Raw genomic sequence first — 144,179 nt, forward strand, 5'->3', positions numbered from 1 at the left:
CATCTCCCCATCTTTTTTTGTATTGTAATGTGTTTTGGTTATTTTTTCCAACCCCGGTGATGGGCCGTGTCGGTCCTCCGTTTGAATTTTAAACGTTTGAAACAAGAGGCGTCGTCGTGAATCGACGGTGGCAGGAGGCAATCGAATCAGGGCCGTGCGTACAATAGATTGCCCTTCCTGAGAAGCAGGGAGCGGACGGCAGGTCAATGGTGGAGTGATGTTATGTAGCGCTTCATAACATTCATCCCTAGAATGGAGCGGATGATGAGTATGGCATGTACAGAGCAGGTAATGGAGAGAGAATGTGTGTGTATGTATATATATATATATATATATATATATATATATATATATATATATTCCGCATTTCAATGTAAATCGTCAATATCAAAACATTTGCGATATGCAATATTTCATGCAATACATACCCTTGAGGCACTTTATATTCATGTAGATATCATTGTCTTCCTATACTTTTGTGCTTTGTATTTTCACACATATTTTTATCAGAATTGTCCTTTCTTTCTTGAGCCGAGCGATATCCGACCGAAAAGCATTTCCCCTCTGGCATTCAAAGTATTCTGGATGTAAGCGTACTACTTGTACGCATACTTCAGCAGGCATTCGTAATACAAACAGTCTCAGCAGAGCTGGGCTTCCTCTGTTCCATTGTGTTCACTTTCCAATTAGCGCGTGTTGTCAACAAAAGTAAACAATTTATACCTTTTATCAGGAACCTTTGCCTGCTCGAGCAAGCGGCCGTTTGAACTAAGGCTGTTGTTTTCCAAATGTACATGTTCGACTGCTCGCTGATACCACACAGAAATGTCTGTAATTCCCCTCATACATGTTGTGATGTATTTCTTCTGTCAGTTCAGAAGGTCTCCCGCTGAGCTGGGGAAGGAAGAGTTTACATCTGCGTCTTCCTTTGTCTATCGATAGTCTGTGCTTATGACTTAATAAAGACGCTATGTTAAAGTTAAAAGGTATGTTTAAGGACAGTATTTTAAACTCTTTTTTTTCGTTTTCAAATCTCGTTCACTCAAAACATTACACAGAACGCAGTTCAGTGGATCGGCTGACAACACTTCTGCTGAATATTTGAGCAGTACCAAATGCATTCCATTCCATTCCAGTACATCTTTTATAAATAGGACTTTACAAGAGCATGAGGGACTTGGTGAAGGAGTTTGGAGGTTTTCTTTAGCAAGGATGCGATCGCGTGGTTCTCATTATCTTTCTCCCAGACAGTCATCAGCTACAGCTCTTTGTCTCAATCCTCTCGCTGTCTCTCTGCAGTTCATCACAACCAACTGCCCTTGCCGAGCAAAGCAGGTGACAGAGGACAACACAGGGTTTAGGAGGGACTGGGAAACGTTTCCAATTAAAGCTGATCTCTGATTCCCACCTCGAGTCACAGCTCACACACTCGCGGTGTCCACCCCCACTGTGACTGCGGCAAATCCTCTCTCTCTCTCTCGCTCTCTCTCTCTCTCTCTCTCTCTCTCTCTCTCTCTCTCTCTCTGGGATACTCTGGAAATAGTGTGGAAGGCTACGATTGCAGAATTAAATCTTGATTAAAATGTCCTTCACCCCGCAAAGCAATTCTCTGTTTAAAAAATGGATCATCTACAGCTCAGCTCTGTCCTGTGTCATTTATTACGCTTCACTCTCTGAGTTGATGTCAGGGACTAAATGTGGGCCAATTTTACCTCTTTGGATATTAAGTCCAACTTAACTCTCCTATTCAACAGGGAAACAGTGGTAGTTTCAAAGTGGAGTTAAGTCATTAATGTGGCATAGAAATGTGGTGCATTGTACATTTGTACAAGTGTCACTGAGGCAGGTTACGTGCTATGCTTGTCAAAAATACATTAATATGTTACTTTTATTTCGTCACTATTAGCAGATGCTTTGGTCCATTTGGCCGCAGACTTTGGGGGGTTAGAACCCAGTACCTTTGGGCTGGGATTCCAACACCCAAGCCACTACACTTTTACTGTTTTGTATTGGAGCAAGTTCATTATTCATCTCAAAATCATGTATTTACATTTTTTAGAACACTATGGATTTAATTTCAGTTTGTGTCTAAATTATTTTACGATACCTTTGTTTTAAGTCTTATACGTCTATTTTTCTTCTACCCCTCTTCCCTCCCATGTGTTCTTTCTCAAGGTTTCCTCCTGTTACCACTATGGTTTTCTTGGGGTTTCGGATTAGGCACCGTCAGCTAGGGGCCATGGGGAGCCCTTTGAAACGGAACAAAGGGGCTATGCAAAAACATAATAGCAAGTAGAGCTTCCCCTATGGCCCGCTGTAGACGATCATAGCAAACAAATGTGATCACCAAAACAAAAGTCCACTCATGTCATGCATGGATGTGTGTGGAAGCAGCGTAGCGGAAGAGGCTCTGAGGATTATCCCAGCCAGCGGTGATGAACCACTGTTATCCAATCATCTCCCTCCACAAGATGTCATTCCATCACCTCGATGACTCCAAACACACAGCAGCTGCATGCCTGGCCACTGGTACACACTCATCCTATTCCACGGCAGTGTAATTATGAACATCACCACCACCACAGTCTGATCATATGTCATCCAGCAGCCTATGAAAACTCTGTTAGAGCCACTGGTGCACAATATCATCAATGTCATATTCCAATTGATTATTGATTAACATATTCATGAGAATAATGTATATATTGCAATAACTGTGATTTATTCACCTCAGCTCCAGGGCTGGCTTTCTGGAGATATGCATTTTAGAACAATCATTCTAAATAAATAGAACAGTGAATTAGTTGTCAACGTTTGCACATATTGTCTCACTCAAGCTCCCTATAATAATATAATAGGATTAGCATAGGGCCAGGCGTGCCAATGCCCTAACCTCCAGGCAGCTAGCTTATTTGGAAACCCCATTTTGTGTCCTCCTCACAGTGACAGCGTTCCTCTGTCTGCATGGCCTCACTCTGTCCTGCGTCCTAAATGGGAAGCCGCCCCCCTCGCCATCGTAATTGGTCTTCTGATTGAGGTCATCAGGAAAATTACAGCATTGAAGAGGGGAGTCGCCTGGCTTATTGCCAGACACAACATAACCACCCTCACCACGAATGGATGAGAGAGAGAGAGAGAGAGAGAGAGAGAGAGAGAGAGAGAGAGAGAGAGAGAGAGAGAGAGGAGAGAGAGAGAGAGAGAGAGAGAGAGAGAGAGAGAGAGAGAGAGAGAGAGAGAGCACAACTCAATCCCCATCACAGGAGGAAGAGGAGAGAAAGAGGGAGAGCGAGGAGCGCACAACCACCCCTGAGGAAGGAAAGGGGAGGGAGACCGAGCCAGAGAGACGGCTAGAATGGGAAAGAGGATTGAGAATAAGAGAACTAGAGCGAGGACAGCCAGAGACATAACAATGACATGAACATTCGAGAGAGAGAGAGAGAGAGGAGAGAGAGAGAGAGAGAGAGAGAGAGAGAGAGAGAGAGAGAGAGAGAGAGAGAGAGAGAGAGAGAGAGAGAGAGAGAGTATGTATGAGTGTGTGGAGGGCAGCGGTTAACCACGCAACAGCAGGAGAATGAAGATGGATCTGTGATCTTCCTTGTTTCTCCAAGTGAGGTGATGAGCCTGCAGGGGGTCCTCCTCCAGCATGGGGGTGGGGGGGGGTGTGACCCTTTGTTCCCCCCCCATCACAGCTGCAGTCTCGACGGGCTTCACAGGTCCGCGTTCCCAACACCTGAGCCCCAGCGGGGCGGGGGCCCCTGAGGGAGGAGATAAAGATCCATTGAGACGGGGAGAGATATAGAGATAGAGGAATCCCTCCCTCTCTGGATGGGGGGAACTAGTGGTTCTCTAGAGAGGGAGTAGGGAGAGAGAGAGAGAGAGAGGGAGTGAGAAACAGCAAGGCCAGCTCCTTTTTTGAGAGATGTAATGTATGTATGCCTCATGAGAGATGTAAATGGGAGTCGTAAAATAGAGCCGCTTTCTTACTGAGGAACTCAAAGCAGCTCCTGTCTCTGTGTCCCTCGTGCGGGCGGGACAGCGCTGCACACAGCGTCTCGGCCACAAACCCGTCAAAGCCTGCGTCGGTGACGTTAACCGCTGACAGCACGATTAACAATCACTTCCTGTTCAGGATCTCACACAACGGGCCATATCACGGATCCGCTTTTAAAAGAAAGGAGAGTGTGAGAGGCGTGCGATTCGCAATGTACCGAATAACGTGAGTATACAGTATGGACCAGGGACAAATAAACACGACCACGGAAAATACAGAGATTTAAAAGGTCAAAAGTGGGTTTTGCGGAGGATGCTGATAAGCGAACACGCACTAATACAGGCTGATCCATTCACATAACAGGGGGGCAAAACGGAGGCGATTTTCTTCTGATTAATAATAGATAAGTTGCCAGTGGATTCGGGCAACGGGGAAACACACACTGCACACACTGCAGTGTGTGTGCCACAGCCAATAGAATCACAGAATAAGGTTTCTTGGCTTCCATTGCGGGCCTTCTGAAAGCTGGGGTTGGGGGGGGGGGGGGGGGGGGGGGGCACTGGATTCGACATGAAGATCGCAGGCACGTTTTCAAAACAGTGTGTCAGACAACAGCCGGAGTCAGCGAGAGGCTTAATGAACGCACCGCGTGAAAAACAGCAAACCACGCTCACGCGAAAATGCTGATGCTTGATGTCAAACATTTCTTAAAGACCAAATCATTAACAAAGTGTTTACCCAGGGGTTACATATTTCATTAATACACAGGAAGGATCAGATGTTATAATCCCTTGTGCCAAAATCCAAGGAAAACACATTCAGAAGCCCCTGCCAAAACCAACCTTATAAGCACGCTGGCCACTACAAATGGCCCAACTAACAGCAGTAAATACAGCAGTATGCAGTAAGCATAATTTCATTGGGGTTATCAAGTGGGCACCCTCTTTCACAGATGTTTCGTTAAGTTAGGCCCACAACACCTCCTGAGGGCTTAACAATGAAACCAGCGTCCTGGATTCACCCCCCTCAATGCTGCCACCACATTGCCACATTTAATGCATCTAAATACTAATACTAATAATCATTATCCACTAGAATAACCAGCCAATGAGCTCTTTTCTTTTACTACTGAAGTGTCTGAGGAGGGCGCCAGCAGCTGTATCAGGTAGTGGGCGATGCATGATCACAAGGAATCATTAACCACATTGAAGAGCTGATGAATAATATGTGTATTTAACAAAGGACAGACGTGATCACACCTGAAATCCCTTCACCCCATATGAAGACTGTGCTGATTAGCTGCCATTCCTTCATGACCTTCCTTGACATTTCTGGCAAATTCATCATAAATCGTATTTCATTTATTCTACTCGTGGTATTTTCCGAAAGGTGCAGTGCTTTATTTAGAAATCGCTGTCAGAACTTTGACATGAGTCCCTAAGAAAACACAACATTTTTAAAGGACGATACATGTTCTGACCCCGGTTCATGGGTATTTCTACTTAACTGTAGGTACAGCTATGCTAACAGATCAAATAGATGTAAGATGCCAACTGTGACTAATTACAATTGATTTGTTTACTGCATAGCAAGGACATTGTAGTGGAAACAATTCCTTCTTTTTCAATTCCTGAAATATAATTGTATTATTTCACTGAGGACTAAGAACTGCCACTGACACACTGATTATCCCCTTCAGTCTTATATTCTATGTTTTTGGGTAAATAAAGTGCCAGAGTTTCTCAAAACTGCACTTACCATGACCTCCGTCAGCCTTGGTTGGAAAGAGCTGCGTCAACACTTGATGAATTTGCTCCTGAGCGATTAGCATGTGGTATGGTTGTCTGGGAGAAAACCATCTGTTTGCTAAATGTATAGAGATAAAGTAATTCATTAGTGATCGCAGCTCTGCAGAGCCTTTTTCCCTTCCTTAATTGCGCCATCAGAAATTGCAGGGAAAGAAAGAGCAGCGTTTACGGCTATTATGATAATTACATTGATAATTGCCTCTTTTTTTTTGCTTACTTGCGTTAAGATGCAATACAACTAAATAGACACAGGGTTGCAGTCATTACCCGGGATTCAAGGTGCGGATCAAGCACAGACACGTGATGAAAATACATAGTTGTGTGATTGTTCGTAGTGCATGTAGTTATTCACATCCCTCTTCAAAGCTATCAAAATAACATTTACAGCCACAAGTTCCTTCTCAGTGTTTCCCACTCTTTCTGTTTTGTAATATTTACTGATCCAGTCATTAAGTTCTATTCAGTCATTAAGCAGATGCTCATATCCGAAACAACTTGCAGTGAATTTGTTAACGAACAGATGGGGGGTAAGTCATCTTCCAAGCTCAAGGAGGCCTACATTGGGGATCGAACCATGAACCTTACAGATAGCAGTCAACATCCTAACCACATGCACATGCAGACGTAAAGAGTACGATAGTCGGATAATAACAAATCAGAACAGAACAGTGTTGTTCAACACAACATTGAGTACCGTGACATACTGTACATCAGCATTATTGTTTTAGAATGAGATTTGTCAAGTTCCCCTATAATCAAGCCGAGACTAAGTGGCAGACGACATGTAAATGTCACCAGGGACAGTTTGACAATATTTCCTTAACCTTTGCTCTTCATTTGAGTATGGTTGTTCATCTCCCAAAGTTGTGCTAGAGCGCACACCTCCCTCGTGCTCACAGTGCTTGTTGAGTGGTGAAGATGTGCTGTTAAAGAATGAAATGAAAGTGGTTGGTTTTGTACCCTGCACCTTTGAGCAGATAGCAGTTTAGCATCGCTTGAGGCCAGGTCGACAATGCGGTTCAAAATGACTCCTGTTATTACCTCTAGGTCAAGGGTTTTAATAAGTGGGGTGTCACTCAAAAAAAACGGAATTAAATAGATTTCAAAAAACACACAAAGGTAAAAATTGGTATAAATATAAACAGCATTCATAGTTTCCAGTTGATGTAATTCGGTTCCCCATTGGATTTTTCTTGTCGTTTGTTGGTTGTTTGTGACCTAAAAAGAAGCTCACTTTCTTTAAACAGCTTGTGTTTAGAAGGGTAACTCACTCCACCTTAAGAAGGGAGTCATGATCTCTCCTCATGGCCCCTTGGCAGTTAGGGTAATCTGAACAGACAGATCACAATTTTGATAAACTGGGTATCTCAGTGTGCTGGTGTTTCAGATGAAATCCTGGAGAACTGGGAATAGTTCCTATATTTCCTATATATGTATATATATATATAGTTCCTAATAGTTCCTTGTTTGTCTGTTGGTTTGAAATACTTCACGGCTCGATCTGGCTTGTCCTTATTCCTTTTCAAATATACATTTTTATGGTAATGGAAGAATCCACTAACCCCTATAGATGAAGGTAGACTTTAAATGTTATGCCTGATCGTGTTGGGTTCTCTGCCTTCTAGTTAAATAATTTCAGGAGCCCTGCATATTATGTCCCTCTTAAGTCCACCATAATTCACCTTGAGGAGAGAGAGAGAGAGAGAGAGAGAGAGGAAGAGAGAGAGAGAAGAGAGAGAGAGAAGAGAGAGAGAGAGAGAGAGAGAGAGAGAGAGATGAGAGGAGAGAGAGAGAGAGAGAGAGAGAGAGAGAGAGAGAGAGAGAGAGAGAGATTACATTATTATTAGATTCATTTTTGTCTGATTATACGGACGAGATCTGTGTGCTGAAAGTAGGCCGGTGTGAACAAAACCTGCTGTTATTTTCCCCAATCTGACATGTGGAGACAGGGAAGAAGATTATTGCTGGGACTGGTGGAGTGTCATTTCTTGGCTCTTGTATGAAATCATCCCAGATTAGCTGGATGACTGCTCTCATATCAACAGGCAGGAAAACACTAGCTTGTCTGCTTCCTCTTGCTCTAACCCGTGTGAGGGCATTCACAGGGCAATATAGGGCAATAATAATAAAAGTAATAGGCCAGTGGTTCCCAACCTCTGGGTCGGGGGCCCCACATGCGGTCGCCTGATGGTTAATTTTTTTATTTAAAAAAAAGTTTTTTTTTTATCTTGATAGATGCCTCATAAACAAACAGACAACTCCTTCTATTGCTACTACTGCTACTGCTACTAGCAGGGGCAGCATTAGCTCAGGAGGTAGAGGGGGTTGGCTGGTAACTGCAAGGTTGCTGGTTCGATCTCCGGCTCCTCCTAGCTGAGTGTTGTGGTGTCCCTGAGCAAGACGCCTCACCCTAATTGCTCCTGTCGTGGTTGCGTGGTTGACTCTGCCGTCGGTGTGTAACTGTGTGCATGAATGGGTGAATGTCAGTCAACACTGTAAAGTGCTTTGGATAAAAGTGCTATATAATTGAGGACATTTACTACTACTGCTTCTGCTGCTGGTACCACAACTAATAGGGTTCAATCTATGTGGGGTGACCCAAATGCAGTTTGGGGTGGTAAGAATGGGGTGGTAAGAATTTCAGGCCTAAAAATGGGGTCACAGGCCAAACAAGGGTAAGAAACTGTTGCTGTAGGGAATAGGATAAGCCTGACATTGCCAGAACCAATTCTCAAATGTGAATTATTCTAAGGCCTCTCAATTCATTTTAAATTTCCATGGGGCGTTATCAATGTGCAAAGACCAAAATGACCCTGGACGCAATTGGATAGACCTTCAACCAATCAGAGCAACATGTTAGCGGCAGCCATCTTTGTTGTATATGAAAATGCCACAACGGCGCTCCCACCTGGCCCTCTGTACAGTCATCGTATTAAACCCACTCTATATTAGATAAACAGTTGTGATTGGCCTTTTTCCGGGCAAGGTCTGCTGGAAATCTGTCTGAACAGAAGAGGGTCCAGACGACTATGCCAGAGCTAATAAAACATGCCGCTTCTTCTGGTAACCAGGCTACAATAGGACACTTGTAACCAAATGTGAAAGTTCCACAATTCACATCTACTGCCTTTAAAATAAAGTATTATAGTTGCCAAAGGTTTCCTTCACACAAAGGCGGTAAAATCTGATTTATGTTAAAACAAAAAAAAAAACAATCTAAATGTTTTTACTAGTTCAATGTATCAACAACATCAATACAGTTTACTACCATTATAATGGGCTTTGTCCCAAAGGTGCACACTGGGATCAGAAACATTGCCTCCATGCTAATTGTCCACAGCCTGTTTAATAATGGAACGAGGCCCACGCCTTCACCACAATAAAAAACCCTATCCCCTGTCACTTGTGCCTGCAAACTTAACTTCTAAACCCTAGTTGTATGATGTAAACTTGCTTGTTGACTCCTTTATGCTATAACCAGCCCCTGCATAGCTCATATTGTCTAGATATTTTTCAGTATTTGTTCTTTTGTAATACTTTTTATTGTATCTCTTTTAATTGCTTCTGTGACACTATTTGAGAGTAATAAAGTATCTCTCATCTTACGTTATGGTATCTTCTAAAGTACACTCCAGCTAGACCTATATAGTCAGACTCCCAACCCCTTCAAACTCTGGATATTAAGGCCACGATAGAGGCATACATCAGGCCCAACTCCTTTTAGGCTTGTCTGCGAGGCTTGGCTTTTATGATCCAGCTGATTAAAAAGCCCTGCTCTCGTTCTTTTAGAGATGCACTTCTTCTTTCATCCCTGGGTTGCAACCAGAGTAGCTGACTAATTGGGTGACAGGGCGAGATGAGAAGTAGGGTTTTTTTTCCGAGATTGTAATGCAATTAAGTTCTTGATTGCTCCCCGTCTGTTTTCGCCTGTCATCCTTTTATTTTTTTCTCCTTTGAGAGTGAAATGTGTTTTTGTAGGATTGTAATTATCATAGTGATGCATCAAAATGGCAGCATCTGTATCAGGATACAGACCATATATTTGCTCATGTTATGCTCTCTAACACAATACGCTAAGAATGAGAGGCTCAGCGTTCTTCCTGGTCTACAATGTCCTGAAAGAAACACAATTCATACTTTTACATTTAATTATTGTTGCATTGCATTATGGAAGGATTAAAATGCTATGTTTTAATTCAATGTATTTTAAAACAGAAGCCTAGCCTATTAGACTGGGTACCCCCAGCCCGTTCTGTTGGTGATTTGAATTTGCCCTGCAGAAGGGTCTGGAGAAGAGCAATACATTTCTCTCTGCTTCCGATAAGTTTTTGCGGGAGCCAATCACCAAGCTGGCTTCTCCTTCTTGGCTGGTTTAACACAATGACGACAGGGAAGCGACAGCAAGCAGCCAATTGCGTACAGAGTCAGTTGAACTTGGCCCGTTGATCACACCTCTTAAGAAGGTCTGTGAGTCATGATCTCTCCTCATGGCCCCTTGGCAGTTAGGGTAATCTGAACAGACGGATCACAATTTTAATAAACTGGGTAATCTCAGTGTGCTGGTGTTTCAGATTGCGTACAGAGTGCTGAAGAAAATGACAGCAGCCTCCCCAAACCAACGTGCAATCTACGATTGAGCTTGGTCTGGCAATAGCCAGGCTAACAATCTATAGCAAAATATAAATGCTAAATAATAAATAGATATATAGAAGATCGTTAATCATTAAAAATAAAGAAAACATTGTGTGTAGGTGTATGTGTGTGCATGTGTAAAACAACATTAATGAGAAAGCTATTGGCTTAAAAAAATTGTGTGTGTGTGTTTTGTGTTCACATATTGTTAATATAACCTCATCTATAAGCTGTCCCTCTGAACCTTTGTAACCTCTGCTCTTTCTTATTGTAAATTAGTTTCTTCACAAACTTTCTCTTGCAGCACTTTCTTTCCTTTTCGGTTTAGCGCCTCCAATACGTAATCCCTGGTTGTTCTCACCCCAGTTTATCACTATAAATGTGTTAATGCCTGTGTGAATGTGATAATGAATATTCTTTATTTACTGCAACCTTATTCAATGTTAATAAATATACATTATGCCTATTATCCGGTGTGGAAGTTCATCCAGCTGGTTTTGACATCCATTTTCTCTTCCACGTGTTTCTGAAATGAAACAAAGACATCTAAGTGGCAGAATATCAATATAACAAACAAAACAACACTTGCAGAAACACAATAAAGAAAACAAAATCATTCTGAGAGGAATGATCTGAGGAGGAATGCTCCCATTGTGTTTTATTAAATAAATATTCAGGTGGACTTATGAAGTGTGCAGAAAGCCCAAAATATCTCCATTATATTCAATTCCCACAGTCCAGCATGTTCTATTTTCTGCATGCTATGGTTTTTTGTTTGTTACTCCCCTTGTTATTAATAAAAGGTTGTCTTCCACAGGCTTTCTAGCCCAGTTTATTTTTGGAAATATTTCCTTATAGCTTCTTTCTAAGTGCGGAGCGCGACAGTGTTTTTATGATTACGTTAAATTCAAGAAAAACAACAGAACATTGTACGGGCTCTTTTGAAGCATAGTTTGCTTTGTTTGTGAGAAATTCAGACTCTGGTTTTCAGGTCCAAGAGTCTGGTTGTACTCGACTGATATTGTTGCTTTCGCATCATGTTTTGATTTGTTATTTTATATCCAGAATAGCATGTTTGAGGGCCTGAGGACTATCTGATTCCAGTATTTAACAATGTTTTTAGGATGTTTTACTGGCAGTATATAAGAGACCTTTCACTGTATAGGAAAAAGTCAGTTCTTGCCAACGTTGAATTTAGGTCTGAATAAATACTGGAATCGTCTCAGCTGTGTTGTGACAGAGAAAAACGACAATGATTCATATGCCATACGTTCTTTAATATTTTGTCTTCTTTGCTGCCGATATGCCATATGCTAACCCTAACCCTAACTGTTTAATAAAGAGCTAATGATCCATGACAGCTATCAGTCCAAACTAAACTCTAAAATACCTGAGTACTCAGAGAAAAGGAGAAAGAGATGGACATGGTTGCACATAGTGTTACAATGTGTGCCATGTTAGCAATGGCCAGGGCAGGATACCCTAGCCTAGTCTAGAGTTCTAACCCCATGTCCACAGCCTTCCTGAAGGCACCGGGGAGCCAGATTCCCTAAGCCACTGTCTGTTCCTTAAGGACATGTTATAAATAATAATAAATACAAAAGAAATGTCACTGTAAGTCACTTTAGACCAACCTCACTCCCATGCAGAGTGCCTTGTTATAGAGAGCCTGTTTCACCCATTCCTCCGTCCCAAAAGGGAAAATCATGGACTATGCACTTGTGCCAAAAATCATTTGTGTAATTGATGGCACAATGAAAACTTGATCCATATATTATTACTCTCGCGCCGTTGACCAGTGTACACATTTTTGCAAAAAAAAAGGACCCATGGTGGTGTTGTCTAGCCTTTAGGAGGACATGCCCGCTGGAGGTGTGGAGCTGCTTATCTGCTGCAGAGAGCTTTTTGATCTCTGGAAATGCTTGTGGAATGTGACCAAGCTGTCACATCCTTTTGTTAGAAAATTGGGTTGTATTTGTTGTTTTACCAATCTTTATCACTAGTATCCCCACAATGATTGGCAGCCACTATGTAATCAAGCTTTGTCTGCCTCTCTGTGCCTTTGTTTCTTTTTCAGTTGACATCCAGACACTGTCACACTTTCGTCGCTACGGAAACATGGAATTAACAGGAAGTGCTCATAGAAGTTACACTCACAGCCGGAGGATAATTGACAGCGACACAGGGAGGGGTGACGAGGGAAACACAAGCAAACACCAAGCAAGTCATGTTTCTCTCAGTAACAAGTTCCTCTATGTATCCACTGGTACGCTCGCTCGCTCAAACTGCCACTCAAGGTTCTTCCAGGGCAGAGAACGCGTCTGTAGTCCCGTTAACAGAGAAAAACCAGCAGAGCAGATGTGTATGATTTGAGATGGCTTTTCTGTTGGCTTGATGTCTGCGGCGGCTGCGACAGGTGTCACAGACACCTCACGTAGCGGGCAGTGGGTGGGTGGGTGGGTGGGGCACGGCTGGTGGTTCACACGTACATGCAAATCATACACACACCTCATCTGGGCGAAGACGATGAAGTTTTCAAAGTGTTTCCCGTTCCTTGTTTTCTTTTTCCGTCGCTGTCTATTTCCAAGCCGAGGCTAGATGCATGCTCTGATGCCACAGTGTTTAATGACTTGTGATCTGTACACATACCGCCCCCCATGGTGGAGATCAACTCTATACAGCTCGGGGGGGGGGGGGTGCATACATTACACACCCAAACACCCACACACAACAATGTACATCCACATGTCAAGGCTATGTGTAATGTATGCACGTTGTTTTGAATGTTGTATATTGTGGCAAATGCCCTTTATGGCTTTCATGAACACAAATTATTCCAGTGTCTGGTTGAGAAGCCAGCATGGCTTTGTTCTTTTAATAAGCTGGGACAGAGTAAAGGTGGAAGAGAGATCTAGAGGGCCCTATCTATGCGCAATTGACTTTCTAAACCGACGCAGGTATCGTTGCTAGTTTGCACCCGGCGCAAAGCTGATTTTCCCCCTCAAAAACCAGGCGCCACTTGCGCCTGGAGAGGCGTGTCGGCGAAAAGCAGGGGCGTGTTCCAACGCAAATGATACTTGGTGCTATTTTACCAATCTAAACATTGCGCCAATCTAAACATTGCGCCAATCCAATTGCGCAACTGACCGAAAAATTCCTGGTCTAAATGCACTAGCGGATAGCGCCGTTGGTGTTGCTATTTTGAAGCCATGGCAGGTCAGAACTGCAACATATGCTTACACACACACGTAGGTTATACACAGCACAAACATGCAAACGATTAGCCTGATTTAAATATTATGATGTCAAAGATTGTTCATATGAGTGAAACAGCATAGAAATAGCATAGATTGTGGAAACATTTCCATAGGGGCTGCATGAATGAACACATTAGAGTAGGCTATGCCATGCGTTTAAATAATAATAATAACAATAATAAACTCAAGCAAAGTATATTCCAGCCTCTGAAAACAAATACAGCTGATACACCGTACAGCAAACACATATTTTCTTGACACAGACATCGTGTACAAGCCCATATCTTTTGCGATTGATGAAGATTTGATCGTGAGAAAACATAGTTTTACCGCGAGTCAGTGCCCAATATGCCCAATCTGTACATGTTGTAACTGTAACATGTTCATCTTTGAAAGAAATAATTGTTGGGGGGTGGGGGGGGAGAAAAAGAGAGGAAAGATAGGGAGAGGAGAGACAGAAGAGTGGGGGGGAGAGAGAGGGTAAAGGCAGAGAAAGATTGAGAGGAACAATACAGGCGAAAGAGAGCGAGAGACGGAGATGGTGATCGTAGAGGCGTAAATAAGAGAGGGAGTGAGAGCGAGCGGCTGAAGCGTGCGGTTGACTGAGGAGGATGGCAGTGTGAGCCCACAGACGGAGCAGTGTTTGATGTGGAGCAGTCAAGTGGGAGGACCCCTGTCCGCCTCACTGCAGGCCCACTCTATTTGATCTCCACGGTGGACTGTAGACGGGCGCAAAAATGATAAAACACTTACTGGAAGCACACAATAGATTTACCTCAACCCCCAGCTGACAGACATGAAGTGAGACACGCCTTCGGTACCATATCATGTTCAACATTGAACAGCTTGTTTCATTTTCGTTTTCTTCCTGTCTTGAACCCTTTTTTCCTGTTTCAAGGGGTTAAACGCAAAATGATTGCTTGGCACATTCGGTCAATCAGGCAACGAATCCTTCACCCACCTGTCTGTCCGTCAAATAACAGGGTTAACCAATCAAGCAGGCCTGGCGTCCACCTGCCCGTCAGCCAGCCAGCCAGTCAGACCAACCACCTACTTATCAGTCAAGACAGTCAGACTTTCCGCCTACACATCAGTCTGTCCCTCAACCACTCAATCCACCATCCACCAACTTATCAGACCGTCGCACATATCCACCTCCCTGTCAGTGTGTGAGTTCACCCGTCCGCCCCCCTACCCTGTCACGCAGTCGCTCCATACCCTGTGCCAACACAGGAGATGAAGGCAGAATAAGTGGAGGTGGCTCCAGGGTGAACTAATACTACAGCTGGATGATGGAAGTTCTGTGTCAGCCCATCACAAGTGTCCATGTAAGTGCCCGGAGAAAAACAATGCTTGAGCGCTGAACAGCTTAAACTAAGTCCTGCTAGTGCCTCATCGATATTGGCATGTGGGCAATAAGCGTGAGCAGAATTGAGCACACGTGTGCAGGCTATCTGTGCTACAAGTATGACCGTGGCGTACAGTAGCCCTTGAGCCGCCAACGCTACTTTGTGCTACAAAGCGCCGGGGATGTATTTTAAGCTCTGAAGAGCCGAGTAAGCACATAACTTTTTGCGGCGGCGGCTGCTCTTCAAAACTGTAGGCGTTTACTGCAGCGCGGCTGATCAGATATCTGATGCAAAAATAAACATTTACCCCTGAATGTAAAGACAAATCATCCAACATGTCGGTGAACCTTTGGGGAGCAGAGCCTCATTTAGCTTAATAGTCCAGTAAGCTGAGACTTTAGTGCATTAAGGAGGATAGAAAAGCCGCATTTGGAGCTGGATTTAGTGAGTCTAGTGTGGGGCAGCCCCAATTCAACAGCCTGCTCCCTTGCCAATCTCATCTGCCGTAGATCAACCCTGGCCGTCAGTGTTCTGGCCTTGCACGCTGGTTTGAAGCAAGCTGCACTTGGGTCAGCTTGGGGTTCATTTCTCGTTGACAAAGGTCTGCTTTTGAGCAATTGAATGATCATTTGAACAGATACATTTACCCAAAAGCAGCTTGCAGCTTGAATTTTTGTTTTTGGTGATAAATGTCAGTAAAGGTCCTTGTCACTGATTATATTGCAAAAATAATATTCACGGCATCTCCATTAGCATGAGTGCACAATATAAACCATCTAGATTTAGTAATGTGGACATTTTCTCTAATCTGTTGTTGTTAGGCAGGTTGTGCCAGTTTTACATTTAACCACTCATGGTAGCGGCTATTGCGTATGTTGCTGACTCATGCTTGGTTATAAACATGGCTGAATTCACTATGTTATTCACCATATGCTAAAGGTTATTAATTGAGGTAGCATCAATTGGATCTCTAGCCGATAGCTAATCTCTCAATCTGGACAGCTTTCACTGCCAATTCTTTACTGGTTTGATATCGTTTCAATCAGCAGTATTGTCCACAGCTTGAAAAAAACTCACTAATAACCCTCCTGTTTTAGGGGCTGGTAAGTCACACCTCTTTGCAATTGGGTAGACGGCAGGAGGGCAGAATGCACAATCGTCCTGTTTCTAATGGTTTTTGGATGGTTCTAAACCTCTAAGTGTACAAGTGTAGTAGAAAAACTATTTATGTGGACAGTGAAATTAAAGAGCAGGTTGGAGTTAGGAAATCTTGCTCAAGGATGCCTACCGCTGAACTGCATATATAGGGTTTTGAATCCAGAACCTTTAAGTTGGGAGTCAAACACCCTTACTCTCTTGCCTGATCTTTCATAATTGTATTTCATACAATCACTCGCAATCGCAGGCGTATCACTCAATCAAATATGTGTTGTGGTACTTAATGAATAAATACATAAGGAATGTTTGAATACATGTATTGTTATTAGCATGATGAGAACAGCGGTAGACACGATGTTGATCCTTAAACCTCCAAACCACAATGCACCACTGCATCATTGCAGCCATTTCCCAAGTCAGAGGGCTTAAATCCAGTAGATGACTTTAAAACTAGTTTACTAAATAAATAATACAGAGCGAGGGGGGGAAAAACAACACTCGCAGTGCAGGGGTGTGATGGGGAGCAGCGTGGTTCCGGGCCCCTTGTACCTCTGCTGAGTCACTCCATAGCCCCGGGGTTGTCTTGGGGGGAACCTGGGGTCTGAGTCTCTGAACTTCTAACCGAATGCAGAGACTTAACCCGGGGTGCAGACGGGTCCTGCATGTTGCCTGAGTGCAGAAGTAGTAGAGAGTGTTGAAAATACTGATAAATAAACACACCTCGAGCAGAGCACACTTGTAGCCTAACAGTCTCACATTGATACAAGCAAGCTCCCTCTTGTTCAGCCTGTATTGACCTGGGATTCATATTAGACCTGCATTGTGAATTGTTAATGTTGTTGAAAATATTGGGAACACAGGAATAGCTTAACAGACTTCTGGGCAACAACCTAACACACTTGTAGCATAGCTATGTTTTTGGGGTCGACACACAAATCATGTTCGCCTGGGATACTTGTGTCCCTTTCATGTGGACTGCTTCAGAGTATATTGGTAGTTGTGAGTATTGAATATACTGATGGCACACATATAGACACGTAACAGTCTTCTGGTGACTGGGATTTATTTTTTATTAATAATCATGGACACAAACAAGCTGAATGGTTCAGATTGTAGTAGCAGTTGTGAGTGTTGGAAATATTGGTAACACATTTATAGTGTAACAGTCTTCTGGGGACCAACATAACACACTGATAACATAACAGTCTCTTGGGGATTAACTTTGCTGATGCTGCCAATGTGACCAGCTTGTCGGATGGTTTAGATTGTAGGTGAGGTTTTGGGTGTGAGAATCTTGGTAACACTAACAAAAAAAAGAACATTTTTGTTAGGACTGATATTTAAGATGACATGGATGCTAATCAGTTCAAGATTATAAAATATGTCATCTGTATGTCATTGTTGTACACAGTGTAAAGCTGAATGAAGTTCTGAATGTTCAGAACAATTAAAAATTACATTGATTCATGTCAGTGTTAATGGTTCCAAACACCAGTAGTTCAATTCAATGCTAAAACTGATTATAGAAAAATGTACACCATTATCATTTTGTACCCTCATGTGTGATGAGGTAGGTTGAACGTCCTTGATCTTCATGTGTGTGTGTGTGTGTGTGTGTGTGTGTGTGTGCGTGTGTGTGTGTGTGTGTGTGTGTGTTCCTCTTTTCGTTAAATCCCAGGATCAGTTTTAATGAAGACCCAGATCCTCCGCTGACCGCCTGGCAGAAGGGACTCCGAGAAGAAGCATGGGGTCGTCATGGAAACCTCTTCTCCTGCTTTCCTTAATCAGCTGCCTTTCAGGTAGGATGCTGCTTCAGATATCAGGAGTGGTGGTGTGGTGCAGGAGAAGTCAAGGGGTAACCACAGTGTCTGCGATATGACACAGTAAAATCGTACATTGTCAATCATTCAGCCCAACAGAGTTTAACCGCTGTGTCGGCTTTTCGACCGAACTTCAACAAACACAGACTTGAAGAAAAGCTTAAAACAGTAACCTGACAGGTGGTCGGGTTACATTGTTAAAGCTACGGTAGCCAATTTAGAAACACCAGCCAGAGTAAGCCAGATTTTGAAAGTATCCAACTGAAAAAAGCCTCCCCTCAATGCCACACCCTGAAAACAGACCGCTAGCTAGCTTTAGAAATAGGTCTTCTTTTGGAAGACTCCTGTCATGCTCAATGAATGCACGGGCAAAAAGCGCACGCAGCTAGAAGAGACAGCCATCCAATCATGTCATTTGGGCCGAATTTAAATATTGGATGGGCTTATTTCATGCCTGCACCCATATGCCTGTGACAGCCGAGGATAACGGATTTTATTATATTTTTTCGAGCACTTGATTTATTGGTTGCTGTCGGGATGTAAAGACATTTCAACAAATATGACAAAAAATGCTTCTAAAAGATATTGCCTACCCTAGGTTTAAGAGTCACTGAAGGGTTACCATAGAGACACAATGTGTGCTTTTTTATAGTAGTTTCTGTTTTTTTAGGCATTGAAGAGGACTTATTTGTATAGGACATAATATATTGGGGATAATTCAGGTTGAGTTGGGAATAGCAAGGTTTTAAAGCTTTGGCATTTGGCTTCGGCTTTGAATGATTGCAGCAGAAATAATAATGAACTGGAACACAAAGCAGTTGTGTGAGTTCCGTTAACCAAAGCACAAAATTAACCAAAGCACAATGAACCACGGTATCAACACATTGAAGTGAACCGCAAACTTAGTGCTCAGTTTGAATGATCTAAGGATTATAAGCAAGCACGAACACACAAGTAACAATCCTGTCTTCCACAGTGCCAAGATCCCCTGTTAAGCTTAATGTTCGGTTAATAGTTGCCCGATCTCCCCTTGAATCTGGATTAGCTTTGGTTTGTTAACAAGAAAATATCAAGTGGAAGGCTGCTCTTTCTGTTAGTCTAGTCTGGGATAAAATCAATCACTTAATCCTTATTTTTGTGTAGTAGTGAATCAGGCTGGATTGTCTAAACACCACATGCATGAAATTGCATGGGCACTAGCTCTGCCACATGGTGTATGTTGCCTTTGAGCTTGGCCAATGCTTCATCCATTAGCTTGTTAGGGTTTAAACCAGCGTATGGAGCATTTTGGCTGGTTTCTGCCCGGTTTTTGCCCGCAGCTATGGCTGAACCTCCAGTGAGTCAGAAACACATATTTGAATAAGAACACCTAGGGCCCTATTTAGACTGTCTAAAATGCAAGTGTGAAGCGCAAGTAGCTTTGTGGGCAGTTCTATGGCGATGTTGCTATTATGATGGCGGATAAATGACTCTTGCGCCTGACGCAAATCTAAAATGGGTTGGTCTGAAACCCGTAGGTGTGTTTTTGGTGTAACGTGCAATAAACCAATGAGAGTTCCATCTCCCATCCCCTTTAAGAGCCAGTGCATTTGCCTTGACAAGTTGATATTTTGACAGCGTGTTTGCAGTCTCTGTTTATGGCCAAATAATAGTAATAAAAATAAACAAACAATAATAATTCACACATGGAATAATGTTTTCTTCTCAAACTTCAGAAACACTGAGTTGTCATGTAAATTTTGGCAAAGACAACTTAACATATATGATATGTGGACGCGGTCCTGTGGCCACAACTGTGGGTCTATTTAATGATATGCTGCAATACATTAACAAACATTGTTTGTTACCAGTATTGTATACATTATCGTTATGGACCTGTGTTCATAATATGCATGTGTCCCCTCTGTTAATATACATCGCTATGGACTATATTATGCGTTACGTGTTTAGTTTTCTTGTGTTTAAACAGATGGCTGCGCACACACACGCACGCCAAGCATCATCCGCATTCATTCATTCTTTTAAACACTCACTCGCGGTAAAACTATGTTTTCTCACGATCAAATACTCATCAATCCTAAAAGTTATGGGCTTGTACACGGTCTGTTTCAAGAAAATATGTGTTTGCTGTACAGTGTTTGCAGATGCATTGATTTAAAAGCACAACTTCTTACCGCTGTATCATCTGTTCTCTCCCAAATCATTTAACCAACCATTTACCCTAAAACAAGATTTTGTTTTGGAAGGCTGGGATATACTTTGCTCGAGTTTATTATTGTTATTATAATTTATTTTTTTTTAACACATGGCATAGCCTACTACAGTGTTCATTCATGCAGCCCCTATGGAAAAAAATGTTTCCACAATCCACATGCTATTTCTATGCAGTTTCACACATATGAACAATCTTTGACATCATAATATTTCAATTAGGCTAATCGTTTGCATGTTTGTGCTGTGTATAGCCTACGTGTGTGTAAGCTTATGTTGCAGTTCCGACCTGCCATGGCACTCAAAATAGTAACACCAACTGCGCTATCCGCTAGTGCATTTAGACCAGATATTTTTCGGTCAGTGGTGCAATTGCAGTGGCACAATTTTTAGATCAGTAAAATAAAAAAAAAAGTATCATTTGCGCCAGAACATGCCTCTGCTTTTCGTAGCACGAGTTTGCTGCAGTGGAAAATCTCTACTGTCTACTAATCTCTACTAATCGCTCTACTGTCTTCTTAAAAGCACACAAAAATAGAAACAGAAAAACAGAAAAAATAAAAATAGAAAAACAGACACATTAGATCTTACCCTATTATGGGTGGTGATATGGTCCAGTCAGTGCTGAAAAGGATTGTGGATCCAACATATTGGTCAGCATTTCGGCCTCTCTCCTGCAGCGTGGACGTCATGTCAATAGGGCTTTATTCATGCATTGTGACCACAAAACACAGTGATTATTCCGATGGGTTCTCAGATGCCGACCCCTCAAAAGTCAGGCATAATATGACTGAGAAGAGTCTGTTCAGGAGAGACGGAGACAGCCTTGGCTGTAGAAAGGGCCGTTTATTTCTGAATCACACACGGTAATGGGATAGTATATATGTATGTATGTGTGTGTGTGTGTGTGTGTGTGTGTGTGTGTGTGTGTGTGTGTCCAGATGAATTGAAAAGGCTGTGCTCAGCTGTGCTGTTCTAGAGATGGAGGTTCCCAGATCTGAGGGTTAAATGGGCTGTGGTCATGGGCTGTGTGGTCAGTGGATTAACCGCCTCCATCTGTCACTATGTCTGGATGACGGTGACGAGAACGAGAGAAAAAGACTTCACGTACGCGTCTTATGGTATGATATCAGGGATTTATACAGCCGGTTCAAATGCCCCTACATCTACGTAATTCATGTAATGTGGAAGGACGTCAAGCAAAATCACGATTGGATCCATTCAGTGGAACTCAAACCCCTCACCCTGGCTGCACTGATGCCTCGCTCTACCAGTCGAACGTCAACCAACTGCATTTTTTTGAATGTGAAACTGTAAAGATGCTTCAAAGTGTAATCACGAAAACGGTCTACTCTGTCACATTTCTAATGAGTTATCTTAATAACTGTTGTTAACCTTGTTATTATTATAATCGCTTCCTGTTTGTCTTGCGCAACCTCCCTATTTATTCTATTCGATGTTGGCAAGAAGGGCCTCGAGAACGTAGATAAAGGCACATTCTAAGGGCTTTTACTAGACAGGGTGTTTGCCAGAGTGTTTAATATCCCTTTAAGTAGTTGTGTGAGTTCTGTGAGTAAGTGGCTGATTTTAAAGAAGGGAATGCCTCACATGGACTCTGGTTAGAATCTGAACAATGGGCAGATTGTGAGATTAACTTGAAGAAGCAAGCATTAGCAAGACCCTTTCCACCGTTTATTATGCAGGCTCTAAATGTAATCCGATGTTTAAGTCAATTTAACTTGACTAGAAACAATTACCAAACATTCTCTTCAAAACGTTAACCATAACTTCAATGTGTCGGTATTCATGAAGCAACATAAACCAAGTTCCCACTTGGTTTGTCTGATTTTATGAGATGGTCCATCTTAACATTAAATAACACCATGGTTGTTTACGGCTGAGATCATTTGTTTACCCTCTACAGTAATTTACCAACCCTCTACCGGATTTGTGACCCCCCTACTGCAATTCATCACAACTACACAACTACAATGCATACAATATAAGGCTTTTTTTAGCAGCCATATAGAAATTGATGGGGATTGATTTTTCCTCTTTTTATTATCTGCCCATTTTTCTATGAAGATGAATCCAGATAATTGTCCTGTGACCTTGAGTGTCTGGTCGTCGAACTCGCCTGGTGCAACCCCCCCCTTCATCCCCGTAACATCACTTAGCCCTGTAATTATTTAATCTAAGTGCTTTTATTCAACAATTTTATTACATCAAACATTGTTTTCATTTCAGTATAAAATAACAAAAACATCACCGCATTATGAAATCTTAAAATACTCTTTATTTACTGATTCAGTGTCTGTTTATTCAGAGGTAATGTTTAAGTAATTGTGGGACACAGTGTCATCTCGGTATCCGGTAAGCAACAATCAACAAGTAAGCAACAAGTGTGGAATAAATACATTTAAATACGTAGACAAATACTCTTTGACAATTTTTTCAGTCATGTTTACTCAGATTTGATTGTAGGGGAATAGGCAAGGGCAGTGTTTCAATGATGATGCAAACTTTGTTTTCTGACCTGTGTATTGAAATTTTCCTAAAATGCTGTCAACTTTCACTTTTTCATTTTCTTTACACATGAATATTTATGTATAAAATGATAAAACCCAGTGCCACATTATGCAGTCCACACACATGCAACCATGCAGTCATGTGTTCAAGTTCAACATATCAGTTACAAGCAATTCAACAGCAAACAAACGCATTTGTGCAGGAATCACATTTATCCATGAAATAAAATGCACTCTATATATCTGCTTCATCCTGCAGGCAAACTAAGATCACAATATTATGCATGCATCTTCGCTTAAGATGCTGTTCACATATCTTGCTCTTCCTCGAAAAAGAGATCACCCCCCCTCTCCTCATCCATGGACGCTCCACTAAGAACTATTTCCAACATCAGCTTCATCTGAATGGAACCAGACGTATCTCCATGAATCTTCTGCCAAAACCCATTTTCTTGCTCTTTTGGTCAAACTAAGGCTGAAATTACTGCATTCTGTCAGCCTGCAGATGTAGCTTACAATGGTTCTTCTGAGCAGAGAGCTCCTTTGGTCCTCCTGTCTGCCCCTGTTAACAGAAGAAATAAAACATGTAGAAGAAGAAGAGTCTAACAAAGGGTGGCACATTTGTCTGGTGGTTGGGTTTTTTGACACTGAAAAAGTTTCTGGGTTCAAACCTTGATGTAAGCCTCCTTGAGCAAGACATATCTGATTTCCCTGAAAGGCACTTTGAACAAAGTGTAAAGTTAATAGTAAAATAACCTGAACCAAGATAAGAGAATCCTATGAATCATTCTGTGCAAAACACAGTTTCATCTTAAAATAATATAAAAGTGTAATGTCTGGGCCGTGCTAAAGTGAAGGGTATCCTCCTAAAGTGAAGGTGTTATCTGCAGATGATCACTGGTCTTTGTCACAGGTCACCTGGTTGATCCCTGTAGTTCTGAGATTGGGTTCCCCCAGGTCATACATGGCTGGGCTTAAACAAGTTCTGGGTAGTCTAGTGGTTCTTCTTTTTGACTCCCTGCTGAAATGTTCTGGGTTTCAAACCCAAATGTCTGCATTGGATCGAAAATCCACTGGTAGTCCCTTTGGTTAAAGAATCAACTATATTACAAATATAAAATAGAAGGGTACTATACCAGCATCCTTTGCACTTTGATTGGCAGTGCGGTCTCCCTTGTTAGAATATTTGTCTGGCCTCATGTGAAACATCTATATGGGATGCTCTTCTGTTTCAGCTCTCATCATTGTTCTCCGGAGCGATGATCTGATCAGAGGTCCCTCATGGAGATTCAATCCGTGAGATAATTAGACGACCCATTCAATTGATAGCATCTCTCTAAGAGGAGTAAGGAATAGGAATAGGAATAGGAATGATTCTCTTCTGTTCACTTAACGCTTCCTAGAGGATTGGTAGACCCACAGCATGCAATTCAATTATTGTTATTTAAGTTAGTGTTTCCCCCCTTCCGGCAATATTAACATTATAACCTAGAAATTCAATCTTGAGTCCTGGTGATATAGCATAAGACATCACGGAATGAACAACATTTCAGCGGTCCAATTGAAATTCCATGCAATGAGTGAGTTTGTCAAGAGGTCTGAATGCCTCTGCAAGACACTGTATCAGTGATTCATGAGGTCGGTTTCACCAAGGGCATGAGAGTATTCCTGAAGTATGACCATTCCAATGGGAATTGGTTTTTGGAATTTGCATACGTTCTCACTCATTCTCACTCACACACACACACACACACACACACACACCGGCCATGCACCAAATAAATACTATAGAATACATGTTTCCCACAAAAAATGCTTTACACACCTTCTAGGAAATGTAAACAAAACGGAGTGGTCTTAGGGCCCTTGACAACAGCTGTAGGCTACTACTTGTGGATCTACTGCTACCGATGGAAGATGTGAATAGCGCACTTGCAAACTTCCTGTTAGTCACAGTACATGACTTTCAACATAAGAACTCAAACGTCACTTTACATTTTGAAACCTCTATTTCATTCTCATTGCTTATACGGTCCAGCACTTCTGCCGGGACCCATTTCTCTCGTCCGCGATGAGTTAAGAGTAGAAAAGAGTAACAGTAAAATACATCTCACCTTATCTCAGATAAACTAACCAGTGCGGGTATGCTTTTTTAATAAGCGCTGACACGCTTTAAAGTGGGGTGTATCTCACGTTCCAACCCAGGTGTAATCGTCAGTTGAGACCCCTCTCTCTCAGAAACCCCCTCCGTCGTCGGAGCCCCTGACCTGGATCTGGCAGGCGCGGCTACGGAGAGATGATGAAACACTTTGTTACACCGCTGTGTTCACCCGAACAGAAAACGACACAAAGTGGTGTGTGAAGCACCTTCTGCAGCAGCCACAGCAGCAGCAGCAGCAACCCCTTAAATGCATGTCTGCTCCTGTTGCAGTCTGGGTAAACAACGGCACATCTAGGCCACTTCCCTCCTCTTCTTCCAAAGAAAACAAACCCCAGCCGCCATCTGCCGTACTACTGACAGGCAGGCCTATATTCAGACAGGTTCACCTCTGCGATGAGACAAACAAACAAACAAATAAACAAACAAGGAGCGTCTGTGAAGGGGCGCTCCTGGCCTTCATCGCTTGTGCCGTCAGCGGGCTGCCATGGAGAGGGCGGGGCTCTGCGATGGGCCTAGCGCCAAGTCTCTAATAGTACAGTTTCCCAACTCCTTTTTAGTCTCATGAGGAAGCCCATCATCTGAGGAGTCCCTTCATTACCTCCAAAATGCTAATGTTCATATCTTTCTTATCTGTCCTTCTTCTATTACTTCCGGAATCATTATTATTGATGTACTGGCCTAGGTGTTTAATGTGGAAGAAGCTGAGGCATATTTCTATATCTGGTTCCAAACTGTGTTGATCGCACAACAATCAACATAAATAATAATTAATCAAAAAAATCCATTTCACGTCCACATTTTAGTTTTCTATGTGTAATAAAGCAACATTGAGAACTGTACCGGTACCTCTGGAACCTACTCACGTATGCTTACCCTGCTTACCCTGGTTCACCCTGGTAATCACTGTAATCAATCCAATCACTGGAATCCCTGCACGCAAATATTTTTTTCGTAGGAGGTCACGTACCGCCTTTTTCGCCTCTGATTGGTTAGAAGGGCTCTTTCTCTGGTTATGGCACAGGGCACGCTGTCGGCTAGTCTACCAACAACAGAAGCAAACAAACTCAGTCCAACAGTGATAAGTGCGTCCTATTAAAGAGTACAGAAGCCGACTTAGGCATTGAATAAAACTGCACTATTTTGCCCAGCTGTGTGCAGTGCAGGTCACACAATTACACAGAGGGAACTAGGTATGGAAAGCAGCGAGAAATGTAACGCGACTATTGTACACTGCAGTGGAGTAACATTGACAACCTCTAACAACTAGGCTCCAAGTTTTTCCAACCAGCAAATAGGCTTATAACAGCAGTACAATTAACAGTCAACACAGAGTCCATTAAGGCTCCCTGAGGTGAGGAGAGATGTGTTGGTCCTAACTTGCATCCTGCCTGCTTAACAGAAACTACTATCGGAGAAGAGCCCTTCTAACCAATCAGAGGCGAAAAAGGCGGTACTTGCCCCTACCATCCTACAAAAAAAAGATTTGCTCCCTGCACTGTTGCTTCCACTGTTGCTATGTTGTAGGGCTTGTGACGCAGACTGTTTTCAGGCAATCCAACCAGGACCCACTGATACCTGTTGTGATGGACAAAAAGCTGTTTTGACATTTCTCTGTCAAAATAGTTACCCTGTGTGTGTGTGTGTGTGTGTGTTTGCATCATGCATGAATGTCTGTGTATATCTTCAAGAGTGCTTGTGTGTACCTGTTCGCGTCTTGCATGCATATGTGCGCATATCTTAATGTGTGCACGGGTGTATCCTTGAGTGCATGTTCATGTGTATGTGTCTGTCCATGCATTAATGTGTGCCTAAATCATCATGTGTGTGTATGCGTGCGTGCATGCCTGTGAGTGTGTGTGAGTCCCTCAGCATGTACATTGTGATTACTTAGCATAACAGCGATGGATCCCGGCCTGAATGGGCCCGATGCCCTCCAGCTGAAGCAGGGCCATCGAGGGCAAGGTCGCCACACCCTTACTGCCCACACGGCCACGCTGAACCAATGTAGCCATGCACACCAGCGACGCTCGCAACCTATAGGACATAGAAGGACTCTGGGCTGTCAAACCTGAAGCCCCGGCCTGAGAGGACAGGTAGCTGGAGGGGGCGAGGGGGGTTCTTATGATATATGAATGGGCCGGTCGGTGATGATATTCTGCTGAGCAAATGGTATGGGGCATAATCAGCCTCAGTCAATATCATCTGGCTGTGAAGGTCTTCATTAATCTCGCGGGCTAATGCTAATCAGGTCCATCTACCTAAGCCCCCCTCCACGCGTTCACCTACTTGTGTTATTCTAATTAATTCCTCCCCGCCGCGTCCGGTGAGGCTGGGGTCCTAGGCTGCTCACACACACGTGGTTACCTCAAGTCTCCACCAGCCCAGCCATGGATTACAGGGAGATGACATTTGCAGCACATTCAGTGCCTCCTCTCTCTCTCTCTCCGGCTCTCGTTCTCTCTCTCCCTTGTTCTCTCTCTCTCTCTCTCTCTCTCTCTCTCTCTCTCTCTCTCTCTCTCTCTCTCTCTCTCTCTCTCTCTTTGATCCCCCCATCTCTCTCTCTCTTGGTCTCTCTCATATATATATATATATATATATATATATATATATACACATACATAAATATATCTATCTATCAATCTCTGGCACACTTTATCCGTCTTATCTGGCCCACCAGACACACCTTGTTGTCCCCCATGTTTACCTACCCCACCATATACCTCCATATCTGTCATGTGACTGAAGGAGGCGTGGGGGAAGGAGGCTTCTCGCACAGCAATTTCATTTCCCTCACCTCCTCGGTGCATCCATATCCATTCTGTGAGATGAATTCAGCCCTAATTAATTACCAGTTTATTTAAATGTGATCGGGGCGGTGTGGCTGCGGCACACGGCGTCTAGACGGCCCAATCCAGGGGGTTTCCGCGAGGAGACGAGGATCAGTTAGTTTATTAAGCGATGGAAACGACCACGCAGGCAACGACCATGCGGGCGTTTCAGATCGAATTTTGATTTGGAAAAATTATTAAACGGTGGCCTCCCCTCGGCTTCCATCTTGTGCTTGGGATTCCTCCATTTTGACTCCCATCACAAGGTGTCCTTACAGTCTAATGCTTTAACAATGACATGTCAGTAGGTTGCGTCGCCGTCACACATTCCAGCAGTACTGTGGTGTGGAAAGCAATGCACAGACATGTGAATGCATGTCGAGCAAATACAACACTTTTCAATATACTTGTGACGCTATGTATTTGTTGTATATAATATAGTATTTAAATGTTCAACACACACACACACACTATGTATAATACTACTCAATAAAGAAACTGACTAATGTGTAGAAAGATTGTTTGTCCATTGCCAGGTTGTATTTTGAGAATGTTTTATGTTTTTTTTTTTTTCTATCTATTTTTGTTAAAAAACAAAAATAGATAGAAACAAGGAAATCGCCTTGGTAGAGGAAACAGCGACAACAACGATAGCTACAACATTTTCTTTCAAACAATTAAAAAAGGGAGAGTCCTCTGTGGTTCTTTCTGTGGCCTGATGCTATCTGGAGGTGGAGGGCAGGTAGTGATCCGTCATGCATTGTTCCATAGCACGCTGGTAATGTGGCCCAATGCTGCGGGCCCTTTTCAACAAGTCGCCTTCTCCCGTTCCCGCGGAGACAAGGATCAGTGCTATCTGCTGGGGTCATTTCCTCTATCTGATGAAGGAGACAGCTGACAGGAGGGAGAGAGAGAGATAGCAAGTGAGCGAGGGAGAGAGCAAGTGGTGGAGGGAGAGAGAGAGCGAGAGAGAGAGAGAGCGAGAGAGAGAGAGAGAGAGAGAAAGCATGGGAGAGGAAGAGGGAGCAAGGGAAAGAAAGAGGGAGAGAGAGAGAGAGAGAGAGAGAGAGAGAGAGAGAGAGAGAGAGAGAGAGAGAGAGAGAGAGAGAGAGAGATAGAGAAAGCAAGGGGAAAGCGAGCGAGAGAGAGCGACAGAGAGAGCAAGAGAGAGGGGTTGAGCATGAGAGACAGAGAGCAAGGGAGAGAGAGAGAGAGACTGTTGGCTTCACCACTCAGACCCACAAAAGACCCCTTCCATGTGTAATGTGCTGCATTCATCAGGACTCAGCCCCTCTCTGTTCCTGTAATGGGACTTTTCTCCAGCCGCTTCCACCTTGTGACATCATGCTCTTTTAGCATAGCAATCTGGGAAAAAATTCAGACTTTTTTCTCTTTTTCTTTGATATCACATAAAAGGGAACGGATGAAATGGCACACGGTATATAAAGGTGTTGCATTAAATTTATCGGGGTGTGGGGGGGGGGTGGGGGAGCTCCAGAATTCATCCAAAAGGAACCCAACCAAGAATTTTGTTGGAGGAAGATATGTCATATGTTCACACACAGGTATTAATTACAATTTATTATCTACATTTAGACTTATTGAAATGAGTATTAGTCAAATAATATATGTAGAATATAGTGATACATATATATATAACAAAGAGAGAGATGTTGTGATATACATCCAATGACAAGGATTATGTATTCGCCTCTCGTTCTCCAGCAGAATGTTTGGTGTTTGATTTAAAGGTATGTTTGATAATGAAACAGATGCCTATATGTTAGGGTTGCAGGCGATTAGGACATAGCAGCTCTCTAAATCTCCTGTAAAGCACTCCCTGGCTGATTCTTAGCAGGGTAACATATTCAGCCCATTCCTGGTAACTAATGGTTTCGCTTTTCAATTGAAAAACTCCCGGTTGCCTTTAATTCAAAAATGGATTCCCTGTCCCCGGTATTCCCGGGAGAGGGTGAAATACTGTAATTGCCCACTCACCCAATTGCAGAAAAGCAATATTTTTGCTGCTGACGAGTCCCCCAAGACGCATAATTATATGTTCAGCTTTATTTAGTTTCTTCATGGCTCTTCATCATGTAATTGAAGATATCCCCCTCCTCCGCCCCTGCTCCCATTGCTCCGTGGTCCTGGGAGTCTGTTGTCAGCCCCGACCGTCCCGCCCTCTTCATCTCTGCCTCTTAGGCTCTGGTTCCATTTTATTCATGTGGAATGTTTGCATTAAACAGCCGTCCCGGGAGGATGGTGTTGTCTTTGGTGGCTCCTTTATACACTTCTTTAGGAATGAACCGGGCGACCGTCGGGGGGACATGAGCGTTTCACAATTGCACAATCGCAAGTTATTATATTTTCATGCGGTATCAAAACAAAAACAATTTTCTCCGCTGACAGGCTATTGCAGCGCAGCCTGTCGGAGGAGCCGGGGAGAGAGATGGGTTTGGACAGGTCCTGGGATGATTCCAGCATCTTGCCGGGTTGTTTTTGTGGACCTTGATGGACCTTTTCTCTCTCTCTCTCTCTTCACGTTGTGATGTTCCCTCTCCTTCTCCTCTGTCACTGCCCGGGTTTTACTCGGTCTGCGTGGGCAGTGATTCGTTGGGTGCTGACCTCTGTGTGTCTGGAGGGGCTGAGGATGGGAACTAATTTGATCTGGTGGTTCATTCAAAGGTGTCTGGCTGTAGTCCACTCCACCAAGGCTGAGGGTGTTCCATTCGCGAGATGACAGGTTCTGGGTCTGATCCGCAATGCCCACAGCCTTCCTCAAGCCGTCCTTAAGAAATAGAACAAGAAAAAACACCTTTTACACTCCTGTATAACTTGTATCTGAATTTTTCTGTTCACTGCTTTGGATGCAAATACTAAATGTGTCTGAATCTTGACACGCACTACCCAATCACTGAATCTTTATTTCGTTCTGTTTTAGCAGCATGATGTCTGCATGTGGATGCCTTGTCCTTAACATCAGTGCCAAATGTTTATTTAATGCAAATTCCCATTTAAATCTCAGTGTTTGACTCTAGCATAAAACAAACAATGGGGTTCTGCCTCTGAGGACGTCGATCCAGTGATAATAAACACTATGCATCATGTGTACATTTTCCATTTGAGTGAAGCTCCATACAGTTTAATAAACATAACAGGTAACATTCATCCTCATTTGTGTAATATCTCGGACTATATTTCAATCTTACACTGTCACCTTTCATTTTCAACGCAGCAACACTAAATTATCTCGGTGTATATCATACCCCATTTGGGCTACCACACCGTGCTAAATTCATATATTATTATGGAATATACAATCCAGGCAGAATCTCTATCTATACGTATATATATATACATTATTTGGATGTCATGTGTAGGTATTGAGATATATATCCAGTTAGAGTTTGAAAGTGCTCATGATAACGATGACGGTGGTAAATTGTTCCATATCCCCACAGTCTCATAATAGTCCTTTGGCACTCGCCTTTAGAAAGCTATTAGGACTAATACGACATCCTAACAAATTCTGTAGCTTCCTCTTCTTCATGAAGCTTGTTAGCGCTGTTTGTGTTTCTAACTTCCCCTTGTGTTCACGTCTGTCACGTCTCATCGGTCAACAGAGGAACGCTTTGGTTCAAGGTGACGTATTATACCACCAGGTGTGAGTGTGATGTGAAAATGGCTTGTAACGGCTAATCACACTCACTCCTGGTGGTCACCTTTAAGCTTGTGTTGATATGTTGAACATGCCTTGAAGTGCAACAATATGATTCAACTTTGTTCATGATATAGATCAGTAGTTCCCACCAAGACCAAGATAAGAGAAATCTACGCAGAAATCGACACAACGCTTTACTCTCTCTGTTCCAGACGCGGGGCGGGCCTTCGGCTGGTCATCTTCATCATCGCCATCCCTCCACTCCAGGACGCGACGTAGACAGGACTACAGAGGAGGAGGAGGAGGAGGAGGAGGAGGCGGGGGGGACTGGTCCTCCTTCACCTCCAGTCACCATCCTCGCCACCCCCTCCAGCTGTCAGCACCCAGCTCCCAGGAGGAGGACTCCCTCAGCCAAGGTGAGGCCCAGTCCCCCCAACACGCGCTCACCGACGTCGGGCTGCCACACCCCCATCTGTTGCCGTCTGGCTGGTCGGGGAAGAATGAACGGATCTCACAGATCCATCATCACCGCTCACACTCTGGAGTGAGCAGGGTGCTGGCCCCTGTGAAATTGAAGTGGGATTACTGCGATCTCTCTCTCTCTCTCTCTCTCTCTCTCTCTCTCTCTCTCTCTCTCTCTCTCTCTCTCTCTCTCTCTCTCTCTCTCTCTCTCTCTCTCTCTCTCTCTCTCTCTCTCTCTCTCTCTCTCTCTCTCTCTCGGCTGCTGTCAGGGCTCAATAATGATGGATATGTTTGTCAGGAGTTAAAGATGTAATACCCTGTAACACAACAGGGAGACGGCAGGGAGACAGACAGACGTTTATCTACATTGGTTAGTAGATGGCCTGGCAGATAGGATGTGTTAGTTTTTCTCGATTGTATACACACAAAAAATATGGAACTATGCACACAATTCTGAAAACTTGAAGCTCATGTATCAACTACAAGACTCCAGACTGCTAAACTCACAATTCCACTGTTTTCACACATATAGAAATTCAAAATCACATTTTTGCAAAACTCTAAGCACAAATCTCATCATTTAGCACACTTGGTTCACCTGAAAAACACTGGCCTTCAAAACGCCTCAACCAATTACCAATTAGCCTCACTCTCTTCTCACCTGTTCAAACTCAACTGGCAAAACACTTCAATCATGTGTCAGAGCATAAAAGAGGCCTCAGGTGAGCTCTACTGTGTCGAGATGGGGGATGATTTCTATTTAGATCTGTACCAACAAATTGTATATTCTTATTTTAATTTTTTGTGGGCCTATGAAAACCTTTGTTTTTTTGCTGTCAGTTCAGCTGAACATTTTACTTTACGTATGACAATAACAAATACAGTAAATTATTTGCTTTGTTACCTTTTTGTATATGTGCACTGATTTCATCGTTACATCCCCCGAAAGACAGTCTAAACATTTTCTTACTGTAGTGTTTTTCATTTTACTTACTGTATCTGTACTGTACTGTGAGTTTTGCAAAAGTAGGGAGCATTTGTGTATTCTCAGAAATCGAACAACGTTGTAGTATCAACTATAAGTGTACAGTATGAATGGGAAGCTGGGTTGTGAGTTTTGAGAATACACCAATGTTGCAAAACTCACAGTAAAATAAAAAACACTACAGTATGAAAATGTTGACTGTCTTTCGGGGGATGTAATGATGAAATCAGTGCACAAGTACAAAAAGGTAACAAAGCAAATATTTGTTACTGGAATACAGTAAAATGTTCAACTGAACTGACTGCAAAAAAAGCTTTTCATAGGCCAACAATAAATAAAAAATAAGAATATAAATGCAGTGAAACAGATCTACATGTAAATCAGTCTGTATCAGGCCAGAGGAGCTCATCTACAACACAGTAGAGCTCACCTGAGGCCTCTTTTATGCTCTGACACATGATTGAAGTGTTTTTGATTTTTGAACAGGTGAGAAGTGAGTGAGACCAATTGGTAATTGGGTGTGGCGTTTTGAAGGCCAGTGTTTTCCAGGTGAACCAAGTGTGGTAAATGATGAGATTTGTGCTTAGAGTTTTGCAAAAATGTGATTAGGAATTTCTATTTAGGTGAAAACAATGGAATTATGCTTAGCATTCAGCAGTCTTGAGTCTTGTAGTTGATACATGAGCTTCAAGTTTTCAGAATTGTGTGCATAGTTCCATTTTTTGTGTAATTGAGAAAAACTGTAATTGATCCCCACAATTTTCTTTCTTTATTGCTTTCTGTCATTTTTATTTCTTTCAGTTTGCCTTTGTTTTGTGTGGTTTTCTCCTATCTGGGTTTCGACTGAGTTTATTTCATGCTTTCTTTATTTATTTCATGAGGTCTATCTTTAATTGACTCTGCAGTGATTCTTACTTTTGTTCTTATTTTGTGTTTCTGTGTTTACTTTTATCATATATCTTTCTGTATCATTTCTTTGTTTATTTCTTCATTTTTCTCTCACTCTCTTTTCATGGTCTCTGGTCTCCCTACAGTAGCTGTTTGTGACCACACATGCAATGAATTATAATATATATATATAATATATATATAATAAGTAGTCCTTTCATTCTTTCTTTCTTTCAATCTGTTCTTGCTTTTCTTCTTTCAATCTTTCCTTAAATTTGTAGATTTGTAGCAGACTTACTATTCTCTATTTTCCTTCCATTGTTGAATTTACAGTCACAATTGTTTAAACACATTAATTGGAACATCAGACACAATGTGCACAACCTGAAACTCATGTACCAACTGCAAAACCAATTCTGCTTAACTCCAAGCACATTTTCTGCTTTAGACTCAGATTCTCAGATTCCAGATTACTCTGATTTTTCACAACACTACACACAATTCTCTATATCTTGCACACTCTTCCTGAATTCCCTCTCTTGGTGTTCACACAGAACACACTGCCAATCACATTTATAAACTCCAAAGGCTGTGCAATCAGCAATCTGCAATTTGCTATAGAAGGGTCACAGAAGAAAGACATGACACTAAAGTACAGACATTGAGTAGTATCACTCTATGAGAATGTTGATAATGGTGATGATGATGAACACCATCATGACCATTATTTAGGATATTATCCATCTTATGGTGGAAATGTACTGGATATAAGTATTGACCCTTATGGGTATATGTACGTGTATGTATTTATGTAACACACTGTATGTATGACATTTGTTTGTTACTCTTAAAAATGTGAGAAGGGGGGGCTTGACATAAGATGAAGCTTCTGCCCCTACCCTTTGGTTACAACCAATGAAAATGCATTCATTCGATCATTCATTCATTCATTCATTCAGACTATCTAAAAAAATTAGATAGTAATATTTTACACCCAACAGATGACAGTGTAACACTTAACATGCAAAAGCAGAATTCTATTGATGAAGCATTCATATAGTGTTTTCCATTCATACTATGTTTTCCATTTTGCACACCAGTGTTCAATGGCTGATTAGAAATGTCTACTCATATGATGTATGTGTTTGTCATTTGAAAAGAAAATACCATTTAGTGAAGAGTTAACACTGTTTTGAGGGCAAAGTGTGCTTTTGCAAGAGAAGTGTAGGATTTTGCATTTTGTGTGTGAGTTTTGAAATTTGTTTTTAGGGTTTTGAGAAAGTGAGGTAGTCTATCAGGAAATGTGTTTAAGCAATTGTGAAAAACTGTATTATTTCTTTATCTTATGTTGTGTGTCTCTCTGTTTGTATTTACTTTCTGTAGCTTTCTTTCTCTCATTCAGTATGTCTGTCTCTCTCTCACTCTGTCTGTATTCACATTCTGTATCTTTCTGTCGTCCATTGCTCCCTGACTTCCAACACAGAAGTCATTCCCAGGCGACTGCTGTGTGAGTGTATTGACGGACGGTGAAAGCAGACTGTGAAATCACAGCACGTTGTGTCACAGAGGACATGGTGTTGTTGGCATGTCTGCACATGTATTGTATGAAAGGAAGATGGCGCTTCCTTGACTCAGGACATAAGGCCAAATCCACTTGTTTGCCTTTTCGAAAAAAGTGTGTTTGTGTGAATGTTTTTCACAAGATCCTCCCAATGACTGAAGGATCTACTCTGATATACTTTATTACATTGGAGAATATAATGGTAGAGAACATTATGGTATACTTTTAATATTATATGATCTTATAGAGTGGTCGTTAATTGTATATAATAATGAGCTAGAGTTTGCACAACTGTATTTGCCTTTATGAGAGAGAGAGAGAGAGAGAGAGAGAGAGAGAGAGAGAGAGAGAGAGAGAGAGAGAGAGAGAGAGAGAGAGAGAGAGAGAGAGAGAGAGTGAGTTACGGCCTGAGCGCCGGTGGTCGGTCGTCAGCCTCTCTCCCCCCCCCTGCCGCCCTCCCACTCGACGTGGGGCGGGGGGGAGATACTGCTGATGTGTCTCACTGTGCCCGCTGTGAGGCTCCTCCGCCGTAGTGATAAAACACCTAATGAAGAGTTATAAATACACCCCACGTTAAAATGATGGACAACAGAAATCCGTCAGTTGCCTCTCAATATGTTTTTTAAGGGTTACCGAGGTGTGCGTTATGCGTCATAAAATGATGCTCCGTGAAATGCGCCGCGAGACGATGTTATTTCAGTTAATCCGTTCCCTTCTATTTTTTGGAGCCGGTTTAATGGTCGGAACGTGTTATTCCTCCTGGCTACGGAGCCAAGTGGGGGACCAATTACCGCACATTGATGTGGGCCAAGTCAGTCGCATTACGGCGGCAGGCAGGGCGGCTGAATGAAGCGACGGCGTTTACAATCATTCATTAGCCGACTTTGAGATGTATTATTATGCTTCCGGACAATTTCCAGAGAAGGTATTCGGTAGGTGTGTCATGGATACATCCCTCTGTGATATCGTATGGTTGGATGAGTTGCATGAAGCAATAGTATACATAACGAAATATATATGAATCCAAATGTTTTATGATAATAATGATATCGTAATCATTTCCTAGAAAGTATCCTTACTATTTGAATTACTGTTTGTTTATAATAGTTTCATGGGAAAAAGTACTATTAATAGGCTACTAACATATTATATATAGGCTAATATAATAGTGATAGCCTACATATTAAACATTTAATAATTCATATAATAGGCTACAGTTCAAAACTTGTGAGTGCATGCGGACGACCAATTTGTGGACCAAGGAAACATTTATCTCCAGAAAAAGTGTCCAAGGTCTCCAATTTATCCTGAGGCTGTGTTAGCTTCACTCCGACTCGTTCTCTTCTGTCTTGGTTAGCTGGTGGAGACACTGGAATAGGCTGCTAGACTGATTTTTAGCAGTAGTGTTATATATGTTATAATATGGTATCTGTGTAAACATTGGTAGTAGTTGAGTGGTACTTCTATTCCAGGGTTGAAATCTGGGCTGGAGATTTAAGCCCTGGTTGGAAACCACTGGGCTGGAGGATGCTAAAAAATGTAGTGCTTTTTAACAACATGCTAGGAATAGCAGAGCTAGCCATCATGAAATATGTATGTATACATACCGATTGCTTCAAGATCAAATATGTAAAATATAGGGTTCTGCAGTGAAAAGAGAATAACTGAATACTAATTGAAAGGGAAGGCAAGTCAATATATTTTAAACAAACCTTTGATGGTTATTAAAACTGTAGAAACCTATTTGAGCGATCTGTTATTTATTAAAGTGCTTGTTTGTTCCATTAAGAAAAATATTTCATCATTAATGACACAACAATACACAATAGCTAATAACAACCGCTTTGGTGAAACCCCTGCTCAAGGACCGAAACATTAATTCAGTTAATTTCATACTTCTACTCTTTGATTATAGCCCCAACAGTGAAAACTGGGAGTTGCGTCTATGGTATATAAATGGTACTGGCGGAGTCTTTAAATGGATAAAACATGCCATGCTTGACCTTGGCTCTGTGGAATTACAGATTGGCCCCCAAGGGCCTGAGAGATCTCTGAACAGAGAGCTCAGGGCAGCATCACGTAGGGGTCACAGTGGTGGGATATTATCCACTATATAATTTAATGATGTAACGTCTCGTTGGCCACCTACATGCAATTACGCAGGACACGCGCTTGCTAACAAGTAGACTGTTCATACGCTCAGACGGACGCAGCGCTTAACCATACGCCGTGTGTGTGTGTGTGTGTGTGTGTGTGTGTGTGTGTGTGTGTGTGTGTGTGTGTGTGTGTGTGTGTGTGTGTGTGTGTGTGTGTGTGTGTGTGTGTGTGTGTGAGTGAGTGAGAGTGAGAGTGTGCGCACATGTGTTTGCACATGCATGTGTGCGTGTCTTTTAATGAGCCCAGAGTTTAGCCTGACCAAATCGCAAATATGTATAAGTCTCAAACCTCTTAGTTCATTGTTCGATTTTCAGGGGGCGTTATCAACGGGCGCAGTCCAATATAGGATAGGATAGACATGCAACCAGTCAGAGCAATGAAACGTGTGGCACATCAGGGGCAGCCATCCTGGTTATTCATGAAAGTGCCTCAACAGCCATCCCATAGGGCACTTCTCTGCACAGTCATTGTATCAAACCGCATATCAGATAAATGGCTGTGATTGAACCAACCCGGCCAGGGCTGCTGGAAAACTGTCTGAACCAGACGAAGCTTGCAGGTCCTTCTGGTTCCCAGGCTACCCAGGTTAACATACCCAATGCGAACCCATGCTAACAGCAGGGTGGTATCAACCAGCTGCGATCTCACCAAGCTGATGACTTTAATTGAGTAGCTGCTGGGTGAAATGTGTGAAACGTTTCTTATCGAAATCAAGGGTTCATATTGCAGAATTGGATGTGAGCGTGCCATGAATCTGCTTAATTCGACGATGAAAGAGAATTATTTGTGAACCTCAAAACCGTATAATGTCTTATACAAACGGTGGGAAATACTAGATTATGGATTTCTTCCCCCCCCCCTCCCAGAATTTGAAACCGGAGACAGTACAAAGGGATATCAATGTACACAATTGGCACGTCCTCAATTATTATTTATGGAAAATAAGATTTTTAAAAGAAACCCCGATCTCTGAAAAATTGATTTGGCTGAGCTGGATTTTACCAAAGCCTCCCCCTCAGCAATGAACTGAATGATATTCATCATCAGGATCAAATGTAATTCATGAAGTATATCTATTCCCCACATTTGTACATGTTCCTGACTTCCCTCAGCCGACCGTAAAGGCTCCAGACAGCTCCTTACGGCAGGCTGGTTATGCAGCCTTCGATTATTAATTTGACTCAAACTTCTTCTTCTACTCTCCTCTCTTTTGCGGTAGAGAACGACGTGTATGGCCCTGTGTTCATCCAGGAGCCCGATGATGTCATCTACCCCTTGAACTCTGAGGACAAGAAAGTGTTGCTGAGCTGTGAAGCTAGAGGAAACCCCCTGCCCCTACTCAGGTAGGCTGTACACTTGTCTGTCTGATACTGGTAGGCTATATACCCATCTGTCTGATACACTCAGGTAGGCTGTACACCCGTCTGTCTGATACTGGTAGGCTATATACCCATCTGTCTGATACACTCAGGTAGGCTGTATACCCGTCTGTCTGATACTGGCAGGCTATATACCTGTCTGTCTGATACTCAGGTAGGCTATAGCCCTGTCTGTCTGATACTGGTAGGCTTTTTACCCGTCTGTCGGATAAAGTGGAAGACTGGAAGGGTTATATACCTGTCTGTTTGATACACTCAAGTAGGCTATATACCTGTGTCTGATAGGCGTTATACCCGTCTGTCTCACACACTCAGGTATGGGTAACATTGTGCATTGCTACACACCACCTCGGTGGCTGCCACACTCCACCTAGATTACTTTGACTGGGCTCCCCCAAACACATGACCTGGGGTGGGAATCCGCTTTATTCTAGAAGTTTGTAGGTAATGACACGTGGTGCTGGAGCTCCTAGGTTGCCATGCAACATGGAGCACCATGTGTGGTGATGGCTGGTTTAATCTGTGCACATTGATTACTCAATGTGCAATAGGTGTGCAGCCTTAGGTGTGCAGCCTCACCCAGCTCCAGAGTCCAATCTGTCGGCCAGGTGAGGCTGCTTAAAGGTGAGGCTGCCACTCCCACAGTACACTTTATACCTGTCTGCAGTCTGTCTAACACACTCAAGTAGGCTATATACCTGTCTATCTGATACAGGAAGGCTTTATACCCGTCTGTCTGACACTCACAGGTACACTTCTGTCTAACAATATCTTTACTGAACTCCAATCAAAAAGAGACTTTTTTACATTCAATGCTCCCCAAACACGAGGGGACCATAGCTTCCTCTTTGTCAATTAAATTAATGTTTTACATCATGCCTATTGACATTGCATCATAATTGTGCCACTTGATACACCCCTTATGCACACACAAGGCTTCGGCGTAATTCTGTGTCTCCTCCCGCGTAATGAGCCCGGGGGTCTGAATCCCTTCTCCTCCTCTCCTCCTCCCAGCTGGTTCATCAACGGCACCGAGGTGGACCCCGAGGACGACGAGCGCTACAGCATCCTCGACGGGAACCTGATCATCAGCAACGCCAGCGAGAGCGCGGACTACGGGAAGTACCAGTGCCGCGCGACCAGCAGCCTGGGGACCGCCGTGAGTCGCGACGCCCTGCTGCAGTTCGCCTGTGAGTACGCCTGCCCCCGTCTAGACCGTCCCTGCCCTGTGGAGTCAAGTCAAAGTCAAAGTCAGCTTTATTGTCAATTACAACAAATGGACAAGACAAATAGAAGGACCAACATTTTGTTTGTCTCTGACCGGTGCATTAAGTATAAAGGATAAATACAATTTGGTAAAATTAAATAAAATACGATTTTAAAGTATTTACAATAAATAAATTCTAAATAGTGAAAAATGGTCTGGAATAGTGCTTAAAACGTATTTAGTATTTAAAACAAAATGGTATATATAAACTAGAAAATATAATCCCACACATAAGAGATTACTGTGCATAGAAATGCCTGTGATCTTTATGATCTTTTGCATGTCACTTTGGATAAAGGCATCTGCTAAGAACCATAACCATATTTCAGTTAAATTCATCTGAGGGTTATATAGCCAATGCAAAGATTGATAGTTGAGTGTGGATGAGTTGAGTTATGGTTGGACAGAAATCAAACACTGAACATAGAAACCATCAACTTCAGTCTCTTGTCTTCTCTTAATTGCACAACCTTTGAACAATTAACTGTTTTCTATGGGTAAGATGAGGGAGGTAGTTAGATATGCTTCTTAAAATGTAAATCACAGTCAATACTAGAAAATGCATTTCCTGCAGAAAATGTGATGAGTGCTGTAATACAAAGTGAGGTTGAAAATATGTTTTAATAAAGCCACATAGATTAAGACGTAATGAAACGTTAAATGGCTTAAATCAAGTGAGAGGATTTGAACACAGGATTTGAGACAAAAGTCTAAATGGAGTAAACAATGTAAACATGCACACCATTTAGAAAAAATGTAATGGTTGGAAACAAATAAAGTGAAGGTCAAATGTATTTCAGTGCACTGCTGAACAACCTGGAAGCTGAAATCGAAAACTGACTGACACTGAATTGCATTACCTGAAGAAGCGTGCTGAAATACATTGTTACAAAAGCTGGAAGCTAAACTGTAATACTGTCAAAGCTAGAAGATAGTAGTAGTCGTAGTAGTAGTCGCTGTAGTAGTAGTAGTCGCTGAAGTAGTAGTAGGCCTAGTAGTAGCTGAAGTAATAGTGGTACTAGCTAAACAAACCATATGCCATATGAAAGGTATGGTATTGATTGATGTCTGTAGACAGAATTATAATAATCCCGCCAGTTTTTAAAAAACTTTTAAAAACCAGCCGAAATTGAATGTACTCGCCTAATGCTAATTTTTCCAGCCTAACGTGATTGAAAGTAGTCAAATTGGGTGGGAAAAATTGTCCAATCTGGCAACGCTGCCTGAACGTCTTAAAATGTAGTCAAATTGAGCAGCAAAAAACTGCCCAATCTGGCAAGTCCTCGCCTCCCCTCAGAGTAAATCAATGAGACCAACTGAAAATGAGGTGGACCTTTAGTTGGAACTTAAGCTGTGATTATGAAAAAAGTATAAAGGTAATTGAAATTCTGTTTTCAGATTATTGAAGATACAAGTGTCTTGATTTGTTAAACCTTTGAAAGAAGGTTAACGATAAAAAATTGACCAAGTTATGAAGTGTCAGAGAATGACATTGACTTCCATTGTAAAAAAGAGTATTTTAAAAGTAGAATATCTCAAAAAGTATAAAGGTTACAAATATGAAAAGTCATTGCCCAGATGTGCCACATTAATTGCACAAGTTTGGTCGGAAGAAGAATAATGGAAAAGGGATATCAAGATTGTGCATTCCCATGCACAAATAAAAAAGTTAAAAAGAAAGAGGGGGCAGATGGGAGGGGGTTTCGGAGTCCCGACGTTGACAAGACTATCAAGCCACAATCACGGAGGGAGATGTGTTTCACTGGGAAAAAAAGCTTCCAGGTGCCTCCAGCACACAACACAAATTATAAGATAAAATAATAAAAAAACGCGAGCCGGCCTTGATGAAATTTTAATAATTGGCTTCGGGGCTCTTCATCCCATTTGACTTAGAATAGTCGTGTTTGGATTCAGGAGGGCAGTGTGTGTGTGTGTGTGTGTGTGTGTGTGTGTGTGTGTGTGTGTGTGTGTGTGTGTGTGTGTGGTGGGGGGGGTGGTGTATAAATATGTACCCTCTGAAGTGATGCTACGCCCGCTGCCTCTGCTCCTCCCCGGGCTGCTGCTGCTGCTGGTGGAGCCGTTGATCCTCTCGGCTAGCCGCGCCGCTAGCTCTCGAACTCCTGGTCTTGCTGGTAATTGAGAGCAAAAAAAGCACATTTGTCTCTGATCATCCACTCGGCGTACCTCCAGGTACACCGTCGATGACGGCCGGCACAGTCACACCCCACACCACTCAGACCAGGCCGCTTGAAGGGGGATGTCCTGTTGTCGCCTCCTCTCTTGTTTCAACGGGAGCGAGGGCCGTAATAGCCTGATTTGTATGCTTGAGAGAGGCTATCTGGTTGCTATTCTAAGGATACTTGCAGGATACTTCATGGTATGGTGTTGTTATGGGGACAAATGTATTTGTTTTTTTGGTGAATGGTGGGCTGGCCAGGGAGAAGGAATTAAATATATATTGTTTTTTCACAGATCCATGATCGGAATTCAGTGCTGTTTTTGGCTCTTGTTGTTTGTGTGTTTCCTGGGATAGGCTAGCATTATAGGGTGATTTTGAGTCACAAACGTGTATTTCAGTGGCTTAGTTTATGCATTAAACAATTCACTTACATTGTACGCTTTCACAGCTCGAAGCTCAGAAACAGCACACAGAACACTGTGTGTGTGTGTGTGTGTGTGTGTGTGTGTGTGTGTGTGTGTGTGTGTGTGTGTGTGTGTGTGTGTGTGTGTGTGTGTGTGTGTGTGTGTGTGTAATCCCATATAACCAGACTGCTATCCCACCCGCTCACACAGGATCTTAAACTCCTGTCAAACCTTCCCAGGGATAAGCAGCCCTCAGAAACTTGCGGGCACACATTGATTCCTTTCAAGGTTTGAGAAGCACCAGTTTGCAGAACCAAAATGCTTCATGCTTCCCTGACGTGATTTGATTGGTTGTAAGTATGGAGAAGGCTTACTTTCTGGCCTTGGCAGCCTGTCAGGAGAGAACAATACGGAAATCCATGGCCACACCGAAGGGACCAGAATCTCACTCTAGAACGGTAGTTCAGATTTAAGAGCAGGATACTGTGGTAAGTGACCAGCCTAAAAGTGGTAGGTGTGATTCACAATTCCCACAGCCAGTGGGCAGTCTGAAGGTCTGAAGGCCTCTTCAAGCAAGATGACTTACTCCTAATGAACAGCCAAACATATCCTTGTCTGGATCACAGTGTAGTGATACTGTGTTACAGTGTAACATGTTGGTTTTGCAATTGTAGTCACCCCATTACTACTTATGTATTGTGCATCTGATTGAGAACACTTTGACTTAAATGGGTACCTCATGGTAGAAGCTACATCGTGTTCCCTGTGCAGACTGCAGAGTGACCAACTCGTCTCAGGATTGCTTTCTGAAAAAGACACAAATATACCTTGACGTCTTTGCTTTCCACAGCAAGTAACTAAGCAGGATAACTTGGAGCACAACTTTTACAGAAAGTGAATTGAATGTAACTTATAACATCTCAACATTAACTGTCCCTGACACTGGTAGAAACTGCTGTGACTGAACTGTTATTCACAAGAGACACTAATCCATACTCTTGAACAGAAAGGGTTAGTTTTTTTTTTGTTTTGTTTTCTTTTTTTACGTATTTAGAAGCAAACTCTTCACGGACCCCCTGGCAATGCGCACCCGCGGACCCCCGGAGCCCACTTTGAGAACCACTGCTCTAGCCAATATGCTAACCTGTCCTCCCACCTCCCCGTCATGAATAGTTATTTCCACGCTACAGAGCCCTAGCGTTTGTGATGATGGCAGGCTGTTTGTAGCGGATGATAACCTGATAACGGCTACAGCGGCCCCCTCACCCACATCAATAGATGAGGCTCCCCGCTGAGTCCTTCTAAGCCCTGACTAGAGGGCCCGTCTGGTCCTGCCCGCCCCTCGTGTCTCCCCGGGTCTCTCTTTGATCCGCACCATGTGTTTAGGAGCTGTACGCGGTACACCATCACAGTCCTCTCATCCGCCTAACACAGACATCTTTATCTTTTTCTTATACTGTTTAGCTTTTTTGAGGTAATCGAGGACAGTGTTTTCAACCCTTTTTAGTCTTGTGTACCGCCGTTGCCCCATCTGTACGGCAGAAGTACCCTTTCATTGACTCTAATGCAGACATATTTTTCATTTGAATTAATATTTCACAGTGATCATTTAGAAATCATAACTATTGTAGTCAAAATGGAAGAAGCTGAGGCACACTTGTTTTTCTGGTTCTTTATTGTTCAGCAACAATCAACATAATATTCAGCTAATTGTAATTGTATGCAGTCATTTTTGTTGTTATAACAAAGCACTGCTCACAAACTGGTTGGGAATCACAGACTTTGGAGACACTTTTTTTAATTTTTTAATTTTTTTTCAAGTGAATTCACAGTGAATTAATTTTCATTAATGGGCAGGTAGGGATTTGGGCATCTTGCCTGATAATATTTACAGGATAGTTGTTTACCTGGAAGTCAAACAGGCAAACTTACCTTGATACTATCTATATACTACTACTAAACAGTAAACAGTACTTTTTTAAACTGTTCTTTAACGGCCCCACCACGGGCTACACAATATGTGGATGGTATGTATATGTCCATTCATTTCCATATATATATATATTTATATTAGGGGAGCAAACATAGGCATTAAGTTTCCATGCGCCCAATAAATGTAAATGTATTGTTTCCCAAAGAGTGTGTCTATAATACTCCATCACACAGACACTGTGATATGAGTTATGATCAATAGCCAAAAAATGCCAACGTAAGCCTATCTGGCTTCGATTAGCCCCATTCCCTGAAGCAAACTACCCTGTATTGCTCACCAGCGACAAGGCCACAGTACAGATACTGCAATATCTATCAACATAATCTTAATTATTTAAACGCTGCTGCATATTGAACAGCAGCAGTGGTTTAATAGTCTCTCTACATATCCTTCAAATGCCCCCTTGGGAGGTGTAGTTGGAGAGTTAAGGAGACGCATCCTGTAGCCATGCTTTTAACATGCAGGAGTGCCTCTCCTCTCCCCGCTCTTTCTCCTCGTTCTTCTGTTCCTCTCTCTCTCTTTCAGCATGACGAATGGAGGGTATTTATCACCCGGTGTGAAGCGAGACGGGTCGGTTCTGTCGGTTTCCCCACTCATTGTCTGTCATCAGACCCTGCCCTCATTCCCAGGCTCTCCGACCTAGGCCAATAAGTACGCTGATCCAAGCCGACCCTGTCGTGTTTTGATTCACTTTCAACAGCTTCCGTTGAACACCTTGTTTGACATGAAGTTGAGAAGCGCAACCTTAATTCTCTGCGTTTTCTCTCGGGGTCTCACGGTTAATGTGAGCTATTTGAAGATTGTTGCCCCGTTGTTTATGATTCATTCATCGAGCGATGCGGTCGGATTCAGCCGTGGTTTTGGTTCTCAGAAAAGCTGTACCTTTCAGAAAACGATGTCAAGCTCCCATTGTGGTTGGAACTGCCTTCAGTGACATACTTACTTATAATAAACTAATAATGTGCTTTCAATCGTTCTTGAAAATTAATCTGTAGGGCTTAGGTGTACAAAAATGAGAACTGTCGTCTTGTCGCCATTATGAGAATCTCCTTTGATGAAATGTGGTTTACACTTTGTGGCACTTGGCGAATAGGCTACTTTTCAAAGCACTTCCATACATGGAGGTTTGACCACAACGAAAATTAGATATTCCTGCCCATTTAAACTGTGCCATGACCTGTGAAAAAACAAGCTCAGCATCATTTGTCCTGACTTTTTTGTGCTATTTTGACATGTCTGCCGATTCTGCCCCCATTGCACTTTTAACGGTCCCAGAAAGGAAGACTCCCTTCAGTGTTCCTTCTCAAGGGTTCCTTCTTCTTCGGGTTCTGGGGGCAGTTTTACTAGCCCTTCAGGGTGCTTATGGGTTGGGGTGGATAATTTTGGTGGTGATAAAGGGCTATCCAAATACGTTTGAGAACTTTAATAAGCACCTCCAGACATGCTAATACCGACCTGGCGAGTACTTTTACTCTAAAGTTGTCCTGAGCAGTAAAGGTTTCTAGGATTTATGGCAACTGCGACTGCTGGAATCCATGCATGTCATTCGCTTGTATCAGATTTTATTAATTAATTTATCTGTTTATTTGTTTGTTCATAATTGCAACGGTTGTATTTTCCAAGAATCGACCACAAACCACATAGGCCTTCTGCTACATAGAAAGCAAAGTACACAATGCCCGGAGCTATTGACGGAGCATCTCGCAGGAGAGCATGCATTCTGTTGTCACATGGACCCCTGGCTCCTGGGCCTGGACTTCTAAGGACCAACTGTTCTTTCGTTTTATTTATGCTGCGTGACAGAATCCCAGAAAACCGCTGGTTTACGCCTCACTCTGCTCTTCATAGCAGCTCTGCTCAGTAACTCGCAACGCTCTCATGGCTCGCAGGTAAAACATGAGAGGGGAGAGAAAGAGAGGGGGAGAGGGAGCTAGAGAAGATTGAGAGATGCGGAGAGAGAGAGAGAGGGAGATAAAAAAGGGGAGAGGGAAGGAGAGAGACTAATAGGAATAGAGAGAGAACGCTGGAGGGAGTGGGAGGAAGGGAGGGAGATGAGAGGGGAAGGGAGAGAGATGGCAAAGAAACGTCGAAAGCCAGAAGGTGAGAGAGAAAGAGAGAGAGTGTGCGAGAGAGAGGGGAGACTAAGCAGAGTTCATCAGCAAGCAAGGCACACACATTTTTTTCATCTGGTTCTATATTCACCCCGCTGGTCATGTTCTCTGGCTCCAAACATGTTCCTGCGGGACCTTCTCTCCCTCCCTGTTGGTCTCTCCAGCTCTCTCTGTACGTCTATCCCTCTCTCTCTTGCGCTCCCTCTCTTTGTTTTGAAATTCAGAGTCTCTGAACTCCTACTTGAGCGCCTTTTTTCAGTCAAGACTTTGAAGGCAGCATGCGGAAGTAGCTCTCTGATCTTACTCCCCGGAGAATTCTCCTGCTCTCCTCACCTCACCCTGGTCTCCTCCTCTCGTCGTCTCCTCCTTTTCTCCCCTTGTTTGCTTTTCCTCCTTTCCCCATCTCTGCCTCTCCTCCTTTTCCCTTAACCTCCCCTCACCCTCGTCTCCTCCTTCTCACACGCTACCCTCCTCTTCTCTGCTCCTCCTCTTGTCCTCCCCTCCTCTTCCTCCACATCATATAATCCTCCCCATCTCTTCGCTGCTCCTCCTCTTGTCCTCCCCTCTTCTTCCTCCCCCTGTCATATAATCCTCCCCATCTCTTCGCTGCTCCTCCTCTTCTTCTCCCCTACTCTTCCCTTCCCCTCTCCTCCCACCTCTCCCCCTCTCTGCACAGACCCCAGCCTAACTACGGTTCAGGTAGAACGCTGCTCGCTGTGCACACCGCGAGTCCTCCACCGTGAAGCTATTCCTGTGTTTCCTTCATCCTATTTTAACTGCTCAACTTGACCTCACATCGTGGCCCTGGATAGAGTTCTAAAGGGAGCTTTTAGAACACATAAACTCTGCGGCTGTGGGAGTCGTCAAGTACACGCCCAGTTTGGCGGGGTAGGCCGGAGCAGTGATCCTTTCCAACCATGTGGGACGATCTGCTTGGGTCAGGGGCTGCCATAGCGATTGAAGAGCATCCCATCTTCCCTGCCTCGTCCCGCGTTTTATCGAACCGTCACTTTTTGAAGCAGATTCATGTTTAGCCGTTTTGTGGATTATGTAAGTCGCAGTCACCGGCGGTCGGCCTGTCTTTTCACTTCCTCTGTTCATCTCTCCAGGCACTAGCGTAACTCTCTCCCCTCATTCGCCGTGGCTTTAAAGTCCGCGAACAGCCATTTATTTTGTGTTTGGTCATTAGGTGGACAGGCAGCATATTGATTCGCTTTAACTCATGTGTCTCTGGATGAGGGGAGGGGTGGAAGGTCAGCAGGGAGTTGAGAAAAGACCAGGTGATGACCATGAGTGGACAATCAATAGTAAAAACCCAGGAAAAATGTTTTTTTTCCCCTTCACTTCCTGTGAGTGTGAAACTTAATAATAAACAGTGAGCAGTTTATCTACAGGAAATGGTACATTATTTCCTGGCCAACCAATCAAAAGATTGGAAAGTGATCAAATCTTAAGTCGACACTTATTTGATCGTCCTAGATGCGTCTGGATGTGTTAATCAATCAATGTAAAGCAGAACGAGGAATTGGCAGTGAATTAAGTCTGGGAACGTGCCGCTGTGCCTCTTCGTCTCCCCAGCATTTTTAAAGATGCAAATTTGTATGCAAGGGGAAGTGGTTCATTTGATGAACACTGTCAGAAATCTCAGCTACCATATGTTCAAAATTAAGTTTTAACGGTGTGCTAAATGTTTTAAATTCGGGCTTGGATACACTGAAAGATCTTCCTCATTCAAGTGCCATTTCTGAATACCGACGCACAACGAAAAAACATGTACAAATAAATATTTATTCTGAAACAAACCCTTGCTAATCCGACGGACAGGATGTGCCCTGAGCATGTGGCCCCGCATGAAGGCAACGCACTGCTCAATGAAATATTCATCATCGTTCTCTCTGCGTGGTCTGAAGCAAGGTTTTGTGCTACTGCCACCGCTATCGACTGTGTGAGTCAATATCAAACATGCTGAGGTGGACAGCGTACATCACATTGTTGCACTCGGGACTCAGACCGGCTGAAGTGGCATTTCGCAATCGTTTTGTGAGGGTTGGGGCGGCTCAGTTTCCCTCAACATCATCACATCTCATAACTGCTATTTATTTATTGTATGACTTTGCTAAAACCGTAAAGGGTGGCGTGTTCATTCTGCGGTGTTATTTATGTGCCCCTGTGCCAAGCCATCACAGAATATGCGTATGTAATTATCACACATTTAATAGTTGTGCTGTTTATTATCAATTCACCACAAATGTTACCTGACATTTTCTTGTGATTTCTTCCCGTAGGGCTGCCAGAGACCTTTTGAGCTTTGGTATTTCAAGAAAGAAACCCAAATTGACTGCATGCCTCGTTTTGAGATGCAGCCCTTGAACTATGATCCGTTTTCAATGTGGCAGAAAATCGGCAGTGGTTCAGGTTTTTTACAAATAGCTGCCAGATCGAATTACCCGGCGATTCCCCAGTAAACACGGCCCTGGAGCCTGGAGGTGTACAACCTGCCCCCGGTTCCTGGCCTGATGCTGGGCTTTGTGTTTGAGGGCGCTGCATTAACAACAAACACAAGACAGGCAATATGAAGCCCAATCCCAGAAGACCCATCCACAATCACTGCTCCCCAAAAAGTTATTCTTGTCTTTTCTGAAGACTTATGTTTGACCATCTGTGCACTTACCAGAGTTAGTTTTCCACAAAGCCTCATGGTGAATATATGTTCCGTTGTTCCCTGCTCATAATGCCAAAGACATTATGAGCAGGGACTTTAAATTCATGCCAAATTCGAGTAAGAATTTGGACACTAGAATTAAATGGCGGACATCAAATGGTAATATTCTGAGTTGTCGGTTACTATCCTTTATTTACACACCAGGGCAACCTACCCACAGGATGTTACACCAGATAATCAGTGAGACCAGAAAGATAAATGCTATGTATTAGCATGTTAATATTCATGCTTCGGTTTCTGCCTGGTCGATCCAGTGAAGGTCTGGAATTTAGATTGAGAAAGAGAGAAATTACGTCTCAGACGTTATAGGCATGTTTTCTAATGTGAGGAGCTACAATACTGTGAGATATAGAGTATTCCCAGTGGGATTAACCTACTCTGGACCATCAGAAGGATCCTAAATGAACAGATGATTGTCCTGCATTAGAGGAAATTACCTCAGCCATCCATGAGCCTAGTCATTAACAACTTCTGTGTTCCAGTGTTGTGTCTCTTAAAGAAGTGACGCTTATCAGCTTATCTTTGAGAAGCACTGTGTTTGGTTTATTCACACAGTGTGCTATGCTGCGTGTTAAGTTCTCTCTTGAGGAAGTACTCTCTTAGTAGCACTGTTTTAAGAACGATCTAACTAGCACTGTGTTAGCTAGCACTGTGTTAACTTACACTGTGTTACCTAGCACTGTGTTAAATAGTACTGTGCGTTGTGTTAACTATTATTGTGCATTGTGTTAACTAGTACTATGCAGTGTGATAATTATTATTGTGCGGTGTGTTAACTAGTACTGTGCGGTGTGTTAACTAGTACTGTGCGGTGTGTTTACTAGTACTGTGCATTGTGTTAACAAGTACTGTGCGTTGTGTTAACTAGTACTGTGTGTGCGTTCTGTTTACTAGTATTGTGTGTTGGATTAACTAGTACTATGCGTTGTGTTAACTAGTACTGTGCGTTGTGTTAACTAGTACTGTGTGTTGTATTAACTAGTACTGTGTGTGCGGTGTGTTAACTAGTACTGTGTGTTGTGTTAACTAGTACTGTGTTGTGTTCCAGACCTCGGAGCCTTCAGTCCTAAGACCAGAGGGGGCGTGTCCGTACGGGAGGGCCAAGGGGTGGTGCTCATGTGCACGCCACCGCCACACTCGCCAGGTGAGAACACACACCTTTACCTTTAATTCTACCTTTATCTTAACCTTTCACTTAACCTCTTTCTTTTCCATTAGAATACCTTTTATATGAACCTTTACCTTTACATTACCTTCCCATTTACCTTAACCTTCTACTTTAACCCTAACCCTAACCCTAACCCTTAAACTCTCAATTTCCCTTTGCATAATATTCTACCTCTCCCTTACGATAACCCTGACCTTTACCTCTATCTTTATGCTTACTTATTTCCCATCTGGGATAAATAAATATACTTTATCTTACCTTAACCCCTTACCTTAACGACCTTCATCTTCTCCTCTACCTAACTTCCCCTAATCCATTACCTTTATTTAAACTTCTACCTTAAAGGTGCAGGGTTTATAATTGTGCGGCATTTGGCCAAACATACTTGTCAGTAATGGAATATGATATTCATAACTATGTTTTAATAGTGTATATTCCAATGCAAATATGAATTGTTGTGTTTCTGCTACCTTAGAATGAGCGTGTTCATACAGTAGCCCATAATGGACAAACTGCTCTAGCGAGGACACGGTTTATTGTTTTCACACGTTTCAGGTTTGTAATATTGGCGGGTTGCGCCAACGCTCCCAAAGACAAACGGGAATAAATTAGAGAAAGTGGTTTCTGGCGGTGCTGGCTAACTATTTTAGTGTAGTGAGTTCACCAAATAGGGGGGATCATAATTATTAATAGCACTATTATTTAGCACTGGAACCTTACCGACTTTTGTGGCATTTTGTGTTATGTTGTGGTATTTTGGTACTACTGTCTGCTTTCCTGGGGAACTGCAGATGCTGATTAACTCCTAATCATCCATCACCATTACTATGGCAACAAGACAATTCCATTATTATTATCATCATCATTCCATCTGTACGGCTCATTGAAGTTGATCTATCTATTTGTCTGTCTATCTGTCAAACCAGCCATAAGTCTGTCTGCCTGTCTATCGGTTTGTCTGTCCCCCCTCCATCTGTCTGCCCGTCATTCTGTGCGTCTTTTCAGTCTGTCTGCCTGCCTGTCTTTTTGTCTGTCTATCTAGTTGTCCATCCATCCATCTCTACTCCAGCATAGACTCTGGACAAGGTCTCCGTTGGTCTCTCCATTGTTGTTGTTGTTGTTGTTGTTTGTTTTTGTTGTCATCCTGGGAGAGTTTGGAGCGACACGGGGAGCCCAGCCGCTCTTTGAGCAGAGTGTAGATTTACCGGATCGTTAGAAATGAAAAGAAACCCTCCACAGCCAATTATATCTCCCCCTCATCCCAGACAGAGCTGCCCCTCGCTCCTTCTCTAATGGCGCATCTGTAATCCCCCTCTCTGCGGCCCTCCTCGCCGCCGCACTGCCAGCCATGAATCATCCCCCGCTTTACATCAGCGCTGTGCTAGCTTCGCATCCCCCTTGGGGAAGGCATCGCCAAGCGCTCCTCATCACCGCGCTTTCCCCTCAGCGCACACAGCATCATGAGATAGCATTAGCATTAGCTCCCACTAGTCGGACTAGCCCAGACTGCACAGGGATGTACTGCTGTTATTAGCAGTGTGGCGCGGAAGACACTGTGTGTGTGTGTGTGTGTGTGTGTGTGTGTGTGTGTGTGTGTGTGTGTGGTTGTTTACCTTTACTTAAGGATACCCATTAGCTGACAACTTGACGACCACTTAGGCTTCCTTAGGTCCAAGACTATATATATATATATACACAACACTTTTATTTAACAAGAACAGACATTCAACAAAAATAGTAAAAATTATATAAAGATACAAAAACTGACAGAAAATAATGAATGAATACAGATGGCATCTTGACAACACAAAGCTACACAAAGCATATATATATACACATACACATGCATAGACCTACACACGCACGCACGCACGCACGCACGCACGCACACACAATTGGACATAAACACACACACACACACACACACACACACACACAGTGTCCTGGTGTGTATTTGTGTGGAGTTGTTACCTGTGTGACTGATTCAGCTGCAGAGGGAAGGAGAAGTTAAAAGGACGCCATCAGCAGAAAGCCGATACTGATATGTTTAGCTTGCGCTGTGTTGTATGTGATGGTTTAAACCAGAGCGATGCACATCGATAATCGGCTAATCTGTTCTTTTTGCTTTCATTAGGAAGAGCGGTAGGAACATTTTTATAGTAGAGGTTAAAGCTGGGTACTTTAATGGTCGACTCAGCAGGATCCAAAGGGAAATCGAACTAATACTGCTGCTGCGCTGAATACTTAGCATACTGTCATTAATTAACTAATTAATCCATGCATGCTGTTATTTGTATTAACAACATGTTGTTTTTTATGTTGTTGGGAAGTGTAGTGATTAGGATGTTCGACGCCCAGCCCAAAGGTAGTTGATTCAATCCCCAAGATCCCAGCCTAACCCCCAGGCAGCCTGGAGCTGAGCGTCTGCTAAATGAAAAAATATATATAAAGAGGTGTTGTTTCTTTGCTGTAGTGCAGTTCCCACATATCTCAATCTGTCACACTTTCTCTTTCTATCCTTCCAGCTCTTTCTCTCTTCTCTTTTTCTCTCTATATCTTCCCCTCTGTTTCCCCACTCTGTTGCTCAACTCATGTTTATAAATGACGTCGCAACCTGTGCAAGAGCCAAGTGGATAGTTTAAATCTCCAGGGATTCTGACCAAAAGGCGAAGAATGACCTTTAAAGGCTGAACCACGACAATAGAAAAATAATGCAAAGCTTTCAAAATAGTTTAATGTGATGAATGCTCGATGCTTTTGCACTCAGAGTGCGACAGTTGAATAGATATTTTGTGAGATACCGTTGAATATAGAATTATTCACTTGGAATATTAAACAACGGTACATTTACAGTACATAAATGATATGAATCACTAAATTGAAATCCAAAATTATCATAATGGAACACAGGTTATGTCAGTCCGTTAATCAATCAGTCCCACTTTTTTCGTATAGAGCTTTGTCTAAGTGAATTATACAAATCAGAGTGACAGAGATACATTTCAGGGGAAGAAAAGATTATTCACCACTTGATTAATGCCATGAATTGTTCCATTCATGTTATTTGCAGAATAAAATAACAAACTAGTCTCTGCCCTTGTATATGGTTTTAAAGGCTTGTTTTAACCAATGGTACAAAGAGGAGTCTGAGATGAGGTCTGATCTTGGTCTGGTCTATATGACCTGATTAGAGGGGGGGCGCTACCCTGTGTGAGCGACTCCTGACACGTCTCAGTGTTTGCGTGTTTTACCGTGAAGTTTTTACTGTTCTACTGTATGTTATGTTTCTTCAGGATGTTGAGCGAGACAGCTCTTTATCTGGCCTATCTTTGGCAAATGATCGCCAATCTAAAACATGTGAATGGACTCTGCTTACAACCGATGCAGCCTCTCACAGCAGCCCCAGGTAGACAAACCTACTCACGCAACTACTTAATGGAGCTGAGACACCAGCAGGGAACCGACGGATCCCCTCCACACAACCACTTGAAATACTTCAGGGGCACAAGAGAAGTCAGATACGAAGGAAAAGAGTCTCGAGAGGAGGCGTACTGAACAGACTGAGGTGGAGAGGCGGCCGGCTACCCTTATCTGCGATAACCCTATCGAACGTCAGATCACTAAGAAGCAAGACCAAGGAACTTTCCACACTCATCAGATACAATCCGGATTATAGGCAAACCAGTCCCTTTTGCTTCACCGAGACATGGCTCACTGAGGATACAAACTTTCACCTGGATGGTTTTAACATCATTCGCTTTGACAGAGACGCAACAAGAACAGGGAAGAAAATTGGGGGCGGGCTCTGCATGGCTGTCAACGACAAGTGGGCAACAAACACTACGGTGAGGGAGACTGCGTGTTGCAAACACTACAAAATAATGACTGTCTTTTAGACCTCACTATCTACCCTGGGAATTCTTCTAGATCACTGTCATCTTAGTATGTCCCAGGGCCCAACTTTAATCTAGCTGCCGAACACATAGCTGAGAGCTATAACAGAGCTGTCAATCAGACTGGAGACCAACCAGTGTTTATTCTGGGCGACTTTAATAGGTGCGATATTATCACCTATCTGCCAAATCTAGAGCAATATGTCACTATCCCCACGAGAATGCAGAATACACTTGACTTATGCTACAGTAACATCCCAGCATATTTCAAAATCACGCCCACCCCTCAGCCGCTCCGATCACAATGTAATTTTGTTATTGCCAAGATACAGGTCCAAATTGAAAACAGGGAAACCCATAACACAATGCATCAGAGTATGGAATAAGGAGGCAGCCGATTCAAGCTGTTTTGAATTAACAGACTGGGATTTGTTTTTTAATGATAGTGACAATGATTTTAACTTTTTAACAGACGTACTTACCTCCTACATCTTATTCTGTGAGGATACTGTAACGCCTACCAAACAACAGACCCAACTCTTGCAGAGAAATTTAACTTTTTCACCCACTTCAATGGGGGCAGCACGACAACCACCTGGGTCCCCCCAACCCCCAGCTCCAACCTCCAACCCCTCTTTATCGATGAGCAGCTAGTGACCTCCATACTGCACAGAGTCAACGCACACAAGGCCTCTGGCCCTGACAGGCTTAGAGGCAGGGTGCTGAAAGAATGCTCCACTCAGCTAAGTGGCATTCTTACCAGGCTGTTTCAACATCTCCTGGACTCTGGCTGTGTCCCTGACCAGTGGAGGGAATCCGCCATCATCCCAATGCCCAAAAAGGCACATGCTAAGGACCTAAAGGACTACAGATCAGTGGCACTAACATCTGTGCTGTGCAAATGTATGGAGAGGGTGGTCTGTAACCTCCTATCAAGCATGGTGTCAGACAAGCTGGACTCACACCAGTTCCTCCACACCACGTCTTGCCTACAGGGCAAGACGTGGTGTGGAGGATGCAAGCCTCTCACTTCTAGACACTGTCACCAAAAACTTAAAACATCCACACACCAGGATTTTATTCATGGACTTTTCCTCAGCTTTTTTTTTTTTTTTTTTTTTTTTTTACCATTGAAAAACTTTTACATCACCTCTCTGATCTTCAGGTTCACCCAACACTGAACCTGTGGACTAAAAGTTTTCTGCTGGACAGACCACAACAGGTGTATTTTAATTGGGTTAAATCAACCAAGCTCATTTTAAATACTGGGCTCCCCCAAGGCTGCGTTTTATCACCAATCCTCTTCTCTGTGTACACCAACAACATCTTGTGTCACAGTGAAGGTATGGCACTTTTTAAATATGCTGACGACATTGCCTTAGTTGCACACATGGCTAACACTGACACCCCAACTCGCTACCAGGAGGTAGTAGACAACCTGGCCCAAACTTTTGTTGAGCTCTCCTTGGAACTCAACATCACAAAAACAAAGGAGCTATGCTGTGGGGGCCGAGACAAGGCATCACCTCTGTTCCAGCCAGTTAACATCCAGGGTCAGCTAGTGGAACAAGTACAGGTTTTTACTACTGGGCATAGAAATGGACACTTCCCTGTCCTTCTCACAACACACAGACACAACATACAAAAAAGCAGAACAACGTCTCCACCTTCTCAGGAAACTCGGAGCATTTCAGGTCAACAAGGACATTTTAACTTTGGTTCATTGAATCAGTTCTCACTTTCAATATCTCTTTCTGGTACAATCAACTCACCATCAAACACATAACAAAACTCACACGCATAGTGAATCAGGCTGCCAAAATAACTGGCTCCCCCCAACCCCCTCTATCTGAGCTGTACAGCCGTGCAGTGATCAGGAAAGCCAACCTGATCACTGAGGACCCCTCAACACCCATGTCCTGTAACCCTCGGGTAACAGACAATAAAGTCTTATCTATCTATCTATCTTATCTATCTATTCTACTAGTCTGGTTTACTCTGGTGTCGTCTAGTATAGTCTAGTCTAGTACTGGTAGTCGGGTGTAGTCAGGTCTTGTATATTATCGTGTGTTTTAGTGAAGTCTGGTCTAATATAGTCTGGTCTAGCATGGCATGGTCTCATCTAATGTAGTTGAGTCTGATCTGCTATGGTTCAGTCTGGTCTGGTTTGGTCTTGTTTAGTTGAGTCTAGTCTGATACTCGTCTGGCATCTCCGATCTCTGAACACAACCCCTAGACGCTGTTCATCAGCTTGCCTCTACCCCGTGCTCCAACATTTTCCTCCTAACCCTCACCAGAGAAGGCATCCTCACTAATTATTCTCCTGATTTACAGTCCGTTTGAAGGAATAAACGCCCAACTCAACTAAATTTTCTACATAGCTGCAGCTTATGGCTTTGAGTTCAGTAAAATCATGAACTCAATTTCAGATATACTTTTAGATTGGTAGGTAAATAATAAATTACTCTATTATTAACTATTTACCATATTATTTGTTTTTGGTTTTGACAGGGAATAATTATTATCTAGAAGTACCATTATTATATTAAGTACTTTGCTTATCAAAGAACAACGCAATCGCCCATATTCACATAATAAATGTGCATGCTATTGGCAATTATTTATGTGCAATCAACACAATATTTACAAATTTCTCCAAACCAATTCAATTCCGTATGAAGATTACCACACAGTGCTATTTGATGAGCCCAGGGACATCAATGACCTGACACATACTCACACGCACACATGCTATTAAATTCCTCCTGCTGTATTCCGTGGCATTTGTGATTTATCATTTATTTTACAGTGCAATTGCGCTTTTACTTTCTGCAGACGGCAGCGGAGCGATATTTCTGCTCTCCACCATTTGATTTGATTGTACCCAGAATGCAGCTTTGTTTACATGCATATCTGCACTCAGAATCTCATGCCGAAAGCAGTGGGCTCGTGCCCTGCACTTAGCAGCATAGTTGTTCATGAATAAACAATCAGCAGATTCAGCCCAGACGCAGACAGCTTTGCGATATCCCTGGACCCTTTATATCCACAAGCCCCTCGCTCTGGGCTCGTCTGACTAGGCTTTGTTTCAGGCCTAGAACCTTCCTGCTCCCCATCCCATGTCCTGTTCATTTAACCCGTCTCGATTACGCATGAGCTGAGCTATGACCGTCATTGACAGCCCTTCTCCTTCACCACAAGCAGCGGCACTTAAATGTACAAACTGCTACTGTTACTGTTGGGATCTGGAATGATTAAGAAGATTATGCATGTGTATATTGTTCTTTATTTTCTCTTCTTTGATCTAGTAGTAGTAAGCAGTATATGTAGTACTAATAGTAGAGGTAGACTGTGGTACTAGTACTAGCAGTAGTAGTAACTGTAAGAGTTATAATTGATAGAAGCAGCAGTAGATAGTTGGTGTGGTAGTAGTAATCGTGGTATATATCTAGGAATTTAAATGATGATGATGTAACTTATGCTTATTATCGGTTACCGTTGACTTTGCTTTTTGGCACCAGTTAAAAATGTGTGAATTATGCAACTTCAATCTGTCTGAGTTTCTCAGTAAAAATGGACAGGGGTGCTAACAATTGTAAGACATTAAATAGTAATGGCCTCACTGTTGTACAAAGCTCAGAACAGCCCGCACGCGTCTGCTCCGATCCCTAATATCTCTGCGGTGTAGGTGGTGTGTCGGTGTGTGGATCTCCTGTGGGCCTTATCAGCGAGCAGCGCTATCTGTGATGTTTTCCTGGTTCTCCCCGGGTCTGTTCTGAGCAGATTGCTATGTAAATCCCATTGACAAAGCATGTCAGTCCCTCTCAGATGAAAAGGCTTTTCTCGTCTCAACTCTATTTCACAGATTTGCGGTTTTCCCTCCAAAGCCCACCTTTTTATCTGATTGTGAGGGGGGGGCTCAGTGCATCCCCCAGACCCCCTAGGTTGGAGGAGCGGACAGAGTCTCGTTACGTCCACCTCCTGTTGAATCCACGCCTAGTTGCATCCGTGCCCTGAACATGTGCTCCCTGAGCTGTGCATGCATGAGACATCCCTTCAGCCCCTAAAGCCACTTTAAATCCCAACGTGTTGTAGCCTGAATGCGTCGTATTAGGCAGCCCGCCGCCTGTACTTCTCAACACAGACCCAACAAGACACATGTCAGTTGAAACGCTGTGCATACAGCACCTTCAAATATTCATCAATGTGAGATAGCACTCCCGCCACCCTCTCCGCCAAGATAACGATACATGTATGGTTGACCACACAGCGTGGAGTCTTTATTTATCCGGAGCGAGCGCTCCCCGTCGTGGCCTGTCCGCTCACTCGTCCCCCTCCTCCCATGTAGAGCGGGTGACGTGTGTGAAATGTTAACACAGGAGGTCTCTTCTCGAGTGCCTTCATGGACCAGCGATTAATTATGACGCTTGATTGCTCTTCAAGTGTTCACTTTGATAAGCAGTTGCCTTTAGAACATTTAGAACATTTTTCCTTTTTTCCAGAGCTGCCCTAACCTTGATTAATGAGCGCATATGCATGCAGCTAATTCCACCCCCCTCCCTATCCTCGCCTCCCTCATACACAATGGTGTTATGCCGCCACATCCCCACCACTCTCCTACTTCCCACTGTGCAATTAAAACCTAAATATAGCGCAACAAATTCTGTCAATTTGTGCAATTTTGTTTCAGTTTATGTATGTGTATGTTTTTTTTGCATTGTAGTTTCTTTTAAATGTGTGTTTCTGATTGTTCTTTTCAAATGTGTGTGTCTGATTGTTTTTCCTCTGTTTGTATGCTTTTCTTTCCAACTTTAGTTTCTATGGTATGTGTGTTTCTTTCCGACCGTTTCTCTCTGTACATGTACATTTCTTCCTGTTGATCCTCTCTAACATGTACGTCACGTCCTGTGGTTCTTCTCACCATGTCTCCCTGTTGTTCCTCTCTAATACGGACGCTTTCTTTCCTTTGAGATGTGCCTTCCATCCCCATCTCTAACAACCTCCTCCTCTTGTTTTCCTCCGGCCGTTCCAGAGATCATCTACAGCTGGGTGTTCAACAAGTTCCCGTCGTTCGTGGCGGAGGACAGCCGACGCTTCATCTCCCAGCAGACGGGGAACCTGTACATCTCCAAGGCCCAGCCGTCCGACGTGGGCAGCTACATCTGCCTGGTGAAGAACAGCGTCACCAACGCCCGGGTCCTCAGCCCCCCCACGCCCCTCACGCTCAAGACGGACGGTGAGTCACCGTAGCGGCGCTGTTAGCTCTGTTAGCTTAACCCAGTTAGTGTGTGGGTGTTAACCAGGGCTGCAGTCCGACTGGCGGTCGGATGCTAAATGTCGTTCCCTCTTTTCCCCGCTCCCTCTTTTGAGACCCGTTACAGGCCCAGGGGCTCTTCATTGAGCAGAGGCTCCCTGGTTCAAGAGAACTTAAGATGAACTTTATTAATCCTGGTTAAGACATGTGGTTTCCATGGCAACAGAATTACAGGAATGGAGAAAGATATAAAAACATTTTTTAAGAATATGCAAATCTCAAATCTACCAAACAAATGTCATCTACAGAAATAATATGAGTATAATCTAAATGTTAACATTATGACAGGCCCAGTTATTATAGGTGAATGGAGCATAGCTGTATCTTGTACCACTACTTAAATACATGCTGTGTTGACCCTTTACCGTGTCACAAATTTGTATCATTGTTTGTTTTAATGTAATTTTAAATGATCGCTGAATCAATGCTGTAGTGAAGGTCTGTGTTTATGCTGGCATGCTTTTTAACCCTTTAGTTGTTGAAACAGCGAAGACAACGGGGTATTTTTAGCAATCATGATGAAAAAGTAATGAATAGAATTAATAATGTCATTGACTTCTTCTTGAACGGGTCTCTCTTCTCAGTGCTCCTGTGCTCTAAACCAAACAGATACCAGAGAGATTTGTCACACTCAGTGTGGGCAGCCATTTTGTTTTCACCCATGGCGTACTTCAGGAAAAAAACTAGACATCAGGGAAATCATTCTCCGGCATACAATTAACTGAATCAATGGCCCTTGCTGTGGATGGGTTTCCCGCCCTTTTTCCTTTTGCTAGCCTCCTTGGAACCTCGCCAGAGAACGGTTCGCCCCAATTCGGCCGCAGGTTTTTTCACTTAAAAAACCCTTTCATCACACAGAGGCACATTCATCACCCCGCATGCCTATCATCATCCCTGACGTCGTAACAAACCAATGACAGGGCTCCCTCGATTGCAGGGAGGGCTGTGTGCACCGGGTTACCCTAAATATTGCAACAAGCAAAAGCAAACCTTCTCAGAATTGCCTGTTCAAGAATTAAATCTCTTCCGGACGGGATCCTCCTCTCGCCGCCATACATTTGCATAACCTTGTTGTGTGAAGCGGTCCTCAGAGGGAAGCTGATAATGGGAAGGCATTATTCTGCCCGATCAGTTTTCTCTGCTCATTAGCCCTGACGGGTGATGAGACTTTTGATGATTGCGGTCACTCTCCGACTCCCGACGTAAACGCTCCACAATCATTCTCAAAAGGCCCTCCTCAGAAAAACCCCAGGTAGCAAGAAAATAAGTCAATTTGTGCTTTGGGATCGCGACATGCGGTTACGAGTATTGCATTAGCATAGCTGGAACTGAAACAGGTCTCTCTCCCATGCCCCGAGCCAAACCGCAGCATAATGAAATGCTCACAGCTGTGTGCCCGCCACAAAGGACGGGGGGGATTGGCAGCTCTTTGTCCTCCAAAGCTCACGGACGCCAAGCTACATTTAACATGGGGGGGGGGGGGATTTGCGTGGTGTTTGGGGTCGAAAATTGCGCCGGCACATCTCACCGACAGACTGCACAATGGCTTTTTTGATGTGCGTCCCTCTCAGAGTTAGTGGAGTCAGAGCCATCAGACCCAGTAATCTCTGGCCCAGTAAAAGTGACTGATGGGGATCGCTGGATTGGCAGCTAGAGCGAGCCGGCACGTTCTGAGCTCGCTCGCCCGGCTTCACGTAATCAAAGCAAGCATCTGGCTGCCATTATGAGCTGCTTGAAGCCATTGATCTTTACTTAGCGGCCTAGATGGCATTGAACTGGGAAGGTTCACAGGCCCACTCTGGCCTGGTGGTACACTCACGATACATAGATGCACTTCATCGAGTGAATGCACTAATTATTGCGATGACTGACTGGGCATTTGCGAGTTTGATCAGCAGTAAAGGAAGTGGAATGATGAGTACCATTATACTGATTATATACCCATGTGAGACTCTCCGTATTGATCGACTGCTGTGTTTGTTCAGTTGCTCACCAACCTGTCTGTGAATGTGGTGTTTTGCTCTGTGGAAAAAACAAATCCAAAGAAAACTTTAAACTCAAAACTTTGAGCCTCATCCCATCTTTCGTTGTCTTTGCCTGCTTCTGTCACCACAGCTGTTGTGTATTACCTAGTATTACTTTTGTCGCATGGCAGTGTAGCATAATAAAGCCTTGAATGCGAGATCGCTCCCTTACTGCTGGTTTATAGAGGTAATATCCTTAATTGTATATTATGAAAGGGATAATATATAGAACGCCAGACATTATTGGGAAAATAAGCCGCAACAGGGTGAACCGGACACTGACGCGAAGCAGAGGTGTCTTGCTTCACCCTGAAGGGGCTTATTTTCGATAATTACCGGCGACGTTCTATACATTATCCCGCTTATTACACGGCCACTTGCCAAAACGAAAAAAATACTATTAAATACTATATAATTTATTTGTTACCAGCATTCGTAGTGTTGATCAGCAGAGAAATAGTCCGCCAAAGACGTTGACGTCGCTTAGCAACCGAGTACGCTGTGGTTGATAAGTTACCGGACTACTTGCGGAGTGATTCAAAAGACGGCAAAAAATCCTTGACCGCCGGAAATCAGGAAGGCCCATGCAAAGGAACGGAGCATTCCACAGCAATGAGAAGAGCCGTGTAATAAATGTAATGTTGCCATGATAATATATAATATATAATGTATATAATATGATATGACATATATCACATGATATGTTTGTATAGATGGATGGATACATGGATACGTATAGGCACATGTTAGTGAATGCTTTGCAGTAGCATTGTTTGTATGGCTCACGTAGACATGTGATCAGTTCCAGTCCCGTGCTTCTCCGGAACATGGCCGTTCTTTAGTTCCATTCCCGAGGTATCATTCAGGAGCAAAACATTGGCAAGCATTCGAGTGATCTTCATTCCTCTCTGGGCTTCCATTACACACAGTCGTTTGATTGCCAGTTAGTGTGCGAGAGTTTGAGCACCTTTTTTCCTTCTAATTTGAAATTAATTTACAGTGATTAAGGAAGTACAATACTCTGCCACGGGGTGAAATGCATGATGGGTAGTTTCCCCATCCCCCCCTTCCCCACAGCGCTCTGATGTTAAAATGACTGCCAGATTATTTAGCATGCAAAGAAGCAGAAAAGACAGACACGTGTCTGCATCGACCCTTGTTATCTACCATACCGCTCGACAGACTTCACAACATAGTCGCCCCCATGCCAACGCATTAATTTCTGAAACTTCAAATGTTTATCCAATAACGCCTACTTCTTTGCTATATTTTTTCTTTGGTCTGTGATTGTCTTGTTATTTTGGGCACAGCCCCGTGCCGAGGTAAACTTACGAAAGGAAGACTTGAACTTGTCACAGCGATGGCAGCGAGGTGGAACGTGACGAGATGCTTTGACATTCGTTAAATTGCTGCCGTTGTGGAGAGGCACTGGATCACACCTTCGGAAAAGCCATCCGTGTTGAGATTAATCTAGCGCTTAACAAAGTTTTTAATACATGTATTTTATGGACTAAAAGCTTCATATTATTATGATCGGATTTCCCCCGACCCCCTCCAAACGCGTTGCATAAAGAAGTGATTCACAGGAATTGTAAAAAAACTATAATAATGCTAATAAAAAAAGTGTCGAACTGAACAATTGATCATTTTTATGCGATAAATAATCGAATGGAGAACATAAAGCCGTTAACGTAGGGTGGATGAACCCTTTTTTCCTCGGTTCTGACGAGCCCATCCGTAACACCGACTGAACAGCGTATTGAATATACCATGAGGCCAATGAAATACCGCAGATTCCTTCCATCCCGAGAGCTGCGTTGGACCCATAAATAGTAAAACAAGTATAGGACTTTGAAATTGAAAAGTTCTCGCGACAAATATCATAAAAAGTCATTTTTTTCCCCTCCATATAATGTGGTCCTGCAATTTGAAAAATCTATTATTTCCCCCGTGATCTGAATACATCACGTGAGACGCGGCCAGGTATGCAGGATGTGGAATTATGTTTCCCTGAAATGGCACGGCTGTAATTTTTCTCAATGTACAGGAACAGCTCATGGAGTACAGCGTGTTAGAAAGCGCCTGTTGTCGCTGATGGGGAAGGTCCTTAACGCGCTGAGCCCAGAGACCGCTCGCGGGCCGCGCGTATGCGTCTTTTAAATGCCTGCGTGTAGAGCTACACACAGCCCCACACACACACACACACACACACACACACACACACACACACACACACACACACACACACACACACACACACACACACACACCCATGAAATATTCATGACGTTTCCCAATAACGTTTTTCAATAAGACAGATAATGGTAATTAGAGCCCAGATGAGAGTGTTTTCCTTTTGTTATTGCAACTCTGCCCAATGCCATCTGACATATCTTCCAAGCAAATGGATACAGATGGGACCTGTACCGCAGCGACCGACCCTGGGACGAACAGGAGGTCGTCCACCGATATTTCTACCGGGAGAGTGCGGTGCTCCTAACGCCGATCACCACGGCGATGGCAGCTGGTCCCACTCACGTCCTAGCAGGGAGGGGATGTTCAGTAACGCAAGCATTCTCTCTCTCTCTCTCTCTCTCTCTCTCTCTCTCTCTCTCTCTCTCTCTCTCTCTCTCTCTCTCTCTCTCTGAGGATGTGTATCCAACTCTATGGATGACCGGGCGTATTTCATCATGCCAGCTCGTCCTGGGGAAGTGCATGAGCTTCAGGCGTTCTCAATCGATGAAATACATTTTTTTTTTATGGTCTCACATAAAGATTAGCTCTGACGATGGTGGCTGCGTTGGTGGAATATATTTCTGCTTACTTTTAAATATTTTAATCAAAAGAAGTGGCAATGCTGTAACCCTTTTTCATTCATCAATAGTTAATTCCTCACTGGTGTGTTGTGTTTCCTTTAAACAAATAACACTGTGGATGAAATCTGAACTCAATGGGGACAAAGCGGTGACCAGCACAGGGCAATTAGACGTCACCAAATGTTCTCAGAAACCTGGTTGTCCATGGCAACTGTTTCCGTCGAGCCATGGGAGTCCATTATGAATTCTATGTGTGTCTGAAAGTTAACATGTCTTCCTTCTTCCCCCCATCTCTCTCTCTCTCTCTCTCTCTCTCTCTCTCTCTCTCTCTCTCTCTCTCTCCCTCTCCCCCAGGGGTCATGGGCGAGTACGAGCCTAAGATTGAGGTGCACTTCCCCCCGTCCGTCCTAGCTGCCAAGGGGCTCACCGTCAGGCTTGAGTGCTTTGCTCTGGGGAAGTAAGTCAGCCGGGAATTCAACCATTTCACATCGGGGGCTCGGGGCGTGAGGGTGGATTCTTTTAGCAATCAAATAACGGAAAATAAAACGGGCCGACATATTGAGAGTGGTCCCGCTGCTGTGAACGTGGGCGTGGACTACTTCCGCCATTACCTGACACGGAGGAAACGACGGGGCCTTTAGGTGGTGGCTCTGGGCGGGGATGCTAAGTGGCCGTGGAGAGTGAAGCATCATCGCCTCTCTCGTCTGTCTGACATGTTATTGCGTAGAGAACAGCACCAAAGAAAGGAATCTGGCCCCCCGGGCGGCCAGAGTGCTGCTATAATTGAGGGGCCCCTCTAATGTTCCAGTGTTTTCCCCCTGCCTCCGACTATCTGTTATGGCAGCGGAGAGCCAAGGTTATGTCTACGAAGAGAGAGCGGCTGGTAGCACTGGGACTGCCAGGAGCGGCGGGGGGGGGCGGGGGGGCGTGGGACGGGGGGGGGGGGGGAACGGTTGTTCTTTAGAGTCGGTGCAGCTCAAAGTCCTGGCTAGCTCCTTCTGCAAGCTGCGGCTGGCTCGTACCGTGGGGGCCTTGAGTTAAGTTAATGTGAAGATGGGGCTGAATGGTGTTTGTGGCAGATTGGAAATGTGAGTGTCGCAGCAGAAAGTAGAGGAAAGTAATATCATTGAAAAGAGATTTGAAAATATTTTAAATAAGAATAAAACACAATCAAATATACCGCATAAACAACATAGTTCTTTTAACAATTGGAATAATGAAAACATGAATGTAAGCCATTATGAACAGTTGATGCTACATTATTGAGACTGTATATTATAATCATTTCAGCTACAATCACAACAGCTCAGCTGAATATGAAAATAATTTGAATATTAAGAATTGAGATAATAATTAACTTCAGTTGTACAGCATTGTTTAAGAAGTGCCTCAAACGGCAAACAATTAATAAACTAACAGATCTACTTCAGCGCTCAAATAGCAAAAGGAAATGCATGACGGCGGTCAGGCCACGATAACACACATTGTGTTTGTTTTGCCACAAAGCCAACTCTTGTTTTGCGTCTCAAGGAATGATTTTGTTTATAATTATTAGTGCTGAATTATGCATTAGTGATGAAGCGCAAACATTAATCTGTTTAGCATGTACTCATGGGCTACACTAGCCGCCAAGCAAAAAAACAATTCATTATCTTTATAATGCCCATTAGCCGCCCACTTTCTTAAACACACAGACGTAGCTCCTGGCATGTGCGTTGCCTTGCTGTCAAACTATGGCACAGTCGTTGAATTGGATTGGATTAAGAGGCTGACACCCACCCCCGTTGGGTTTTCATTGTGCTTATGGGCTATGCGTCAGGCTGTGATTTTGCCTTATATAGCCTGAACCTCAAATGAAAGATTCATCCTCGTGGTCCATTATGAAATGCCAGTCTTTATCCAGCACAGGAGATGAAGTCAAAATTAGCTTTTGTCCCGCCTTCGCTCGCAGTGCGCGGCCGGCGAGGCTCGGCATCACACGTGGGTTTGTTTGTGTGTGTGTGTGTGTTTGAATGCCAAGTCCCTCTAATGTGATTGGCTGCGATGTTTACCAGCCGGCGGTGTTCTCCAGGAGCAGGTAGAGGACACAGAGGTCTACCTGATGAGTGAAGGCTGCCCTCCACTCACGCTGCCCCCCTCGAATAAACTCACATAATCACAGAGAGATGGAAAGATGGATGGATAGAAAGACAGACAGATAGATAGATAGAAGGATAGATAGACGGATAGATAGACAGACAGACAGACCGATGGTGGTAGGGAGAGATGGATATATAAAGATGGAGGGATTCATGGATGGATAGATAGAAAGACAGAGAGGGAGAGAGTGATGGTGAGAGGGAGATATGGATAAAAGATAGATCAACATTTATACATTTGAGCTCGATAGGGAGAGATGGATGCATGTATGGATAGATCATTTTGATTGAATTTCATAAAAACCTTGAATTTGCTGATCTAGCTTATATATTGTATCTCTCTGTATCTCTCTGTATCTCTCTCTCTCTCTCTCTCTCTCTCTCTCTCTCTGTATCTCTCTCTCTCTCTCTCTCTCTCTCTCTCTGCGCTATTCTTCCACCGCCAGAAAAGCACTTATCACCTAATTATGCACAACAACGCTCTTTTACACCTGCAATTAAAAGGCGTCCTTGATGTTCAGAGGGAGCAGAGAACACACCACGTCCAGCTGAAAAAGCTCTCACTCCCCCCTACCCCCCGATGTCCTTCAGCTAGTCCACGGCCCACTCTATCTAACATAGAAGTATATAAATAAATAGTTAATGGAGCATATGCTGTCCCTAATGTCTACCTCCGCCCTCTGTAATGTATTATTTATTTTGATGATTTTACACTACTTTATGTATATGTATTGGGATTCATTAGGAATATCTGGTCATATATGGTGCAGGCTTTTAATCAAACATGTAGCGACATATGAGGAGAAATCACGATGCATGTTAAAAATCTGCACTACAATGATGACAACCAGATGTTATCAAAGCCTATAGGTATCTATTATATAATGTGTTTAGTGTAGCTCTCGGTATCTGTTATATTTCGTCTTTAGTGTAGCTCTCTGTATCTATTATATGATGTCTTTAGTGAGGCTCTCTGTATCTATTGATTTTCGTCTTTCGTGTAGCTCTTGGTATCTATTATATGATGTCTTTAGTGTCACTATCGGTATCTATTGTATGATGTCTTTAGTGTAGCTCTCGCTATCTGTTGTATGATGTCTTTAGTGTAGCTCTCTGTATCTATTGTATGATGTCTTTAGTGTAGCTCTCTGTATCTATTATATGATGTCTTTAGTGTAGCTCTCTGTATCTATTGTATGATGTCTTTAGTGTTACTATCGGTGTAAACTGTATGATGTCTTAAGCGTACCTTTCTGTATCCATCGTACGACGAGGCTGTAACCTTCATGAGTTACAAGTCACGTTGAACTGAGACCGTCTGCTTAAAGCGTGAGCGTGAGAGCGTGAATATGCAATGAACATATACGCAATGTTAAAATATTACGTCAGCAAAAGTACAAAGTAAAGCGTACCTGAAACAGCTTTGAACAGGGATGGAGCCGGCAGCTCTCGGGTGCCAAGACAGACATAGAGGTTGTGTTTAATTCACAATCGTGATCAGAATACAACGGCCGGGGGCCTCGGTGTGGCGGCCGCGTGCCCATCAACGTCCTTGTGAATTTTGAGCAGCTGAAGGAGGAGATGTGGCGCCTCCATCCATCCGGGCCTCTGTGATTGATGGGCGCCACGGACGGTGTTTCTGCAGCCGCACGTTTTCATCTCTCACAGACCTGTCAGAAGTGGCTATGATACAAGAGCTGTCCTGATAAACCACAGAGAGACACGCTCCTTCATGGCACGCAAGGCCATCTATCACATCTACCCCCCCCCCCCCCCCCCCCCCCCCCCCCCCTTTTGGAAAACTGACGGATGACATTCCTCAGACCCTAATCATGACGGATCTCCCTGGGATACCGTAGTCACACGGGGTTCTGAATATTGAATATTTTCTCTAAAAAACCTCTGGATCGTATTCGGAGCGGGGGCTCATTCGGTCAGGAGCACCTTTTGTGTTTGAGGACCCTGCTCTATCCCCCCGAGGGGGATTATTGATTGGCCCTTTCAAAATCTGCCCATTTTTGTCATCACCCGTGGGAGAGTCCACCTTGGAGGGATGGATCAATCTACCGGTCCGACACAATGGACCGTACCAACTGGTTGGCTGATCTATCCATCATGCATCTGGTCTGACACTCCCTGTTGTGATGTCATTATCGGGGCATATTTTTACATGGCTTGTGATTGCCAATCAACATCACAGCTTGTGGTCCAGACATGGTCTGGACCTGGTTCTAGGTCTGGATTTGATTCAAGAAAGTTACTTCTTGTGTTTATTGGCTTTCTACTCGGTATTGAACATGAGGATAACCACTTACAGGAAGAATATGCTTTTTCTCTCACCGGGTAGAATGTTCTAGATGTTTATTAAAAGCGGCTCTCTGTCTTATGTGTGTAATTATCTTCACACATCGCCTTGCCGCCATGAAATTAACTATTTAGACCAAAGTAAATATCTTAAGATGTATTTCTCTTTGTCATTCCAGTAGTAGCATCATCTCAGAGGGCTGAACCCTTTTATATGATTCATAGGAAACAAAAGTATTAACGCCAAGTTATCATCAGTATTCTTCCCATCTTCGAGCGTAGACGTGAACTTCCAAGCGAAATGATGAGAATGAAACACGCCGCACAGTAGTACACACAGTGGTACACACAGTATTACACAAACAGTAGACACTGGTACAGTAACACAGAGCAGAAAATGACTACAATTCAAACTGTGTGAGGGTATACATTTACTTTGACCATATCTGTGTAATCATGCTGTCCTCTCCATCGATTTTCCTCTATTCTCCCTTTACCCTCCGTCCCTCGCCTTCACTTTCTCTCCGACCTTCTTACCTTTCCTCCACCCTTTCCCGTCTTACTCTCCCTGTCCCTCCCTGTCTCCCATTCTCTTCATCTCCTCCTTCCCCCACACCCGTCCCCATCCATCGACACCCCTCTCCTCCCGCCTCTCCCCCACCCTCTCCCTATCCAAATCCACCTGCTCTCCAACTCTTACTTCCACCCTCCTATCTACTCTACCTCACTCACTCCCTACGCTCCCTCACCCTCTCCACCACCCTTTTCCCCCACTCTCTCCTCTGCCCCCCCCCCCTCCCCTCACACTCTCCACCACCCTTTCCCCACTCACTCCTCCGACCACCCCCCACCCTCTACCTTCCCTTGCTCTCTCCCTCCCCACACACCTGCTCTCTCCCCCACCCTCTTCCGCCTCCCTCTCCTCCACCTCTCTCCTCCGCCCAGCCCCGTGCCCACCATCACCTGGAGGAAGATCAACGGAAACATCCCCAAGAAGGCGCGCCTGCGCAAGTCCCAGGCAGTCCTGGAGATCCCCAGCGCCCAGCTGGAAGACTCGGGGACCTACGAGTGCAAAGCGGAGAACCCCCGGGGAGGCACGGCCTTCAAGGGCCACCTCCAGGTCTACAGTAAGTCCGGGAGTGAATGGAGACCGCCCACGTGACCCCACATCACTGTGTCCATCATCCTGACACCTTAAGTGTCGGGGAGAGGTGGACGTTCAGCTAAGCATTGTCTAGTAGTCTGAGGACATTAGGTCGGTGGAGAGGTATAGAGAGGTGGTGCAAGGGATTATGTGACACCAATGTGACCAATTGCACATCTGCAAGCTCAAATGTTAATTTTTTGCTTTGCATTTGGATGAGCTAACAGACAATAACATGGTCTTGTTATAGAGTTGGTGTTGGCCTTCACTTGATATTTCGTCCTCTCTGGTGATTTCATACATTGCCATATCTTTTGGTCAATTAGATTGACCAAAAGAGGTTGATGGAATCGTTCGAATCACACAACTGCACAACCTCTGTAAACCTAATGAGCAGGGAGGTGGTCAATGGACGGTAACACGCTGTTGTTTCTGGAACCTCTCTTTGAGTAGGAAACTAGGACTGCTTGTGTGGACGTACCCAAGCAGTGAGGGGGCACTGTGTATGTAGCAATCAGTGGTTGAACACGAGTGGTCATTACAGGGCAGCTGCAATGACCAAATATGGTACCTTCTTTTTTTTTTTTTGTCCCTTAGTCCCCAACTAGTCCCTTGAGGTAACTCAGAGCTAACTAATCTCAAAATCTCTTTTTCAACATTCAAATAGGCATTGTTCACGGTGGTTCTGAGAAATAGTTGAGATTAAAGGGGCTCATCAAGTATGTCCATTGTTATATGTTGTTTGTTGTATTCAATCGATAGTTTTCGTTATTTTAACTTTTTTTATCCAATTTCTTCCATGATTTGTGTTTCCTTTTTTAGTCTGCTTTGTTTGAACTCTGCCAACAAAGGAATCAGTGTTGGTTGCTTTGAAGTCACATAGTTTGAAAAAAAATGCTAAAACATAAACATAATAGCGGAACAATCGGACCCAGACGGGTCCAAACCGGTCCTTCATAGAGGCTCGTCTGCATTACAGTCACATCTATAATAAGGAATATATGTAACAAAAGTGTCCCCACAGAAGCACTTAGAGGCAGTGGTGTGCTTTGATATCCCTTTAATAAGATCTTGTTAGAGCTCCACGCTCTGGAAACCCCGCCGACGGACACGAGCGCCGTCTAGACAGGTTGCAGGACGTGGTGAGGCGGAGTGTCTGAAGTTTAGCCCCTACTTTATGCGATGTTGATGTATAAATTGTCTCTCCTCGCCTCGCAACACATCCTGTCGTCAGTGTCATTGTGTGAGTATGCAAATGACGGCGGAGTGTTTGGCTTTCACCTGCGGTGTCAAATCAGCAAACAGTCACCGTGAACTGATCATTACCATTCAGATTGTGAGCGCTCTGATGTTATGCCAGATGAACTGTAAGGGAGGGTATCTACATGATTGTTCTTATGCTGAAGTATTAGGTGAGGGGAGGGGAGGTGAAACGTGGTACGGTGAGACAAGGTGAGGGGTGATGAGTGAGGTAAGAGAGGATGAGTGGAGGTGAGGGTGAGTTGTCTACCTGTTGGTGTTGTCACAATGCTAACTTTGACACAGTACCTTAGGAAATATCCATATCCGATACTATTTTTGATACCACAGGGGAAAATTCATTCAACATTGAGGGCATACAATTTTGGATAAATATAAAAAGGCCATAGTGTGATTACGAGGTACGACAACAGAATGACTGTAGTGAAGTGACGGATTGCTGGAGAGAGACAGCACTCAGAGTGAGTGAGAGGAGGGCTATGTGGGCACCGTAGCGCTATAGTGTGTGTCTGTCAACGCTGTCTGAGAGAAGAGAGAGCGAGAAAGCACTGCTGGTACAAGTGTATCGATACTGGGGAGAGTAAGTATTGACACCGTGTCAAATATTCAGTATCGACAGCAAAAAACAAATCGATATATTTGACCATACTACTATCCTTCAGCAAGAAGGAAGGAAAAAGCAGTGTCCTAACCCCTACCTGCTCAGTGTTTGAGTAGAAATTCGGTAAGGCTGTTGAAACTATTTGTAGTAAAAAATACATAGGATGTTACCATCGTGTGCATGCGTGTGTGTGTGTGTGTGTGTGTGTGTGTGTGTGTGTGTGTGTGTGCGCGCGAGTATAATCACCAGCAAGATACACCAGCCGACGATGAATGAATATATATATGAGGCAGAAGCGTACGCTACGCAATAAACACGGCATTGGTCCAATCGGCGTTTAACACGAGACACGGAACGCAAAAGTTGTGTTACAGGCTCAGGCTAGGATAGGAAAGGCAGTCAGTGAGGCTCACGCTTGCACCACTTTACCTTACCCTCTGGCTGCTGCCTGCATATGGGCTCCTACACTCTGGGTCCCCACAGCCCCGTTGGCTAGGGGCCGCGCGGCTCCATGATTACGGTGAAGGCAGGTCAAACTACCCGCCGACCTGGCCAAATGAGATCCAGTGGGGGGGGGTGCTGCGGGTCAGGGTGGGTGTGACGTGGGGTGATGGGGAAGCAATGGGAGACGCCGGGCAGCAGGGGCCTTGGGACACTGTCCTACAGGGGGGCAGGGCCACTTAATTATCTCCCACACCTGGACATGCTGCACAGTGGCCCCAGAGTCACACACAGTGTGTGTGTGTGTGTGTGTGTGTGTGTGTGTGTGTGTGTGTGTGTGTGTGTGTGTGTGTGTGTGTGTGTGTGTGTGTGTGTGTGTGTGTGTGTGTGTGTGTGTGTGTGTGGGGGGGGGGGGGGTGCACCTGTATTCATGAATTTGTGTGTGTGTGTGTGCACTTGTGAGCATGGGTTAGTGTGTGCGTTAATATATTTGTATGCGTCATGTGTTTGTGATTCTGTGTCCGTGTATTTGCAGAAATTTGCGGTTATGAGGTTATGTGTCTGTGCGTGCGTGTGTGTGTGTGTGTGGTTGTGCGTGTGTGTCCTTGCATGTATTGTTTTGTATGTATGTTTATGTATGTCTAAGTGCGTTGAGGGTGTGTCGTTTGTATATGTATGTGCATGTGTTTTTCTGAATGTGTGTGTGTGTGTGTGTGTGTGTGTAGCATGCAAGGCACTCCAGCAACCAAGGTAGTTTATGACCACGGGCAAAGACAGTGGAGCATGGTGTGGAATAGAGGTTACTCATATCACCCATGTATTAGTTGATAGCCAGCGCCATGGTTACCACACACACACACACACACACACACACACACACACACACACACACACACACACACACACACACACACACACTATTATTATTCTCTACCCTCTTCGAAAATCTTCCATGAACACACACTTTTTTTTATTCCTTGGTTTTTGCGATTTCAAGGTAGCTCTGGATTTAACCTGAGATTTCTCTACACTGCTGCAGACTGGGCGCAATTAACCTACATCCATGTAGCCTTACAGTTAATGCTGCATGACAGAATAAATTTCTGAGCACGTTTCAAACACAAATTTGTGGGATATTGTGAACTCAACTGTTCTGAACACATACAGTAGGTCTATTCAATTAATTAGACTGTACTCAACTAAACAGAACATGTGACAGAAGTGAACTATTGTACTGACAACACATTTCCAGACAGTTGGATTTGGTTTCTAAACTAGTGGAGCTAGATAGAGGATCCCCAACATACTACCCCTCAAAGCACTGGCCTCTGAGTGGCAGTGGTTCTGAGGAAGCCTAATTCCTCCACGACCCAGTGACTCATGTGTTCCCTCGGTATTCTCAAGGATATCTCTTTCAACTCTCGCCCTCACCCCCCCCCCCCCCAGCCCTTCCACAGTGGAGCCGGCTGATTAATGACACCCAGTTGGACAGTGGGGAGACGCTCCACTGGGAGTGCAGGGCAGCAGGCCGGCCCAGACCCACCTACCGCTGGCTGCTCAATGGATCACCCCTGATGATCCAGGTACCCACTCTCCATCCTTCTGTCTAAGTGTCTCTCCTCCCCCAACTCTCCCCTCCGCCCACCGCCGCCCTACTGGACGCTACTCCACTCTCAACCCGTCCTCAGCTCCAACCTACTCCACCCTCCACACTCCTCTCATCCCCGCCTCTCCTCCTCCTGTCATATACTCTCTCCTCCCATCTCCTCTACTCTTTGCTCCAGCCACTGCTCTCCTCCCTTCCTCGCATCAAACCTCTGCCCCACCCTCAGTCTCCTCCCCTCTCTCCCTACTCTCTCCCCTCTCCCCCACTCTCTCCTCCCCTTCTCTGCTCCACTCACTCCCCTGCTCTGCTCCTCCTCTCCTGCACCCTCTCCCCCACTCTCCTGCCGTCCTCTCCTCCTCCCCCTCCCTACCCACCTACACTCCTGTACTCTCCTAACCTCTCCTCCATCTCTCCACATCATCCACGCTCTCCCCCATCCACGTCCACTCTCTCCCCCACTCTCTCCCCTACTCTCCCCCACTATATCCACATCCAGTACTCTCTTCTCCCACTCGTCTCCATTCTCTTCCAGCCCCAGCTCCACCACCCCCTCCCACCCACCCGCCCACCCTCCCCTGTTCCCCCGACTCTCTCTCCCCACTCTCCGCCACTCTCCCCTCTCTCTCTGCCCCACTCTCTTCTCCCCCCTCTCCCCTCCTCTCCCTTGTGTCTACTTGTGAGTTACTATTGCCAAAGCTTGGAAGAACAGATCTGATGGCTGCCGGGCGTCTTCTGCTTCATGTGTGTCCACACGTGTGCTGGCCTCAGCTTGGACACGTATCTTTCAAAGATTTCAATCGTTACTTTATTCATGAAAATAGACTATGGTGGGGTGTACATTTTGTACACTTCGGTTTTTGATTTACACATCTGATCGATTGAAATCCGAATGATAGTAGTACAATTTAATATTCCAGTACCACTACATGCTTCTTCGCTTCCTGTAATGCTACATTTCCACAAATTAATAAACCCACATTTCTTCTCTTAATTTGCAATGTAAGTATGGCAAAGTAAAACGCTAAGGGCGGTCATGCTAAACACCAAGTATGGTGAATCTAAAGGCTACTTATGGTCAGGCTTAATGTTAAATGCTAAATATGGTCATGGTAACGCTTAATAATAAGAGCGGTCATGCTAAATGCTACATTTGAGGTGGTATTCTTGCAGGACCGAGTGGAAGTGGTCAACGGAGAGCTGAGCGTCCGCAACGTCATGCAGTCGGACTCCGGGATGTACACCTGCGTCGCCGAAAACAAGTACGGAACCGTCTACTCCAACGCAGAGCTCAGGGTTTTAGGTAAATATCCCCTCAGTGTTGTCTCTTTGTTGTTATCCAACGCCAGATCCCGACTTTGGGAAGGTTTCTTTGTGGCTCGTGCCGATGCGTGCCGACGCGGCGGATGAAGGAGGCAGACAATGGGTTATGTTTTCACAAACAAATTACCCTTTGTCTCCGTCTGCAACTCTTCACTTTGTCTCCCGATGGGAGATAATGAACAAAGAAGCCGAGGCGGAGCGCAGCGCGGACGAGGAGAGGAATTGAAATGCGAGCGGAGCGCACGCTCAACTGCAAGATTCGCTGATTGCCAATCAGCGGTGCTCACATTTCCATCAGGCCGTGGCGCGGCAGTGGCGGGCATGAATAAAAGAAGGGCCCTTGTGGTGGCACTGAGCCGGGCGGGTTGGTGGCTGCACGCGTCGGGCGCGGAGGGGAGCCCAGAGAATGAGCACTTCTGACATAGGGGGAGAGGATGGGGACAGGAGAGGCGATGGAGGAGACGCGTTAGCTGCTATCAGTGCTTTGGAGAAGGACAGTAATGGGTGGCTTCGTTTGGAGTGAACGAGCGTCCGCTCGTGTTTACCGATCTCCTTAAAAACAAAGAATGTGTACAAAAGTTACATTTTGAAGGGTCATTTAAAGACAAATACCGACGCTGAACGCTTCAGGGCTTGCTTACAACGGTGATTATGCGTGGCAATTTTAGGGGAGGCGTCCTGGTTCATCACGACCCTGATGAATTACCTTGCATAAATGTGTTTGTGAAATCATTTTGTGTGCGTGGGCTTGCATATCCCTGTGTAGAAGAATCCATCTGCGTTCCGAAAGGCAGCGCAACGAGTCCCATATTTTCTTTTCTTGTTTCTTGTTCGGTGCCAACTCAATGTTCAGCCTCAAGGCCCTTCTGAAGGGCAGGCGCTCGGGCCCCGGCCGGCCCCCTTCGCGGGGCCCTTTATGGTTGATGGACTATTTTCTCCCTGTCACCTTCGATACGGGGCCGCCCCGCGTGACAAGCGGCCCCGTGTCCTCCCCACCTGGAGCCAGGCCCGATGACCTGTCGCTCTGCGCTGGCCTTTCAGGCAGCGGCCACCCCCGTCACATGAGAGAAGGTCACCAACAACATCACTCAAAGGTCAAACTCTTTTTTTGGGGGGCTAATTGACAAAAACACAGTGATTTGAATTTTAAATATATTTTTTAGCTTGTAAAACCACACAAAACAAACCCTTTACACGATGCATCCCCTCCTAGGAACAAATGTTCTTTTAAACAGCGTAAATGGACCTTGATATTGTGCTTCATGCAGTCCCGATTTCACCCCGCCATCTGGTTTTACTGTTTGCTCAGGAAGGACACTCTTAGTTCACCATTCAAACTTCCACATGACAAACTAGAGGTTGTCCAAATATGATTACCATCGCTAAGGCTGACACTTAACGTCACTTCAATGAGAAAAGCGGTTGAGACAGATTCTTTATTAATAATACATGTACATTTTTATTTGCATATTTATCATACTACCTTGAGAAGTGAGAAGAGGGTTTGACTCTCTGCCAGGAGGCGCAAAAGCATTAGCACTGCTATCCCTCCTGTAGCATTAGCATGTAGCATTTGCAGCATTGGCGGTCGGAGGCAGGGAGGTATCAGGGCATGCTAATGAGCATCCTTGAGCCCTCGTCCCTCCTCTTGCATCAGCATGTAGCATTAGCACCGTCGGCCTGAGCAGTCGAGAAGTAGCCTTAGTCCCTCCTGTAGCATTAGCACTGTGAGTGCACGGGAGGCAGCCCTGGTCTCTTCCTGTAGTTTTAGCATGTAGCCTTTGCACCAGTGGCGGTCGGCGGCAGGGAGGAATCAGAGCATGCTAATGAGGTTTATCGAAGGCGACATGCCGGGTGAGTCCGTGGCCCCGCCTGGGACGACAGTCAGGCCGGTGATATCTAGTCGCTGTGATGAATGCTCCACTAACAGCAGGCACCCCCTCCCCCCCCCCCCACCACCCCCAGGCCTCCTCTTCCCACTGACCTGGCTCCCCTTTGAGATGTCTACCAGCAAACACTATCAGCACAGATTACACAGCTAATACCGGCCCGCAGACGAGTGAGCACTCACAGCTATGACGGGCTGCCAGTGCCCCACCCCACCCCCCCCCTTGCCAGCCTCTCTACGGCGGTGGTCTGTCCTCAGAAGTGGTGCCTCTCAACTGGGGACAGGCAGGAGAGGCAATAAGGGGGCCGCTCTGTCACAGCGCCGCAGGCAGAGGCTTAGTATTTTGATTAAAACAAACACACACACACACACACACTGGGGGCTGGCGGTACCGCGGGGACACTGGTGCGTCTGGGGGGGGGGGGGGGATTCGCTTTGCTCAGGGGCACGCGGGTCACTGGGAAGAGGGCTCAGCCCCCGTAGTCAGACGCAGTTGTCATTGTGGGTAATGTCACCTACATAGCGTCAGTCACGATTTGAATAACCCCTTCTGACAGGGCCCCACTGCCGACGGAGGGCCTCCATGTTGGCCCCACCGCAGCAGCTGTAATGCATAGCGCCGTGTTCTGCCAGCGAAACGGATGTATTAGACGGTTTTATGACCGTGCGACCTGCGGCCGTGTCAGCCTGGATTAGAAGTTATACATAGCGGAAAAGTTATCCTCCCCGTGAACGTGTATATCGCTTTAGCGTTTTTTGAACGCTCGTCAGCCTACCGACTGCCTCGTCTGAAACGCTATTCAGGCTTCTTCTCTGGAAAGTCCCGCTTCCGTTACCGACGCCGTGAACGAACGGACGTAGGGTAGCGTTTTTTTCACGGCCCTCTACTTAAGACCTAGGAGAAAATGTGCGTGGATGTTTAATTAAAACAAGGGGAACATATGCTAGCACTTTAATCATGGGCAAGACCATTCCTATCAGTAATCATTAGCAAACAGAACCAACCACTCTCGCTTAATTTTGTAAAAACAGATAGTTTAGGAAGCAACATGTTAAGACAAGGCACTGGGTTCCCACCTCTTTTGTTTTTATGAAAGATCTTGTAATTACAGCCAAGCCAATTAATCAGGCGACGGTGCTTGAGTCATTAAACGTGTCACTCTCCTCCCTGTGGCTCTTGTTAATAATAATTATTTTCCACCAGATCAACCGGTGGAAGCGGCTTTCCTTCCCTACAAACCACTAACATGCAGCAGGAGCCCTGCGGAGACATAAATCTCAGTAGCGAATGCCAGCGCGGCCTGTTAGCGACCTTCAAGGACATCTGGCGCTTCCTGGGCTGCAGCAGCGACGGCAGCCTCCACCGTGACCTTTTAGCTCCTCTGTCACATCCACTGTTTTTATTTTATTCATACAGTGTTGTTCGGCGGGGCCTCTAAAGGTTGCTAATGCCCCCCTCTTGGTGAGGCACTTTGGTGGTGATTGGCCCTGGGTCTCTAAGTGCCACAGCTGATTTGATCTGGTTTGTTTTTTAAATCAGCAGAGAGGCATGAGAGCATGACCATGGCTTGAGTTTGTGATATTTGCGTGGTTCTGCCCTTCCGTTATGCAATGCGCGTACGTGTGATGTGATGTGGAACACATTTGTAGTTTGAATAGTTTTAAGGGCACACGCACGGGTCAAGGGTTGCAGGCGGAGTCAGAGCGAGGTGCTAAGCACGTTCGCCAGATGGAGGTACGCCAAACACATCTGGCCACGGAGAAGTTGTTGACAACGGTGTCACGACTACTCCCTGTTAACCATCCCTCCGGTGTTTACAACCGTGTTTAGCGTGGAGGAGCAAAGATATTTCCATAATTAGTGAATAAAATATGAACGCTGGCTTATTCATGCAGTCATGTGGTTACGAGGGAGCAAGTGCCCGACCTGCAGGATAAAATGAAGTCGTTAAAACTGTTTTAGAGTTTGTTTTAAAGGGCGCACTAAACGTAATTTATGGCTTTTGTCACCTAGCGTCGCCGCCTGTCTTCATCCCCAACCCTGTGCGGGTCATCGCCACCCTGGGTAAGGATGTGTCCCTCGCCTGCAAGCCCCGGGCCTCGCCCAAGCCTCGGGTCACCTGGAGGAGAGCCGACAGCAGGCGGCTGCAGCAGAGCAACAGGTACCTCCTCCCCCCTGAATACCCTGCCTCTCCCTCACCTCTATGTATAGCTTTATTAGGATATTTCCTTTTTTTATATATATTTCCATCATTGACAGTGTGTACCGAGTGTTGTACCGGGTTTGGAAGTCACATTGAAAATGTCTAATACAAAGTTAAACCTTGGTAAAACAAGCCAAACAATCAATCAAACTTCAATCAAAACTGCAGCACAATGAAGGTCAAAATACTGAATCGCAGCCACGCATTTCAGAGCACCTGTGAATAAACCTTCTCAAGTCATCCTGCAAAAACGACACAGAGTGTACAATGAACGCCAAGGATCAGAGGCTCATTTCGCCACATCGATTTAGGGGATATTGTTCAGCTTCCCACTAACGAGAGAAGGCTCATTACCCCAGTGGAATAAAGACATGAAAGTATGAGCGCACATGAAACGGTTTTAGTAATGAAACCAGCAATGCAAGACATATACGCTGTCTCGCTCCACGTCGGCTCCGACACTATTCACACATTAAAGTCTGAATAGCGGAGGTTCCTCCGGGGCATTGAGCGGTCGAGTCCTCACAAACGGGCTCCTCCGACGCGCCCACCAGAAGATTCCAGTGCCCTCCTCCCCGGCACCGGGTGCGGCGGCTACCCGTTCAGTTTGATGCATCATCCCTTTTTTTTTCGAGGCGGGAAACAACTCAATGTGGCGCACCCCGGTGGGGCGCTAGCCTCGCCCCCCCCCGCGACATCAATCACGCCGAGCGCCGGGGCCAAATTCACCCGTCAGCACCCAGGCCTCCCAGGCGCCGTGGTGGCCAAGGTGGCCGAGCCCAGGCTCCGGAGCGCTCTCTCTCTCTCTCTCTCTCTCTCTCTGCAAGGGCAGGACGCTGATAATCCAATCACAATCACATAATTCCAAGCCCTTCCCCCCCCCCCCCCCCCTGAGACACGCCTACAGCCAGCCACAGCCAGCCAGCGCAGCAGTATGCATGCTCACTAGCAGACGGACAAACACCACATTTATTACAACGCAGTTGAACTACATTACATTTACATTTACATTGAGTGATTTATTCAGATGCTTTTATCCAGAGCGTCGTTCAGGCGAGGCGGAGTATAATCAAAGCAGCTCGATCGATACGGGAGGAGGAACTATGGAAAATTCAAGTGCTGCACGAACCACGTTTCTAGAAAAATGAAGCACTAGACTAGTGCAGTGGAGAGGGAAGGCGTAAGTGGCGAGTCGCTCAAAGAATCAAGAGACACAGTGTTTTTAAAACAATATTATTGATTGTAGTGGAGTGCATAGTTGGAGTTAGTTAAAAAGTTAAATTAAAGTTGTGCACTAGATCAAAGGCCCATTTTTTCTACACTGCCAACAGCTGTGTGTTTTCTCAGCAGCTGGGGTGAGAGATAGTGCAATAGATGGATGAAGGAGACGAGGTGATCCTTTAAGGCGAAAGGGCTGAGGAACGCCCAGAGATTGGATCTCTGTGTATCTGATACACTGTGGGAGACATTCGTCAAACCCTGGTTCTTCTCTGTAGTGTCACATCAGACCTGGGGACGATTCTGGGCGAATCTTACCCTTACATCTCACTCATCTCACAAGTTTTATCTCAGAAGATAAACCTTGGCACAATTTTTCAATACAGGTTATATTTGTTCAAGATGTGGTTCTAAACTGTCATCATTTATGTTACTATTTTATTTTTTGAATATCTTGGTGGTTAAGGAGCAGCCTCTTAAAAAAAAAAAAAAAAAACCTGTCTTTGATTCTTAGGCAAAACAGGGCACTTTAGGAATATTAAAAGGGTTCTCCCTGCATAAATTTATTACATCTGTCAGCCATTTTGTATTGAATGTAGGACTTTTTGTAACACTCAACAATATTACATAATGGAGCACAAGTTTGCCTGCAGTAGAATTTTCACCAGACGCAAACATATTCTTGATTGAAGGTGAAGTGCCATCCTTGAAATAACCCACTTTATATTTTACAAGGCTTTATTTGGTTATCGTCAATAACTTTTTTCCTCTGCTCTGAAAATAGGAGAAGGAATTCAGTTCCAGTCTTAAGATTGCGTTAGCTTGTATTGTTTGCTTCCGTTCCGGTTCCCATGTTCCAATGTTCTAAAGACAGTGCTATTCTGCTGTCTTTAAGAAGGCCAGTGATTTCCATTCTGAACTTGTGGCTGTCGGGTCTTACCCGGGCGGATCAGGGCTAAGACCGGCAGGAGTGGGGGGGTGGGGGGTGTGGGGGGTCATCCATTGTCAGGTCTCGAATCCTGAAAGCATTTTCCCGACTTTACCCATGGAGCTGCGGTGCCTTCGCCGCTGCAAAGACGGCATAAGAGTCTGGAAGGAACAGGTCACGAGATCGACGCAGCGCTGCCTTTATCTGGAATTGGCAGCTGTGCTGATTTAACGAAGTTCCCGTAATTAACATGGATTTCCTCTAATGTTCAGGGGCCTTTGTCTTTTAAACACAAAGTATTAATCCCATTAGTTTCTGCTTTACGTGGCCCACACCATTACCACCGAAAGCCTGTCTTTTCACTGACGGACAACAGAAACAAAAGGTTGAATTTGTCAATATAATAAAACAATGAAGACTTCAGTCGCCCCCTGTTGTGTACATTCCCTGTTCCTTCGCTCCTGCGTCGCTCTATCCGCCTGCTATACCGCTGTGGCCTCCTCTTATTTATAGAGTTGGACTCGTCTGGCCCGGGCTAATTTGCATGTGTTGTGCGCCGGCGCTCCCTGGAAGGTGTCCTTTCCGCCCCAGCGTCCTTGTCCTATGCAGATTCCTCCTTAATTTGAGGAACGTCTCGTGGCGGCGGGTGGCGGGATTTTGTCACACCTTGCCGAGTCTGCCTTCGCAAATGTCTATCACCCCTAGCCGTAATAACCAGGGGGCTTAGCACGGTAAATACGGACGTCAACACAATGGGAATGAAATGAATGGACAAAAGAAACAAACTTTTTTTGTGTGTGTTATTCTGATTGTTTGGTTTGGGCAGAAATTGCATTTTTTTTTTGAGATTAGATCGGGAATATTCCAACCAAACAGGGTGGCTATAAATATTTAATGTGGGTTGCAATTCAATTAAATTAAATGTGTCTGCATCGGCCACTAGAAATACAAAAAGATCTGGCATCAAAATGATCACGATCCAAAGATATCTTCTCCTAGAACAAATCCTCCATTTGATTGTGCCCAATAGCCACAGACTAGAAAGTAACCTGAATAACCTGATCTTGCCATGAAATCCAGTGTAGCATAAGAATATATATATTTTTTTAATGCCATTGTAATACAGATCTTTTTAATATATAGGCAACGTAAATGTGCTGATTTATCTGTCAAAATAGTGTCAAAATAGATATTTCGAGATATTCGAGATTATTCTAAATAATTGATGCATGCTTTATTAAGTGGAATGAACATACACTTGAATAAAGGCACAATTGATATCCAACTAGCGCTGGTCTCTGTTTGGCCATACACTGATGGATTGGCCTGAAATGTGCTCTGACTGATCAGCGGGGTGCCTAGTGAGCTCATACTGTCCTAATCCTTCAATTACAAGCTGAATATTCATCTAAATGTCACTGGCTCACCACAAGCTTGCTGGACCACATTTGGTATTTTGAATAATACTTGGCTGCATATGAAACCAATTTCCAGAGTTGGTACATCCAATTAGGTATTTTAAAAGTTATTAATGTGGAAATCGAAAAAAGCCTTTAACTCGTTCTGTGTTGTGCCATTCCAGTAGGAGTTATCTTCCAATTTTATGTTTTCGAAATCTTCAGAATGGAAAGTGAGAACCATTCAGGCACGCTGAGATAACTTAATCCGTGCCCCTGGCCACAAGTGTTGGTAATTGGACAGAAATGTTGAGTTTGTCCACAACATTTTGGAAGCAGAGATAATGGATGTAATTGGCAAACTTGTATAAAGTGTAGTGGTGTGTTTTTTGGCCTCAGAAAAGTTTAACCGCTTCGCAGGCAGGTGAAGTAGTGTGCTTTTTCATGATGTTTTTTTCATTGCTGTATTTTTCTTTTCTTTGTTGTTCTCTATATTTGCTTCCACCACAAACAAACTGCAGCGGGCCAAAGCAAAACCATGCTCTTATCAGAAGTACCAACCGTGTAACCACGGCCATTTTGGTGGAGTGATTGTCAATCGCAATCATTAGAAGCCTCTTTGTGTTTGTGTCATTGTTCTAAATGCCCGACCTTGTTGAGTACAACACCGGTTCACATTAGAGAACATGAGAAGGAAGAGAAAGATAAGAATCCAAATAATAAAATGATTCCCTAATAGAAACAAAATGAAGCTTAAGCGCCTTAAATCCTAATGACGTCCTAATGAGCCTTTATGGGGTGTTTCTGTAAGTGACTTCCTTCTCCCCGTGCCACCCATCCATATTTAAAAGAAATGCACTGTGTTCTATCTAAATTGAACTCTCTTTCTCCTCCCATTTCCGCCTTATCATTACTCTAAGCACCTGTGTTTTAATCCAATTTGAGATAGCGTTGCTCGATGCTATCGGGAAATCACTTTCATTAATGGGCTTAAATTGGTGATGGATTTTGTGTTTAGCATTTCTTTTGTCATCTCTCCCTGCTATTTTACATTGATGGAGCTTTACCCGGCTCAGCTAAAGACTGCTGTTGACTTTCTATTTCAAAGTCCTCTGAGCCTTTTCTGGCTCTTAAACAACTTTGTGTATCCTATGCCTTTTTAGCGTCCTTCAAAAACCCCCGGGCGGCACAAACTTGCTCAACGTAAACAGGACTTCAATTTACTTTCCACTCCCCGGTGGAATCAGCTTCTTTTCCTCCGGAATCGGATCCCTCTCCTCTTAAGTCGCAGCGACGTCCGGAGTCCCAGGGGGGATTGTTGAAGTGGCGCCGCCGCCGCGTCCCCAAATATTAAACCAGTACCGCTTTAGCCTCAGAGTCCCCACCGCTCAGACGTGAATTCCCTCCCCAAACTGTTACCGACTGCGGCCTTCTCTCCCCCCTGCAGGATCATGCTGCTGCGGGACAACACCCTGAGGATCGTGAACTCCAGCCGCGCCGACGAGGGCCACTACGTGTGCCTGGCGGTGAACACCTTCGGCTCGGCCGAGATGACGGCCATGCTCTGGGTGAAAGGTAAGCAAGGCCCACAGGGGGCTTAATTTCCTGACAAATTAGCGCCAGCCACCCACGGGTTAACGGCACCCAACGTGGCTCTCTCTCCCCCCACCCTGCCGCCAACCCTGCCGGGAGCGAGGGCACCGGAGACCGTACCCTGTGCTCTGTGATCCGTCAAGCAGCTTTCACATCCCGGACTCATCATATGAGGACACACTTAGCAGCGTAAAGGCCATCTGTCTCCGGGTAGCGACACACACGCGGTCCCGTTGCGGAGGGTAGCCCAGTGCTCGGGTGGCGTATTAGGGGTCCTGGGTTACAGCTGGTGGGTTTCTAGGCAGCAGCTCCTGCAACATGATTGGTCCGAACAAACTGAGGCGAAAGGAAAGTGAAACGCCCAGATTTGAGCGGTCTGCCGTCAGACCTTGAATATTCATGTTGTCTGATTTCTAGGACAACCAAGACAGAGGTGGGGAGTGATAATGTCGTGAATTTGCTAAATTCTCATTCCAAAGATTCCTGGTTCGAGCTGCACTACTCAGACCCCCTGAGGCCTTCCCGTGGGCATCCTTGAGCGAGATGCCTGTTCCCCTACCTGCTTTGAATGAAATATCTACAACTCACTGTAAGGCACTTTGGTTAAAGTGCATCACTATGGTTGCCCTGCTTTGGTTCCCCGGCTAATTTGTGGCTCTCTGTTTTATTGAAGCTACAGCGGCCCTGGCTCTTGTCTAACCTCAGTGTGTATTAATAATTGTATATTATACAGTGGATACACTGGGTGCTAGTTATGGTCTAACCTAGTATACAAGAACCATTTTATATCTTACAGTGGATATGATCGCTGTTATATTACATTCATGTTATATTCATATATTATATTACACAGTGGCTCCACTGGGGTCTCTTTTTGTCTGACAGACCAGTAGTGGTAGTGGTCCCCCCAGCTGGAGGGGGTCTCTCCTGGTCTGACAGACCAGTAGTGGTAGTGGTCCCCCCAGCTGGAGGGGGTCTCTCCTGGTCTGACAGACCAGTAGTGGTAGTGGTCCAACCAGCTGGAGGGGGTCTCTCCTGGTCTGACAGGCCAGTAGTGGTCCCCCCCCCCCAGCTGGACGGGGGTCGGGGGTCTCTCCTGGGATGACAGGGCAGTAGTGGTCCCCCCCCCCCCCCCCCCCCCAGCTGGACGGGGGTCGGGGGTCTCTCCTGGGATGACAGGGCAGTAGCTTTGTGTCTCCAGAGCCCATGCGCGTGGACCTGAGCCCCGGGCGGGTGGAGGTGACGGTGGGGGAGAGCGTGGTGCTGAGCTGCAAGGCGACCCACGACACGTCGCTGGACGTCGGCTTCCAGTGGTCCTTCAATCAGCAACCAATCAACTTCCAGACGGACGGCGGCCACTTGGAGTACATCCAGACCGTCAGAGCACAGGTAAGGAGCCGCTGCCTGCAGGGCTGCGTCAGCGAAAGGCTTCCTCTTGCCTTGTCTGTCGTTCTGTCTTGTCTATTTGTGTGTGTGTGTGTGTGTGTGTGTGTGTGTGTGTGTGTGTGTGTGTGTGTGTGTGTGTGTGTGTGTGTGTGTGTTTCGTAAAACTATTAAAAATTTGCATTTTTTTTTTTCTTTTTTATGTGCATTTAACTAACTTTTATTTATTCCTTTATCATACTTTTTAGACATGTATGGTAATTAAATCACAGTTTTCAGAGAAGAGTAGAGAGTAGAGGTCAGCGTAGGGGTTACGAATAAACGATAAATCCCCTATCTGTCTAATCACCGATTTGAAGTTTGAGTCACACTGGAGAGACGGGGTGAATCCCCTGAAAGGTCATCCAGCTGGGGCTGTCACTGTGATAAAGGACCTGCCACCCATCTCACGATCATGTGTATCAGCGGCTGTAGGGGCGGGCCCCTACACATGTTAGGCTGCTCCCAGATTTCCTCTGAAATGGCAGCGGTGTATAACAGGTCCGCCAGCCAAGCCCAGGGCAAAGCTCGCAGCTCGCGACTCCCTGGCTTATTTACATTCCTCACCTCTCTGCCAAGAGATTGAATTAAAGGAGCGCTTTTTTAAAGAGAGGAAAATAAACCAGTGGGGACACAAATCCAATAAATGGATAGATAGTCTTTGAATTTATTTGAGCGTTTACTTGTTCTTTGAGGACAAAGGCAACCTGTGTCTCTGCGGTAATGGCATGCTAAAATATATTCATTTGTTTAAAATGGTCGACTGGCTAATACGAGATTGGTTTGGTGGTGGAGGAAGGGATAGTATAAAGGTTTGACTACTAGAGCGACCACTTTTTATACACAGATATTTACCTGTGTAGGTTCCAGATGTCGTGATTCATCTGCCTCGTCTCCGACTGGCTGATTTTCCAACAAGAAATAAGTAAACCATCTGACAGACGTTCCATAGGAGATGCGCATTCATGTGTGACTTTCTCAGTAAAGGAATCACGTTGTGGTGTAACAGGTGACTTTGAAAATCCACTGCTTCCTTTGATACGGATCCCTCTTAAGAGAAGATAAGAGGGTGGTTTATTTATCCCAGATGGGAAATTCCGGTGTCACAGTAAGAAGTGCAGAACTGGGGTAGAAATGAAAGAGTGTGTTTTTGTAACAAAAGTGTAAAGAATACCAAAAAAACCCACAATACACGTAGTAATACACAATGTATCGTAGTAGAAATGTAAAAGAATAGGTCTAACCATTAGAGACATTTGAGGTAGACTATTTTTAACAGTATATGCTGCTTTATTGGAAGTATACATTATGGACCAAGACGCTGTGTTAATGTGTGGGCAAGATGTTGTAGTGGTTAGGGTGTTTTACGGAAGGTTCTGGTTCGACCTCCACAAAGTCTAGCTGCAGGCGTCCCTGAGCAAGAGGCCTAACTCCTACCTGCTCCCTAAGGACAAAAGTCCATGTAAATCTCTTTGTGAATAAAAGTGTCGGCTAAATGAATAATAGTAAGTATTTAAAATAGAACGGTTAGGATTTGCCTCAAATGGCAAGATACCTCAACAAGAGATCAGCGCGAGATCATTAATATGATAATGGTAATCACTAGGGACAGAAACTAGAAACACCAGGAACCTTTTATAGAGACATATTAAGAGAGCAGGCTATACGTTAATGATAGGTGAACCTCCAGCCATAAATTCTGGAGCCTTTAAGTGCAGCCTGAGGCTGTTTTTCTGCAAACAAAGTATGATACATAATAAATAGCGCAGGGGGGGAAAAAATACAATTTGTATCTATTATTCATTGAGTGTCGTCTATGAATTCAGCTTTGCGGTAATATCAGATATCTGTTTATAATAGTTCTGTAACAACACCAACCCCCCACCACCCTCCCTAAAATCCCGAACACAAACTTTAGCCTCAACTCATCCATATTCATTAACCCAATGAAAGGGTAGACGTGGGAGCGGGGCCGTATGTTTAAATCTTATCCTGGAAGTAAAAGCTACAGCCATTCCTAACGAATGGCGAACAGTCGGAAGGAGCCCATTAACGATACATCTCATGAATAGCTCCAGCCGCAGCAGCAGCAGCAGCAGCGGCAGCGGCAGCAGCAGCAGCAGGCCTCTAGAGACCGGGTCTTTTACTTGACAGTCCTCTGTGGGCTCGACAGCATTGTGACTGATGTCTGTCTTGTATTTTTAATCAGGCGCTGTGCTAAACAGCTGTCGGCAGACCTTGAATTATTCCCCGTCCCGCCTCAGGCGTCTCTCATCTCAACAGATAGAACAGTGGCAGCCAGACACCTTGTTTTTACCTTGGCTCCGTCTAGACAGCCAAACACACACTCTCACACACACACACTCACAGGCTCACACACACACAGCCGTCCACCCCTGCCACTCTTACAAGTGTTCTGTATGCTCTTTGCAGCAGTCTTCTACAGTGGACCTGATGATCAGGAGCATCCTCCTGAAGCATGCTGGGAAATACGGATGCCGGGCCCACACAAGCGCAGACATGGTGTTCGCCGAGGCTGAACTCCTGGTCCGAGGTGAGCGGAGGTCATCTCTCTCTCTCTCTTTGTCTCGTCCAATCACAAGCATCTCTGTTGACCGTCGAATCAAACACCATTGTTAACGCCATTGTTAACACCATCTTTAAAAACATCTTTAACAATCCCTTTTCAGCTTGATCCAATTTAAGTGAGATTTGATGGATGGAAACTATAAATGTTCTTCTTTTACCATAAGAAATAACGAGGAAAAACATTTCAGGTTTTTTATTAAATCTAAAAATATAAATAGGGTTAGGGAGAGTTAAATAAAAAGGTTGTTTAAAGGTTGTTGTTCAAATGTTTCAGCTGGACTATTATGAGATTCAAAAGAATGCGTTACATTTCCGGCCCTTAACTCGGACGCGACACGAAAGGACGGAACCACGACTGTGGACGTTTGCATCGCGGATTTGGTCTCGGTTTCAGAACCGTTACACCCTTAACATACACGCATACATACTGTATCAATGACTTCATCTTATTTCAAAGACGCAATGGACATCTTGTCAGTTTCTCCCAACAAATAATCAACTTTGTTGGGAGTGGGTTAATGATCTCAATGGCTTCCTCTTCATTCCAGATCCCTCATTACTGAATGTTTACGATTCACAACTAAAAACCTTGCATGACTCTGTCGGGCTTAAGACAATCGGTCCTGTTTCATTCTGAGGGTGGCCCCTCAACATGCATATCACGGTCCTCTGATGTGAATGGAGCTTCCATTGGACACTTGATGTGTGGACCTTGCACGCTGCTTCCCCCTGATCCCGGGCAGCTGCCACAGACTTGACTTACAGCTGCTCCCCCTCAGGTCCTCAGACGGCCACTGCACTGGCAGATTTCACGTGTGACTGAAGGCTGGGGGTAAACACATGTTTGGCTGAGTTAAAACAGAGCGGGGTCGCTCGCGCACGCCTCTCCTTCACAGCACAGCTGGCCCACCGCTGCCTCCAGAGAAGCCAAATAAATAAATATAGAAGTGCATAAATAAGGCAATAGATAAATAAGGCATTTTATATTCCTTATTCAGCAGGAAATCGCTGGCGGTAGCTCAACCCCAATGTGGGTTCGGTGGAGTCCTTCTGTGTGTTCTAATTCAGCTTGACCGGTGGCATTTCCCCTTCTCACCTCATGCAGCCGTGTCGATTTTCTATGCACAGGAGTGTAGTGGTTACACTACCTTCTTCTTTCCTCTGTTTGTATGTGTCCTCTCTCCTCTATTGTGTGTGTGTGTGTGTGTGTGTGTGTGTGTGTGTGTGTGTGTGTGTGTGTGTGTGTGTGTGTGTGTGTGTGTGTGTGTGTGTGTGTGTGTGTGTGTGTGTCCTCTCTCTCCTGCAGGGCCTCCCGGGCCCCCCGGGGTGGTGATTGTGGAGGAGATCACCGACAGCACGGCCACCCTCTCCTGGAGCCGTGGGCTGGACAACCACAGCCCTATTAGCACCTACAACCTTCAGGCCCGGAGCCCCTTCTCCCTGGGCTGGCAGACCGTCAGAACAGGTACCCGCAACCCATCAGTTCCCCTCTCCCCCCTCCAGTCTGCTTATCAAACTCTGGGAGTACACTGATATCTACGGCTAGGGCCGCTGGTACATGTTATTGTATTAAAGGTGTGATTTGGTCCTTTAAAATGCAATTATGCTGTAGAATAGCCTTGAGCTAATCATCCGATTTCTCCTGTTTTTCATCTCCTTTTTTATTGTTTTCACCTGCATATCTAATGCATTTTATAATTGGGCTTTATTTTATACATTTTTTACTAACTTTTTTGTACTAATTTTTGCAATTTTATTATTATTTTGCATTTATATTCAGTACTGTAGTGTTACAATCCATAGATGAGCCTGCCATTAGAATGTCACTTTACAGAGTGGTAATGTTATACTGCATCAGAAGATTGACTTTCTTTTGTGAATTTAAAGGTCTATTAAGCATTGAAATACAAAAGTTGTGAAGTAGGCCTACTTATTAGAACTGTTAAACAAGCATGTTAATTCTAAAGTTGAGTCTTTAGATTAGCTAGATTTACCTTTTTCTTTTTGTGGCTTCTGATACTTGGGATACTGGGATACTTTAATTTTAGCTGAAAATAGATAATCTTTGTCTGACGAAAACAGTCCTATATTATGGTTTGGAGGGAAATCATCAAAAGTGAACGTTGAAGGAATGACGTTTGCTAAGCAGAGGGCAATCCATTCTGATGGACTAAGCTAAAAATATTAGCCGGGTTTATGATGCGGTAATAATCCATCGGCACGGATTGATAAATCATACTTAGCAAACACTCTTTTCACACGGAGGAGGCTGTTAAACAATATTTAATTTGATAAAGGACAATTAAGCCTCCTGTGATGCATTGTAAGTGGTGAACTTGTGAAGATTAGCATACCACGGATGGGCTTTTTATCCGCACGGCGCCAACGTGGTTATCAGCGCTTGTTTAAAGAGCAGCGCGGCGCCGCTGTGTCTTGAATGATAAGGACCGGCTTTCCACTGCATACATTTGTTGTGCTCTTGTCGAGGATATGTTTTCCCTTCAAATGTTTGTCTAGTGTCGCTAAGGCTAATGTTGACGGAGCTTCATTACAGAAGGCCCGGGGTTAACGCATTAGCCGACACCGGCTATAGCACGGAGCACGGCACAGTGGCTATCTTTCTTGTAGTAGAGAAGGGGTGTCAAACGTACAGCCTTGAAAAAAAAAAAATCATGAAAATGAATAAAAAGTCACCCAGGCCAACCCTCCATTCAATGGAAGTGGAAGAGGCAGATGGCTATTTAGTTCGCTGCTGAATTTGTTTGCTTAGCTCGTGGCTCCCGGATCTAAATAAAACACCAAGGAAATAACAGTTGTAGTCGGCTATGCAGGCCAGCCTGCACCAGCAATTTTTTAAAAGTGCTGTAATGGCTTAAAGAAAATAGCATTTAATGACTTTGTATTACAGAATAAAGTGGTGTAATAGCTATGTTAGATAACAGGCCAACATACTGCAGGGCTGTCACATCTAAAGAAAAGTTTGGAGTGACCCAAAAGTTTGCCAAAGGTGGCGAACTTTCACCCCACACAATATTTATTACAGTTTCCAGCTATTTAACATATTGGCCATGATTTATTATTACAAATGTAAACTATTGAAATATTGGGTAAAACAAGACATTCTCTCGATCTCCCCAGCTTATCAGATCTCTCGGGAACCTCAGCTGCTCCGATAGCGTGTCGTTTGAGTTAGAAATAGAAGGTGTTGCGTGACAGTGTGTGAAGAGGGTCATTTGCGAGAGTCACGCTCGAGGCGAAAAAAATCCTGTTTTCCCTTGCCTTTCAGAAAAACATAACATTGCGCAGAAAAACAAACATTGTATAAAAATACGTATTTATCGATGTGCGGAATTTACTGCTGGCGGTTCATTAATGTGTTCACTTCAAACCCATTTTTTTACATGACAAGAATGCTAGCGTTGGCCAACGTTAAAAACACCTACATGTAAACAGGTCAGCTTTAAATGAAGCCACCTCAGGTATTAATATCCATTAACCAGGTTATGGTCTTCCTGTCTGTATTGATCTATGTTGCCAGAGTGATTTAGAATTAGCATTCATTCATGGCTAGCATGTCATTTAGTTACCATTGTATCAGAGTTGATGTGTGGCCTCATGAAAGGCTGCCACTGAGACTCATGCATTTTTTCTTACATTGTTAGACATAGTGTGTTTGTTATATTTATACTATTAATTAATAAAAAACATTTATATGTATTCCTAGACCTTTGCTGCTTTTAGCTAGAGAGTACGTAGTACATCACTTGCCTTCTTAAATGTCATCGTACAAAAATAAATTCTGCTTCACTGCACTGTCCCTAATCAAACATATTTACTTTTACTGTGAAGTCTTTTTTTAAGGCTTTAATGTGCACTGTTTATGCTGTGTTCATGTCATATGGAAGTTACGGAAATTCCCACTCTACGACCTCCAACAACAGGAATTTGGAATATTTGATAACAAAAGGTCTGATATATCTGACTAGGCAGGTGAACTGAATACAATTTTGTTCATGCCCACAGTTTTGAGATCATTATTTAGCATACCGGTAAAAAAACAATCTTGCATTTTCCGCCAACTGCCATGAATCAGTTGTACAGACTAGAACCTTTCCAACCTCTTTCTCCCATATTGCACATGAACATCATTAGTTCATGCATTAGCAAGTGTTATGTATTCTGATGATCGAAGAGCGTAACTAGCATGAGTCCTGTTGGTTTCCCCTTCCCAAGACCCAGAGCCTGTCACGGGCACCATGGAGTCTGCCATGGCTGTGGACCTGAACCCCTGGGTGGAGTACGAGTTCAGGGTGGTGGCGAGCAACGCCATCGGTACGGGGGACCCCAGTGCCCCCTCCAGGGGAGTACGCACCAAAGAAGCAGGTAAACCTAGGGAGGGTGGGTAGTCTGTTGGGGGGCTGGGCAGTCTGTACTGGGGCTGGGCAGTCTGTAAAGGGGCGGTGTAGTCTATGGGGGGCAGGGTAGACTGTAGAGGGGACAGGTAGTCTTTAGGGGGACAGGGTAGTCTGTAGGGAGGCAGGACAGTTTAATGGTTAGGATGTTTAGTGTCTCGAAACCGATACTCGAAAACCCGGTTCTGGGTTCGAAACCCAATGTCCACAGTTTCTCAGTAGGCAACGCTTGAGCAACCCTGAGCTTGATGATCTTTTAACGATTCCACTGTAAGGCACTTGGATAACAGGGTCTGCTAAATCAGTGTATAGCAGTAGGAATGAAAGCCCCGCAGCTGGAAATGTGCGTTAATAAGATATATACATCAGATAAAACATAAGATAGTACTTGGGGTAATGAAATACTTATCACCCTATTGATTGTGTGAAATCAATAGGGTGAATAAGTGTTTCCCCTCGAGGGGAAATGATGCGCGAGATAAACCCCAGGAAAGAAAAATCATTGTAAATATATAATACATGCATACATTAAAATGATAACGCATACACCGGCATCGGCGTTCCCTCAGGCATTAGCATACATTATTATGTTAAGCACCTCTGACTCCCATTACCTCTTGCAGCATGCCGACAGAATACATCCAGCTGATTGGCATGGACACAGCCACAAACAGTTTTGTTGAGGAGGGGTGGGGGGGGGTAGCCTGGCTATTGCCAGACCAAGCTCAATCGTAGATTGCACATTGGTATGGGGAAGCTGCTGTCATTTTCTTCAGCACAAGAGGCGTGATCAACGGGCCAAGTTCAACTGACTCTGTACGCAATCGGCTGCTTGCCGTCGCTTCCCTGTCGTCATTGTGTTAAACCAGCCAATAGCGCGCCAGGGGGAAATGCCAGCTTGGTGATTGGCTCCCGCAAAAACGTGTCGAAACTAGAAAGAAATGTATTGCTCTTCTCCAGACCCTTCAGCAGGGCGAACTCAAATCGCCGGCAGAATGGGCGGGGCTACCCAGTCCAGCGGAGGGGGGGGGGGGGGGGGGGGGGTCAGGGCGGGGGGTGTCCCCTTCACGCCCCAGCTCGTGAACCCACTCTATCCCCTGCTCTGTTGTTAACCTGGCTGCAGATTAAGTTTGCACAATAAGCGGCTTACGCAAATCTGGCCGACGTGCGCGGCACCTGAGGCCCAGAGTCAGCGGAGTGCCACAGCGCGCCGCGTGCCGCAGACGGCGGCTCCCTGGTTCCAGGGTGTCTCCGCCGCCGCCGCCGCACCTCGGTACCACCGTACTCTGGGGCTGAACGATTAATTAAATTCAAATTGCGATGTGTAACCCTATTTTTTTTTGATTATTATATATATATATTTTTTTTTTTTGTGATTTGTTAACGTTGCTGACTGGAGATCAGTAAGATTTATATTTATTTTTCTTTTACAATTCAATAGTTAAATAAAGATGTTATAATATCAATTCGTCTCAACATATTGGCCTGGCCTTAAAGGAAAGAGCAGTTTACATGTTAACTGCTTCCAATGTTGTGTTGGTCATGCTAAAGAATGATTTATTACCTTTTTAGCGAATAATACAGAACATAAGGAACTTAATAAATTGAAAAAATCGCATTTTAAATATCTACGTAATATTGGTAAAAATAATCGCAATTAGATTAGTTCCCCAAATCGTTCAGCCCTACCGTACACTGTTCACCTCCATACCACCATACACTGATCACCTCCATACCACCGTACACTGATCACCTCCATACCACCGTACACTGATCACCTCCATACCACCGTACACTGATCACCTCCATACCACCGTACACTGATCACCTCCATACCACCGTACACTGATCACCTCCATACCACCGTACACTGATCACCTCCATACCACCGTACACTGATCACCTCCATACCACCGTACACTGATCACCTCCATACCACCGTACACTGATCACCTCCATACCACCGTACACTGATCACCTCCATACCACCGTACACTGATCACCTCCATACCACCGTACACTGATCACCTCCATACCACCGTACACTGATCACCTCCATACCACCGTACACTGATCACCTCCATACCACCGTACACTGATCACCTCCATACCACCGTACACTGATCACCTCCATACCACCGTACACTGATCACCGTGCGCTGCAGACGGCGGCTCCCTGGGTCCAGGGTGTCTCCGCCACCGCCGCACCTCCCGCTCGTTTCTCATCCATAAAAACATAATAATTACAAAGGTCAAGGGTGGCCTGGAAGAGGCTTATTTAATATGTCCTATCTCCTCCTCGTGTAATTAACTCAGTAATCGCTGTATCTCGTCATGGATATGGTAATCAATCCTGGAAGGCGCCACGAAGGCTCTGGTTCTAGGTCGTTTTTGATCACGCCAGGGCTCTACAGCTAATATTCTATTTTGTTTTGACGTTGTAAATCTGAGAGGTTATTAATTGGGTTTGTCACCACAGTGGGTGGCGATGCGACGATATGCCCTAATTGTGTTCCATGTGGTTTTTGTCTTTGATTCTAGTCCCAGCGGTGGCGCCGGCGAACGTGAGCGGAGGAAACGGGCGCAGACATGAACTGGTCATCTCCTGGGAGGTACGACGATCACTGTGTTTCACTCAAGATAGCCGACGGTGTTGCTCTTAATGTGCTCACTCCAAAGTAACTCAGTTACTCTGAAGATGCAATGTTACTCTAAATATGTGATGTTACTGTTAATATAATCAGTTACTGTATGGATATGACATTGCTGTAAAGATACTCAGTTACTCAAAAGATCTAACGTTACTCAAATTATATAACGGTACTCTAAAGATACGATGTGACTGTAAAGTTACTCACTTACTCTGAACAGAGTAATCAGTTACTATAAAGTCTCAGTTACTGTAAAGATAAAGATAAACGATAAAGACTCAGTGTCCGTAGAGATACTAAGTTAATGTAAAGATAATTAAAGACTCAGTTATTGTAATGTTACTCTGTTGCTATAAAGACTGAGGGTGCTGCAGCTATGATAAATGCATTTATATTTTTGGAGATAAACACTTTATAAAACAAGGTTGATCGTTAAATAGTTACAATACACTAGTTTGCTTTACTTGAGTACGTATCCCAGCTCAATGACGAAGCGGTAATGGTGGTTTGGGTATGTCTCAAAATAGAACTCTGATTTGTTTAATAATTGCCCTAAAGCCAAAAAGCAAAAACACATAGTGGAAGCCTTGTGGGCTGTAGTGTTTTGTTTCTTTTGCCGATGGGAATAAATCTCCCTCTGAGAGGTTTCCAAAGTGTTCTGCTTCTCATTTGCACTCAGGGCCCTCACTGCATACTGCCAGTGTATCCGTGTGATAAAGTTCAAGTGCCTTGCTCTATTGCTAGCCGTATAGCGTGGCTGTGGTTCAGTCCACAATAAATCGCATTCTGAAGAGAGACAAATCTGGGTTGCGCGTGGGAACTGTCTATCGCTCCACAGCGGAGTCGGTGTCCCCGTTTGCCGGCTGTTGTCTTGTGAAATGGTTCTACAACTGGTGTGAAATGTGGTCGGCCGTTCAAATGTATGCAACCATAAATGTGGCTCTGCATTTAATATGACATCAATACATAGATGATTCTTTTTCTCAGCACCTCCAGCTCTGACTGACCTCCCCCCCCATCCTTGGTAACTGTAACGATATTCACTCATTGTGAAGAGTCTCACTTACTCTAAAGGTACTCAACCCTAACCTGACTGACGGCAGATGAATTTCGTTCCGCCTAGCTCCACTCATCCATCTGGGATCACTCCCGTTGGGAGGTATTTGGGGACTTTGGCATTGAGGAAGCAAGCGTCACGGGTTGGTTTCGATGTGAGTGGTTGAAGTAGCACGTCAATAAAGATGACGGACAAGTGGTTTATCCAATCATATGCAAGGATTTTTGATAAGACCCAGCCTTCTAAAGCACCTCTTCAATGGAGCGATCCCAGATGGATGAGTGGAGCTCGGCGGAACGAAATTCATCTGGAGAGAGTCAGGTTAACTCAACCCACCGCTTTCACTCATTAATGAGCATTGTTCATTGATCGTACATCGATAGTTTGTGACACTGTGAAGCTGAATGTTGTTGAATGTGCGAACCTGCCCCATGGAGCACGTGTACCAACAATGTTTTTTCAGTGGATCGAGGCGGGAAACAGGTTAACACTTATCCTGAAGACACTCAGAACGTTGCACAGAAGTTGTTATTTGTGTGTTCAAAGCAACCAAGTATCAAAAAAGTGTTATTGGGTGTTTTGTTATTCGTTGCGTGTTGAACCTCTGAACTTTAAAATGCATAATCATTTCCTTGATATTCTAATTGTGAATCATGCAAAGTGCCTTTTCTAACTCTTAAATCGTAGTAATACTGGAATTAACACAGCATTGGTACGTTGGTGGTATTGGACAGCACTCATGCTATGAAATGACCACACGTCAACACATTCTTTACCATCAAATGCTCCTGATAATGTGTCATGCCGAACTTTGACACATCAGAAAAATGCATCACTTCATATATTGCTGAGCCGCAAAGTAAGTAAGTTTCATAGTTTATAGCAGAGAAAATAATTAGATTTCCTTTTAATCATCTCTGCTGACTTAAGCTCGATAAATCTCTGTATTTTTGTGCGTTGCGATGCATTATCAGATGACAAAGCAAACATTTAATATTGTGCTAATTGCTCTACACTGCCGTCTTATTGGATCTGGTGTTCTCAATCTATTATTGGTGTCTGTGTAGGACCGGGGAGAGAGAGAGGGTGGGAGGCGAGGGGGCGGGAGAGAGGAAAGTGGTGGAGCTCGGTGTATTCATGTTGAATTTAATATAAGCATTATGCATGTGTTCCAATCTGTTAGAATATTAGCATATTGCAGATATTCCAAAGAGGTCACAGCCCTGTACTCTTCCCCCCTTGCCAGGAGGGATTTAACACATTTGGACCATCAGACACACAAAATATCTCTTTGGTCCTGGTTCTTCAGTTCACCTAGGATATGGAACAGGCTGAAGGGGGGGGGGGGGGGGTGGACTAGGACGTTGAATTTATTAATTTTCATGTTTCACATTTTGTTAGGAGGATGCGTACAGGAGAAATAGAGTCCTGGCCTGTCTGACTGACAGAGTGTTAACGCCGGCGGGGTCCTCAGCGTAATGAATCCCTCCTCGTCAGCCAGAATGATGTGAGACGGGAGCGGAGCCAGAAGCCGGGCTGAGCGCTGCGTACGTCGTGAGGCCAACGGTGTACTGCGGTGCGCTGCCTAAACAGCCCCCTAATCACCCACCCGAGCGGCCCGCTCGTTTGGCTGAGAGCGGGGAACAGCGATCCCATCCAGACGGTTTTTTGGTTTGAACTACTACAGCATGTGTGAGGCCTCGTCTTACGACGGGATATCGCACCCGCTCAGTGACGGGTTTAGTGTGCGTCCGCGAGCCTGTGCGTCCGCGTCATTTGATGACGTCAAGAGAACAGTTTAATCCATAAATGCCATTACTAGAACTTAATTCATTATGTTTTTTGTGGTTGTTTTTTTTGCCGCGGTTTGAATGGCCAATGATGAAGGCATTCAGGATAAAACAAATCTTACAGCAACTGCTATTAGAAACGCCTGTTATGGTAGCCTTGTGGGGCAGGATACTGCAGTGGCTGTACGTCGCTTTGGATAAAAGCTTCTGATAAATGGTCAAAGTAGTCCCCGGCCTTGCCTCAGTCCTCCCCGGCTCTTTGTAGCACATCTCCTCCAGGTACTTTAATACTCCATTCAGCCATCAGCCAGGCAACAGACAGCTGTATGCATCGTGGCCCGTGGGCCCACTCGGGCAGTGGGGAGCACTGTGGACTTTGACAGATACAGAGAGTTAAGTGTCCTTTATGAATTTAAAGTTGCAGGACAGAGGAGCCACAGTCCGCGAGCAACAGCTCTCCCGTTTTGCTCCGGTCGTGGTATCAAATGTGGTACTCGGTATTCCATTCAGGTTTTAAATAACATTGTACAATAACCTCAATGCCTGAATGGCTCTGAATTAATACTTTGAATTCTTGTCTAAACTTTCTTTCTTTCTTAACCTTTGGATCAAACTCCCAAGCAAAACAAAGTCTCCCCCCCCCCTCACCTTATCTTACAGCCCAGCAAACTAAGCAATTCACACATTCTTTTCTTTCTTTAAAACTGTGCTTCTGCATTAATTATTAATACAAACCAAGGTCCCCAGATCCGGCTAATATTTTCCTTTCGGTCTGAACATTGTTAGATATATATATCTCTCGGCCCTCTATGTGTGGACCTAAAGCCTCAGGACTCTTTCCTCTAGACCTAAAGAGGGCCTAACCCTCACATTGCAGCAGTGCGGGCCGGAGAACCAGGGCAACCGCGCTCCCCAGAGCTCTGGCTAAAACATTCTCCACGCTGCAGTCTCCTCCCCCCCCCCCCCCCCCAGGGGAGAGTACCTGTTGCCCCACCACTCATAAATCCTGCAGACGAATGCAACTTAATGATCATGTCGAGGTGCCTACGTGCCATTCCTTCAATTAGTTTTTTTTTACTTTCAAATGATTTCTTTCCACCCGGCAGCCTGGGAAATCCTGTCCGAAGCGGTTTAAGGTGATAAACCACCGGCTGATGGACGGCGCTCGTCATACCGGCTCTGCGAGCGTGAAGGAAACGCTCTAACGACTCTAAGGTCTGTGGATGACGGGCTGTCGTTTGACAGTACGCCAGGCCTGCCTTCACGCGGGAGACGTGGTTGGTTCTCCTCAGTGCTCCCCCCCCCCCCCCCCTCCCCCTCTCAGATGATGTGAGGAGGGGAGGCGGAGAGGGGTCGTGCGATGATGTCATCCCGTCCGCAGCATCATCAAAGCGGCGCCTAATTAAAACGCAGATGGTCGGGATGAAGTTTCAAACGCGGCGGAGTGGAGGCGGTGGGAGGAGGAGGAGGAGGAGCCGAGAGTGGGAGGCAGTCTCGGAGACGGAGGCTGAAGCGTTGGTTTGATGTTTTGAAAGGTGGGGGGGGGGGGGAAGGATGGGATGGTTGGTTGGTTTAATGTTCAAACGGTAGGCCAGGGAGGATGATATAGGTATATGACATAGATAGAAATGTATAATGGGTCTCAGCGTGTCTCAGGATGCTATAGATAGATTGGCACGACATCTATAAGGCAGGATGGAAAGGATGTTATTGGACTGTCTAAGGATCTTATTGGTTTAATCTAACAGTAAGACAGATATAATGAAGATAGGTTGGTTTAATGTTTAACACCAAGATAGAGTTATGATAGATAGGTTGGTTTAATGTCACATTAAGATAGAGAGGATATAGATAGGTTGGTTTAATGTGGAACAGTCTAGAGATGATATAAGTAGATAGGTTGGTTTAATGTGGAACAGTCTAGAGATGATATAGATAGGTTGGTTTAATGTTGAACAGTCTAGAGCTGATATAGATAGGTTGGTTTAATGTTGAACAGTCTAGAGATGATAAAGATAGATATGTTTGATATCTCACAGTAGTCCAGGGAGAAGGGACAAGCAGATGTGGCCCCACAACGCCATGGGGCTGCTCTGTGTTAGCGTCCACAGAGGAAACATAATGCTGCTGTACAAGTGGCCAAAACCGCTTCTACTGTGGCTTTGGGATCGTTCTCAAACTTGCCGTGGTTTGACAGCTTAGTTTTATTGGCGAGACACGCGAGGACTGCCATTAATGAAATCCATAAAGTCTCTAAATATCCCGACTAAATCATCAGCGTTTGTGTTCTGTCTGCGTCACCAGAGGAATTGTTGGGGGGGGGGGGGTGTCAGTGTTGTGGTTTGTTGCTTCCTACCGCAGGTTGAGGACAAACACTGCTGTAGAGCCAAAGAAAGACAGCTTAAGGCTGCTACACACTAGCCCAACTGTTGGCCATCCGAAACGTTTGTGGAGACTCGGACGAGTTCGGGAACAAATCGTGTGTTCAGCTGTGTCGGAAGCTTTTGGAACCACGCGGATGCTAAGTCTGAGAGTGCTCTGCGGATTAATGCCTCTGTTTGCTTGTGTGCTGTTTGCACACAGTGTGCGGGAGGGGTGGACTAGCACCACGAGACTAGGGCCTGCATCTGGCACAAGTGCAGAACGTACACGCTACTGTTGGCAGTAGTATTCATGGTGTGTTTCAATGCCACTTTTCTGCCGAACGGGAGTGGTCTGATGAAGGCAGTTGGCCGTTGGTTTGAGTCCGCCCCTTTAGCCGACATCTAACCATCAGCATCCAGACCGGAGACAACCGAACCAGGGATAAAAAAGTCTGGGGTGTCGAGTGGATGGAACCAGAGTCAGTTTGGCTGGCATGTCTAGTGGTTATAGGCAAGTGGTCAGGGTCCCAGTCGAAAGGTTCAGGGTTGGATCCCAGATGCCTGCAGGCATCCTTGAGCAAGTTGCCCTTATCCCTACCTGCTCATTAATGGATCTGAATTCCCTGGATCTTGCTCCGGGGAAAAGCATAATGAATACATTTAAAAAATAATATTTATATATAATAATAAATAAATGATATTTTACATATTTTATCCATGTATGTCAAACCCTTTAGGTCAGATTAGCATTAAACTGTGACATTTTTGTTTCTTGCATTATACAGCTTTACACTAGCTCCACTACACTTATTTTTTTCTTTCTTGGAGACACAAGAAGACACAGGTTTGTTACACACATAGTAAAGCAGATGCTTTTTTGTTAAGTTAATGAAGAGGGCACCAAGGGAAGGCAGAATCACTGTAGTACCAGCTTTAAAAGTATTGAAGGTAGATAACAAACACAAGCAGAGAGAAGCAGACGTCTGTCTGTTGGTTCTGAGGACCACAAGCAGAGAGAAGGCATTAGGGTGTGTACTATGTCTCAGACATAACTCCACAGCAACACAAGTGGCTTATCATGTGTTAACGTGAGCCAGCTTGCTTCTGTATGCGAAACCTTTCTGAGTAAAACATTATATAGGAATAAAGGCTCTACCTGATATAATTGGTACTGGTATACCGGTATAATTGTCCTAAAGGAAAGAACGTTCTGAAGGAATATACATCCGAAGGAATAACAATCATACACAATAAACATTTGAAAGGAATAAACATTCTAAAGGAATAGGCATTATAGATGAATAAACATTCTGGAAGAATAATCATTCAAGGAATAAATGGTCAAAATGAATTCATGTTCTAAACGAATAGATGTTAATAATAAGTGGAATAAACCTTCAAAAGAATTAAACGCTGCAACACTGTTAAATATATGATTCAATATATTATTCGATATACATTTTCTGTATTCATATTCTAATAATAATAGAGCATGCACACGCTGTAATGTTCATCTAATCTACGTGCCCTGTGCATGTGTGTGCACAGGAGGAAGAGAGACCAGTGTGTGTGTGTGTGTGTGTGTGTTCTCCACCCTATAGTTTCATGTAGGTTATACTTTAGACAATGTATACAGATGTAACAGAGGTAACCTCTGTAAACAGAGGTGTGTGAGTTACAACTATGAGGAGGGTGAGGGTGATAAGAATGAAGATGGATAAAGAACTGTCAAGCAATCCAGAAGAAGGTTGGCTAGCTATATAAAGACTATGTAATGATTGCTTGGTTTTTTACTATGGAATTGTCAACTTCTTATGAACGAATGGCTCATTCTTTTATATCTCAGTTATTATAGAACATATGGTGTATGACATTCTAGATATTCATATATGGATATAATATATAACATGAGTAAAATATAAAGTAAAATATAGTATTGTTAACGGTACGTTAGGTAAAACGTCAGAGCTGTTATTTGAGTGTCATTTGTTAGAAATGCCATTGCCGTCCCTCAGCCATTAGTGAGTGAAGTGCACTGTGAGTATTTGTTTCAAGTTGACCTCCCTATGAGCCAATTTAGATTTTGGAGCGCCTCCGGCTCATTGTGATAGATAGACAGCAGAGAGGCCCTGAATGATTTGGAGTATCCGCCTGGCCTGTCAATCACATGCACTCACACACAGCGTTATCATTGCTCGCACACAGGTGCGTGAAATGCAACACTTCAATGTTGGAGAAACTTGGGTAGGTAGGGAATGTTGCTCTGTTCATCGCTCTCTTTCTCTTCCTCTTTAAAACTCTCCAATCTCACCAACAGCAGCATCAAGTTTGATTGAGTTCTGGTGAAATTCTTCTGTTTTACGTGCAGAATGATAATCCTTCTCTTATCTGGATGGGCCTCCGCCATTAAACATTCATATCCATCAAATTACCCTTAGCACAATTTAACCAGATTGAAGTGGTGCTTTAAAGGAGTGATTTTGAGACAGGAGAGGGATTGTCACATGCTCCAATAATCCCCATGTCCAGTTCAGTGGTCTAATGCGACCAATAAAGTTTAAATTGACTGCATTTAAAAAGCTCTTCTTTAACCACCGTGGCGGTTAATTTCCTGACATTCTCTCACACACCCACACAGACATACACTCTCACACACACTGTCAACTACAGTACAATCAACTTTCTGGAACACATTCACACAAGCACACACACACACTTGCTCACTCTCCCACTCACTAACTCACACGACTTTGAGATGGATAGTATTATATGTGTTGGATCAGTATTTAAAAAAATGATAACGGTGTTCTGTCCACTCTCACTAGCTGTGCAATTGTGTGACTTGAACGAGAGTAGCATTTTTTTGTTATTGTAGATATCTTTAATAGGATGCGTTTTCGTTGATAACATTTTTGAAATCACTATCGATCAGCATGGACTGCAGATATGTCTAGGTTATATAAAGCGAGGCGCTAGAGAAATGTTACACATTGCGACTTTAACAGGCGATATTCCCTCCTCCCTGCTGTGCGGCTGACGTTTGAGAGCAACCAGCCCCGGTCCTATCTCTCCCCAGCAACCTGCTCAATCCCCCCGGGAACACTCGGCTATCAATTATTAAAATGTGATTCTTGATATGAAAGGTCATGGAGCCTCAACCGGCCGGAAGATGCTGGTGCTATTTAAACCAGTGGCTACTCGTGTGTACTATTTATGTTTGGACATATTAACACTGTTTCAACACGTTTGCTGTATATGCAGCACGTTTACCCGGTAATGCATGTCTTGCCTGGTTTGATTTGTGTGCTATTAAGTGTTGATTAATTGTCTCAGTGTCCTATTGACACTAACATTTTACCCAATTTGAACCTAAAACCAGCCTAAACGTAACCATAACCTACATTTTTGCTTAACATAACCAAACCTAACCTACCCTAAACCAAACCTAGACCTAAATATTACCTCAAACACACCCTAATCTTAACCTAGCCTAGACCTAGGCATATCCTAAACCTAAAAGGACCCTAAATTAGACCTAACCTTAACCCATCCCTAAGCCTTACCTGCTGTAGAATCCAGTCCTGGAATTTCAATGCAGTACATGCTAAGTGCATGTCATTTATACTGGTGGTTACGTTGATTTTCTATGAAAACTTGACAGCCTAAAGAGAAAATGGTTGGATATAGAATAGAAAGGCACCAGAAGTCAGAGATTGTCAGAATCCAGCTGGTTTGTTGTTGGTCTTGCATAGTGAATAAACTGTCAAACTGAACAAGTTTTCTTTCTAGCATTTGCCAGGAAAATTAATTAAATCAAACTGCCATCGTCGAAAAATGTAACTTATTGTGTGAGAAATGTACACGGAGTCATATACACAGAGGCGGCGAGTAAGTCACCGGGACCGCTCATTTGAGGCTCTATGTACAGCGATCGGAGACGCATCCGGTCGCCGGATGTGTTTTGGGTGTTGGGTCACCTTTTTTTTTTTTTATCGTGAGGCATGCTAATACAGCTAACATGCTCACAGACCAGGGGACACCGCCGCCGCCGCCACCGCCACTGCGCTGTCATTTCCAGTCGTTGGTGTTTTGAGTGGGAATTTAACTCGCCGAACGCAGCTGGTGACCCACTTCACTCTCCCCGGGAGAACAGGCCTGTCCGTCCCCGTCCCGTCCGTCTGTCTGTTGGTTCCGGCGCCACCGTGCCCACGCACAGATGACGGCACGGTGGCAGTGCGTGATCACAGCCTGTCAGCGCTGTGCAGGCACGCTGCGTGGTGGACGGCGACTTTTCCGTCAAGGTATGAGTGTCTAAACTCCCACACGGCCCGGAGGCGGGAGACACACACACACACACACACACACACACACACACACACACACACACACACACACACACACACAGTGCACACTAAGGCAGTGGACGTTATGGTCTGTTGAGTGTGAGCGAGAGAGAGGGAGAGAGCGTGCTGGAACTTTCCAGTCGGTCAAAGGAAAGAGGGCATGGCGGTAGGGGTGTGTGTGTGTTCTCTTATGATTTGCCCTGACTCTCTCAGTCTGGGGGGGCAGCTGGGGGGTGGGGGGAGGTCAAGCCCAGAGGAGAGGCCAGCTGTTTCATGCTACGGCGAGCATAGTGCTAAGTAGGGCTGCTTCCTTTTTAACCGGGTTACTTCCTCTGTGGATTTGGGGGGTGTGATGTGTGTGTGTGTGTGATGTGTGTGTGTGTGTGTGTGTGTGTGTATGTGTGTGTGTGTGTGTGTGTGTGTGTGTGTGTGTGTGTGTGTGTGTGTGTGTGTGTGTGTGTGTGTGTGTGTGTGTGTGGCGTATTTTATGAGTGGAGGGAGGGGTAATTGAGTGGAGATCAAATCATTTTGCAATTATACATTTTTTTTATTTTTCTAATATAAATTACACTTTGGTGATTAAATTCCCGAAAATAGCACAATAGTTAACAAATGTTTCTTATAGACCTTATTCTATAAGCGTCACCGCGTTTACGCGACACACACACACACAAACATACGCAACACACGCAACCTTGTCAGCGCTACTTTCCCCGCACCTTTTTTCCACAATGGTTTGTTGTGTTATCTACGGCTGTTCCAACAACAGCAATAACAATTCAGCACTTAGTTTTTATGCCATACCAGCAGTGAGAAAACGGGAAGGGAAAGAAACTGAGGATTTGAGCCAGCGAAGGAGAGATTTATGGCTAGCTAGAATTAATAGGCGAGACTTTCAGCCGACTACTCATAGCAAAGTCTGTTCCCAACATTTCACCACAGGTAACGTCAGAGTTAGATCGGTGTAGCTCACATAGCCTCACATAGTCTATACTTTATTTTATCACAGGGAGTAAGTTGTAACGTTACGATGGATGGTTTCCATCAGACAGTGAAGATCACTTTACCGGCATAAGAGAGGTGCGTCTTGAAATTCCCTCTGCTGCCTAGCGTGTGTGCAGTAGCCTAGTTGTCAGCGCAGCTTCCGTATGAAGGTGGCTGTATGTCTAGAATTGGAAGGTAGTCTAAAAGGTATTGGTAAGGTAGATGATAGGTAATGCATTTATTACATAAACATTATTTACGCTGCTTGTGAACTCCTGGGCTGTATACGCAGACACTGTATTTACAAGGTAATTACATAAATCCATGTACGTGACGTCCAGTAACAACGACGGGTCCTTGCTTAAAGTGTCCGAATCCAGTTGATAAGGGTCAACACCGCCGATTAAACTCAGTTTGTCTCGATAACATGCGAACAAAGCCATAATATTGATAACTCAGAACGACAGCTCACTTCACTCCATTCAGACAACTCACTCTCAATCAGTGTCATGTCAACAAAATGGCCGCGGCGACGTAAAAAGGGGCATGTGAATAACCTCTATTAGAAGCTAATTGTTCTGGAAGGTCTGTATCTTCAGAGGTGGACAGAAGTCTTTTAATTGGAAAAAGACACGGGCTGGTGGGTATTGTTGTTGACTGGCTGCTCCAGAGACGTGTCTTCAATTCCCAAATCATGTCGTGTGTGTGTGTGTGTGTGTGTGTGTGTGTGTGTGTGTGTGTGTGTGTGTGTGTGTTTGAAATGGTATGTGTGTTGTGTTTGAAACAGTCTGTGTGCAGTGTGTGTGCGTGCGTGCGTGTGTGTGTGTGCCAGTATCCCATTCATGGTTCCTCTCTATCAAAGGGTGAAGGGAGTGGGATGGTGTGAGCCGATGTTAGCCTTTATGTTAGCATGAATGTTAGCATGGACGCTGGCGTATTCACAGCTAAGGAATGGTAAAAGATACCCCAGGACAGGCCCATATGTACAGGGCGTGCACACAGCACTTCTGCATGGCTGCATTCTTGGCAACTGAGACGCGATTTGCTACGAGTGAAGTCCCTGTTGGTAGACCATAAAAGTAGTCGGATGTACCCCTCGATCGGAGCCCACAGCTCAGGCAACAGGTGGCCGGTTCATTCGCTCGCCAATGTGTTTCAGTTCAGCGTCTTCGAGAAGTAGATGCCGATCTGTTCCTAACCACTGGGAACATGCTGACACAGCATTAGAGGACGCCCTCCACCGCCGCCGCCACCACCACCACCACCACCACCACCACCACCACCACCACCACCTGTGTAGTGCCCAGGACTGCCTCCAACTCTGCTAGGGATTAAGCAGCCCTTGGGTTATGCACCATCGCTTTGATGGGTGTAAATTAGCATTTTACAGAGCGTCGCTGATGCCCAAAACACATTCCTATTAAATCCTTGATAACTTTTTCATGAATAGAATCGTCAACCAGGACCTTGCAAAATATGAGGATGAAGATGCCACTGGGATCCTAGCCGAACAAAGAAAATGTATTATTGATGGATAAACCACATTGAATAACACACTGTTAAGCTAATGTAGAATGATGAGACTACACTGCAGTGTAGGCCATTAGAATGTGTTCACATCTCACGTTCCCCCATCTATGTAATCAAAAATACATTAAAAAAAACACAGGGTGGTACGTTTTAATACGTCATAATAAGTCATGGCTTGACTAGTAATTCAAAAGACTTAAATATAATTTTCATCAGTCTTAAATATATATTGTGACTGTCAAGAGAGGATAAATAAGAAATGTCAAACCAGTAAATGTCCAACTTTAATGAAATAAATACTTATGTTCCTCCCACGGCATACACAAGCTGTGTGGAACACTTTTCTGGTCATTACTCCTGACATAAACCGGATCAGAGCAAACAAACAAATTATGATATACACAAATGTGTATACTTATAAAACAATTCCAGGTTGAGGACTGTCATTTAACCTTATGCCTCCTGGCCATTAAATCTGTATTTAATTGTGTTGTAAGTGGTATTAAAAAGGTGCAGATAACCCAGATGGACCAGATGACACATGGTACCAATGTTGAACGGTAGGAATGAAATCACCCACGCATTAATCTGACGGGAAGTTCCAAGGATTTGTATTTTATGTTAACAAATGGAGTCAACCTTCTGCCAACTTTAAATGGATGTATGTGCTAAAACGCGCCACCTTTAACAGACGACCTCTGAATCCTCCTGTCGTGCCGTGCTTTTTGTTCAAATCCCCTTTTCTAAGCCTCTTCAATAAACCACATCACGACAAGTCATCCTGCTGATAGCACGTCCCGCATGCCGAGAGCTCAGCCGATGAGGCACCATCCCCCCCCCCCCCCCCCCCCCCCACCGTGATAACCCATCAGCCAGTGGGACTGTGCCGCAGCCGGACACGAGTGACACAACTGGACTCTGGCGTGCGGCCCGCCCGGGTTCATCCTGCTTGCCCCGCTGCGCCACGTTCCCCCGACTTCCCCATTTCATCTCCGGCCGCGCTTCTTCGCGCTCCAGCTGAACCGCCCGCGGAGATAAATCAGCTCTCTGTCGCCGGCGATCAATGGACATGAATATTGAAGGAGATGGAGCGGGAACGTTCCTCCTTCGCCTGGGGGGGGGGTGCGGTCTCTCGGCAAGCGGCGTGGCTCTCTCTGCCTGTCCACTCATCCGTAGGGGGGGGTCATCGGGAGTCCCCCGGCGGCCGTGCGGGGCGCTGGGTTATTAGGCGGGATGAATGACTAACTAGTCTCCCCTCCACTTGGTTCAGCCGTCTCGTTAGGGAGGGAGACGGAGGAGGGCCGGGCCGTAGAGACGGGCATTAGTGATGCCCCCGTGGTCGCCCGCACTGCGGCCGCCAGGCCCGCACACTGCAGTCCAGGGCCATTATGGTATCACTCTATGTCTCTCACTCTCTCGCTCTCCCAGCCAGAACAATTACCTCTCTGGCTCTTGTTCTCGCTCGCTCTCTCTCTCTCTCTCTCTTTTTCTCACTATCTCTTTGATTCTCTCTCTCCCATTCAGAACAATTACCCCCTAGTTGTACTATCTCTATATGTCTGTCACTCACTCTCACTTCGCTCTCTCTCTGTGGGCCTTTCTCTCTCTCACTCACTTTTAGAGCGTGTGCTTGTGTGTGCTTGTGTGTCTCGAACTCTCACCATTATAATTATTTCTCTCTCTCTCTCTCTCTCTCTCTCTCTCTCTCTCTCTTCAGTGGTTTTAAATGGTTTGCTAATATGAGCATGCTAATGATACCAATGGTGATACATGGTGGATTCTGGAGACTTGGGGACTTTAATTATGCAGCGAGGGGATATTCCAGGTGGACTTTTTCACGCTGTCTTTCTGTCGTCTGCCATGTTTAAAGGACAATTACGGTATTTTGAACATTGAGCCCCCTTTCTGGGTTGTCTAGGATGAAATAGAGTGGTTGAAGCCAACATTTTGACTATTGGTCATGTCTTGGGTATTTGGCTCATTTCAAATCGTCCCTGCCTGCTTCAGAATGGCTGTCTATGGGCATTCACAAACCTGTCCTTAAAACAACCCTAAACGTTTCAGAAATGTGCAACTCACCGAGTGGTTAGTGGTGTTCGTTGATGTTCCAAATTAAGTATTGTAGTGAAATACAGTTTCAGTCATGTTTTATTTGACATTTTGTAAATCCATTGATTTCTGTTGGAAGACTCATTGCACGTTGACTGTAAACGGAAAGAGGGGCTGGTAGTAGTCTTTTCGCTGGGTTCTAGCCCTACTGTTGATGCGGAGAACCGAGCAAAAAAAGACTACAACCAAATGTAAACAGCACCATTTCCATTTCTGGTTCCGGTCCGGTGTCCGTTTCAATGGGATTTACAAAATGCCAAATAAAACACGACAGAAACTGTATTTCGCTACGATACTTGATTTGGAACATCAACAAACACCACTAACCACTCAGTGAGTTGCACATTTCTGAAAACTAACATTTAGGGTTGTTTTAAGGACAGGTTTGTGAATGCCCATAGACAGCCATTCTGAAGCAGGCAGGGACGATTTGAAATGAGCCAAATACCCGAGACAGGACCAATAGTCAAAATTTCGGTGGCAACCACTTCATTTCATCCTAGACAAACCAGAAAGGGGGCTCAGTGTTCAAAATACCGGAATTGTCCTTTAACTGATCCCCAGTTTAATGTCAAACCGAGTCAATTTATGTCACACGAGTCTAGTCGGTGTGGGTGTCGACATCGCCTTTTCTTGTTACATGCGTCGCATTCACCCACGCACCGCAGACTGACTCATCACACGCCAACGGCGCTGTCACCTCTTCTCCGACACCAGCTGGAGTCAGAGAGGTCCGGGTTGTTGGGCAAACACATGAAAACGTATAGCCTGGGGCAGCAGAGGGGCCCAAAGACCACTACACAACAATCCCTGGCTTCCATCCCTGATGACCTTGCTTGTATCCGTAGCAGTTTACATTTACATTGAGTCGTTTAGCTGAGCACACACTTAATGCCAGAGCGGCTAAGAAGCAAGGCTGAGAACAAAGTGTATCCAATTGGAGGTGCTACAAGGCGAAAAAGTGTGGCACAACCACGCTTTTTTCAACCAGACACAGAGTGCAGAGCAGCTATGTGTCTGAGGTGGGTTCTTATTAGTACAAGCGCAAAAAGGTTACATTCAACCAGAACATTGCGTTCTTCACACGGAGATGAAACGTATCATTAAAGTGCTTCCCAAATGCAACGATAAAGCTTAGAGGACACAAATCAACAATTTTGCGTCGCACTTTGTATTGTGTTACGCGTCTCACACAGTGTGTGTGTGGGGTGGTACCCGTGATGGCGAGCTCTTCTCTATGGCAGGGGCTCATGTAATCGGTTTCCTCCGGCGTTCCTGGCGGTGAGCGGTGATTAATTGATAAACTAATGATCGTTTTTTGTGGACGCCGTGTTTTGTGTAAAAGCCAGGCCAGCACGGGTAATGCGCTTGATGGGCACTAATTCATTCAGCCGATCGTTCACGTAAACCGAGCCGTCACGTTGATTGGTCAATGTTGAACGAAAACGTGAAGCACCTCTCCACAGCCAATCCGACGGGGTTAGCCAATCCGGCGGGGCCCGCCCCCGTCCTGGGGATGTCTTCGGGGGGGGGGGGGGGGGGGGTTTCTACTTTGGAACAGACACAACACATGCGGCAATGGACACGCTGCTGCAGTAGCAGCAGCAGTGGCACACGCTTGCTGCCAAAAAATTGTAGCGCAGGTGGTTGTGATTTATCACATTTAGTGGAAGATGTAATTCCTGCAGCTCATCTTTTAATTGGAACCCATCTCCTTAATAAATTGCATTTGATTTGATTAAGAGTACAGCAGGTGCTGGGGATCCCAGTCCCGGTGTCACCGCTCCCTAGCAACGCGTACATCATCCCCCACCCACCCCCGCCCCAGCCACGCCACTCGTGTCCCTTTAAAACCCGTCCCCGCGAAACAGGCTCTGGCATGCGACCGGGCGCCAGATCAGATTTGTTTCCATTAGCGCGGATCCACCGTGTCGTGATTAACTTTGGCGGACAGCGAGCGTCACCGGGAAGAGGAGTGACTAAACGACAAGCCCCTCCTCCGGGGCAGAACCTAGCGCCACTTTTACCCCTTTGTTTCCTGTTGTTTTTTTCCCGCCCGTATTATAATGTGGTATTTTAAGGATTTATTCCAAAATGACGGGCCATATTCTCGCGGTGTGACAACCCCATTACACGGTGGCAGTGTGGCGGCACCTCGTCCATCTGTCCGGGGTCTTTTACACGCCGGGGTCCGTCCCCACGCTGATCCCAATTTTAAGTCTTGTTTGTGGTCACTGATCCCAATTAACGGAAGCGCTCATGCCTGCCATTGGAAAATGTGTGGCATTTACAAGTCATTTATTTTAAACAGAGCCCGTTTCCTCCCGTTGCTCTGGAAGCCTTCCAAAGCAACGGAGGTGTCTCTGAATTAATCCGAATTAAATGAAAACATTGAAGACATTTTTGTATCTTCATTAAGTACGTTATTGGTCGATTTGGTAACACTTTGCTCAAATATTCTCAATCACTTGGCTTGCTCACTCTCTGATACTACACTGGAGACACGGCTACGTTAGCTGTTGAGGGGTAGGGGTGACCAGTGGTCAGATCTGACCTTTTACATGTCATGCAGGAAGACAAATGACACTTAGTTATTGTAAAGAAAATAAAAAAATATTTATTATGAAAATAAAACATAAAATTTTTATCTTTATATCTTATCTTTATATATACAGTGTCTTTGAGTAGGAGAAAGGCACTTTTAAATGATCTTGTCTCTGTCTCCTCCTTCTCCTCTCTCTCCTCCTTTGTCTCCTGTCCACCTCCTCCTCCTTTGTCTCGTCCTCCCTCGCCTCCTGTCCGCCTCCTCCTCCTCTCCTACTCTCGCATATCTTCCTCCCTCGTCTCCTCCCCACCGCCCCCCCCCCCCCCCCCCCCCCCCCCCCTCCCCCCCTCCCCTCCAGCCTGTGTCGGAGGAGTTCCAGAACGGCGAGGGCTTCGGCTACATCGTGGCATTCCGCGCCAACGGCACACGCGGCTGGAAGGAGAAGATGGTGACCTCGGCCGACTCCACCGCGTACAAGTACCGCGACGAGACCTTCCCGCCGCTCACGCCCTTCGAGGTCAAGGTCGGCGTCTACAACAACAAGGGGGACGGGCCCTTCAGCGCCGTGGTCACCGTGTACTCTGCCGAGGGCGGTGAGTTCAGCCATACACCCCCGGGAGGGCGCCTGGTTTACCGGGACTTAAGGACAGCTAGGGGGCGCTGTTTAAGGAACCCTTAACTTTTTTTACAATGGTTGCTAAAACGGTCACTTCAGACTACCTGGTAAGATTGAACAAAATAAACGGCGATAATTGATTGGAAACCAATTTTCTTCCGCCAAGACGGCCAAATTGTTGCCAAGCAACATGGGCTAGCATGTAGGGGGTACTTCAACGCTACAAATTAATTGTTATGCAGTCACAGGTGCAGTATATTTAACTGCTGCGGAAAGAAATTGTAAGTTAACACTCGTTACACCCATAACCAAGGAGCGGGCACAACTAGAGTTGCTTCCAGGGCAATGAATTTCCCCATGTGCTCAAATACATCAAATCAAAATAAAAATCAATCTGAATTAAGCACCGCAACTATCCATTTCATAATCAGGGTTTGGCCGTTACAGCCGCACTTCTGCACTTTATGGCAACACTACAAGGATTGGGCTGGAAGCAGGGCTGCTCATTACCACTCACTCCACTCCAAAAACATGAAAAATAAAGTGTAGATTTTATTTGTATTTATTTTTTTAACCCTTTATATAATTACCTCTGTTAAGTGTAGCCTATAATTAAATGAAAATTGGGTTTGATTTCATTGAACGCCTGCATGCCGTCGGATCGCTGAGATGCTACAGCCGTGCTATGCTACATGCTAACGTCCCACAGCTACATGCTAACATCCAACAGCGTAGAATTGGTAAAGTCCACTTGTACCTCTTGCTCTTTACTAATTTACTATCGAAAGAGATTAGCAGCACATCACGGATCACGCGTACCTCCACTTCCACTGCTGTCTGTCTGAGGCGGTGCTGTGTTGTGTTGTACAGAGCCCAGGGAGGCCCCCTCGGACGTGAAAGCGTCCGGGATATCTGCCTCCGAGGTCAGGGTCACATGGAGACCCCCCATCCCTGGTCCTGGAAGACCAGAGCGCTATGAGGTCTGTTTGATGTGCCACCACGAAACACACTCACACACAGCCTGCTCCACATGTTTGACAGTACTGAACCTTTAGTTATTAGTGGTTTCAACCCTTTTCTGTAGCTGTGATCCCATTTTTAGGTCTGAACATATTTGCGACGCCAACTTTGGGGATTTTTGTGCATCTGCTTCACAAAATAAATGTGGTCATCTACATACATATCTTAACCCGGTCAACATCTGCTACTAATATCAGTAAATGTATGCGCATTTCACACCACTACTTAGTGATCAGTACTTTGCACATCATTAGGGGTTCTTTTCGTATACGAGACCTACATTACAGTATTTGTTTTATCATACCTGCACCATCAAATAGAGCTAATGAGCAATCAGCATCCCCCTATGACCCCCATACGCACATCAGGTGACCCCAAGTGCTGTACCAACCCCAACGCTTAAGAAACTCTGTTCAGCCACCACGCAACACACGCGTACCCACCAGCGCTTGACATGGACTGCAACCCTAACAAACCTTTACTTCCTGTCCTAGCGCCTCTCTGTCCTCTCAGTTGAGACTGTAGCAAAACTTTACTCCCTATCCTGGCGCTTCTCTGTCCTCACAGGTGAGACTGTGAGGACACCCTTTTTGTCCCCATCCTAGCGCCTCTCTGTGTATTCTCAGATGAGACTGTAGCAGACTTTTAGTTCAGATCCACGTGACCTCCCTCTGTGCTCTCGAGTGAGACTGTAGCAACCCTTTAGTTCCCAACCCAGCGCCACTGTCTGTGTGTCCTCAGTTGAGACAGCACACTTTACTCCCTGTCCTAGCCCTTCTCTCTCGCTCTGCGTTCTCAGGTGAGCTTCTGGAAGGACCTGGAGCAGCAGGAGGAGTCTGGGTCCAAGCGTCAGACTGTGAGGAACGAGACCTCGGTGGTCCTGAGCGGTCTGGAGGGGAACAGTCTGTACCACGTCACGGTGAGGGGCTTCAACACCATCGGCCAGGGTCCGCCCTCCGCCGTCACCACCGCAAGGACCCGCAAGGCCCGTGAGTACTGCGCCCCATGAGACTCATTAACGTCCTGTTAGACACTTCTTCTAAATACGTAATTTTCATGACCTTTTGTCACACCTTGATGGACAGGACAGTGGAGACAGACAGGAGAGCAGGACGAGAGAGAGGGGGGGGGGGAATGCAGCATAGAGAACCGCAGATGGGAATTGAACCTGGATCACAGCTGGGCGTATGGCCCACATGGTGAACATGTTAGTAGTTTGCCGATATCCAAGGCAAAGTATTTGGTTTAATGGAGCTGAATGTTACGGGAAGACACACGGACACGATTCACCGAGCATCGTCAGAGATGCAACGCGTGGACAAGATGTCATTGGGAAACCTCCAATTGTAGGCATGAACATTAAAGATTTAGGTGTGATATTCACCAAACAAAGGTAAACGGAAGTGACCTTCATGGAGGTCGGTATAAGGCTGGAGAGGCAACATTTATTTGCAATTGACATTCAATTAACTTGTCACCATTGGCAATATTATTATCAGGACACATTTTCCCATGACACAACCCGACCCCCAGACGCCCAAGGCTATTAATATGTATAGGTACATATGGAGTCCAGTGGGGTGTGCTTGTTAAGGTGTGCTCTACATCTCCCTGAGTAGCTGAGACATTGACCCAGTTGCTTAAGAAGCCGTCTCTCTGGATGCCTCCGCGGTAAGCACCGCAGCCCGCTCTCCGAGATCCCGTTACCGCGGGGGGAAACACTGGGAATAAATCACATTCTCCACTGACGCCTCTGCCCTAAAAAGGTGTCTTGGTGTGGAGGTGATGTGTCAGTGATGTGCCAGATGCCACAGAGCATGCTGTCGTGTGATTGGTTTATTCTTGGTGGGTCTTTGAGTCGTGGTTTTGTCCGTGTCGTCATCCCCCCCCCCCCCCCCCCCCACTCCAGCTCCGGAGCAGCCCCCCAGGAACCTGAGGTGGATCCAGGAAGGAAACAACGTGTCCTTGTCTTGGGACCCGGTCCGGGCCCAGGACAACGAGTCTGATGTCGTGGGTTACATGGTAAAGATCGACCATCATCTCTGGATTTACTTTGACATCAGATTCAGATTACATTAGAGAACAGATTCCACATTCAAATTCAGATTATTTAAAATGAATGATTCGATTTCAGATTAGATTCTCTTACAGATTAGGTTAGATAACATATCAGATTAGGTTGGGTGCATTAGGGGTGAATATTAATCGATTTGCATTGATTATACAGCCGACGATTCGATGCATCGATTCGTCCGCAAGACTATCGATTATTAAAAAAAATAAAACATTTTGTATCACTTTTTTTTATTATAATTTTTTTTTACAGTGAATTGGCTAATTGGCTATTTGCCATGCTAGACCTGCACAGTAAGCACTGAAGTGTGCATTGAATACTGTTTCTGTATTCTCAATAAAAGGCAAATTATTAATTTTTTGGTTGCTTTATTTGATAGATATTATATTAGATATAATAATAATAATAATATAATAATAATAATAGATATAATGTAAAAAATATTGAGTATCGAATCTAATCGTATCGTGGGGAAGTCTGAAGTATCGAAAATAATCAAATCGTTGGCTTAAGAAATCGATATCGTATTGAATCGGCTCCGATTTACACCCCTAGAATGCATATCAGATTAGGTTGGATTACATCATATTAGGTTACATTTGGTTGGAATACATATCAGATTATTAGGTTACAGGTTAGGTTACATTACATCAGATTAGTTAAGATCATTTGACTATCGTGACTATCATGTCCGGTTATGTTAGATTACAGATTAGGACCCATTAGGGATTCCATCGGCGATGAGGTTGGACTGACTGCGTTCCCCTGCGCTTCCCCTCCAGGTGTTTCTGCGGCAGGAGGGGCGAGGACACAACCAGGTGACCCGGACCATCAACCCCTCCACGGTGCTCTCTCTGCCCGAGGGGGGCACCTACATCATGGAGGTCCGGGCGCTCAGTGACGGAGGCGAGGGGGCCGTCAGCTCCCAGGTCCGGGTCGTGACCTCCTCCGGTGGGTGAACACTGCTTCACCCAAGTGGTCGCAAACTCTTTGGACCGGTGACCCATGTATAAGGCCTCCACCTTCTTCCTAGCTAGCTGTGCATCTGGTCTGCCCGCAAATTGTTTTAACCCTAATAGTAGCAGCAGTGTTTAATAGCAGTTAAGGCAAAAATGCTCCATCACCATCAGGTGGGGTCACGACCCCGAGTTGGGATGTGAAACAAGGTTGGTTTAGCCACCCCCCCCCCCCCGCTTTACCGATTGCACTAGTAATTGAGACGCCCCAGCTGGAGAGAAAGCCAAGTTTTTTTTTGGCTAATACAGTTTTAATTACCGCCCTTACACGGCTACCTTCGCCCGCACAGGCAATTAACTTTCAGGAAACAAGGCGCTGGGTTTATAGTCCATACCAATACAAGTCTCCGGCTGGGCAAGGAGGGAAAATAATAAAGGTTTACGTTTACTTGAATTAATGAAACATTATCCACATGGACTGTGGTATTAGACAGGACGACAGCCTTTTCTTTTATTTATGGGTGGCAAATTGCCCTATTTCCAGAGGATAGTCTTAAAAACTTGAGAAAAGTCTTCAGTCTGTTATGAAAATTCACCAACCCTGACTGTGTTATTTGATACCCCAAATTCCCCACCTGGGCTCAATGAAGCATTATCTTATGTTATCTTATGAAGTGGGGCGCTGAATCTACGATGCATTTAACTACTTAGCTACTCATTCTAAACGTTTGTCCCGGAGAGCTACTCTTCATTATCGCGCTTTCATTACTGCAATCACGATTGAAATGCCGGGGCCCAACAAATATCAGTAACAAATACTAATAATAAACTTTGCTGCAGTCAAAAAGTTTACAGCCCCCACCCCCCTTGTTTTGCTGTGTCCAGCAGATTCCCTCCTCGGGTTCAATCTGTCACCTTTGGGCTAATTTAAAGGGTAGCGGTATGTGTGTGATACCCTGGGCGTGTGGCACGCCTTCCTCACTCCCACAAACGCCTTATTATGCCCCAGCAGATGTTTAGCAGAAAAAGGGTGACAGTGAAATTAATCATAGGGATGAGATTCTGCTGACCAAAGAGAGTGGACGGCTCCGGGATTGGATTCTGCAGCGGTTTTTCCGAGGCCGGTGGAACTCCACCTCGAGCATCTGTTTGCCGACCGCTTTGCGAAACGTAGGAAAAGTTGAGAATCGTCGGAAAAAGGGAAACACGTACAGGCCTCATCCATTCACCGGGCTAAGATGAATGGATACGGATGTAGGGCAGGATAGGAGCGGGGTAGTCTAGTGTTAAGGGTGGTAGATGCCCTTGGCCAAAGGTTCTTGGTTCGAACCCCAATGTCTGAAGTCTCATGTTGGTGTCCTTGAGCAATACATCAAACGCCCCTCCCTGCTTCATAAATCAATGTATCTAAAAATGAATTCAATGCGAGCTACTTTGGATAAAAGCGTCTGAATAAATAGTAAAATAATAATAAGTTAATAGTAACTTCAACTTCAAGCTTATTTATCCCATACAAAGTTACACATACATACACTAGCAGTGTAATAGACTAATAGACTTTGCCTCCTCTATCCACTGTGCTCAAGAAATCGACTCTCCTTTGTCTCCTGTAAGCGATTAATGATTGGACTAATGACGATGATGTTCTCTCCCGTCAGGTGTGAGAGCCAAGAGCTCCCAGGGCTCGGTGCATCACCCCGCCACCAGCCCCGTGTGGACCTCCCTCCTCCTGCTCCTCCTCCCGGTGCCTTTCTCTTCCTGGTGAGGACCACGCCCCCCCCCCCCCCCCCCCCTGCTCTCCCTTGCTCCTGACCCTCCCCCAACCCCCCAACCCCCCCCCCCCCCGCTAGTGCCACCTCCTCCTGGGGGGCCTCCAGTCGACCGCCGGCTCCCTCGCCTCCCAACTCCGACCGACTGCTTGCTCCAGCCTTACCCCTCCTCCCCCACCACCACCACCACCACCACCACCACCCTCCGATACCCCCGAGGCCAGGCACCAATGAGGGGAGGAGGGGCGGGGGGGGGGGCGAATGGGAGTCTGACATTCCTCTCCTGGCTCCACCTCCGTCCCACCGCTCCGCACACACCCCCGACTCGGCGGCGCGCTTTCCACTGTCACCGTAGTGTTGTGTACCGTAGCGTACGTCGCGTGGAAAGGTTCCGTTGCCGGTTTTACTTTTTCCGACATCAAGCCTTTTTTTTTGAAGTCCTGACGACTGGCACCTCGCCGCGCTCCCCATGTCGCCGCGCCCCACATCAACCCCCCGCCCACCCTCCCCTACAGGCTCTCTTCGGGGGGGGGGCCCAGGGGGTGCCCACCCACACGGATGTTGAACGGCTCCCGAAACTCTGTGGGGGGGGGGGGCTGGCGGCGACGCGCGCGGGGGGGGGGGGGGCGGCGGTGACATAGGGAGCAGCGGCGTCTCCCCCCCGCCCCCACCCCCCCCCCCGGCTGTGTGTCTGACAGGCGGCGCGGTGGCGGCGGCTACGTAGAGATAAGTGCATTGTTTTTTCTTATTCAAACATCCAAGACGAGACGGAAGTAGACGAGGAAGAAGAGGAGAAGAAGAAGCTAAATTTAAAAAAAAGGACCTTTTCTATGGCGCAGAGATTCTTGCTGTTTCCAGCGTCGCTTTTTTGTACATTGTGTTACCTTTTAGAGACGCTAAGAAGAAGCCCAGTGGTGTGTGTCAGATGCAGTACAAAGTCAAAGTTTCAGTCGTTTTGGGGTAGTGAACGCTGCCGGGTGATTTACTGGCTGTTGGTTTAGCGGCCGTAGGGGTGGGGGGGAGGGGGGGGAGGGGGGCGGGCCGGGCGTGTCCGCCTGTAGGGCCGAGCGTATCGTTAGACAAGTTAGGACTGAGACTCTGTACACGGTGGTGGTGGTGGTGTCAGTACTAATAAATGTGATGTATATTTTTAAGCCGTTTTCGCTTCTTAATTGCACTGGAACTCCGATGAGATGGTAAATCTGGGCCTGAAAACCCATGATGCATTTCACTCTCCCCCCCCACCCGGAATGAGCACATCCATCAGAATGAAGGCTCGGTCAGCTCGATTTAAAATCAGTCGCTCAGACACTTTCGCCCAGACACTTCCTCCTCAGGACCAGAGCTGTGTGTGTGTGTGTGTGTGTGTGTGTGTGTGTGTGTGTGTGTGTGTGTGTGTGTGTGTGTGTGTGTGTGTGTGTGTGTGTGTGTGTGTGTGTGTGTGTGTGTGTGTGTGTGTGTGTGTGTGTGTGTGTGTGTGTGGCTGGGCAGGCTGTGAGGGGAGATTGGATTCTCTACCTGTGACACCCGAGCCAATAAAACTCAACGATAAGAGAGGCAGCGGAAGGAGTATTGCCCTCGCTCTCTCGCCCGCGCTCGCTCTCTACCTTACTCCCCTTTTCCTTCCTTAGTCTCCACAACTCTTCTTCTTTCATGCTCTCTCTCTTTTTGTCCTCTATCTCTTCCTTCCAGACCCTCTCCATTTATCTCCCTTTTACTACCTCAATCTCTATTTATGCCCTCTGTCTCCCTGTCCTCTATAACGCCCTCCTATCTCTCGCTCTTTTTCTTTAGTCTCTGTCCCTAGACTCCTAAACTCTCTCTTTCGCTCTCCCTCTCTCTCTCTCTCTCTTTATGTAGGTCTGTCTGTCTGTCTCTCTCTCTATGTCACTCTATCTCTGTATGAGAGCTGTTGTGTGTGTGTGATCAGACAGGAATCACACTGAATTTGCCTGGCGGTTTAATTCCTGTAAAGGAGACGGCGTTGGGGACCGGGAGCTGCTCTCATGGTCTCCACAGAGCCTGGAGGTCTGGCAGACCTGAACGGATTCTCCATCACAGTCCAGGGCCAAGAGCATCTCGGGCCCAGACTCTAGGTCTCCCTGGACCCCACGCGTTCAGAGGTCCAGACCCCTCCATCCCCCGCTCCCCGCTCTGCTGGCTTTCGATGAGAGTAACTAGACAGTTGATCTATTTTTTGTATCAGGTGGTCCGGACATTTTCATCTAGCGGTCCCCCCCTCTCCTTTCATTACCCCACACCTCTCCTATCCTCTCCTCCCTCCTCTCTCCCTCTGCTTTCAAGACCCCATCCCTCTTCTCTCCTCACCCCTCACCCTCTCTCCTCACCTTTCCCCACACCCCTCTCCTCACCCTTTCTCACTCCTCCCCTCTCCCTCTCCTCCCCCCTCCCCTCTCCCCATCCCTCTCCTCACCCTTTCTCACTCCTCTCCTCACCCCTCTTCACACCCTCTCTCCTCACCCTCTCTCCCTCCCCTCTCCCTCTCCTCCCCCGTCACCCCTCCCCCTATCCATCTCCTTACCCCTCTACTCACCCCACACCCTCTCTCCTCACCCTTTCTCACTCCTTTCCCTCTCCTCCCCCCTCGCCCCTCTCCTCTGCAGATCTCTCTGCTGACGGCTGAGTGCTCGGTCTCCACTCTTCTCTTCAGTTTTTTTTTCAACCTGTTCATGACTTCCGTCCATGAAGCACAACACTAAGCTGTTTAATGTAGGTGGAGGGGATTTTGAGGTTGTTGTTTTTTTTGTTTTTTTTCCCTGCAGTGCTTTTAGACATTGTTCGATGGCGTGAGCTCGTAGCTCACTGGCTCCACACGGGCGCTAATGCAGCGACCTTTCATTATTCATGCTACACCTGTCTGTGGTGCTATGTCTGATTTATGATAATGGATTATGTTCCCTGCAAGCCGTAGGTCTGCTGCTACAGTGGCAGCAATTAAAACATGAACTCCCTCTTTGTTAATGTCAGCGTGCACGCCCCTCTCTCTCCCTATGTGCACACGCTGTGTGTGTGTGTGTGTGTGTGTGTGTGTGTGTGTGTGTGTGTGTGTGTGTGTGTGTGTGTGTGTGTGTGTGTGTGTGTGTGTGTGTGTGTGTGTGTGTGTCCGTCCAAGGTATTAGCCAAACATTAGCATGATTGCTAACATCACCATATTATTGAATAATAATAATAATTCAACGTATCGCTGTAATGAAGCGCTCCCTTGTCAGAACACCTGGGAGGATGCTACGCTAGAAGCAAACATTAGCGTCATCCTATTGATGGCAACAATACATCAAACGATAAGCAGCTTCAGTGCTAGTTCCATGTGATCAAAGTGAATGCTACGCTGGTCATCTCTAAATGCGTGGACACACAAGTGGTTGCCATGCCGACCCGCGCCAGCCAGTAAGCTAATGGTTTGTCATAGTTTATTTTGCCTTGTCTGTTTGTTTTTGGTGGTGCTTATTTTCTTTGAAGTGGAGGCTACTGATTCCGTTGTAACTGGTGTCTCAGTATAACAAGGAAGGAATTTCATTCCAACATATGCACTCAGTGCGTGTGTGTGTGTGTGTTTTTATCTAGAAAGCCTAAAAATAACTAAGATACTAAGATAAGAAAGATAACTAAGATAACAGAAGTATGATTTTTCATTTACCTTAGCTGTTGAGCTTTAATGTGCACGTGTTAGTGTAGCTAAGTGTATTTTTACGACTTATTATGATATTATCTTTCCCTCTCCCTGTATCTCTATATCACTCTCCCTGTCTCTGTTGTGAGCTCTCTCACCCTGTGTATATCTCTCTCAAACATATATCTGGTCTTCTACTACTTCTACTAACCATATATTAAGTCTTCTGATAAAGAATTGTTATTTTAAGGAAAATTGTTGCTATTTAATATATTCCATATTCCCCCTCCTTACAAGAATGGTAGATAATTATTTTTTTCATTCTCTCTCCACCTCTCTTTGTATTAATCTTTTGATGGGATTCCAGACATAACTCTGTGGTGGCGTAACACACACTGGGCCCTAGTTAGACGGTCTCAAACGCAGACGTGAAGCGCAAAGTCGAAGTAGCTTTGTGGGCGGTTCTATGGCGCTGTTGCTATTATGACGGCAAGATAAATGAGCTTTGCGCACGACGCAAATCTAAAATGGGTTGGTCTGAAACCTGTAGGTGTGTTTTGGGCATAACGTGCAATAATCCAATGAGAGTGCCATCACCCATCCCCTTTAAGAGCCAGCGCATTTGACTTGACAGTTGATATTTTGACAGCGCGTTTGCATTCTCCGCTGAGACAGATGCATGACCACATGATTTTCAAACTTCAAATGGCTCAGTTTATGGCCAAATAATAGGCCTATATGATATGCGGACGCGGTCCTGTGGCTGCAACTGTGGGTCTATTTAATGATATGTGGCAATACATTAACAAACATTGTTTGTTACCAGTTTTGTATAAATTATCGTTATCGACTTGTGTTCATAATATGCATGTGTCCCCCCGTTAATATACATCCATGGACGGTATTATGCGTTACGTGTTTAGTTTGCGTGTGTTTAAACAGATGGGTGCGCAACTGCGCACACACACGCGCACCAAGCATCACCCGCATTCGTTCATTCTTTTAAACACTCACTCGCTGTAAAACTGAAAGTTATGGGCTTGTACATGATGTATGTGTCGTGTCAAGAAAATGTGTTTGCTGTACGGTGTTTGCAGATGAATTGATTTAAAAGTAGGCCTACAACTTACCGCTGTATCAGCTGTTACACGAGATTTTTTTATTTTGTTTTGGGAGGCTGGAATATACTTTGCTCGAGTTTATTATTGTTATTATTATTATTTAAACGCATGGCATAGCCTACTCTACTGTGTCGATTCATGCAGCCCCTATGGAAAAAAAAAGTTTCCACAATCCAAATGCTATTTCTATGCAGTTTTACTCTATATATGAAGAATCTTTGACATCATAATATTTAAATCAGGCTAATCGTTTGCATGTTTGTGCTGTGTATAGCCTACGTGTGTGTAAGCGTATGCTGCAGTTCTGACCTGCCATGGCACGTCAAACTAGCAACACCAACTGCGCTATCTGCTAGTGCATTTAGAACAGGAATTGTTCGGTGTGTGTGTGTGTGTGTGTGTGTGTGTGTGTGTGTGTGTGTGTGTGTGTGTGCGTGTGCGCGCGCGCAGATGTGAAATCATAATGTGCTTTTATTCAGTAAAAAATTATCACCCTTTTACCCCTAATTTAATTTGGGTTATCCTCAATATGCTTTAATGAATTGCTCTTCACAAGTAAGCTGAACCCTTACTTGTGATGATGTACAGCCTTGCAAAATTCACAGTTTCCATTAGTGACGATTCAATTCAATTTTCATTTCTAATTATTAAATACACATTTTCCATGAAATGAAATGCATATTATCAACCAACTTCAGGGGACAGAATTTGACATTATATATACAAATATATATATATGTGTGTGTGTGTGTGTGTGTGTGTGTGTGTGTGTGTGTGTGTGTGTGTGTGTGTAAAGTGCCTCCAAAGATAGTAGAGGAATGTGTTTTGCTGTTACATTTGTGTGATCCAGACTGGCGCCACCAGCAGAAGTTGTGATGATGTAATGGGCCAAGGTGAACACACAACAGGAAGGACCTCGGAAAGATGTTCCCCTCCCTGCTTTGATGTCTTTGTCTTATCGAGGCAACGTCATCATAGAAACAAAGAGCGAGGTGATGGACTGATCTGATAATTAGCGAGTAGTAGTAATTAAAGGTGGTTCCTGCCATTTTGGAGTCATGTTAGGTGGTGGAGGTGGTGGACTCTGTGTGTGTGTGTGTGTGTGTGTGTGTGTGTGTGTGTGTGTGTGTGTGTGTGTGTGTGTGTGTGTGTGTGTGTGTGTGTGTGTGTGTGTGTACACAGGGGGATGTCTTTGTGTGGTCTATGTGTGTACAGTGTGTGTGTGTGTGTTTGAGTTTGTGTTTTTATGTATGTGTACAGGGGAGCAGCTTGTGTGTGTGTGTGTGTGTGTGCCAGGGGCGGACTGAAACAATGTTTCAGGCCAGGAATTTCCAATCTCCATCCCAGGCCACCCTGTTCACGCAAACCACCAGACAGATAATTCTGTAAGCTAACCCTATTTGTTGATGCAACTGGTGCCAGATTGGTTGTCATAGATGACAATTAAACTGTAATATCTGAATACAGACTTTTTCAGTGCATGCTATGAGGGTCTCAGAAACTACTACATTTAACTTCACAACATTCGGATTGCGGACCATTTGAAACGGCACCACCCATGGAAGGGAAGGGAACTACGGGTTCCAAAATGTGTCCAACAAACTGCATATCCAAAATGCTTTGCATTTCGATAATTAGAACTTCATTAACAGAAAATGCAAATGCAAGAGCCACAACACAACTGCAAAAGCCACACCACAAATGCAAAAGCCACAATGTAATGGTAGTGAACGTCAACAGATTTCGCAATTTGCAAGGAAACGGGTTGACTTTTATCGACAGCAGACTTTTGTGTAGTGGCTCTTGCATTTGTGTTGTGGTTTTTGCATTTGTGGAATGGCCTTTGCAGTTGTCTTGTGCCTTAAGCGTTTGTTTTTACCATAAATGCACTTTTGTTGTTCAAATTTGCAAAGCATTTCGGAGATGCAGTTCATTCAACACGTCTGCCACCTTAGGAAACTCCACAACAATATCTTTCTGAAGCCTATTCATGTTTGGGAATTTATGTTTAGCAATTTGAATAATGATAACTGGACATAGTACCCATTTAAAATACCCTTTTAGTGACAATTTCAAATAACATATACATTTTTACGAATTACATTTTTTAGAGCGGTGGGATGTAAGCTTTCTTACAGTTTTGACTAGACGCCCCCTATAGTTTTTACTTATTTCTACTTTTCTACTTTTCCATTTTCAACTATTGTCTGGTTGACTGTCCAGGCCAAGCCAGCGGTCAGTCTAACCCAGCGGTCAGGACAACCGTAAAAGTCTGTGTGCCTCGACATTCTTTCCACCACACCTGGAGTGTGTGTGTGTGTGTGTGTGTGTGTGTGTGTGTGTGTGTGTGTGTGTGTGTGTGTGTGTGTGTGTGTGTGTGTGTGTGTGCGCGCGCGCCTTGGCCTGGGTGTTTCTTTATCATCACTTCAAGGGAAGCATATAACCCTAAGTGCTCAAATGGAAATGGATTTGATGTATTATTTACTAATATAGATTTATATATTTACTGTATTGCTGTTGTCGTGCGGCGGTGCGGTAATGAGTTCCATGAGGAAGTGCACCTCTTACACTGTTGATGGCTCAATCGGGATCTGCTATTGATCGCCAGTATTTCTGATCGCGGCTCATAGTGGTTTATTGGCCGGCTGTCAGACCCTTAGAGCTCCCACTCACCACCTTAATGAAAATATTTTAACCAACATCTGATGCCCCAGACTCTCGTCCGGCCGTCTGCATCGATAAGATAAAATAATGCATGAACCGTTGATTCATTCACAGACCAGACGGGTGTTGACAGTTGGCTCCATAAAACCTCTATAGTCAACTATAGAGGTTGACTATATGTATAGTAGTACATTTTGTCAAATGTATGGCTTTTGAGTTTCTGAGCTAAACAACAAACAAGCCATTTGGATGTTGGGTACATTCACGCATGTGCTTTCCAGAACAAACACCATCTTGACGCCACAGATGTCCATACTTTACTCATTCCTCGCCACGCATCGTTTTCACATTTCAGCTGTTATCCTCAAAAGTCTGCAAGTATCATTGAACGCAGGAAGCAACACTGTGGGGATAACATCCGTGACGTCGGGATTAAACTAGGGCGTTATTGTCCTCTGTCCTGTTAGGATTTGTGTTTGAATCTGTTTGGCTAATGATGCTGCCCAGCAGTGCAGCTTAGCCTTAATTTCCTGAGCGTGAACGATCACAGCAAACCATATTAATTGGTGTGTTCTTCCCCGACGACGGGACGGTAGCTTCCTCATCTACGAGCCAACACCATCTGTTTTAGCAACAGCCATACTGGGTTGTTTGTTTCTAGGAATATTTCTCTGTTTGTAAATATTAGCGTGCTGTCGGAGCATAAAATGTCAGTGTGAATGATGTGTGGGCATTTTAAGTTGTGCTTTGAACACTCACACAACACTCAAATAAAACATCTCACCAAGCGTAATAGCAACACCCAGCCAGGCAACAAATAAAGGCCTCTGATCTCGCATCTCTTTTAGCCAGAAAGGTCCATGGCATTACACCGCCTTATCTTGCCAGGGGGGAGCGATTTTTTTCTATACATTGAATATGCTGCAGTAGAAATATCCGTACCACCTCGCTGCAACTCTGAATATCCATCTGGACAAAGCGTTTTATTTTACGACACTAGATTGAACCTGGGGCCATCGGCAGATCCTCAAGCTACTGAGATGAAACCTCTTTGTCTGCTCCGTGTGGGTCATAACGCTCCATCACGCTTCCCTTACGGTGAGTAGCGACCCGGGCCACTTTCCAACGCCTCCTGGACAGGGTGCTCCCTCCGCATGCTGCAATTGCTGCTGCTGCCTGCTTGGATGATGTCACCGTCTACATTGGAGGAGGAGGAAAGGGGAGGGGAGGTGAGGAGAGGGGGGGGGGGGGGAGGAGGCAAGGTGAGGGCAGGCGGTGCTGTATGCAGGAGGATGAAGAGGAGGGGATGTAGGGGAAAGAGGTGGAAGAGGAGATGGGGGGGGGGGGGAGAGGAAGGTGAGGAGAAGAGGAGGGGGTGAGGAGAGGAACGGAGGAGTGGAGGTGAGTTGAATGCAGGTGGGGGGTTATTCACAGTCTGTGTGTGTGAGAGAAGGAGCATGCAACTCATTGCTTGGCCTTTTGCTGCTCCATTGGTCCGCTTCACAACAGGGAACCAACCTGTCGACACAATGACACGCTGGCTGATTTTAAAGACTACTGGATGGGTGGGCGGGGCGGTGCGGGTAAACCTAGACTAGAGGGGGAAGGGAAATGAAGAATTAAAAACATTGGCGAGATGGCTTTTTTAATTGACTAAAACATGTAAAAGAGGTGGGTTAGTGGCCTGGTCTTCACCAAGTGGAATCATGTTTTGAGTGACTGCTTTTAAATGTTGTGGTTTGGAATAAATGTGATAGTAGTTTCCTCTTTATTTCAAGTGTACTCATTGGACCAATTCATTAGACCCCCCCCCCCCCCCCCCCACACACACACACACACACACACACACACACACACACACACACACACACACACACACACATGTTGACAATTGAGTAAATTCTGACCAATCGGTAATGAAATGCACTCACAGTAGTTCTGATAATTTACTCCTTTCAGCAAATCAATTCCTCCACTTCTTTTGAAGGACTGCTGTTGTCCAATATATTGTAATGTTTCTCATTGTAGACAATTCATTCTGTGTATTTGTTTCTGGTTCACACAACATTGGTTCTGATCCGGGCATGACAAAAAATAAAAACAGTTGTGCAGAATAACACATTGTCCTCTTTTAAATTTGAATCATTCAGCCACGACCAAAACTTCCAAAGTTTGTCGTTGTAGACCGAGTGATGAAATTAAAATGGGAATAAGTGACTGAGAAGAGCTGCAGGATAATTAATAAGTGAATTAATTCAGAGCAGCTGCGCTGATTGCATGAGGAAAGTGAGTGTGGAAGTGGGTCTGAATCCGGTGTTGTGTTTCATCAGCCACCGGAAACAACACTGTTCCATTCTACAAACCTGTTTGCGTTCAGGTACTTTGAAAACAGTGTTTATCAAACCTGGACGTTCCTTATTAGACGTGGCTGTTGGATGGCTGAATAGAGATATTTGATGATATTTTGTCATCATTTCTGATTACAAAAAAAGATGGAACCCATTTTGAAAGGTCTTATTCACTGGAACATTGCTCTCAGGTCTCAGCTCTCAGAACCAGGATCTGTGATCTTCGATTCGAGTATAGCTCGACTAAGGTGTATACATACATCTTAGTAATCCAATAATAGTTGGACTAAGCCAATAAGTTGACTTTCTTGAGTGTCATGTAAACGCACTGAGTGGGATATACCTGGTTAAAATGTGTGTGGAATTAACTGTTGAGGCTTCATGTGACTGCTTATTCAGATTGACATCAACTCCCAGAGTTTATATATATCGTCTTAAAGTCCACAAAATGGTAAACACAGCAATCGAGAGAGGTGCTAATTATTCTGAGGATATAATTGAAGAAACTATTATTGGGTGACTTCTCACAGCCAGGTTGTCAAATATGGAGGCTTTGCTTTAGCATAAATTTTTCTAATTGATTTGCGTAGCGAAGGCATGACTAATCTATTGGGGAGAAAGATCGATCGCTGCTGTGCTCCATTGTTACAATTCATAGCCGACAGACTACATCCGTGGTCTTTACTTAAACATCTGCCATATTGATGAACCAATTAATGACCTCCTCCTCTTACCTTCAGCCAATCAGATGGGACCCAGGCTACCTTTGGATCCCCCTGGATTCCCCCAGCGTGGCTGCGTGCACACGCCCCTTTTCTAATGAATACATTTAGGATCCTTGTGGGATCGAACCTGATGGTCAATACGGTAGAGCTGGTCAACGCCTCCCAGACTCAGGGCATCTGACTCGGAGGTGAGCTACTGTCTCTACATCTGTCCCTGCTGGGTAACAACACAGGTGCAGCCTCAGCGCCTCTGGCCAGCACTTAGCACCGGTGCTGATTACCAGTTCCACTGATAGTGATACTGATGTCCCAATACCAGATCTTTGTTTAACCTCAATGAGACTAACCTGGTTAAATGAAGGTTGGATAAACATAAATATAGTGCTATATGTGTGGGCCGTATGTGTTATCTACCCACAACAGCAATGACTCAAACGTTCCCGACGCATGGCTGCACCGGGGGGATCGATAGTAGAGGTGGACTGCAGATTGAAGTCAGTGGTGGGATTGTGATGAATTAAACCGAATCGGGTTTGATTGACCATGTCTGCTTTGATGGTGTTGCATTAAAATTGCAGCACGCCCGCAAATGGATTTCCTTAATTGGAAGCCAGAAGAGGTTTATCACCAGAGGTGAATACAGATTTGCAGCGCACGCACCTGGAGAGAAACTCGATATGGATTTAATGAGCTGTACGCAGGAAATCTAACATTATGCTCATAGGCCCAGCAGAGAGCCAGCTCTGGCTGTGCGGTGTGTTTTCTTAGGCCTGGTGATTAATGGCCCTTGTGTGGCCCCATCGTCCCAAGGACCAGGGTGGGGATTTGCTAAAAAACAGCCAGGGAGGGCTTCTGTATTCCCTCCAGGAGAAGTGGTATGGTGTTTACACAACACAAGCCAAATTAAGGTAGAAAACATGTAATATTAAGAACGACCTTGGGCAAAAATACTACAAGTCGTCGAGTTTGTCGCTGATTGGAGAGCTTTGAGACAATCGCTGCCATGGTGATGGATGAGGCCTGCTGCGTGGCTCCCTATTGGTCGTCGCCATGTATGGCATCACCGGGACAAGAATCTGGTTCAGGAGGGTAAAGTCAACCCGTACTTTACAGTCAGTTAACCGTCAGTGCAGGGAAGCACTGGACCTCTACCAAACCAAACAGGAGATAGCCTGGGGAGGAGAAGACTGGAACAGGGTGGTTAAATTACTTTAAATTACCAGTAAATTACAACTGAGTGTGTCTGAGCCGTCTCACAGCAGGCCTGCCCATCACCGCTAACAAGATGAGTCACTTACGCTACAATAATGGCCAGGCGCAGTGTTTATAGGACGCTGATAACTAGCAGCACCTGAGCTAACCGCACTGAGAGCTTCTGCATATCTAGGGTAGAAAACAAAAAAATATCCAAGAGAAAGAAGGAGAACGTGATTAATGAAGGCCCTCTGAAGTCTGATGATGTGGGAAATGAAAATAATCACAAAGGCATTTCTTCAAGGTAGCCCCAGACTAAAAAATGGGCTGCGGTGATAGAGTGCGGCTCATTTAAGGAAGTATTCTGAGCTCTTTCACAAGGCAGCAAGGACTCTCTGCATGGAGTTGTTTCCCGTCCAAGCGGTCATTTATCCCGCTGAGATCAATAAAGCCATTGCTTATGTTTACTGTTTTATGAACTGGCACAAAATCTATATAATGCCGGTCTCTACCGACGTTCCTCCAGAAGTCTTAACTCTGATCTTCTGTGATTTCCTCTGGGTTTCCTTTAGAAAGCACCGCTCTAACCATGTTTTGAATCAGCGGCACGCGCACAACATACAAGGCTCATAGCACCCGAGCGGCATCGGCTCAAAGCAGACGAGAGGAGAGCCGCTTCGCCGCAGCTAATCTCAGTTTAGCATTTCCGCACAAAGGCCGTCTTTGTGGAGGGGCAAACAATGGTACAAGATGAACAGCGGCACTTCAGTCGGAAGGCAAACAACAGGGCAGAGTCCCCCCGAGGTTTCAATCTCTCTGGAAAGTGGCAGTCGAACGTTTAAGTCAGCGCTTGAGAAACTCTGCTGACGAACCCGGGCGCAAGGATCTCTTCGTCACTGGGTAGAAAATACAGCCTGATGGAAGATAATGACCGAAGATGCTGCTGGGGAGTACTTAGCGAATTATCTGTCGGCATTATGGAAGGTACTGACTGACAGAACATAATGATGATGGGGCGACTGGATCTGTATGTACTACATGATCATGTACAAAACACAGTACATAAAGTTTATGTATGCTTTCTGTTCTCTTTTCTTCTCCTTAAAGCCCAGTTCTGAGTTACCATTTCACCAATTACATGCTCTTACTATATTACCCGTGCAACAATTAAATGGATGCAATAGAAGAATGAGGAACAAATGACAATGACCTCCATGTGGTCGACACATTCCGAGAATACCGCGCAGGATTTGGTGTGTTATTCACACGCGGAAGTACATAATACAACTCAATACAACTTCCCCAAGCACTAACCCTAGCAAGACCCTGGGTTTGTTGGGTAGAGGCACTACAGCATATAGAAAACTCAACATTGAGAGCCGTCAGCAACAATGATTTTCAATCGCTAGTGAACTTCAGAGGCAGAACTCTGGGGCTGGGAGCTGGCCTTTGGAGAACATCCAGAGTATACAGTACACATTTGTGGGCTGTTTACTACCTTCAGGTTACTCATTGAACTCCATTAGAGCCAGCGCTTCTGCTGTAATGCCATCTTCCATTTGTATCCTCTGCTATTATCTGACACTTAAGAGCCGACAATTATCTTGGGGTAGGTGGGAACCACAGGAGTATTACATGTACGTTTTTTTGGTCCATTTTTTTAAGATGAAAACGATAGCTGATATATTTTGTTTGATTTACTGCTTAAAGTTTATTTTAAGTCCTGAGCTATGGTATCTTTGATCCTTTTCGAAAAACACGATGGGAGGTGCTCTAGTCTCTTGCTGTTTACTCAGAAAACAACTACACGAGTACACAGGCTTGAGCACCCAGAGCACAAACTGTTGAGTACACGGTTCACACCATTGATTACACAAAGTACACACACCTGAGTACCCGAGTCCACTTTATTGTTGACTCCAATTCATTTAGGTATAAGTACAGATCCTAACAGTCAAGCATTCAACATAGTATTGCTATTTTAAGTAACGACTGACGAACGAATGGGCCCTTAACGTAAAAATACATTGACTACTATCTTTCTATTGATAAAGGCAGACAAAAATGGCTAGTCCTAAATAATCATCATCCTCATTATCTTCGTCGTCATGATATATTATATATATATATATATATATATATATATATATATATAATGATAATATACATTCACCTCAAAGGTGATTTCAGGCGTCTACTAGCATATACACTCTGACGGCCGATCAGGGCAGGTCTGGGTCATTCCGTAACCACGGCTACCATTAGCATAAATCTTTAAATGGATGCTGCCACTCATCGGGCCTGACCGACATGGCTGCTGATAGGACGCAAGAGAAAAGTGTTTAGATAAGCCTTTTGTCTTTGTCTGTTAAATGCCCTGACCTTGGATTATCGAGCCATTGTCTAGAGAGCTCTTCATGCGCGGCTGAGGCTGCGTGCTACGACGGGTGTGCGCGGCGCACGTGTTAGGGGCAATCTGCTGGCTGGCCGGCGCTCAGCGTTGTCTCCAGGAACAATCAGAGTGGTGAGTGGCTAGTTGTGATCTCTCCGAGCATGTAGCGCCACACTGTATCGTGTCCAGGATTCTGTATCCCCAAAGAACCCTTTTAAACCAGCCGTTTATATGCGCGTTAGGCAATCGGAAATCATGAAAATAACCCTTTAACATAATTAATTAACGCCTGGATTTTTTGTATTTTTTGGGAGATTTACAATTCATAGCCGATTGTTCAAAACGCACATTAATACAGTTGTAAAGAAGGCACTTCATATGCAAAAGTAAGACTATTCAGACAGGCTTGCTGGGAAAATGTTTACCAGTTGATCAGAATCTGTAATGAAATCATGTAATACCTGAAACATGCAGGACCCATTTCGTAAGCTCAGTTATAACTCTTTTAGTAGAAATAATGTTTTGTTTCCCATATAAGTTACCTTGCTGGCATCATTGTTGTAGTTCACTCTTGTTTGTCTTGTTCCGGTTGTTGTTGACTAGGTTGTGTGTGTGGAAGGGTGTTGCTTTTAGGTAGTTGTTGTGATGGCCGTGGAAATGTTGTATTCTGTGTGTTGTTGAGCTGATAGGTAGTTAGTTTAAAAAATATGGTGGTGGTTGTGGTTTTGTTGTGTTGTTTTTGTGGTATTGTTGTGGTTGTCGTTAGGGTAAGTGGTATTTGATGATTGCGTTGTTGTGGATTTGTGGTGGTATTTTAGGGGATTTCCGAATTTGGGCTCCGAATACAAAAGCGAGTTGACTAAATGAGGTGACTAAACTACTAAATAACTAAATACCAAATATAATCAGCCTAGACATGCTGGCAGGCTTCAATTGCCTCCAATTTTACACCATGATGATTTTGGATTATAGCTTCATATTCCTGTGTTCATTTCTTCTTCCAAGATAATTTTTGTTTCTTCTCATAATTTTCATATTGCGTCTCCTTTTGTTCTCACCTCACAAATACATTCTATAAAACCTTGGGTTGTCTTGACAGCAGTACAAGCTATTTCCACATCTTGCCTGAAAGACTGCACACACACTCGACATTCTCCCTTGCAAGCACATAATTAGTCATTTAAGTTATTTTTTCTAATTTCTAAAGAACACAAATACTTTATTTTACTTAATTAGTTCTTTCAACAGTTTGAGAGGCAAACAAAGTGCGAACAAAGATTTTATCAGTCAGTCCGATGAAGGCATGTAATCCGCGTCCTTTCAAATTAAAAGTTGGATATTGGCTCTGTTGTTGTTTTATAATAGAATCATGTTCTTTTTTGTGGGGCGAAACGCAACAGCAGTCTGACATGGTCTGAGATTAATGAAAGTCACCGATCGTTGCATAGAGAGACATTTATATCTAATAATAATAATTATACATTTGTAAGAAGTACTACATGTAAGAACTACTGCAAGTAAGAAATAGAATGTGCTCACACACACACACACACAAGTTCATGTAAGCATGCATAGAATGTACACACGTACACGCCACGAGAAGGAAACCAGAAGGAGATTTTACAGCAATCTAAGTTAGCAATGTGGTGACCGTGAGGAAAGGTAATGATGGAGAACGTTCTGAAAACAGAAATGGATGCCCTTCTCCTTTTACAAATGGACACGGACCAGTGGTCGGGAAATGGTGGCGAGGTTGATAAAGAGACGGCCAAGGTAACAATAACACATTTATCTTCCTTAACAATGGAAAGACAAAAGGTTTGAGTTGAAAAACACCTTTAGACATTGCTTGTGTTTTTTTATTTAAGCTGTTTGCAGTAATTATTTGAAGACAAAATATAAAATAAATGTAGCCTAGTAGACCTGTCGTCAAATGTTCTATTTATTAAAAAAATACAGTGCTTGGATAAATGTTGAATGACCAAGTTTTGAGAAACCTAACACAAAATTAACACAAGATTCACAACAGGAAAAACGTGTTGGGGCGTTTTTGCAATATTTTCCGTCTTGATATTCCAAACGCGAATGCGAGTCCAAATCTCAATCGTTATGAAAATAAAACACAAAATGCATGGCTTGGAACCAGCGTAACGCTAAATCTGTTTCAAGCTTCAGAGTGAAAACTGGCGGAGCCGTGAAACGAGACGGGTTCAAAGTTGGAACGATAAAGTGTGAGCAGCTCTTTTTGGTGCAGTGATGAAGACGCAGGCTGAAGGCCGTGAAGTCGGAGAGGGGAACCGCCACATAGACACTCCGGGAATGAAACCCGCCGGCTGGTGTCTTCTGGGAGAAGGCGGAGTCTCGGAGTCCCCAGATGGCGTCCTATGAAACGTTCTAATAAATTATCCACGGCGCTTCGTTACCTGCGCCTCTCCGTCATCTCTCAGGATATTATCTCCTGTCCAGATGATGATAAATTGGTGGCTTTGGTTGGGTGGGTTGGAAAATAGCAAATACCGGCTGGATAGCACGTTTCTTCAACGCCGTTTGTAATGAAGAACAAACTTCCCCTGAGGGGGGCCTTAAAGCGATTATCAGTAAAATGGGCCCTTGGAAAAGACCCGGATTACCTGGCTTGGGATTTGAAGTAACCGTTGATTTATTATACCGCATAGTTCATGTGATGAATATGTAGTAAGTTACTTACATACCGTAACGTACCATAGCTGCAGGTCCTGGTTTTGAGATGCTAAGAGAACGGATGGCTGCAAAGGGATTGTAATACACAAATTACATTTATGTATTCAGAGTCCGCTTTGATCATATTTGATGTACAATAAATAAAAACAAGAGGGTTTATTTACTACAGTCATGAAGGTGATGGCCATTATCATGTTAGTTGGTTTGTCTGTTGCCATGGCAATATATATCAAACATGGATGCAGAGCCAACATTCAAGGGGTATTTGACTTTTAAGTCCAGATTTCAGTATCTTTTCTTCTTTTCTGTTCATCCTTCACCCTTTGAGGTCAACACTGTGACGCACTACCTGTATTACCCATCAAATGTGAAAACGGTAGCCTTCGACAATCTGGGATGTTCTGGAACAGTATATGTCGCTACGGGAAGGACATTCACTTTTGATGCCCTGTCAGTCACATGTTCAGGCAGGCCATCGACAACAAGGGGCCTGTCGAACAAAAAAGGTGTTTCTACAACATGTTTATAAGTGGTCTGTTGCATGCAGATGACGACACGTCACACAACCTTAATCATGTCAGCGAGTGTCCTGATTGCTGGAGGAGGCGAGGCGGGCGAGACGAGAGGAATGCGGCTTTCTCTGCCTTTTTAAGAGACAGCAGACGCAGAGCGTGAAAGGCAATGGGTGGTTTGCAGTCGTCTGCCCATTAGCGGTGAAACATCCACTTGTAGTCGAAGTCAAATCAAAGGCTGCTCTTAAATTCCTGAGAAATTCAGGATCAAAGTGAGATGGCGTTGCTTGACGAGCCAGTCGCATCACACTTAAATGTAAGAAGAGAAGCCCCAAGTAGAGAGCTTTAGATGGACTCCAGTATTATGTCTTCTGGCTATTCTTTCTCTCTTTGACATGTTCTATCTATCTGAATCTTTTCCTTCCATCGTCATTATCTTAGAGAGAGAGAGAGAGAGAGAGAGAGAGAGAGAGAGAGAGAGAGAGAGAGAGAGAGAGAGAGAGAGAGAGAGAGAGAGAGAGAGAGAGAGAGAGAGAGAGAGAGAGAGGCTCTTCTGAACAGATCTGAGGTGTTGGGCTGCGCTGGAGTGTTATTGGATAAAGTGTGGCAGCCCTTCAAGGTCCAGAGTTATATAAGGTGTGTGAAGATAATGTCTCGGTATCTCAATTGCAGTTCTAGTGTCAAGTTAAGTTTAGCTGTAGAGCCATTTATCAAGGGCTCCAAGGGCTTGTGTTAGAAGCTCCCCCCCCCCCCCCCCCCCCACACACCAAACCCACCGCCTTGGAAATGGCCCGGAGACTCACCTAAACCTCCCAGTGGGAGCAGGAGGAAACGTTGAGAAGGTAACACACCGACACACGATTCCTTCCTTCCAGAGATCGGGGGGGTAGATGATATTCTAGTGGCTAGGCTGTTCAACGAACCAGCCGAAGTCCACTTGGTTTGATCCCCATGGTCCTCATGCCTGCAGGCATCTTGGAGCAAGAGGTTCTAAACCCTCCCTAATCCTTAATGACACGTATTGGAATTCAGTGTCAGTCACTCTGGACAAAGCATCTGCTAATTAGTAAATGGATGACTGTAGGTGCCAGATAGACAGTGCATAGAATTGTAACCACAGCAAAAACATCAAAGCAGTATGCTAGCCTGAGCTGGACCTGAAGTAGCCTCACCCACAACCACAGTAAACGCACACGTAGCATCGGCAGCACTAACCAACAGCCAACCAGGACACAATTAAGTCCGAACCGGACCATGAAGTCATCAAGAAAGAGAGAGAGCTGGTGAGGGTGCACGTTTGATAGGGGATGTCTTGGTCTGATTGGAGAGGAGCGAAATTAAGCCGACAACCACCTGCTAAATGAGGGTCGCTCATCCTGATCCAGGAGAGCAGACCTCATCAGGCTAACTACACGGTACCGACCCGCCGCGGTAACGCCTGCCACCGGAAATTGTGCAATTACCATCAACGGTGGATGCAAATAAAGATGAGCACGCACTTCTCGGTCTTGTGTGCAACTCGTGCGCGGCTCGTGCGCGGCTCGTGGGCGCGCTGCGCAGTGAGCAATTAGTGGCACACTAATTGCGGTAAGGGCTCCTGTCACTTACAGCCAATTGGCATAACAAGGAAAAAGCATGTTATCTACAGCCCCGGACTGATGGGGCTAGACGACCTAATTTAAAGTCAGCCTTGGTGAAAAAAAACGTAGGAACCGGACAAAAATGACATAGGCCTAATCGTGAGGGTCATAATTGTGCCATTTTCTGTTTACGCAGTACTCACATGACGATTGTGAATTAGGTTTAAGTGGCTATCTCTTCATATTTGGAAATTTAGTGGCGCACTCTATGCACCCCCTACAAACATGACCTCCACCGCTATTGAAAAGAAAACTTTTACAGAAATCTCTGAATTAAGATTGTAAGCTATTTCTTTTGGTTTCTATGACAACATAGAGGGTTGTTTGAGTGTGGACACAGTAAAGCGTTATCCTTGATTGATTTGCTTAATAATTTGGGTCAACGTGATGAGTATTTTTAGTGTACTAATTGCCTGTAAAGCGAGCGACTCTCTGTAATTTGTAGTATTAAATAGGCCAAGTAAGAACCTATCGATCAAATGATCATGTGAATAGTGACACACTCTCCACGCGCAGACTTCCACACCTGTGCAATTGGAAAATGAGTGACACTTGAAATGTAGCATTTCTTCTGTTGATCGATATACATCTGCTACATCTACCTGCTGTATTTCCCAGAGGAATTGCTGTGGCCAACGCGGTACAGACACTGGTGGTTGAAAGCTGACACCAGTCTCAGGCTAGAGCAGTTATTACAAATGTCAACGGTAACGATTGTCAACCCTGACACCTTCACTCACCATATAAGGAGTTGCGCGTCGGCCATCTTGCTGCCCTTTAGCTCGGAGCATGTCGTTATCGTCTGATCATGTCTGCGCTCAGCTGCTTCCACCCTGCAGAGAGTTAGCCAATGAGGAGTGTGGCGGTAGCCGCTAATGTATCCACCACAGCATTCTAGTGTCGAGTTAACAGGTCAACGGCGCACATTGTAACATTAAGGACCAGGAGGAGAGCAGGAGAGCGCCGATGCACACATACGCACACCTAGATAGACATACACACACACATACAAACTGACCCACCTCTCTGATGCACACATTAAGGCTCAGTCTCATTTTTCTCCCCTTAACAGTGTAACCTTAGCTGCAAGTCAGCTCCCGAGCTGGCTAGCGTTCAAGGGTTGATTTTAAGGGAAAAACAGCACTCCCCCTTGCTCCCCTAGTATTGGGACACTCTCCCCCTTCGCGGGAACGTGCAAAATCTAGGGTTAGGGCTCAAATCTAGGGGAAGAGGGAGAATTGAGACAGGGCCTTAGACAAACACAAATACACATTGATACATACACCCACACAAATACACATTCCTCTCTGATACACAAACCTCTCTGAGCCACACAAACCTCTAACACACACACAGACACACATACACAGTGATGCGTGCCCATACAGATTAAAACAGACTTATTATCACTGACAAAAAAGAAAAACAGACTGCAGAGCTAATCCGTATTTACTGATACACAAATGCGCATCGATCTCTATAGATCGATGAGCATATATATAATCTATGAGATCCAGCTGTGGAATCTGAGCCCTGAACATACGAACCTCGCTGAACATACCCAGGCTTTCTTGGGAAAACCAGAGACGCAAGTCAGAGTTAAATGGTACTACGACACTCACTTAGGATTCGATTAGTCAAGCCAGGTTTTCCGCTTTAGGTTCAACGCGCGTTCATGTGAAAGGGGCTTTATCTCGTCATTTTACTCACCTTTACAAAATGGATAGAGCAAGAGCAGTCTATTTCACTCAAGAGGAACAGATAGTCATAATGAACTCCTATGAGGAGTTCAAAATCTGATAACAGCTAGGGGCAACACAATTGCACACCTACTGGCTAAGGAGGCGTGCTGGCAAAAAATAGCCAATTGTGTAAATTTGTATAAGTGAAAGGATTCTGCATATAGTTTATAAAAGAACTATGCCAAATGATTAATTGTTCGCCATTAATTCCAATAGAGTGATGATGATTTCAAAATGCATAAGCAACGTCCAACCTGCCTTGTTCTATAATTTAGGGAATTCACTTTAAATACACCCTATATAATAAATGTATCGCATATGTTTTGAACTGCTGTGAGGTAGTGGCGGTGGCGTAGTGGATTATTATAAGACCCGAGCGCCAGCGACCGGGGTTTAAATCCGCCGGTCCATCATGCCTTTTACCCCTATAGATGTGGTGCCAGCACGGCCTTGAGAACATTGGTTCAAGTTCGAAATAAGCACAAATATAATTCCATAACCTTTAGTGAATAATTATCAGGCAATGCCAAGGGATCGTATCTGTCCCGAAAGACCCTCTGTCTCCGGATAGACCCCTGTACGATATCGGGCTCCGAGGTCTACGGGAAAACCCACAAATGGTGACGACATTGTAAAAAGAGGGGCTAGGAAGCTGCGCACGCCGATCTAACCCGATAGACTAAGCTGAAAACCTGCTCCCGACCAGGTTTGGTTGACAGCATAAGTCACCACGGTGATACAGCAACGCTAAAAGAGAGCGACTTTCGTGTCCCAGCTAACCCAGGCTTTGAGCGCAACATACTTCGCTAACCCACTGATCGAGGTTCGTAGTAGGCCTATACCCCACAGGTCTGTTTATCCCAGCCAGGAGCAGCCCCGGAGTGTGGAGGAGAGAGGAGTGCAGCGATGGGAGCTCTGTGTCTCCCTGCTCTCCCCACACCCACAGTAAGTGAAAGATGTCTCACTCACTTAGCCTTTGTGCAGTCAGTCAGCTGAGAGTGTATTGCTTGTTTTGTCGTTGCACATGTGTGTTCATACACACACACACTTGTTTGAGTGTGTGGGAATGTGTTTCTATGATATGAGTGTACGTGAATAGGTGTGATATGTGTGGATTGTGTGTGTATGCGCTTCCCTCCCGCTGCGTGCGTGGCATATAACAGGCGGGTGCTTTGCACGACACCCCCGTGCTTCCATGACTACCACGCCGACGTTCATGTACAAGCTGAAAGGACGCCTCTGAACACGGGCTCGTTGTCGGGCCCCAGAATCACTCTCCCTTACGTGACGCAGCCCCGAGTTGTCCCACTCAGCGCTGTGTTTGATCGGATGCCACGGGTTGGCTTGAGATCACCTGTCGACTCCATCCAGCCTCCCGGCTTCACACGCTGAGCTTAAATTAGGTCCAGCAGTGCATTCTGGGCCAGTGTTGCAGGGCTCCGTCCATGTACCCGAGGGCCTTTTCCAGGGAGTAGAGGTAGAGTTTAGATGATGCATTATTATACCCTCAAAACAAAGATGACAACAACGGAAAATATATATGTAACTAAAGCTACATTAGCTAGCTTTAGCTCCATCAGTAAGACGACATTCCCGTTCTTTTTCTCAGCGCTCCTTGTCCGGGTTCTTAATTCCATCGCTGCCATCTCAGGCCCCTCTCCTTCGTCTCTCATCCAATGATGACCTCATGCATTAAACAGGAGAACAATTTTGCGCCAACGAGCAGTGTCTATATACATCGCTCATTCAGGCTTGTCTCGGTTGTTTTCCTTGCGACTCGACGCAGCGCTCCTCCATCCCCTACAGCCTTGAGATTAAGCTCCACCTGTCTACGGAGGAAGAGAGGGCGTCCTCCAGGGCCAGTGAATTCCATCCATAGTCACCAGCACCAGCATCTAGTCAGTAGTGATTCATCGTCTGGCAGACCAGGATCTACCGTCCCCATGAAGAATAATGTGATGGTGTCTAATCCCCGAATGTGTTGTCAATAAATGTTGTTCATTTTTGTTACTCGTCTCTGCTGATTTGAATATGAGTTGAAGTTGTTGAACTTGTAGATTGCTTATCGTTGCTGGTCGATAAAGTTAAGACCAGGAATACAAGTCATTCCATTTTAAATGCCTAAGCCACTAGAGCATTAACAAAATATGCTACATGATAAAAAAAGGCCTATAAAAGTAGTTTCAAGGAAATAAATGTAGTCGCTGGGTGTGGATGAATGGGTAAACATTGCACAACTGGACTTTGATTTGGATTTTGCTTTGGTGTGTACTTACAAAACAAAAATAATTACAACTCAATTTGTTCCATATTAAATATATATATATATATATATATATATATATATATATATATATATATATATATATAGGCCTATATATATATATATATTGATTCTGTTAACTCTGCTACACAAAGGCAAGCCTTTCAGCTCAGCCTCGCCCCATATCATACTTTTTAGTGTGGTCTTCAGTGAGACTTAAGCTAAAATCCACTCTTCCTCAGCAGACAGAGATGTTCCGCTCCATTATGACTAACACAGATTGACCACACCCCAGAGACCCGAGGAGCACACAAGATGCAGAAACATAAAAACAACAAACAAACCAGAGCCTCCATTCCATCAAGCACAGAGAATGTAAATTATTTAAATGAAAATCATTTAAATTGCTCTAAATATCTAAATAAGTTATTAAAGTTATTTAGATGTTTTCTGCTCGGCTAATGAGCTGAATCTTCCTTCCTCTTGAGCATGAAACAGAGGTAGTTTTTTTTCCACTGTAAAACCTTATTTGATGATGGTCTTATTCCAGCAGGGATGACCCTGCCTGTATTTATTAATTTCTGTTATTTGTTCAGACCCGTGCACAGCCTCATTGAGGTGTATTAAAACCACAAATCTAATAGCCTATATCTGGAGCTCCCTGGGCAGACAACGATAAAACTAACTTTAAAGCCAACACAATACATTGTCCAGCAAAAATATATACGGATATGAGAAATAGACAATTCAAATCAGTTCTTTCAAAAACCATAACCCCAAACAAAGTCAGGTGTGAAAAAGGCCTTGGATATACTGTATACTGTGTAATATGTGCTATTCATAATAAATACATTTTATATAATATTATGCTGTGCTATTGGTCCTAATGGACGATCCTCTAATCTTTTGCATACTGAGTCTGTGAGACACCGGATGTTACGATCAGTTGATGCTTGCACTGCTAAAGTAAAGGCATAAAGAAACCATGGTATGAATTTATTCAGACACCTCGTTGACCTGAATCTTTTTGCTGCCAATTTGCTGCTTAAGCTTGTTGTTGATGTTCAAGCAGCCCTTCTCATACCCACTGGATCGTCATCATTCACAGGTTATATGCCGCTCCCTCTTCCTCTGTCACAAACTTCAACCTAACGACCTATTTAGCAAGGTATTAATTAAGATGTATGGTTCCTCCTCTGCTGGTACAGTGTAACGCAGAACATATTTAACATGCAACATATGCGTCATGACTTTTTAAATCCATCACTTGTTGTGATTATCATAAAAGACAAGTGCGGATGATAATTATAATCAGAAGCAACAGCTGTAAAATAAGCTGTATAAATAACTCAATAGGCCTACACAAGAGCACTCCTGGAATACACTTGTGTGTCAATTGCTTCAGACAAAGATGTGTGTAATTCCAGAACTAACCCAACATAGTCCACAGTTCCATGGCCAGGTTTCTGAACGAGGTCGCATACAAATGAACATTGACTGATGGACTAACACACAGTGGAAAAGGATTCGGAGATAATGAGCTCGGAAATTAAAGATGAAACGTCGTTGTCGTCACGTGGGCATAGCCTAGAGAGAACAAGCAGCATTGGTGTAAAAAAAAAAGATATAAAATAAGAATGTTATTTTTCCCTCACCTTTTACTTAATATAGGCCTAAACTTGAAATAAATAAAACATACTTTTTAATTTTTCTTTTTTTACCCAAACAAAAAACATACATCCAACAAATAAAAACCCCGGGAGGTTTGCAGATCAATGTTGAAAGTGGTCTTTGGGTGTCTTGAGTCCTTGTTTAAACCGATTCGAACTAAACTGAACAGCATCTAACCAGCAGGAGTCACACGGGGTCCGCTGATGCCGAGAGAGGAACGCAAGGCGGAAGTGAGAGGAAAAGGACTTTCACAAAGTAAACCAAACTTTGACAAAGCTTTTTTGGGGGCTGATATCGCACCGGCAGTCCGTGATGAGAGCAGACGCGGTTCACACACAGACACGCAGTCTTTAACCCTCGCCTAAACCGACTCAGTGAGATGGGGCTCCCTACTCTGGAATTCAGTGATTCTTTCCTGGATAGTCCGGATTTCAGAGAGCGCCTGAAATGCCATGAATTCGAGTTGGAGAGGACGAATAAGTTCATCAAAGATCTGATCAAAGATGGGAATATGCTCATCACGGCGTTTAAGAGTGAGTAGCTGATCTCAGACCTGTTGTACCAGAAACAGCATGCC

The 144,179-nt window shown here is 44.8% G+C and overlaps 2 protein-coding genes across 4 annotated transcripts in view; both read left to right on the forward strand.

The window, feature by feature from the left end:
- Nucleotides 1-17,939: 17,939 nt before the first annotated feature.
- On the forward strand, nucleotides 17,940-118,995 carry cntn5 (contactin 5; the record flags this gene model as incomplete). Its single annotated transcript, XM_084466369.1, has 22 exons — nucleotides 17,940-17,994; nucleotides 38,677-38,800; nucleotides 39,851-40,026; nucleotides 50,561-50,656; nucleotides 59,606-59,809; nucleotides 65,082-65,184; nucleotides 70,115-70,296; nucleotides 74,062-74,198; nucleotides 75,392-75,521; nucleotides 79,444-79,591; nucleotides 84,624-84,751; nucleotides 85,971-86,158; nucleotides 88,625-88,745; nucleotides 90,087-90,245; nucleotides 93,014-93,163; nucleotides 95,734-95,804; nucleotides 112,923-113,157; nucleotides 114,051-114,160; nucleotides 115,000-115,189; nucleotides 116,110-116,222; nucleotides 117,057-117,225; nucleotides 118,889-118,995. The coding sequence occupies 22 exons, from the start codon at nucleotides 17,940-17,942 to the stop codon at nucleotides 118,993-118,995; spliced, it is 3,096 nt and encodes a 1,031-aa protein (XP_084322495.1).
- A 24,913-nt stretch (nucleotides 118,996-143,908) lies between these two features.
- Nucleotides 143,909-144,179, forward strand: part of arhgap42b (Rho GTPase activating protein 42b) — a 69,921-nt gene continuing 69,650 nt past the window's right edge. For all 3 annotated transcript variants that reach the window (XM_084467358.1, XM_084467356.1, XM_084467357.1), the window contains exon 1: nucleotides 143,909-144,135. In XM_084467358.1, the coding sequence (XP_084323484.1) occupies nucleotides 143,982-144,135 (154 nt within the window). In that variant the 5' untranslated portion in view covers nucleotides 143,909-143,981. The remainder of the gene's footprint in view (nucleotides 144,136-144,179) is intronic.

The sequence above is a fragment of the Micromesistius poutassou genome (genome assembly GCF_964030765.1).
Source record: "Micromesistius poutassou genome assembly, chromosome: 4".
Lineage (NCBI taxonomy): Eukaryota > Metazoa > Chordata > Actinopteri > Gadiformes > Gadidae > Micromesistius > Micromesistius poutassou.